This window comes from Coregonus clupeaformis, unplaced genomic scaffold (genome assembly GCF_020615455.1).
Source record: "Coregonus clupeaformis isolate EN_2021a unplaced genomic scaffold, ASM2061545v1 scaf1063, whole genome shotgun sequence".
NCBI classification, from domain to species: Eukaryota; Metazoa; Chordata; class Actinopteri; order Salmoniformes; family Salmonidae; genus Coregonus; species Coregonus clupeaformis.
In genome coordinates, this window is record NW_025534517.1 from 7523 (window position 1) to 151701 (window position 144179).

At 42.0% G+C, this 144179-nt stretch overlaps 8 protein-coding genes and 1 non-coding gene across 15 annotated transcripts in view; 5 read left to right on the forward strand and 4 right to left on the reverse strand.

The window, feature by feature from the left end:
- Positions 1-19016: 19016 nt before the first annotated feature.
- Positions 19017-33913, reverse strand: LOC121543122 (semaphorin-7A). The gene is made up of 14 exons (XM_041852826.2): positions 33554-33913; positions 30911-31050; positions 30310-30372; positions 29555-29650; positions 29208-29313; positions 28423-28530; positions 27726-27865; positions 27183-27367; positions 26447-26555; positions 25977-26178; positions 25255-25370; positions 24912-25084; positions 24617-24672; positions 19017-23796 (listed from the first exon to the last, which is right to left on the reverse strand). Exons 1-14 carry the CDS (start codon positions 33633-33635, stop codon positions 23450-23452), a joined length of 1923 nt encoding a protein of 640 aa, XP_041708760.2. The 5' UTR covers positions 33636-33913; the 3' UTR covers positions 19017-23449.
- A 1986-nt stretch (positions 33914-35899) lies between these two features.
- LOC123486201 (leucine-rich repeat and immunoglobulin-like domain-containing nogo receptor-interacting protein 1) lies at positions 35900-55505 on the reverse strand. Of its 4 annotated transcripts, none has more exons than XM_045217464.1 (3): positions 55381-55505; positions 39289-39405; positions 35900-39155 (listed from the first exon to the last, which is right to left on the reverse strand). In XM_045217464.1, exon 3 carries the CDS (start codon positions 39141-39143, stop codon positions 37305-37307), a length of 1839 nt encoding a protein of 612 aa, XP_045073399.1. In that variant the 5' UTR covers positions 39144-39155; positions 39289-39405; positions 55381-55505; the 3' UTR covers positions 35900-37304. The 4 variants fall into 4 exon arrangements, with proteins under 4 accessions (XP_045073399.1, XP_045073397.1, XP_045073398.1 ...); XM_045217462.1 differs by lacking the exon at positions 55381-55505 and adding an exon at positions 54334-54844; XM_045217463.1 differs by lacking the exon at positions 55381-55505 and adding an exon at positions 41122-41434.
- Positions 55506-75370: 19865 nt separating this feature from the next.
- LOC123486200 (cathepsin K-like) lies at positions 75371-81966 on the forward strand. The gene is made up of 8 exons (XM_045217457.1): positions 75371-75485; positions 76316-76442; positions 77260-77382; positions 78523-78675; positions 79518-79736; positions 80750-80915; positions 81059-81167; positions 81349-81966. The coding sequence occupies exons 2-8, from the start codon at positions 76317-76319 to the stop codon at positions 81446-81448; spliced, it is 996 nt and encodes a 331-aa protein (XP_045073392.1). The 5' UTR covers positions 75371-75485; position 76316; the 3' UTR covers positions 81449-81966.
- A 597-nt stretch (positions 81967-82563) lies between these two features.
- On the forward strand, positions 82564-89425 carry LOC121543126 (cathepsin S). The gene is made up of 8 exons (XM_045217458.1): positions 82564-82878; positions 84106-84230; positions 84489-84611; positions 85216-85368; positions 86228-86452; positions 86608-86773; positions 86989-87091; positions 88946-89425. Exons 2-8 carry the CDS (start codon positions 84108-84110, stop codon positions 89043-89045), a joined length of 993 nt encoding a protein of 330 aa, XP_045073393.1. The 5' UTR covers positions 82564-82878; positions 84106-84107; the 3' UTR covers positions 89046-89425.
- A 165-nt stretch (positions 89426-89590) lies between these two features.
- Positions 89591-109098, reverse strand: LOC121543124 (hepatocyte nuclear factor 6). Of its 2 annotated transcripts, none has more exons than XM_045217456.1 (4): positions 108840-109098; positions 100867-100996; positions 99064-100447; positions 89591-93830 (listed from the first exon to the last, which is right to left on the reverse strand). In XM_045217456.1, the coding sequence occupies exons 3-4, from the start codon at positions 100100-100102 to the stop codon at positions 93520-93522; spliced, it is 1350 nt and encodes a 449-aa protein (XP_045073391.1). In that variant the 5' UTR covers positions 100103-100447; positions 100867-100996; positions 108840-109098; the 3' UTR covers positions 89591-93519. The 2 variants fall into 2 exon arrangements, with proteins under 2 accessions (XP_045073391.1, XP_045073390.1); XM_045217455.1 differs by having other exon boundaries at positions 108775-109098.
- A 10778-nt stretch (positions 109099-119876) lies between these two features.
- On the forward strand, positions 119877-119931 carry LOC121543983. The gene has a single exon (XR_005996049.1). It is a non-coding gene; the product is annotated as a U7 small nuclear RNA (small nuclear RNA).
- Positions 119932-125770: 5839 nt separating this feature from the next.
- On the reverse strand, positions 125771-134444 carry LOC123480964 (HORMA domain-containing protein 1-like). 3 transcript variants are annotated; one of them, XM_045217461.1, is made up of 16 exons: positions 134426-134444; positions 133803-133866; positions 133479-133623; positions 133297-133360; positions 133126-133162; positions 133011-133031; positions 132893-132919; positions 132682-132749; positions 129135-129286; positions 127726-127883; positions 127540-127629; positions 127330-127387; positions 127126-127184; positions 126860-126943; positions 126600-126668; positions 125771-126353 (listed from the first exon to the last, which is right to left on the reverse strand). In XM_045217461.1, the coding sequence occupies exons 2-16, from the start codon at positions 133833-133835 to the stop codon at positions 126264-126266; spliced, it is 1155 nt and encodes a 384-aa protein (XP_045073396.1). In that variant the 5' UTR covers positions 133836-133866; positions 134426-134444; the 3' UTR covers positions 125771-126263. The 3 variants fall into 3 exon arrangements, with proteins under 3 accessions (XP_045073396.1, XP_045073395.1, XP_045073394.1); XM_045217460.1 differs by lacking the exon at positions 134426-134444 and adding an exon at positions 134145-134288; XM_045217459.1 differs by lacking the exon at positions 134426-134444 and adding an exon at positions 134127-134288.
- Positions 134445-134749: 305 nt separating this feature from the next.
- LOC121543128 (alpha-endosulfine) lies at positions 134750-142067 on the forward strand. Its single transcript, XM_041852832.2, has 3 exons — positions 134750-134939; positions 137855-137977; positions 139086-142067. Exons 1-3 carry the CDS (start codon positions 134886-134888, stop codon positions 139254-139256), a joined length of 348 nt encoding a protein of 115 aa, XP_041708766.2. The 5' UTR covers positions 134750-134885; the 3' UTR covers positions 139257-142067.
- A 482-nt stretch (positions 142068-142549) lies between these two features.
- LOC121543129 (induced myeloid leukemia cell differentiation protein Mcl-1) overlaps positions 142550-144179 on the forward strand; it is a 2439-nt gene continuing 809 nt past the window's right edge. The window contains exons 1-3 of the mRNA XM_041852833.2: positions 142550-143230; positions 143414-143664; positions 143769-144179. The exon at positions 143769-144179 is cut by the window's right edge and continues 809 nt beyond it. Coding sequence (XP_041708767.2) covers positions 142720-143230; positions 143414-143664; positions 143769-143885 — 879 coding nt within the window. The 5' untranslated portion in view covers positions 142550-142719 and the 3' untranslated portion in view covers positions 143886-144179. The remainder of the gene's footprint in view (positions 143231-143413; positions 143665-143768) is intronic.

The window sequence follows — 144179 nt, forward strand, 5'->3', positions numbered from 1 at the left end:
TCTGGCACTGCAGGATTTGAGTCCCTGGCGCGTAGTGTGTTACTGATGGTAGGCTTTGTTACTTTGGTCCCAGCTCTCTGCAGGTCATTCACTAGGTCCCCCCGTGTGGTTCTGGGATTTTTGCTCACCGTTCTTGTGATCATTTTGACCCCACGGGGTGAGATCTTGCGTGGAGCCCCAGATCGAGGGAGATTATCAGTGGTCTTGTATGTCTTCCATTTCCTAATAATTGCTCCCACAGTTGATTTCTTCAAACCAAGCTGCTTACCTATTGCAGATTCAGTCTTCCCAGCCTGGTGCAGGTCTACAATGTTGTTTCTGGTGTCCTTTGACAGCTCTTTGGTCTTGGCCATAGTGGAGTTTGGAGTGTGACTTTATGAGGTTGTGGACAGGTGTCTTTTATACTGATAACAAGTTCAAACAGGTGCCATTAATACAGGTAGCGAGTGGAGGACAGAGGAGACTCTTAAAGAAGAAGTTACAGGTCTGTGAGAGCCAGAAATCTTGCTTGTTTGTAGGTGACCAAATACTTATTTTCCACCGTAATTTGCAAATAAATTCATTAAAAATCCTACAATGTGATTTTATGGATATTTTTTCCTCAATTTGTCTGTCATAGTTGACGTGTACCTATGATGAAAATTACAGGCCTCTCTCATCTTTTTAAGTGGGAGAACTTGCACAATTGGTGGCTGACTAAATACTTTTTTTCCCCACTGTAGGCAAAAAGCAACCAGATCAAGATTACCAACAACCAATAATTTCCTGCCCATTATGCATAGTTCTCGCTTTGTGGGCAATAAAATGAGGAAATGGCAACTGAACGTGAGATTTCTCAACACGGACCGTATGTTCAGTTCTGGCATGCACACCACCTGATCTATTGACTTGGTTCAGACTACTGTTGTCGTGTTGGGAAGCGAAATGCTCAAATTTCCATAGCAAAACAGGATATATGCAATTCTAAGGGGACTGTTTCCAGGACCCAGATTAAACCTATTTCTACGCTAAAATGCATGATCAATGGAGAACCTTTAAAGTATTCCTGTGATTAATAAATTTAAAGATGCATCTTTTAAAAACATGTAACTGTACCTGTTAGTGGAGGTGATGCTGTTATCTGTTCAAGACCAGCTGATATGTTGATATGCCTTACAAAAGGGAGTGAACTGCTTCATCATCCTTGACGGAAATTAAAATTCCTCTTGCAGACTAATTCTCATGGCTGAATGTTTCTACTAACCCTCATAAGACACAGTACTCTGCTCACGGCTGTTAGTTACAATCCCCCAAATCCTCATAATCCTTTCCTTTATCTATACTACAAACCAAGGGTAACTCACTGTTTTGGCATTACCTTCACGTCAGCAATATGTCAAGTTTTATTACCATGTAGAATAAGCAGTTTTAGTAAAATTGTATCCAGTGAGTGACAAGAAGGGAGTAAACATTTATGTCATGAACAAATATGCTGGCTGCAGAATTATTGCTTTATTATATTTACACCTGACTTATTGGCCAACACTTTCTTCACCTATATTTAAGAAAATAACTGATTTTCATGGATGACATATTCTAACATCTCATCAAATATGTCAGTGAACCCTTTGATTGCTGTCCTATAGCCCAGTGGTTCCCAAACTGTGGGGCGCGCCCCCTAGGGAGAACTCAGTCCGGCTTTAAACGTACTCTTGAAAGTTATAATAATAGAATGCACAAGGTGCATTTTCAAAATTGAGTAGTGCATCATCAGTTCCTCTTTTAATGTTAGTCATTGCATACCTTAGAGAGCTATTTATAACAGGAAGGTCCAGATCAACTAGTCCATGTCAGCTAATGTTTTTATTTATTTTGGTTTTTTAGCCCATAGATATTGTTGTAATTTTTTTGTCACTCAAATATCAGATGAATACACAGTAGACATGGCAAAATGTATAGAATTGCAAGACAATTAGCTTTAAAACTGCAAAATGTTCTTTGCACCCCATGACAAAATGTGTAGAATTGCAGGAAATAAGCTTTAAACCTGCAAAATTCTCTCTCCCAACAAGACGGCTGTGAACAGTTTGTGTCATGAACAGTGCTTGTGCCCATAGAAATAGACGTGACGTGGGATGTTCCCCAATGCTGGACGGGGGGCCCAGAATAAACAAGTTTGGGAACCCCTGCTATAGCCTACAGTATGTTTGCTATTCTAGCAATGTTTTATGATATTTTGAATAATACCAACTGATTAAACGTTTAACGAAAACATTTTATTTTCAGAAGCCGTTGCTTTTCTCAATAAAGATTCAGGATTATTTTTTTTTCATCAATGGCATATTGTATTTTCTGATACCAAAATGTCTAAGGTGTTCAATGAGCCTCGACTTTGTTTACTGTATACATTGGGTATCATATACTTAGGCTATGGAATACTTCCTGGAGACAATTAAGACTGACCCTTTCAAACTTCAGATTGGAGTTCTGCTCTTGATATAGAGGTAAATATTTAGATAATGAATGCCTTCTTTCTACTGGAAGGGTCCATTTATGATGTTTATAATTCATTGGGCAGTGTGTTAGACTGCTGTCTTTATCTTGATCTCTTTTTCTGACGTGCATCCCCACCACTGACATTCATATCTACAGGTCCTTACTATGTGGGGTTGTTTCGTAATTTAACATAGAGGAAATATGCCCTTCCTTGTTTCTATGCTACGTAGCATCTGCATGTAAAAAAAAAAATCTCTTAGCTTTATTGCACAATGATACCTACTTCACTGCTGGTTTAGAGAAGCTTATCAGTTCTCTAGCCAGCACTGATAGCTATTCCTAAAAAATTAAGAAAAGATAACAACGTTTCAATAATATTGATTCAGTAAAATGCCTCACATGAATATAAACGCATCATAAAAGAATAACCCAGAATAATGACCACCATAAAGCATAGGCCAATCATGAAATGGTTCAATATAAGTATTTATCAATCTTATTATTATTGTACCAGGAACCTAGGACAATATGGTCTTCCTCCTTTAAAAACTGCTTAGATTAACACTAGACCTTGCAAAGTGATTAAATCAATATCAGACAACTATAACTGGGTGATGGATTAATGCCCCACGGACCAATGTCAGACCACATGGTAACTCGTAAATATGACACAATAAGTGGCTGATGTGAAGGGGATAATTTTTTACAGGAAAGTAGGAGGAGCTTCCTTCTAAAGCCGGTCTCTAATTACTTAATGTTACTACTTACCACCAGGTCAGAGCAGTCAACCCTGAGCTGTATGCCTCTAACCTACATGTTTCGAGTATAAATAAGCTACATGAACTCTGTTAGTTAGCCTGGTTAGCCATTAACTCACTGGTTGTGTGCTTCTGAATGTTCTCGCTTTGTTGGCAATAAAATGAGGAAATGCCAACTGAACGTGAGATTCAGTTCTGGCATGCACACCACCTGATCTATTGACTTGGTTCAGACTACTGTTGTGGTGTTGGGAAGTGAAATGCTCAAATTTCCATAGCGAAACACAAAAAGGATATATCCAATTCTAAGTGGGCTGTTTCCAGGACCCAGATTAAACCTATTTCTGGGATAAAATGATTGCTCAATGGAGAACCTTTAAAGTATTCCTGTGACTAGTACATTTAAAAATACATATTTTAGAAATGTCTAAATGTGCTTGTTAGTGGAGGTGATGCTGTTATCTGTTCAAGACCAGCTGATGTGTTGATATACCATACACAAGGGAGTGAACTGCATCATCCTCCTTGACTATAATAAAAATCCCTTCTACAGACTAATTCTCATAGCTAAATGTTTCTACTAACCCTCATAAGACAAAGTACTCTGCTCACGGCTCTTAGGTACAATCCCCCAAGTCCTCATAAACCTTTCCTTTATTTATTGTACAAACCAAGGGTAATTCACTGTTTTGGCATGATCTTCACTTGGGCAATATGTCAAATCTTATTACCATGTAGAACAAACAGTTTTAGCAAAATTGTATCCAGTGAGTGACAGGAAGGGACTGGCTGCAGACATAATAATATATATTTTTAAATAATGATAATTCCATCTACAGTGGGGAAAAAAAGTATTTAGTCAGCCACCAATTGTGCAAGTTCTCCCACTTAAAAAGATGAGAGAGGCCTGTAATTTTCATCATAGGTACACGTCAACTATGACAGACAAATTGAGAAAAAAAATCCAGAAAATCACATTGTAGGATTTTGAATGAATGTATTTGCAAATTATGGTGGAAAATAAGTATTTGGTCACCTACAAAAAAGCAAGATTTCTGGCTCTCACAGACCTGTAACTTCTTCTTTAAGAGGCTCCTCTGTCCTCCACTCGATACCTGTATTAATGGCACCTGTTTGAACTTGTTATCAGTATAAAAGACACCTGTCCACAACCTCAAACAGTCACACTCCAAACTCCACTATGGCCAAGACCAAAGAGCTGTCAAAGGACACCAGAAACAAAATTGTAGACCTGCACCAGGCTGGGAAGACTGAATCTGCAATAGGTAAGCAGCTTGGGTTGAAGAAATCAACTGTGGGAGCAATTATTAGGAAATGGAAGACATACAAGACCACTGATAATCTCCCTCGATCTGGGGCTCCACGCAAGATCTCACCCTGTGGGGTCAAAATGATCACAAGAACGGTGAGCAAAAATCCCAGAACCACACGGGGGGACCTAGTGAATGACCTGCAGAGAGCTGGGACCAAAGTAACAAAGCCTACCATCAGTAACACACTACGCCGCCAGGGACTCAAATCCTGCAGTGCCAGACGTGTCCCCCTGCTTAAGCCAGTGCATGTCCAGGCCCGTCTGAAGTTTGCTAGAGTGCATTTGGATGATCCAGAAGAGGATTGGGAGAATGTCATATGGTCAGATGAAACCAAAATAGAACTTTTTGGTAAAAACTCAACTCGTCGTGTTTGGAGGACAAAGAATGCTGAGTTGCATCCAAAGAACACCATACCTACTGTGAAGCATGGGGGTGGAAACATCATGCTTTGGGGCTGTTTTTCTGCAAAGGGACCAGGACGACTGATCCCTGTAAAGGAAAGAATGAATGGGGCCATGTATCGTGAGATTTTGAGTGAAAACCTCCTTCCATCAGCAAGGGCATTGAAGATGAAACGTGGCTGGGTCTTTCAGCATGACAATGATCCCAAACACACCGCCCCGGGCAACGAAGGAGTGGCTTCGTAAGAAGCATTTCAAGGTCCTGGAGTGGCCTAGCCAGTCTCCAGATCTCAACCCCATAGAAAATCTTTGGAGGGAGTTGAAAGTCTGTGTTGCCCAGCGACAGCCCCAAAACATCACTGCTCTAGAGGAGATCTGCATGGAGGAATGGGCCAAAATACCAGCAACAGTGTGTGAAAACCTTGTGAAGACTTACAGAAAACGTTTGACCTGTGTCATTGCAACAAAGGGTATATAACAAAGTATTGAGAAACTTTTGTTATTGACCAAATACTTATTTTCCACCATCATTTGCAAATAAATTAATTAAAAATCATACAATGTGATTTTCTGGATTTTTTCCCCTCATTTTGTCTGTCATAGTTGACGTGTACCTATGATGAAAATTACAGGCCTCTCTCAACTTTTTAAGTGGGAGAACTTGCACAATTGGTGGCTGACTAAATACTTTTTTTCCCCACTGTATATATACAGTACCAGTCAAAAGTTTGGCACACCTACTAATTCAAGGGTTTTTCTTTATTTTTACTATTTCCTACATTGTAGAATAATAGTGAAGACTTCAAAACTATGACATAACACATATGGAATCAAGAAGTAACCAAAAAAGTGTTAAACAAATCAAAATATATTTTATATTTTAGATTCTTCAAAGTAGCCACCCTTTGTCTTGATGACAGCTTTGCACACTCTTGGCATTCTCTCAACAAGCTTTACCTGGAATGCTTTTCCAACAGTCTTGAAGGAGTTCCCACATATGCTGAGCACTTATTGGCTGCTTTTCCTTCACTCTGCGGTCCAACTCATCCCAAACCATCTCAATTTGGTTGAGGTCGGTTGATTGTGGAGGCCAGGTCATTTGATGCAGCACTCCATCACTCTCCTTCTTGGTAAAATAGCTCTTACACAGCCTGGAGGTGTGTTGGGTCATTGTCCTGTTGAAAAACAAATGATAGTCCCACTAAGCGCAAACCAGATGGGATGGCGTATTGCTGCAGAATGCTGTGGTAGCCATGCTGGTTAAGTGTGCCTTGAATTCTAAATAAATCACTGACAGTGTCACCAACACAGCACCCCCACACCATCACACCTCCTCCTCCATGCTTCACGGTGGGAACCACACATGCAGAGATAATCCGTTCACCTACTCTGCGTTTCTGCAGCAGAGGTAACTCTGGGTCTTCCGTTCCTGTGGAGGTCCTCATGAGAGCCAGTTTCATCATAGCACTTGATGGTTTTTGCGACTGCACTTTCTTGAAATGTTCCGTATTGACTGACCTTTTTCTGGTATTTTACCAAATAGGGCTATCTTCTGTATACCACCCCTACCTTGTAACAACACAACTGATTGGCTCAAACGCATTAAGAAGGAAATAAATTCCACAAATTAACATTTAAGAAGGCACACCTGTTAATTGAAATGTATTCCAGGTGACTACCTCATGAAGCTGGTTGATAGAATGTCAAGAGTGTGCAAAGCTGTCATCAAGGCAAAGGGTGGCTACTTTGAAGAATCTCAAATATATAAAATATATTTTTGATTTGTTTAACACTTTTTTGGTTATTACATGATTCCATATGTGTTATTTCATAGTTTTGATGTCTTCACTATTATTCTACAATGTATAGAATAGTAAAAATAAAGAAAAACCCTGGTACTGTATACATACAGTGGGGGAAAAAAGTATTTAGTCAGCCACCAATTGTGCAAGTTCTCCCACTTAAAAAGATGAGAGAGGCCTGTAATTTTCATCATAGGTACACGTCAACTATGACAGACAAAATGAGGGGAAAAAATCCAGAAAATCACATTGTATGATTTTTAATTAATTTATTTGCAAATGATGGTGGAAAATAAGTATTTGGTCAATAACAAAAGTTTCTCAATACTTTGTTATATACCCTTTGTTGCAATGACACAGGTCAAACGTTTTCTGTAAGTCTTCACAAGGTTTTCACACACTGTTGCTGGTATTTTGGCCCATTCCTCCATGCAGATCTCCTCTAGAGCAGTGATGTTTTGGGGCTGTCGCTGGGCAACACGGACTTTCAACACCCTCCAAAGATTTTCTATGGGGTTGAGATCTGGAAACTGGCTAGGCCACTCCAGGATCTTGAAATGCTTCTTACGAAGCCACTCCTTCGTTGCCCGGGCGGTGTGTTTGGGATCAATGTCATGCTGAAAGACCCAGCCACGTTTCATCTTCATTGCCCTTGCTGATGGAAGGAGGTTTTCACTCAAAATCTCACAATACATGGCCCCATTCATTCTTTCCTTTACACGGATCAGTCGTCTGGTCCCTTTGCAGGAAAAACAGCCCCAAAGCATGATGTTTCCACCCCCATTCTTCACAGTAGGTATGGTGTTCTTTGGATGCAACTCAGCATTCTTTGTCCTCCAAACACGACGAGTTGAGTTTTTACCAAAAAGTTCTATTTTGGTTTCATCTGACCATATGACATTCTCCCAATCCTCTTCTGGATCATCCAAATGCACTCTAGCAAACTTCAGACGGGCCTGGACATGTACTGGCTTAAGCAGGGGGACACGTCTGGCACTGCAGGATTTGAGTCCCTGGCGGCGAAGTGTGTTACTGATGGTAGGCTTTGTTACTTTGGTCCCAGCTCTCTGCAGGTCATTCACTAGGTCCCCCCGTGTGGTTCTGGGATTTTTGCTCACCGTTCTTGTGATCATTTTGACCCCACGGGGTGAGATCTTGCGTGGAGCCCCAGATCGAGGGAGATTATCAGTGGTCTTATATGTCTTCCATTTCCTAATAATTGCTCCCACAGTTGATTTCTTCAAACCAAGCTGCTTACCTATTGCAGATTCAGTCTTCCCAGCCTGGTACAGGTCTACAATTTAGTTTCAGGTGTCCTTTAACAGCTCTTTGGTCTTGGCCATAGTGGAGTTTGGAGTGTGACTTTTTGAGGTTGTGGACAGGTGTCTTTTATACTGATAACAAGTTCAAACAGGTGCCATTAATACAGGTAACGAGTGGAGGACAGAGGAGACTCTTAAAGAAGAAGTTACAGGTCTGTGAGAGCCAGAAATCTTGCTTGTTTGTAGGTGACCAAATACTTATTTTCCACCATAATTTGCAAATAAATTCATTAAAAATTCTACAATGTGATTTTCTGGATTTTTTTCTCTCAATTTGTCTGTCATAGTTGACGTGTACCTATGATGAAAATTACAGGCCTCTCTCATCTTTTTACGTGGGAGAACTTACACAATTGGTGGCTGACTAAATATTTTTTTCCCCCACTGTATATATATATATTATAATTATATATTTTTTTTTATAGGAACTCAGTCCAGCTTTAAACTTACTCTTGAAAGTTGTAATAGTAGAATGCACAAGGTAACGTTTCGAAATTGGGTGGTGCATCATCAGTTTTCCTCTTGTCATGTCAGTCATTGCATACCTTAGAGAGCTATTTATAACTTGTCAGAAATGTCCAGATCAACTAGCCCATGTCAGCTAAAGTTTTTTTTATTTCGTTTTTTTAGCCCATAGATATTGTTGTAATTTTTTTGTCACTCAAATAACACTTGAATAGACATTAGACATGGCAAAATATATAGAATTGCAAGAACATTTGCTTTAAAACTACAAAATGCTCTCCACCAACAAGAGGGGTGTGAACAGTTTGTGTCATGAACAGTGCTTGTGCCCATAGAAATAGATGTGGTGCCTGCACGCGTGTGCAGGTGGGGTGCGGGATGTTCCCCAATGGTGGAAGGGGGGCCCCAGATGAAAAGTTTGGGAACCCATAGCCTACAGTAAGTTTGGTATTCTAGCAATGTTTTATGATATTTTGAATATAACCAAGGGATGAAACATTTAACGGAAACATTTTATTTTCCGAAGCCGTTGCTTTTTCAATAATTTTTTCAAATCTGAGGCATTTTGTATTTTCTGATACCAAAATGTCTAAGGTATTCAATGAGCCTCCACTTTGTTTACTGTATACAATTGGGTAGCATTTACAGTTAGTGAGTGCATACATTTTCATACTGGCCCCCCGTGGGAATCGAACCCACAACCCTGGCGTTGTAAGCGCCATGCTCTACCAACTTAGCTACACGGGGCTACAGTGCATACAGTGCATTCGGAAAGTATTCAGACCCCTTTACTTTTTCCACATTTTGTTACGTTACAGCCTTATTCTAAAATTGACTTAATTGTTTTTCCCCCTCATCAATCTACACACAATACCCCATATTGACAAAGGAAAGACAGGTTTTTAGAAAATGTTGGTAATTTTTTACAAATAAGAAAATTGAATTTCACATTTACATAAGTATTCAGACCCTTTACTCAGTACTTTGTTGAAGCACCTTTGGCAGATATTAAAGCATTGAGTCTTCTTGGGTATGATGCTACAAGCTTGGCACACCTGTATTTGTGGAGTTTCTCCCATTATTCTCTGTAGATCCTCTCATTCTCTGTCAGGTTGGATGGGAAGCGTCGATGGACAGCTATTTTCAGGTCTCTCCAAAGATGTTCGATTGGGTTCAAGTCCGGGCTCTGGCTGGGCCACTCAAGGACATTCAGAGACTTGTCCTGAAGCCACTCCTGCATTTTCTTGGCTGTGTGCTTAGTGTCGTTGTCCTGTTGGAAGGTGAACCTTCGCCCCCAGTCTTTGGAGCAGGTTTTCATCAAGGATCTCACTGTACTTTGCTACATTCATCATTCCCTCGATCCTGACTAGTCTCCCAGTCCCTGCCAGTGAAAAACATCCCCACAGCATGATGCTGCCACCTACATGCTTCACCATAGGGATGGTGCCAGGTTTCCTCCAGATGTGACGCTTGGCATTCAGGCCAAAGAGTTCAATCTTGGTTTCATCAGACCATAGAATCTTGTTTCTCATGGTCTTTCCTTTAGGTGCCTTTTGGCAAACTCCAAGCGGGCTGTCATGTGCCTTTTACTGAGGAGTGGATTCCGGCTGGCCACTCTACCATAAAGGCCTGATTGGCAGAGTGCTGCAGAGATGGTTGTTCTTCTGGAAGGTTCTCCCATCTCATCAGAGGAACTCTGGAGCTCTGTCAGAGTGACTGACCAAGGCCAGCTCTAGGAAGAGTCTTGGTGGTTCCAAACTTCTTCCATTTAAGAATGATGGAAGCCACAGTGTTCTTGAGGACCTTCAATGCTGCAGAAATGTTTTGGTACTCTTCTCCAGATCTGTGCCTTGACACAATCATGTCTTGGAGCGCTACGGACAATTCCTTCGACCTCATGGCTTGGTTTTTGCTCTGACATGCACTGTCAACTGTGGGACCTTATATAGACAGGTGTGTGCCTTTCCAAATCATGTCCAATCAATTGAATTTAGCACTGGTGGACTCCAATCAAGTTGTAGAAACATCTCAAGGATGATCAATGGAAACAGGATGCACCTGAGCTCAATTTCGAGTCTCATAGCAAAGGGGCTGAATACTTATGTAAACAAGCTATTTCTGTTTTTGATTTTTATACATTTGTAAAAAAAAAATAACAACTGTTTTCGCTTTGTCATTATAGGATATTGCTTGTAGATTGATTAATTTAAACAAATATTAAATCCATTTTAGAATAAGGCTGTAACGTAACAAAATGTGGAAAAAGTCAAGGGGTCTGAATACTTTCCGAATGCACTGTATACTTAGGCTACGGAATACTTCCTGGAGACCAGCAATTAAGACTGACCCTTTTAAACTTCAGATTGGAGTTCTGCTCTTGATATAGAGGTAAATATTTAGATAATGAATGCCTTCTTTCTACTGGAAGGGTCCATTTATGATGTTTATAATTCATTGGGCAGTGTGTTACACTGCTGTCTTTATCTTGATCTCTTTTTCTGACGTGCATCCCCACCACTGGCATTCATATCTGGCAGGGTTCCTTGACTCGTACCAGGAACCTAGGACAATATGGTCTTCCTCCTTTAAAAACTGCTTAGATTAACACTAGACCTTGCAAAATGATTAAATCAATCAGCCCATTATAACTGGGTGATTGATTAATGTCCCACGGACCAATATCACACCACCTGGTAACTGATAAGTATGACACAATAAGTGGCTGATGTGAAGGAGATCATTTTTTACAGGAAAGTAGGAGGAGCTTCCTTCTAAAGCCGGTCTCTATTTACTTAATGTTACTACTTACCACCAGGTCAGAGCAGTCAACCCTGAGCTATGTGCCTCTAACCTACATGTTTAGAGTATAGATAGGCTACATTAACTCTGTTAGTTAGCCTGGTTAGCCATTAACTCACTGGTTGTGTGCTTCTGAATGTCTAATATTGGGATCAGACGACTTGCCTATCAAAATTGGTCACCCAAATAAGTGTGATTTACACTACAAATACAAGACTTCACTTTTGATAGGCTAATTATTATCTAAAAATTAGTGACATACAGTGAGGGAAAAAAGTATTTGATCCCCTGCTGATTTTGTACGTTTGCCCACTGACAAAACATAACAAAAAGATCCAGAAAAACGCATGTCAAAAATGTTATAAATTGATTTGCATTTTAATGAGGGAAATAAGTATTTGACCCCTCTGCAAAACATGACTTCGTACTTGGTGGCAAAACCCTTGTTGGCAATCACAGAGGTCAGACGTTTCTTGTAGTTGGCCACCAGGTTTGCACACATCTCAGGAGGGATTTTGTCCCACTCCTCTTTGCAGATCTTCTCCAAGTCATTAAGGTTTCGAGGCTGACGTTTGGCAACTTGAACCTTCAGCTCCCTCCACAGATTTTCTATGGGATTAAGGTCTGGAGACTGGATAGGCCACTCCAGGACCTTAATGTGCTTCTTCTTGAGCCACTCCTTTGTTGCCTTGGCCGTGTGTTTTGGGTCATTGTCATGCTGGTATACCCATCCACGACCCATTTTCAATGCCCTGGCTGAGGGAAGGAGGTTCTCACCCAAGATTTGACGGTACATGGCCCCGTCCATTGTCCCTTTGATGCGGTGTTGTCCTGTCCCCTTAGCAGAAAAACACCCCCAAAGCATAATGTTTCCACCTCCATGTTTGATGGTGGGGATGGTGTTCTTGGGGTCATAGGCAGCATTCCTCCTCCTCCAAACACGGCGAGTTCAGTTGATGCCAAAGAGCTCCATTTTGGTCTCATCTGACCACAACACTTTCACCCAGTTCTCCTCTGAATCATTCAGATGTTAATTGGCAAACTTCAGACGGGCCTGTATATGTGCTTTCTTGAGCAGGGGGACCTTGCGGGCGCTGCAGGATTTCAGTCCTTCACGGCGTAGTGTGTTACCAATTGTTTTCTTGGTGACTATGGTTCCAGCTGCCTTGAGATCATTGACAAGATCCTCCCGTGTAGTTCTGGGCAGATTCTTGCATGGCGCCCCAGGCCGAGGGAGATTGACAGTTATTTTGTGTTTCTTCCATTTGCGAATAATCGCACCAACTGTTGTCACCTTCTCACCAAGCTGCTTGGCGATGGTCTTGTAGCCCATTCCAGCCTTGTGTAGGTCTACAATCTTGTCCCTGACATCCTTGGAGAGCTCTTTGGTCTTGGCCATGGTGGAGAGTTTGGAATCTGATTGATTGATTGCTTCTGTGGACAGGTGTCTTTTATACAGGTAACAAGCTGAGATTAGGAGGACTCCCTTTAAGAGTGTGCTCCTAATCTCAGATCGTATAAAAGACACCTGGGAGCCAGAAATCTTTCTGATTGAGAGGGGGTCAAATACTTATTTCCCTCATTAAAATGCAAATCAATTTATAACATTTTTGACATGCGTTTTTCTGGATTTTTTGTTGTTATTCTTTCTCTCACTGTTAAAATAAACCTACCATTAAAATTATAAAATTATAGACTGATCATTTCTTTGTCAGTGGGCAAACGTAAAAAAATCAGCAGGGGATCAAATACTTTTTTCCCTCACTGTATATGCATGGAATCTTGTGTTCTATGCTGTGACCTGAGGATGGACTTTTACTTGAATTTCTGTAGATGTGTTAAGACTGCATTTAAGTAGCAGGATCTAGTTCATTATTTGTAAATATCCATATCACCACCGATGACAAGAATAACTTAATTAAATTGTGGCACATAGTACATGTACAGTGTCAACAACATTGTAAAGCTGAAGTACTATTGACTATTGGCTCATAGATTTAGGCGCTGAAACTCAATACCTGTTACAGCTATACATTTATGTTTGAAAACGATGGGACCCACCAGGATCAAAGCAGAAGTACAGTGGGGAGAACAAGTATTTGATACACTGCCGATTTTGCAGGTTTTCCTACTTACAAAGCATGTAAAGGTCTGTAATTTTTATCATAGGTACACTTCAACTGTGAGAGACGGAAACTAAAACAAAAATCCAGAAATTCACATTGTATGATTTTTAAGTAATTAATTTGCATTTTATTGCATGACATAAGTATTTGATACATCAGAAAAGCAGAACTTAATATTTGGTACAGAAACCTTTGTTTGCAAATACAGAGATCATACGTTTCCTGTAGGTCTTGACCAGGTTTGCATACACTGCAGCAGGGATTTTGGCCCACTCCTCCATACAGACCTTCTCCAGATCCTTCAGGTTTCGGGGCTGTCGCTGGGCAATACGGACTTTCAGCTCCCTCCAAAGATTTTCTATTGGGTTCAGGTCTGGAGACTGGCTAGGCCACTCCAGGACCTTGAGATGCTTCTTACGGAGCCACTCCTTAGTTGCCCTGGCTGGGTGTTTCGGGTCGTTGTCATGCTGAAAGACCCAGCCATGACCCATCTTCAATGCTCTTACTGTTGTTGGCCAAGATCTCGCGATACATGGCCCCATCCATCCTCCCCTAAATACGGTGCAGTCGTCCTGTCCCATTTGCAGAAAAGCATCCCCAAAGAATGATGTTTCCACCTCCATGCTTCACGGTTGGGATGGTGTTCTTGGGGTTGTACTCATCCTTCTTCTTCCTCCAAACACGGCGAGTGGAGTTTAGACCAAAAAAGCTCTATTTTTGTCTCATCAGACCACATGACCTTCTCCCATTCCTCCTCTGGATCATCCAGATGGTCATTGGCAAACTTCAGACGGGCCTGGACATGCGCTGGCTTGAGCAGGGGGACCTTGCGTGCGCTGCAGGATTTTAATCCATGACGGCGTAGTGTGTTACTAATGGTTTTCTTTGAGACTGTGGTCCCAGCTCTCTTCAGGTCATTTACCAGGTCCTGCCGTGTAGTTCTGGGCTGATCCCTCACCTTCCTCATGATCACTGATGCCCCACGAGGTGAGATCTTGCATGGAGCCCCAGACCGAGGGTGATTGACCGTCATCTTGAACTTCCTCCATTTTCTAATAATTGCGCCAACAGTTGTTGCCTTCTCACCAAGCTGCTTGACTATTGTCCTGTAGCCCATCCCAGCCTTGTGCAGGTCTACAATTTTATCCCTGATGTCCTTACACAGCTCTCTGGTCTTGTCCATTCTGGAGAGGTTGGAGTCTGTTTGATTGAGTGTGTGGACAGGTGTCTTTTATACAGGTAACAAGTTCAAACAGGTGCAGTTAATACAGGTAATGAGTGGAGAACAGGAGGGCTTCTTAAAGAAAAACTAACAGGTCTGTGAGAGCCGGAATTCTTACTGGTTGGTAGGTGATCAAATACTTATATCATGCAATAAAATGCAAATTAATTACTTAAAAATCATACAATGTGATTTTCTGGATTTTTGTTGTAGATTCCGTCTCTCACAGTTGAAGTGTACCTATGATAAAAATTACAGACCTCTACATGCTTTGTAAGTAGGAAAACCTGCAAAATCGGCAGTGTATCAAAAACTTGTTCTCCCCACTGTATATAGCTTCAGGGAAATGAACATCTTCATAGCCAGCTAAGCAGTTTATTTAGACAAGCCAGGAGAAATGTAAGGCTAAGTTTAGTGCCCAGAAAGCATGTTCAAAGAACTTATATTGACCCATAAAACATATAAACCTATTATAAACCTAGGACTCACCCGCTTCGAGACACATCCAAATAAAACTGAGACATAACAACTTCTGATGAAAATATAGCATCATATATTCCACTGATAACATTTTCCCAGTAAACATTTCCTCATACTTGCTTTATTGCCAATTAGCTATATTGTCTTCAAAGAAACTCTCAAGTTCAACACGTGAAGAGAAAGAATATCTGTTAACGGTATCTGCTAAAGATAGCTTTCTATATCATGTCTACTGTATGTCATCTCAGGGATCTACAGTAAATGGAATGAATGACAGTGGGACCTACCGTCAATAGAATGACAGTGGAGACAATGCAGTGAATAGAGGTCTCACTGGTTCCATTTTGTCAATGATTCCTTTAAGTTTGTCCTCCTGTCTTTGCATAATGACAGCTTCCTAGTGACGTAGGCCTACAGAACACGCTTATCGTCAAAACGTCTTTGTATTGGAATTACACTGATAAGCATCAGTCCATCTCTGTAGCAAATGCTATTCCACTTTTCAGTGAGCAACAATCTTCAGGAGTGGCCATGCCTTGGCACAGAATCACAATGTAAGGCATTTCCCGTAAAACTTTCACTGCAAGGGCACAATTAGCCTTATTGTTCAAAAGACTGCATGTGAAAAATAGTTGAACGTTTTCACTTCTTCTTACATATTTCCTTTCTCATATGATGTTGCCCTTAGCCTGAATTTCATGCTATATGTGTAATGTAGACAATATGTTGTGTCCCTGCTCCATGTCCCCCCATCCCCCATGACAATTTTGCCTATGGAGCTGGGACAAGAAGCAATTATTTTACAACCACAACTCTGATCAGCTTTTAGTACATTGGTAAGAAATGGCACTTCTGTAGCTAATTATCGAATTAATTTTTTTGAGGGGGTTGTTAAGCATTAAATGACTGGGTATGATGGTGCATTGATCAGTTATACAGTTTAAAGCTGCTGTTTTTGCCCAAAGGTGACCTTTTAAAGTAACTGTCCGGTGTTTCCAGAATTCTATGAAATATGACCTATAGCTAATTAATTACAATGAGTGAAATCGTTTTCCTTAAAAAAATAAGAAAAAAATAAGAAAGGTAATTAAGTATGTTAAAACATATTTTCTGTGTTGGAATGGTGTCATATGCCGGTCATTACAAATATTAATGCGAGGAGACCGCTGATTGGCTAGCTCATCCTCCTGAAGAGGGTGATATCATAGCAAGCATTTCTTTTGAGGTGGGTTATTAATTTTATTTATACTTCGTCCACAAATACTAGGATAGGATGAGTCAACAACATTTGGGTATGAGTTAAAAGTTCATATTGTTAAAAGTGATTTTCACTGAACAGTTTAAAAATGCAAAACATTTTCTCTTAAGCTCATGGCAAAATGTGACAAATGGCATGATGAGCTAAAACGTGTAGAATTGCAGGAAATTAGCTTTAAAACTGCTCCAAGGTAATGACTTGCCCCAAACTAGTCTGTCATGGTAATGGACATAGTGTGTTTGCCTGACACGCATACTGTAAAGGTATGAGTTTGACTTGAGCTATAGTATTTAAAAATATTTTTATTTATACAGGTTAGTCTCATTGACAGAATCTGTTTTTCAAGAGACCTTGTCACATTAACATTAACATTAAAGCCATATGTGATATAATGTCTCAATTGCACGGACTGCACAAAACCATGGCTCGCACATGAGTCCGTCAGTTAGTTAGCACAACATTAATGGAGTCAAACGCACCCTCATCCACCTGGCAGATCACTGTGTTCCTGGACTTGAGGGAAACATTTGACAGAGCAAAGCTCATGATGGTGACTCATTCTATAATCAGTGTGTGGTTCTATAATTGTCTGATACAGCCTGTCTAGGACTGCTTACTTTAACTCGTTGATTTCTCAGTCACTTAAACAGTTCACGTTTGCATATCTAGATTTTTTAAAATAGTTTTCCCTTGATGCCCAACTGTTTGGTATATGTGAACTCATCCAGTAGCCTAATAATAGTTACTGCTAACATATTTGAGGTAATTTGACTAATATCTAAATTAGTGAAAATGGCTGGTGTTATCACATCTACCTACTGTGAATATCTTCATACTGTTAAAATGATCAACATTTTAGATAAAGTAGTCAGACAAACTCTCAGAACTCACCTGAAGATGAAAGATGATTGAACCAATTCAGCCGTTCAGTTACCAGTTTTCAACAACACACTAGCATGTGTTGTCAGTGACTTATCACGCTTCTGAGAAATGAAGGCCAGCCCTTTTATGTCTTATTTTCCCCATTGCTCTGTTAGTGCTCAGGAATGTGGAATGTGGAATGTGGGGGATGAAGCCTTTCCCTTTCCTGCAGGGCTGTGCTTGAATTGGGCAGGAGCTCACCGGAGCGGAGTACCGGCATCTCAAATGTTCTACTGCTTGAGCTCCTGCACCTCTTATAGAATATTAGCTCAAAAGTATTGTAGAGCTCCTGCACCTAAATATAAAAGGTACCTGGACCCAAAATGAGTAGCGGCGCCTATTTCAGTCCAAGTCAAGCACTGCTGCAGGGGTTTGCAACCTTTAATGTCACACAATGTATTTTGAGGGGACTGTGGGGAAAATAAGATATGGGGCCATCTTGTGCAATAGTACATTGAAATAGCTTTCTCTGTTATTATTCCACCCTGGGTATTCTAACACATAAAAAGAAAATGCTAGGTCAGAACCTTCAACATTCATAGTTAAAACCTCTCTGACAATCAAATTGATTTAGTGAGTCGTGTCATTAGATATACTCGTATTGTGGTTGTCTTTGCACAGAGAAGAAAGCGAGAGCCTAATAAAATGGATGATTAATATACTGTTTGTATGTAGCAGGTGTTTTGATTTTGCTTTGTGTAGCTATTTCTGGCAGTCAATAAGTAAGCCTGTCAGTTATTGAATAAGATTAGTTGTTTCTCTTCATTCCAAATAGGAAACTAACTTAATGGGAAATGGATAGAAACTCTCTTAATAGAAAAGAGAGAGGGGGATGGGTTTTGTTATTGGTTGTATTTTGGGAGAAATAATTATGTTCTTCATTATGGTTGCCTCAGTTTGTTGGTGGGTGTCCACATAAAGTGAATGACAACCAATAACAAATGCAAGCTGTCTTGTAAGATCTTGTTATTAATCATTAGTGATCCATCACCATGTCAAGTCAAGTTTCCGATGGGGGGAAAAAGCAGGAAATGGTGGGTAGTAAATGAGCTGACAGTGAGTTGGCAAAAATACATTGTCTCTATCGTGTTTAGCAATATCACATCTCTGACAATGGAGTAGGCCTATGTCCTGGAATAGGCATTCACCAGTATTAATAGGGTTCACCTGTCTGTTTCATGGTTTAAGTGATGTTTCTATTTTATTTTACTCTTATGAAGATCACGTGTGCAGCGTTGACACTGAACTATCATACAATTCTACACCAGTAGATGGTGCAACATTTTCAACATAATTTACTCAATGTAGAATCAACCATTTTGTGGTTCTCTAGCATGCATTTAACACAATCAGCTACAATTAAAAGTAATCCAACTTTCCACTGTGCCGCAAACGGTGCCATGCTCACTGCTCATGTGTTATACCGTTAAGCATGTATCGGTCTTTCTCACTCTCCTTGTCTCCCTTCTTTTCTCTCTCTTTTCCTCTCCTCTTTTGATATGCTCGTCCACATCCCTCCCTCTGCCCCGCCTCTCTCTCTCATCACAGACACGCAAATTAAAAAAATACCAATGATGTACATTTTTCTTTCGGTTTGTGAAAAAAATATAATAATTGGGCTATCCTGAATAAATAAAAGTGAATAAAAAATACTGTAGTTGATTACTTTATTGATTTTCACTGCACATGTTCAGTAAAGGGAAACATATGGAGTTACAGATTTGTTACATGGACATGTATTACCACTTCATATAGACAGACATCTGTCCTTTAAAAAAATACATGTTATGGTGAGGCATTAATGAGCATGATACCAGTACAATCTCCTCTTCAATCGAGTTTGGTAAGCTGATTTCCAATAAAACACAACAAAATGGTTTAAATCTTTCTCGTGCTCTGGAGGAGATCTGCCTTGAAGTGGCCACACTGAGTAATGTAGAATGAGCATACTGTTACCTATTTAATAAAGGATAATGATAATCACCAGCATGCGATATATCCACTGTTTATGTCCACGTCAAAGCAGGGACTCCTGGCTATGAAGGTGGTCATTAAATAAAGTGCTCCAGAGAAAAGACACAAGCTCCCATATCAGTGCTGCCCCTTGGAAATCCATGAAAGGCCAAATACAATCAACTTTGCACAGGCACGATTCATTGACCGTTTTTAACAATACCCACTGACAGTAGGCCAGCTGTCTTGGTAAAAGAGCTTTTCTCTGCAGTGAGCGAGACAGGTTCAGTTGCCTAATTAGTGTTGGCTAGTGTATGAGTGGCTTCTGTTCACTGTTTTCAGAGACACACAAGCTTCATGCTCAAAATACAATGAAACAGATAAGCAACAGTAAATACTGGAGTAAAGGGAATGAGATTGAAGTGAGTGATTGGTAAACAAGAGTTGTGTGTGTGAGCGCGCACCTACATGCCTGTGTGTATATGTGACATATATAAGAATGTGTGTGAGTTTGAGAAAGAGATTTGGGAAACCAATTACTCAAAGTGCTATGTGATTGAGAAGCGGCAGGCAGCGGATGAGGCGGCTCCACACAGCGTTTGGCACAGTAAATAGACCGCATCAGTGCAATGCAGCAAGCAGATCCTCCTGAGACCTCGAGACAAACTTACAGCCACCCCCAGAGAGAAAGATGGAACCTATAGAATTATGGCTAAAACCGTTCGAAGAACAACATTATATAGCCTGTTTTCTACCAATATTTACAGGCGAGAGTGGTTTGTTGCCATTTCAACATTTTCCACAAGGGCTAATTCAATTGCTAAACCCAGTGGCACAGTTCAAAACCCAGTAGTGGTTGTAAGGTGGTACTTTAGCACTGCGATACTACAATCAATAAATGGGGACAATAGACTTCCATTTTGTTGCAACTACATTCATATTACTATGTTACATTCAACATTTGCTTTGAGTAAACCACTCCCTCCAAGCAAACATTCTCTGCCTCCAATAAAGCACATACTATTATTATTTGAGGTCAGGTGCTAAAATAAAATAAAACGTATATTGCTTAAAGAGGAATGTTGTTCCATATCTTCAAAAAATGTCAATCATTAATTTCAGTCTTTCTCCCCAGAGTATGGTGGCTGCTCAAAGTGTTCTACTTCACAAAAGGATCCTATCAAATTATGTCATGCCTTTTGTCACAGCATACAGATACAAGTATGAAAATAACCCCTTTGAGTATTATGCACTGGATTTTCCCCTTGGGAATAGGTTAGTTAAAGCAGTCAATGAGTAACGTCATTGTATAACCACAGTATTACAGAAGTCCAGACAGGACATATTAATTAAAAAAAAATAGTTCCCTCGTTATGTCGAGATCCAAGACATATTTATCTCATAACAAAAGTTGTTTTGTCGAGATCACAAGATAATCAGAAGTACCACGCATCACGCAGTATGAAAATGTATGCACTCACTAAAAAACTGTAAGTCGCTCTGGATAAGAGCGTCTGCTAAATGACTAAAATGTTTTAAAAAATGTAATCATCCATTAATTTGTTCAGATGCATGATAACCACTTAATCATGGAGCTCTGTGGTTGTGTTGATGCAATGCGGGCTATTTAAGCCCTGAACAATGCCTGACAGGCAGCACAGTCTCCCAGGCTGTCCGCCGCCCCCAAGACCACAGTAAATCGCATGCAAGGAACAACGCAGCTAACCAGGCTAGTCTTGTGAGCTATCTAGTTAGCTAGGTAGTCTTGTTAGCTATCTAGCTAGCAAGCTAGCTAGCTTGTTATCTATGCTGGTGGTTAGCTTGCATAACTGATATGTGTATAAATTATAAGTGACACCATTCACAGTATTTGAGCTCCATTTCTGACAGGCTGATCAGATTCAATTTCAGCCTCAGAGGCTGATAAGTCAGGATGCTGCCTTGTAGGTTGTTTTATAGGTAAGGCTCCTTGCAGGCAGATTAGCTGTCAAAGTGCTTTATAGGCAGATGCATATCTCATCCAGGGGGTGAGCTCTATTCCTGACAGGCTGATCAGATTCAATAGCAGCCTCAGAGGCTGATGTCAGGAGCCTTTAAGCAATAGAGCGCACCCATTTCTTGATCATATACATAATGCACAGACTGCTAATCTGCCTGCAAGGAGAGTTACCTATGAAACAACCTACAAGGTGGAATCCTTATTTATCAGCCTCTGAGACTGCTATTGAATCTGATCAAGCTCTGAGGATAAAATGTAATCTTATCAGCCTGTCAGGAATTGAGCTCACCCACTCTGTACATTTTAATAGTATCCATAAAACATGAGGTGCCCCTTACAATTATACACATATCAGTTATGCAAGCTAACAACCAGCATATATACAAGCTAGCTAGCTAACAAGACTACCTAGCTAACTAGCTAGCTAGCTTGCGCACTCACAAGACTAGCCAAGTTAGCTGCATTGTTGCTTGCATGCGATTGGCTGTGGTCTTGGGGGTGGCATTCAGCCTGGGATACAGGTTTGCCTGTCAGGCATCTTTCAGGGCTCAAATGCCCCACAAAGGCTTAGATGCCCCAAGAGCTCTTAGCTCAAGGTAAGGGACATTTAGCTTGCTAACATTCTAATTTATAAACTGACAATGAGCGACAAACACAAATGAAAGGATGATGTTAGCATGAAATGTACCATCCCTTAGCGTAGCAATCAATAAAAACATATGCGCTGATCCACCGTGGGCTTTACTGCCTCAGCCATACTGTCAATCTATCATCAATGCGTCTACTCCTATTTATAGAGTTAATCTCGTGATCTCGACAAAACAACTTTTGTTATGTCGCGACCATGAGAACAGTCTCGTGATCTTGACTAAACAACTTTTGTTATGTCGTGATCATGAGATAAAGAAGTTGTGATCTCGATATAACGAGGACATATTTTTTTTATTAATATGTCCTCTCTGGACTTCCGTACAGTATAAAACCTTGAACCATCAAGAATAACTTTCATATACATAGGCAGCAATGGTGGAAATCAGCATTTGCGGAGCAATAAAATACTTAACACACGGTACTCATATAATCACAAACGTTTTCTTGTACAGCAAGCTACAAAATGCAACTCTACATGTCATCTACTCATTTCTAATTTGGCCTCACCTGCCACTGAATGATGTTTACTGTACTTACTGTATGTTTATTGAAAATGAAGTAGTTTAATATGAATGTCTGATACTATCAAATAAAACGATGCAAAAACTGCCTTTACTGCAGAGGACTTGCCCAGACACAGTGATGTTCGAGGATGAGCTCACACTCTTCTATCTACTTCCTGTCAAAAAGATTACTTCTTGTCAAAATTATGACACTTCCTCCCAGCATCAAAGTAAGGCTTGGCCACCTCATTCACAGAGCCAAGTCAACCCAATTGAGCAATTTTGCTTCCACTACAAATTGTGCTTAGGGGGTATGTCCCAGAATTGTTAAGGCTTTTTTAAACACTCAATACCAGACATTTTCTAAATACTAGACTATACTTATGACTTTTAACAGGATGTCTGGATGTTAGAGCAGTATTCAAGCTTCAAATATTCACAAAGTAGCACAATCATGTTTCAAAATAAGTTGAGAAACCATAAAGAGAAATTGGCCTGGTATTGTATTTAACCCAACTCATGAGATGTCATCTCTTGGTGGAACAGGCAAGGTTCGCAAAGCACATCTTGTGGTTTGAATCTGTATTTAAAATTCAGAATAAGACATGATAATATAGTTTGTCTTTCTATACAACCCATATTGATGTTAATATATGAATGAAGTTTAAATGTTAGGTATTTTAAATTTGTTATAGGTATTGTTTTTGTTTAAACAGTTCAGTATTAGTTAGTATTGTAGGCCCATATATCATTAAAAAATAAATGGCTTCATTTATTTTCAGGCATTTTCTGAACAATGTAAATTAAATTAAATAAAACACTTTTTATGAAAACAGTCTCTGTGGGCAACACTGATCGCATTACCCAACCATTAATATCAATGCTCTGCGAACCTAACCTGGGTATGGTGGCCCCTCCTCTCCTGTCTGTCAGAGAGAGGGCCTTTGAGGCTAAGGGGTTAGCTTTAGCATTTGCAATGGTTACAGGAGCCAGAGGGTGGCTGCAGCAAGCAGGAGGGAGGGCCCCAGGGTGGAGGCCAGGGAGGCAGGCAGAGGCCCACTGTTGATCACCAGCCTGTAGGAGACCACCTCCACCTTGTAGCCGTTCTCCGTGGCCATGCAGCGGAACACCCCCTGCTTAAGGGGCAGGTCAGGGGTGGGTGCCAGCACACAGGAGTCTCCAGTGATGAAGCAGGGGTAGTGCTTGATACAGTTGTCCTTCTCCCAGCGGTAGGTGGCGTGAAAGGAGCGCACGGGGCAGGGGAGGTTGACGGGGCCATCCGAGTCAATCAACACCTGTTTGGGGTTTGTCCTGTGGGTCTTCAGTGCTGTGGGGGTTCAGAGGGCACAACCTGGTTGACAATGATCTCACACAAATTAAATACTTACTTATGGGCTCCCTAGACTAGAGAGTAGGCTATGGTTTCATAACTATGGATTGTTTATGTATCTACGGTAACAATCATTGATGAGTTCAAAATGGGAATGACAGGACAGGATTGGCAGGACAACTTCATTATGTGAGAAATGTGTGGGTGAGAGGCCACACTCATGTTTGTGAAAAAATATACAGGTTATTGTAAATTATAACTTTCCTGTCAGTTACTAGGACAATTGTGACTCAATGCCCAGTAAACCTAAAACCAGACTAACGTGTACAAGCTGACACAGAGATACATTAAATAGTGTTTTATTTAATTCTGTGGCCTGTTACTTCCTCTGGAAAAATATCTGCTAAAATGAGAGATAAAAATATCTTTATATATGATATTGCATCATCTTTCATTCTCCACTGCCTAGGATTAAATCTCAATGTTCCAGGAATGGAAGAGCAGAAACAGTCAAGAGATATGCATAACAGCTGCACTGAGACTGCGACCAAGAGAAGTAATGGAAAAAAGAGATAGCTAACAAAGACAGTGCATATCCCATGAGCGGGGAGAATTTGTTAGGATTATTAGAGGTTAATATGGCTGAAGCTATTGGGCTTTGAAGTGAGGGCAAACTTTGATATTAAACCGCCCAATGGGTTTGAGCCTCCGCTCAATTATATGATATCATCTTCTGAGTTAGGCTATGGAAAAAAGTTCCTTATTTCAGCTAATGAAGATACAGAGGGAGAGTCAGAGGATGCGGAATGGCACTCACCAGCAGCTTCACCACAGATAGAGGCATTGGAATGGTCCAGACTCTGAGTGAGTGCCCTATGGTATGAAACAAATAATTGAAGGAACATCAAATTACCATGTACCATTTTGAACTATCAACCATTTTATGTAAATCAACCAATTATCATAAAACCTAGAATAGTAATTGGAACCTCGACACTCCTCTGTGAGAGATGATATGTTATGGCTGGTATTGACTGTCATTTTTGGTACTCTGCATGTTTTCCATAGGTATCTAAACTGTATTCAAGGAGTGACATCATCACATCTCATACCCAGTGCTGATGTTGTATCCAGCTGGGATGGGTGTGCACCTCCTCCTGGCTGCGTCCCAACCACAATACGGATCCCGAGACAGAATGCACTCCCGGCAACTGTCTCCATAGCGACCGCAGTCAGCCAATGGTATGCGCTGGACCTCCATTGCCGTGCCCACATAAAGGTGGCCCTGGTAGAGAAGGCAGGGAGTAATACATGAGAGACAGGAAGAAACATACAGTGGTTATCACTAGAAGTGCATTGTTGAAATAGATTGGACTGCAGCTACATCGTAAACAAATTCATCTACGGATATTAGAGCTAGCTGCTAAGGAGTGTTCGCTGATGGTCTCACAGTACCTTCTTAGAGTCAATGGCCATGCTTAGAACAGGACCCTCGTTGTGGAAGAGGGAGTACTGGGATATGATAAAGGCATCCTCGATAGTGTGCAGAACCTTGAGCACTTTCCCCTGTTCTATCACCAGAAAGAGAGAGAGAACATTACCAGAGGAGAGAGAGACACCATGGTCACACCCTATTCTTTTTCATGTACCCCAGAAACCCAGTACCATTTTGGATTGAATATGGCCCCAGGTTTATAATAGCACAGGCTGCCTTTTTTCTCTACTGGTCAATTCATCAGTGGGTGACTTACAGAGAAGAGCAGGCCTGTCCTACAGCTTGTCCTCTCTTATCTCCTCCCCAGATTGAGAGGCTATTACTTCCCACAGAAGACTAACTGCTCTAGTTTCTTATTAAGCCACCTCAGAGACCCATGGCTCTGTTCACAGCTCTATCACTACTTTCCCTGTGGTAGTGACTGTCTTCTTTATCAGAGCACGTTGATTAGGCTGTAGCCATTTAGTAAAAAAAATTATTCAGTCAATTTAGCTGGGATTCATGCCAAAAATGCACTCTTATAATAAGCCCCAACTCATGCCTGCGTTGAGCAAACAACTTTTTAATTTACTTTGTCAAGGAGACTATGTCTTCTAAAAAATAACTTTTAAATAGGTTACACCAAACATCTGTACATGAGATACAGCTTGACAGCAAAAAAACAAAACACACACACACACACCTGTTCCCAGGTACAGCACACTGTAGTGTTCGTCGTTGACCGCCAGCACCATGGCAGCGACAGTGTGTGTGAAGTGATCGTCGGTAGGCAGGTTCAGCGGAGCCCCCCCGACCGGACGAATCACGTCCTCGATCTCCGGGTGGTCCCTGATCACCCCCAGGGTCTTAGGGTTGTGGGCTGCCGTGGAGTTCTTGAAGGCACACTGGGACAGGATGTGATGTAATGAAAGTGATGTAATCAGGAAGGAGACACAGACTTAGACTGTGGCTTTGCCTTGCACAATAATTTCACAATCAGTGTCTGTCATCTGCAACTGTTCCAAAATAGAAACGCAAGTCTTCCACTTCCCCAAAATTGACGAACTCACATGCATGAGCTTTTGCAGTTGGCCTTTGCAAAATGACTTTGATTGGCACTACAAAAAGTTAATTAAAAGAAAGTTACTTTAACTGATTCAGTGGGTGTCTTACTGTGCCAGGGCGATGTCCAATCAGAGGACTGCTGTAGCCCTTCAGTTTGGACGTGGCGAAGGCCTGGTCAATGTCCTCGATGGAGTAAGCACATATCACTGTCGTGTCCCTGGTCAACCAAACAATACAACACTTAATAGGCATACAAGCCTTCCTTCCTTCTTCTTACTTTATTCAAACGTGAATCGGAATGTTGTTAGCAACTCAATCACAGACTGATAGCTGAGTAGAATCATATTACTATGACTCTCTAAAAGGACTTAAGAGGATTTAAGGCTGCTTAAACATGCTAATAAAAGCACTCAAGCTCAAAAGTAATTGGCCACCTCCACAGAGCATAGCCCACTTCAAATATAATCATTGTTTTGTTTATCCTATATGTAACTCTGTGTTGTTGTTGTTTTTATCGCACTGCTTTGCTTTATCTTGGCCAGGTCGCAGTTGTAAATGAGAACTTGTTCTCAACTGGCTTACCTGGTTAAATAAAGATGAAATAAAAAAATAAAAAATACATGTATTTTCCTCACTGAAACATAGAACTTGCTGCTCCCAAGTTTTCATTGCTATACACTTCTATCCAACACCTGTGCCCCATTTGGATGTGCTGTGCACAATTCCTACTTTCCTCTGATTATGTTGTCTGTGCAGCTCCTTCCTCTCCTGCATTTTAAGCATGACACAGTCTTAAGCAGCCATATGGGTCGGAGGGTGTTGGAGGTGTAAGTTGTCTACTCACCAGGCGTTGGCAAACAGGCCGTACATGACCCCGGTCCTCTTCTCGTGGGCCACGTCAGACAGCACAAACGCCTGTCTGATGTTGTTGTACTGCTGGGGGGTGCTACCCGCACCACACATCACCCTGGCCTTCAGGAAGGTAGTCCACGAGTCCGCCAGCAGGTTCTTTATGCCCCCCTCGTCCACCTGGAGACGGACACACAGTATACAACAGTACACCATAACATTAAAGCTGGAATCCTTAGCGGTGAAACTGCCAGGTTCGTTTGCGATATTACAACAGCAAAGACGTTACTTCAAAAAACAAACCCTGTTTTTATCCCCTCGGACGTCATTGCAAGTGCGATAGAACAGAAGTGTATGTACTCAGATTTTTTTTACCACAAGGCTGGATGCTCATCTCCTCTGTTTCAATGTTTATTTTAATAATAATAATAATGCGCCTGGGGTGACCAGTGGTGCTGTTTCACCTTTCGCAGAGCTAAGTTTTAATAGGCAATAACGTTGTAATACAGCTTATATAAGGTGATGTTGTTGTGGTTACCATGCAGATTCGGCCGATGCGCGACCTGTAGGGTTCCTCGTCCACCATGGCCGTCTTGTTGAACTCACTGAAGAAGAAGTAGATCTCCTCCTTGTGTTTCTGAGAGGTTGGCATTACTGCTGCTCCACCAAACTGGGGACCTGCAGCAGGAGAGAGAAAGGACTGCCACCAGTGCTTGAAGTGGACTGAAATAGGTGCCGGTACTCATTTCTGGTGCCGTTACTCTTTATATTTAGGTGCTGGTACTCATCACTATTTAACAGCCACTATTCTATAAGAGCTAATACTCAACCAGGCAGTAGAACATTTGAGCACCAGGCCAACTCAACCCCTTTTCAAACTCCTAATGCATATTATTCTAGCATGGCCATCTAGTGTGTACAGAGAAAAAGGTGTATTTTTTAATTTTTTAATTTTTATAAAAGTGTTTGCATGGAAGTTTTATAGGCTAATAAAGACTTCCAGTACATACTACTGGGAGTTAGTCATACCATTTTGTATCACAACTGTGCATTTAACTTATGTTCTTTAAAATGGAAGAATTCATAGTAATTACATTTCTGCATGCAGCATGTTACAGTTACAAGATATAAGATATAAGATAAAATAGAGTTGCTATTTCCATGCTCATCCACTCCAGTGCCTCATGCAGCTCTCCTACACCCATATAGTCCCATGTTGCTCTCATCCCACTCACTCTGCAGCCACTTGTTCTCAGTCTTCAGGAGCTTCTGAGTACCATAGGTCCGGCGGATAGAGCCAGGGTGACGCCCCACTGCTGAAAGAGCAGAGTATAGATTCCCATCTGAGAGTGAGAGAGGGGGGAGGGTAAAGATAGAGAGAGAGTTAAAGAGGAGAGAGAGGGAGAGAGACAAACAGAAGGTAGAGGGAGAGATCAAAAATAAATCAACAGAAGACAGCTGACTGCACCAATCAACATCCTCCCATAACCATATTACAATTACCCCACTTAGGGCACTGTCTCCATAGTGATAACGGAGGTTATTTGGAATCATGACATTAATGGTTCAATGAGAACTGAACATTATCAGAATGCTGCACCACTCTAGCAAATGGCTCATTGGTTCATCACTCCAGTCCAGCCTGTTCTGCGCTATCACAGAACCTGCTATACAAAGTAACCTTGTCATGATTCCGATAATACTGTGAGTTACAGCTTTGCTACATGTCGTGAACCATCTGTAGTACTATGGTACCATTTTAAACGGATCTCTTAACCCATACCAAAGCCAATGTTGAGGATCTGATTGGTCTGTATAGTTGTGAACATAATGGCTGGACGGAGCTCTCCCCACAATACTGATACTTATCCTATCCTGTCAGAGCCACAGGGAGGAGTTAACAAGGGTGTAGAAATAGGGGCGAGGGATCGGTTTGGTATTGTGCCAATAGCAGTGTTTCTACAATAGCAGTGTTTCTATGGCTGTTTGGCTGGAGTGTCTGTCTGTCCTCGCATCATACCTGCAGACAGACTGACGGACCTCTGGGAGGGGTAGGGTGGGGAGATGTCAGAGGCTGGTGCCATCTGTCCATTGGTGGGGGCGTCAGTCAGCACAGTGTCATTTACCTATGGAGAGGAAATGACATCACAACCTCACAAGCCAGATCCTGAATGCTCTTACCTCCTTGTATACAGTACAAATAGACACAAACCTGGAGATATATGCTTTCAGTTTTTTATTGAACACTATTACCAACTTTTATTTAAGTGATACAGGAGTAAAGTAAGATGAAAGTGTGACCATTGTGAGAACACTAAACACATGTTGAAGAAAATAGCTATTCTATTCATCATCATGTCATCTTACCAGCAGCCAGCATTTGGGGGTTCCTGCATTTGTCCCGCACACCACAAAAGTGTCATTGACTTTCTGAATGACTGTGATGAAATTGTCGCACTCCAACTGTAGTAGAGAGAGAGAGTGAGAGAGAGAGAGAGAGAGAGAGAGAGAGAGAGAGAGAGAGAGAGAGAGAGAGAGAGAGAGAGAGAGAGAGAGAGAGAGAGAGAGAGAGAGAGATAGAGAGAGAGAGAGAGAGAACGTTCAGTTTCCAGAGAGGGAGGAGATATTGGAACTGATCCATTTTCCCAAATTTGGCAGATGGCACAACATTTACCTCTGCAGTACTGAGGGAATGCATTGTATGCATAACTCCATATGCATTGCATCACTTATTCATTAAGTACAGTAGCTGAACTTTTATCTCAAGAGAAACTTCCAGAGGAGTTTGTGCCTGAATACCAAATACAGCATCGTACCGTTCCACTGTCCCAAACTTTAACTTTTGGGACAGTTTCTACTGGGGATGATATCATGTTGATGTTATGTCTCTCTTTTATTCATATTCTTACAGTAGCAACATACCTACCTCACTGTGATGATAATGATAATGATGACGAAAATTGCTATTGATGATGGTGATGATGATGATGATGATGGAGATGATGATGATGGTGGCGATGATGATAATGATGATGATGATGATGATAATGATGATGATGATGATGATGATGATGATGATGATGATGATGATGATGATGATGATGATGGTGATGACCACCTACCTTTGGTGGGTCTGATTTGGCAATGCAAGCTGCCTTTGCATTTTCATCAGTTACCACAGGGATCTGTAATAATATAAGATACATTCCATTATGTCATACAATTTATCCCTATCTCGTATGCAAAAATTAGGCCTTTTCAAATATGCAATCGACTGCAATCAAATTCAGTGCTGATGGAAAATGAAGTAAGTCAGGTCCTGTGCCACAAACTAACAAAGGGAGGATTACTTTACTGTCTCTAATATTTGATCAACATAGGGTAATTATAGGTAACAGACAATCAGAATAGTCACAACACACAAATGATAGGCTACCTTCTGCTCATGTTTGTCGAGTCAACGTTGACATTATTAGCTCAGTGTATTATCTTTATTGTATGTTGACCTCATAAGCCCACACTATATAATCACTTCCTTCCAATTGGACAGAGATGAGATCTGCTCTATAAATGTATGCATGAACCATCTCCTGCCATGGAGGCTGTTGAACTAGGTTGACAGCTGCTGCCTCCTCTTTAAGCCAGTCTCCTGTGCCTGCATTGGGTTACTGTGTCACCACCCCCGAGTATCTCTGTTTGTCTCTATGGTCACCAGCAACTCACCTTCAGGTCGCGGACCCCCCTGTCAGTGAACGTCAGCACGTAGATCACTGTCTGGCCCCCCACGTACAGCACGTTGGTGCCCTCCTGGTGGTACACTGACATGTAATTCTCCGGTGTCGAGAAGTGGTACCTGGCCGGCTCTGTGGGCCATATCAAAGTAGATTAGGAGAAGATGTTGTTACAATGTCTTTATATGATATACCAGTAGATCAGTGTTGTTGGGGGTTTCAAGTTGAGTCAATTGAACATGTAATTGCCAATCATTTTCAGTTCATTAATTTGATTTAACAAGAATGTATTAATTGAGCTCTGTGGTGTGGTCATGTGATGGTCTGAAATAAAAAAAGAAGCCACCAGTCTACCTTTTGGCCCAAGTCATTTTAGTTTTACATGATATGAAGCTAAAGCTGTACAGTTCAGAGAGAGAGAAAGAGAGAGTCTGTACTGAAATTGAATTGGTTGCCATGGTTAAGGACGATTTACCCGTGGGACTCCTATTCCTACAGGCACATGCAAATCCGACACTCCAATTCAGTGGTAGACTGACGTTCTCGACGCTTCAGGAAAGTAGACCACTAGTTCCTTAATCGGCCGACAAAAGAGCGGCAAATGGCGCTGTCCAAGGTGCTGAACTAGGCTTCATTTTACATTTACATTTACGTCATTTAGCAGACGCTCTTATCCAGGCTTCAGTCACCAGTCATTTCAACCTCCAGGAACATAATGCTTTTATCGATTTTATCTTTCTGTTTTGACATGTCTGTCTCTATCGGGTACACTAGGACTGAATGTCGTTAATATGACATCCCTTTATAGGGTTGGTAGGCCTTTGTATAACATACGTTTGACTGATATGTCAAACACATAGGCCATGTTCTTGTCTGTATTTGACTGCTGATCTGCCAAGAGGAAGTCCTTTACACCTGTCGGTGCATCTTAACTTGATAGCCCTGTTTCTATTGATTGTGAATATATTAGACCACTGTGCAAGGTGTGAGGGCGTGAGTTTGAAAATATAATTGTTAGTTTGCTGCACGGAATTTCCATAAATATTAATTGGGCTGTGTGGATGTGTGTGTGTGTGTGTGTGTGTGTGTGTGTGTGTGTGTGTGTGTGTGTGTGAGTGTCCGTGCGTGCACGCGCGCCTGTGTTCGCGTGTGTTAATGAGGTCCTGGAGCTAATGCTGCTGCTCTATGCTCAACAAGCCTCAGCTACTGCAGTACCATCTACCCGTCAGCTCGTGCACCTGCATTGCAGTTCTGCAGCGCTAGCTAAGTATTCACCATAATGATGGGTTTTAACAATAATGTAGTGGTTTTGTAATAGGTTCACTGACATTGTGTCCTTGAGTAAACTAAATGACATGATATCTAGAGCGCCTCATCGTTTCTTTTTAATTAGCACATATCATTTAGCCTTATATTCTGTCTTGAAGAGTGAAGGAGGTGCTGATCAGAAGGAATATCCGGACATTGATCACAAATAACAGCTGTCTGATTGGTAAACAACACAGGACAGCGTTTCCATGACAACTAACTGGCAAATGTCTACCCACTGCCCTAGGTTGAACCTCACATATGAGTTATCAATTACAGAAACGCCAAAACTTGCAAAACTGCGAGCCTATCAAAACACTTAAAGGACCAATGCAGCCAAATGTACTGCCTGGTGATGTCACCTACAATTCCATCCCACCAAAACAGGGAGACATTTCAGGCGGTATTTTTAAACAGGTCTTACACTAAAGGGGCATTATCAACCTTTTTTACAATTTCACAGTATTATTCCAACCTCATAGTGTGGTAATATATATAAAACACAGGAAAAACACGTTTGACTGCACTGGGCCTTTAACATACAGCCTCTGCATTGACATGCTGAGGTGTGCTCTGAATTCAAGATTAGATGTCTTCGTAGGAGTGGGTCACTATTGTATAGGACAGGCTACCCGAATAATCAACACCTAAATAGTAATAATAGGCTATCTTAATTAAGGCAGCTTCTTGCAAAACACAATTGGTTCTGAATAATTCCACCGTTCCAAACGTATGAACACTTATGTCCCTTACATTTCATTACAATGGAATAGGCCAATGGGCTTAAATTAGCCTACATGAAGATTAATATAATCTAATACACCGTGCTTAATTTCTTCCACGTAATCTAATACAAATTGCTTAATTTATTTATTTTAGATGAGAAGTGGGATGCATAAATAATTTGACAAATAGGCTATTCAAATTATACAATTATAGCTAGTCCAAAGTGTTTTCTCTCTCATCACTTTATTTGTGTTTCTCTGAGATCCGTTCTCATTGACACAATGCCAATCATTCTGTCAATTTAACATAGCCTAGTATCATTATTAGGCTACATTTCTATTTTGTTGGTAGGCCTATAGCCTGTTTTGTGGAACATTTTACATGATCGTCCACCTTGAATCATGCATGATGTCATGCATGTATAAAAGCGCGATGAGGAAAGTGATACACTACTTTGATCTTCAAGTAGACTACAGTGTAGTGTTCATTCGTTAATCTAACTATTTCCATGGAGGAAAAAACAAGGTCCTCGCATATAGCCTAGTACACAGACAGGGCGGATCTGACCATCCTAAACGCCAATAGCTAAATTAGCACATACCTTTTACAATGAATTTCAGCCGAGGGGACTTTTCGGCGAAAACCATGGAAAAAACGGTCGCCAAAATGATATAATTCATCATTCCACGTCCTCAAGGTGCCCGATTTCCAAGGATTTAATAATCGAATGCGTTCTTAATATATTATTTCCGCTATAGGCAATCAATCGGCTTTCGTATTTGGTATAATGTATTGATCTATGCGACTGACTATTGCCCTCAATCATGCAACCCGTGCAGGTCTGTCTTGACGACAGTCCACTGAAGAATCGGGGTATCAGGCTCCACCTCAAAAACAAAAAGAACGGGGGTGTGAGGAATGGGGCGCGAAAAAGAAATGTAGGCTTTCGTGATGTATGGAAGCGCACCATGGTCACTTTCAGAGTAAGTCCACCATAAACGCGTAATTTGATACCTGTTGCTCTTTATGCTCTATGCAATGTGTTGAAGGACTAATCCTATCCAATGATTTACATGTACAATATGCCCCTGTAATGTGTAGGCTTTTTTTCCTTGAACACTATTTTATTTAGACCTAACATGAGCAACTGGAAAATATGTTCCAGCCATTTTGTTTTAATCAGGCAGTAGTGTTAACACATTTTAGGTCCACATCAAGAAGCCAATAATGGTAGAGATGGGTTATTGTAATATTGCCCAATCAATACCTGTCAATAGTCACTTGTACACCGAGATAGCGATGAATCAGCAAAGCAGTTCTGCTGTGTGTGCAACCAAGGAGGATTAATTGACTTGAATGTCAGAAGATGCATCAATGCCCATGGCAGGAAAAATAGCTTAATGGATGGTTTCATCTTAATGGTAGAGTCAGTGTATGCCATGGTGGATAGCATCTGAGACACTAAAGAAGAGCACTTGATAGATATTTAGACACTTTTAGCAAAATACGATATTTACATAATACAGAGATCATTTGACATCTATTATTGTAGATATAGGCTGCAGCTGTATATGCAGCATATCCCATAATTCTACCCATCGCCTATATGTATTAGTCATTGTCACCTATAACTACATTTTATTTCCCTTCTTATAAAATCCAACCAGTAAGAGTTCCACAAAGTTATTTCCCAAGAAACAGTGACCCAGCACCTTTCTATAATTAATACAAATTAAAATATGTTTGGTAAGTGTAATGGATGAGACTTGAGAATCTCTAACCATGGGGTTTTAGCACCACTCAGTGGCCAGCATCAGGCCAGATAAGGGGAACGCAAAAAGCATCATCGTTATTTTCTCACCTGGAATACAGACACAAGGGCCCCAATTCAATCAACTATAGGTAACGATAAAAACCGCACTGTGGGTTCATTAAAGGTGTTAACCCTGTTAAAACTGACACACCTAACAAGTTCTTTCTGTATAGAGGTGCATTAATACTGTAGACCTGTACTGTAAACCATGAGACCTACTTGAGAGTAAATCTTTCTTTGGCAGGCTGTTATAAACCTATATAGATTTATACCTACAAAACATAATTATTTTCTATCCTCGCAGTCTTTAATATCAGTGAACATTGCACCTGACAGCCCAAATAAGTAAATAATGCCTTTGGATTTACTTCCCATAGGGAGCATTGGCTTATGACGCTACAGTAAAACCTTTGGATTCCATTCCATGAGACAAAATAGTTGCATTAAAACAGATAATATGACAGGCCAGGCCTCGGGTTAGCAGCCACCAGACAGACCTATATAACAGATTGAGACATGCAGAGGTAATCCAAAGGGGTTTAAATCTCTGCTCATGCACGTGATTATCATTTTTTCTGGATTATTCTGGGCAAGGGCAGGAGAGAGAAAAATTATTTGCTCTCCACAGAATCCACTTAGAGCTGGTGGGCTTCATATCCGTCTGGACGGGAAATTGTCAGTGGATCGTGGATCTCCTGAGGTTGACCTTCATCCTGTCACTTTCAACTGAACTAATGAGACAATATACAGCAAAAACTTAATTTACTATTTCCCCCTTTCCCGTCAGAAAATTAAGACAAACAAGGAAGGGTAACAAACAAACACAGCTCTATCAAATAACCATCAGCATTTGCGCTGAGGTGATGAAACCAATATATTTGTTTTCTCAGCTCTAATCGATTGAAATGGGTCTGACAACTGAGTCAAAACGTTGAGATTAACCTGCTGTGTCTTATACAGGGCCGGATGTCTCTCTAATAGCAATTCTTTAACGATGTACTGTATAGTCATTTAAAATAGAGCCCAACTCAGATCCACTGATAGATATATATGTTGTAGCAGACTGAATAGTTTTTTGTCATTTCATAAAAGGCTATGGGATATTGCTGAATCAATCCAAGGCAATGGGGCAGGTTAAATAGAGGTTTTTAATCATTTCAAAATGCAAAAAGATTATATAATACAAATAAGATAGCAAAACAACAGACTTAACTATAGATGTGTACATCATTTACATTGTTTTGGAATTTTGGTTTGTGTGTACCTACAACAAGTGTACATGAAAGAAGAGTGGCAGATTTGAGTGACACTAATCCACAGGACTAGATACAGCCATAAAGTAACCTAGCATGGAAATGTCCACGACCTACATTTTACATTGAATTTCACAAGGTGCTGTTCACCATAACAGTTCACAATTTTTCTTTAATGGTGAGTATGATTACTCAGGCACATATTTTCAATACACTGTGATCGATAAACATTCAGGAAAAATAAACAGTGGGAAGTTACATGAATGTTATAAAGTTATATTATCATTGTAGCATTGTTGCTGATTGCAATATCTTACCAAATTATACAGTATGAAATTCCACTGATATAAAAAGAAAATTACTTGCATTTTCTGTATTTGTATTTGAAAATGGAAATAGGATTTAAAGCTTAAATATTGTTTATAATATTACATTTACATTTACATTTACGTCATTTAATATGACATGGAATTGGATACATTCTTATGTACAGATTATAATTTTATCACCCCCTGGACACTGTCATATTCTGATAATAACTAAATAATACGCCTGTCCCCAAAATAACATGAATGTTTATTAACTAGAGGCTAGTCAAAAAGAGAGCCATTAAATGTTACTGTACAGTGAAACTGCTATATCTACAGTATTTGACTATAGCCTAGTACAATATTCTATACATCTATTATAACTACATAACTACAGTCATGTGTTTGCATATTATTATAGTTTCATAGAGCCTTCAGCAAATGGTGAGTATGCAGTCTCTGAATGGATCCTCTGTGGATAAGCATAAATAGTTATCCTCAGGTCAGAGGGCAATGCTTGGTTGACCTGTATTGGCAAGTTGACACGATATCCACACTTACTATATATCTGTATATCAGATCGACCAAGCACACCTGATACGAATGAAATGAACCTTGACACTTTAAGAGCATTCCTTATACACATGAAAATGTATGATATGTAATATCATCATGTTGCAACATCGAATTAGATCTGTAGTACTGTAATTGTAATGTTGAATAAATACTTGAATAAAGAAAATGACAAAACATTTTTTATTTATTGACAACAGCGATTAAATAAACAACCACTGTTCATTATTTTCTTCTCCAAGATATTTTGGATGATATGTCATCAGTTATGTATAATTTCCATATGTTAAGGTTGCACTGAGGATCTAGCTTTCTGAAGGCAGACCGTGGCCCTGTGTCCCTGTAGAGCCTTCACCCTCAGGGGGTGACACAGTCAATGTGTCCCAAGTCCTCTTCCAAATAACCTTAGATAAGCTTCATGGTGAACTTGCCAGCATCCCCTCCACCCCCTCCTCCTCCTCCTCCTACCCCCATTGAGGGACGGGGCACATAGTCGATGGTGGCTGTGTGTTTGATTTGCCCCTTGCTCTGGCTCCAGAAGAACATGAAGACGAAGCAGATAGCCACCGAGCTGAGGAAGGACAGGAAGCCCATGGTGGTGGCGATGATCAGTGTCTTGGCATCAAACGGGTACTGGTTGGCCACCTGGGCGGAGGAGTTGGCAGTAGGGGCGTTTGAGGACTCTATCCAGCCCTCATCGGTGAAAAAGGGCATGGTGCGGTTACGTGGGAAACCCTTCACATAGAGGCTGACGTACAGGCTGTCGTTGCCAGCTGCGTTGCCCGCCGTGCACTGGTATGTGCCGCTGTCCTGAACCTGGGCGTAGCGTACCTCAAGAGTCCCATTGGACAACACCCTGATGCGCCCCGTAGTGGAGAGCGGAATCCGCTGGGCCGACAACCAGGTAAAGGAGGGCACTGGGTCACCGTCCGCCTTGCAGGAGAAGAGCACCGTAGTGCCCTCCTCCACCCTGACCTCCTGGGACCTGCGGTCCACAATGCGGGCCTGCCGGCAGGTGAACAGTCTCGGGAGCTCTTTCTCCGAGAAGTCCCGGAATTCCCGCTCTCGCACCATGTCCGGGGTGGAGCAGGTGGGTTGGCGGCCATCAAAGTTCAGGCGCTGTCGCCGGCGGACCACCCAGAGCAGCCGGCAGTCACAGGCCAGGGGGTTCCCATCCAGCCGCAGGACCTGCAGGTTCCCCACCGAGTGGAAGGCACTCTCCTCCAGCGTGCTGAGCTGGTTGGATGTCACATTGAGCAGACGGAAGTAAGCCAGCCCCCTGAAGGCCCCTGGTTCGATGCGGAGCAGGCTGCCCCCAGCCAGGTGCAGTTCCTGCAGCCGCAACAGGTCCCCCAGCAGGTTACCCTGGATGGCTGTGATGGGGTTGTAGGACAGGTCCAGGTAGCCCAGGTAGACCAGGTGGCGCAGCGCCTGGTATGGGACAGCACTGAGATTGCAGCTGCTGATGACCAGCGAGGTGAGGTTGAGGCCAATCAGGCTGTTGCTGGCCAGGGTGTCCAGCGAGGGCCAGTGGGAGATGATGAGGCTGCGTAGCCGGTGCAGGCGGCGGAAGGCATTGTTGGGCAGCGCCGAGATGGTGAGGCGGATCATGCGCAGCCGAGTCAGGCTCTGGAGCTGGGACAGTGCCTCAGTCGGGATGGAGGTCAGGTTGCTGCGGTCCAGATTGAGCTCCTGCAGGTTCTGCAGGCCAGTAAAGGCCCGCTGGGAGATGAACACCAGGTCATTCTCCCCAGCCTCCAGCTGCTGCAGGCTCACCAACTCACGGAAGGTGTAGTCTAGAAAGACCAGGATCTCGTTCTCACTCAGGTCCAGGAAGCGCAGGCTGGGCAGGCCGGAGAAGACCCCCACAGGGATGATCTTAAGGCGGTTGCTCCTAATGCACAGGGTCTTGAGGTTCTGCAGACCCTGGAAAGCATCCACCTCAATCATGGAGATGACATTGTCACTAATGTCCAGATCCTCTAGCTGGGTCATGCCAAAGAACTGGCGACGACCCAGCATCTTCAGTTTGTTACGAGATAAGTTAATGTGCTGGGCGCCACTAGCGAAGCCCTCAGACACAGAAGTCAGCTGTTTGCCAGAGCAGTTCACTTCTAAAGTCTCAAGCCGACACACACACCTGGGAGGGCAGGGCCAGGGGAAGTCCCCTGCTGACACGCCCAATAATCCACACTGGAGCAAGATGCTCCATGCCCCCCATCGGACAACAAACTCCACAAACATCTTGCCTCCTGCCTAAAAAGGGAAACAGAAAGGACATAAGCTATGAACCGATAGCTAAAGAGCAGTCATTAATTGCTTACTCTCAATGCCATAACAGATGAAAACAAAGGTCTGAATATATTTTAGTATTTGTTAAGGAACTTACCGATTTACTGTGAGGATGCAGGTTTTCATAACCAGTGGTGGTCAAGTTGGGATCAGACTTGAGTTAAGTCTTCTATAAGAGATGATGTTCTGTAAAAAACATGTCCTTGCAAGTGGCCTAGAGAGAAAAAAAGAGACAGGAATTAATCCTCCCCCAAAAAAACAAATGCAAGGATTCTTTGTAGCGTTTGTAAATAATGGTTTGCAAATGCTATATTTATGGGCAAAGCATGAGTTTCCAACATTTTGAGATAAACCTAAAAAAGTGGTGAATTTGACAGTGGAATCAAGACAATCAAACACAAAAGGCATAAAAAAAACACCTCAACATTATTAACGTCAGAGCATAAGTAGGGTACTATTTAGAGCAGATGTCATAATTACTATCGACCTACATCTCCGTTTAATAGACAACATCTCTACTAATTGATTATCAAAGAATACATCCCTTACCACTTTTACTCTGCACCTTATATCCTCAGTCTAAGTTGCAGGCTAAACGGTAGTGGTACGGTAATGAAACATACGCCCATGACTGTGCCCCATCTTGTCTGCACTAAAAATCCTCATTAGTGCATCCAGACCTACGCTTACTGCCTCTAAAAACCCGGATGAAGGCCAGTTGGGATGGGAGCTGTGCCCCCTGGCCATAAATCTGGATTAGGCAGGCTATCTGGGGTCAGGGCCAGTGACACGTGAAGGCATGTGTGCCCTTTGTGTGCGTGCGCACATAGGCTATACAGGACCAAGTTGAGAAGGTCGAGTAGGGAATAGTCAAACATTCCCATAGAGGCACATCATACATACCCCAAGAAACAAAAAGGTTTTGTTGTACTTTGCAGCCTCCTTTTCAATTAAGCAGGACAGCAAATGAGGGAACATCTTGAACTACACTGTATTAAAGGGATAGTTGGAGATTTGGGCAATGAAGCCCTTTCTTCTACTTCCCCAGAGTCAGATGAACTCATGGATACAATGCTAGCAGCTACTGTAGACTTCCAGTCATTGCACTAATGCTAGTAAGCAATAGCTCCAGAAACTACCTGTAACTACCTTCAAACAGCACACATAGACATATTTTACTCTGGGTAGGTAGAAAGAAAGGCTTAATTGCCAAAATCTCAAACTACCCCTTCAAGTACAAATATAAAAAATATAATATGACATACATTTCAGCAACATCTGTGATGCAACTACAGTGCAAATCAGATTTTGGGAATGCTTTTAAGTTTTAATCCTGATGACAACTAAAGCAGACTAAAGCACCAACTCTTATACCGACACAAATGCCAAAAACATTAGTCGTAACTGCAACTACATGTAGATCTAGCCCTAATAAACACCAAAGGGCAAAATCTAAATCGACAACATCAAAAGTTAAAACCTAAATAAACAAAAACAAAAGTAAAAAGTGATAGCCTAAATACATTTCCCCCAAATGGCATAATGTGATGACATAATTATGTCATTGCTGATATCTTGTAAATTAATTCAATCAGTTTACTAATTGTGGCAATGCATTTGACAAATTGGTCCCAAGATTCAACTCATATCACTGAAGAAAACATTCACTAGCTGACAAAGTGTTATCAGGCACATCAAGACTAACGAAGGAGGACTATGGACTGATCCATTGCTGTGATCTAACCAAAATACACGTTAATACGGGTACAATATAGTTTGCAATGATTTACTGTTTCCATATTTCTTTGTTCATGCCCTTTCTAAAATATATCATATAGTATTCAAAATATGCTGAAAACCTACAATCCAACATATCAAATGAATATGCATATGATATTAATAAATCATTATTATTAAAGCTCAGTCAAACCTGTGGGAGCTGCGGTCTCTCACAGTCCAACATCATAGAGACACCTTCTCACTCTGTCCTTTCTCGACACAGGCTCCTCACTGGCCGGCCAAGTTGAAATCAGTCCCAGAGCGGCTTGTCTCATCCCTGCTATTCACGGAAACGTTCTTATAGCGACTGGAAGCACTGACTCGTAAACCATCCACTTGTGCTCAGATGCTTGGAACCGCTTGTACCATTCTAACACCATAGCGCGAGCTAACAGAAATTAAACATGTTGATCCCTCAGTGTGGACTTGTGAGAGACAGACTGGCAGGTGCATGACATCACGGCGGGTAGCTAGGTGGTCCGAATTAGGCAGGGCTGTCAGAGGCTGAGCCTCCAGCGACAGTGTTATAGAATTCCTCCTGCTAAATGTCCATGCATACACCATGAAGCTAGATTGCTGCCAATGGTCGTGACCTAAGGGTCACAAAGAGACCTGACTGTCAAATTAGACAGGGTCAGGAATCTAGACTTCACCCACTTTGGATTCCACAGTATCATGTTCCTCGGGTAAAAGTAGTATTCTATTTCGTTGTTGAGGAAGCTGCTGAATGAAGTCTGTCCTGGGTGGTAAGGGTATTGGGTTTGTTTTGTTTTCAGCTGTACAGCTGATGGCAAAATGCCTGATTGGCCGATATGATGCTCCCGTAAACCTTTTGCATAACACCAAAGACCCACCCGTCCAAACCTGTGCAGCAGCCAGCTCTTATCTAACAGACAACCACAACGCCAAATGCAAACAATCTCAAAGCCAACCTGATGTAACATCCACTCAGACAATCCCATGGCAGATCCAGAAACCATGTTTGGTGTTTAGGTTGGATCCCACTGTTGCTTAATTCATTTAAACATTTGGACTTTCCCCACTCAGCTCTCCCCCATCATCACACAAAACTCATCAAGTCTGCTCAGCTGTCATCGTGTTACATTAAACTGCGGACAGATGTCAGATCATTCTGAGTGTCAAAACAGTGACCTTGCAGTGCGTACATAGCTACAGAATCCCCATTACTGACTCCATGGAATCACTTTAGGTAACCAACACACTCAGCACCGTGGCTCATGAGCCGCCTCCTCATTTTGACCCGCAGCAGAAACGGAGCAAAACAACAATCCCAAACTAAGTTTGATCTGTTTTTTTGTGATTTATTGCTTTGAAGCCTGCCTAGTATTGCCCAAAGCCTTTGGTCTTTCCTACCTCAAGACATATTTTCCCCAATCAGTATTGGCAGGAACACTTAGTGATTATAGGCAAAAATACCCAATTGAACAGCTGCATGATGTCTAGCTGGGGACTGCTTTGGATGGGCCACAAGAGCAGTCTTGTGTTCATTCATTGTATTGAAGTCAGTCCTCAAAACAGACACCCTGGCAGACTTTTCCTCCCCTCCCCACATTGGTCACTCTCTAAATCACCATGGGGTTAGAAAGAGAATGCACAGTGTAAGCCAGGCTGCACTTTGACACTTGTCTAAGTGCTATTCTTAGACCAATTAAGATGGCTGAAATGAAACAACAGCACGGACCAGGGGGCCCGGGTGTGTGTATCCACTCTGTTGAAAGTTTCTCTGTGTGGCCTCCCGAGTGGCGCAGCGGTCTAAGGCACTGCATCGCGGCGTCACTACAGCCTGGGGTTTGATCCCAGGTTGTGTCATTACCGGCCGTGACCGGGAGTCCCATAGGGTGGCGCACAATTGGTTAGGGGAGGGTTTGGCTGGGGGGGGGGCTTTACTTGGCTCATCGCGCTCTAGCGACTCCTTGTGGTGGGCTGGGCACTTGCAGGCTGACTTAGGTCATCTGTTGAACTGTTTCTCCTCCGACACATTGGTGCAGCTGGCTTCCGGGTTAAGCGGGCGGGTGTTAAGAAGAGCGGTTTGGCGGGTCATGTTTTGGAGGATGCATGACTCGACCGTCGCCTCTCCCGAGCCCGTTGGGGAATTGCAGCGATGAGACAATATCGTAATCACGAAATTGGGAAGAAAATAGGGGGTAGAAAAGAAAGTCTCTCTGTGTGTATATATCTGTATGTTTTTATGTACTAGAAAGACATTGTACCTGCCACGGTGTACCAGCCTCTGTGATATGCACCAGAGTTCTACAAGCGTGTTTTAAAAGGTTTGTGAGCAGAACAGCTGCTAGGCTGAGGGGGAGAGAATAGCAGTGCTCTTCAGAATGCCAGATTTGTTTTCCATTGGGTCTGCCAGGGAAAGGAGAAAGGGCTCGTAAACAACGTCAAGTCAAGCGAGCCATTTCCGATTCAAATCACTTTAAAACGTTTGTAAAGACAACGTATACCTCAATAATATTTCTCTGTGTGTGTATGTACAACTACGTTAGATAGATTGTGTATTTGCATTACAGTAAGCATGTAGGGAAGCCATAAAGAAGAGTATGTCTGTCTGGCTGTAAGCTTGCGACTGTGACAAATATGATTATATTAACTGTGTGACACTGTACCCACATTTGCAATTGGATTTGTTTCATCTGGATTTAATGTGTTTTATACAAATGCTTTTTGTGTGTATTTGCAACTTAAATGTCTGTGGGTTTTGGGGAGTTTCTGGTCTTTGTATGGTGGAATGTGTGGTGGAATGTGTGTTTATGCGTTGGTATGGTGTTGGTATGTTTATGCGTTGGTATGTTAGGTGTTATGCATTATGTGTGTGTGTGTTCTGAATATGTTTGAATTTACACTCTCACTCTGTCTCACAGGCAGAGGCAGAAGTGGGTCACTATGACAGCCCACTCAAATCAATCTGGTTCCAGAGACACTGTTCTGTCGTGTTGCAGGGTGCACTATATTATAATTCTTTATCAAGGCAGTAAGTTAAGTCACTGCTCGCACAAAGTGCACTGTCTGCTAAATTAATAATAGCACAAATAAATGAGAAAGATAATTGGTTTCAGTGTAGCACTGATGTGACATGCCAAATGAGGTCGTTTTAGTTAATAGCATTGACGGATTGAATCCATCGAGGTACAATGAGTGAAAGAACAATGTCTGACAGGAGGAGATGGATGTAACACAAGGATTCCAGCCTTATCAAAGGTGCTTGATTCTTCTGAAGGTGGACTTCGGCGGTCAGGAAACTTTTCGCCTATGGGGAATATACCAAGAATATATAACAGCGGCCATTTGTGGATTACATTGGGCCTCTGTTACAAGGTCTCCTTTAAATATGCCATTTAGCAGACGCTTTTATCCAAAGCGACTTACAGTCATGCGTGCATACATTTTTGTGTATGGGTGGTCCCGGGAATCGAACCCACTACCTTGGCGTTACAAGCGCCGTGCTCTACCAGCTGAGCTACAGAGGACCACTCCTTAGGCTACACTTTCATTAGACAGTCTTTCCATTTTCAGCATACTCTCTCTGCTTTCACTATTCCAAAACAGCTTTGAGAGGACAAAGAGATCAACCTCTTGAAAGAGAGCCACAACAGTTTGTTATCGGTTGCATTTTTCACAGAAAAGCAACTACCAACTACACTACATAATCCTGCACACACCACTGGACAGGTGGAGCTTTTCCCCTTTGGCACACTTACCGGGCTGCTTGCTAATCTGATCCATCCACAATCCTAACTTCATTCCAATAAAGGTAACCTGCTATGGTGGTGCTCTTAGCTATAGTCCCGTGTATAGGTCCCGTGTAGCTCAGTTGGTAGAGAATGGCGTTTGCAACGCCAGGGTTGTGGGTTCGATACCCACGGGGGGCCAGTATAACAAAAATAAAATAATGTATGCACTCTAACTGTAAGTCACTCTGGATAAGAGCGTCTGCTAAATGACAAAAAAAAATTGCTTGGGTCAAATCATGTGGAAAGCTACTGAATTGCACATACTGTACTCTCTGGGTACAGCACATACTGGGGCTGTTCTCTCATTCAATAAATGTGATAACCTCGATTGAGTCCGAAAGAATACATCAAATAAAGGCAGAGACACAGAGTCCATTTCCTTGTGGCCTCAGAGTAAGTATGCAGGTTTTTGTTTCAACCATGCTTCATTTTTGCTCAAATCGATTGGTTGGCAGATTAACAATGAGGTTTTATTATAGTGCTGTGATGTTGTGTTTACATCATTGATTAGTTTAATAAGTCATCTGATATGCAGAAACACTACCGCAATTAGTTGAACATAATCAAATTAAAGTTGGAATGAAAACATGCGTAACATTAGTCCTTATCCTTTAGCACCATCTCTCATAACCACTGCAATGGTGAAAATAAGTAATTTGTTGGTTTGACGTGAGCCCAAGGGTATTGGCATTTAAATATTCATATTGTGACTTTTATTACGTACGCATAATGTACATCAGGCCTTGCTATTCAGCTAACAATGGGCTAAATCAGTAGTGATCTTGAGCACTGCAGCCTGAATAGCGTCCATGTGCACAACAGACAATGTGCTGGGGGGCACAGATTCTGTCCTGGATAGGCTTGTTAATGCACAATCCTTCCAAATGGGTCTTGTTTGAGGCTACTGACATGACATAAAAAAAAGAGAATGACAGAAACAATCCTTCGAAACGGTCAACCAGAGTTGGTGTAAACAGAATGCATTATCCTCCATAAACTGTTTTGTAAACCAACTCTCCAATACTAGTGATGGGCATTTCCATGTAAAATCTTTATGAGAATGAACATGTGAAGTTCATAGGAGCACATCAAATGTGGTGTGAAATGAAAACTAAGAGTCTATATTTCTGGGGGGAAAAATGGTCAACCATTTTCCATCCTTGAAAATAGGAATAAGCTAAGGCATTGATTTCTGGTCAAACAGATGGAAAAGCGGTCTTAGAAAATGTCTTAAAAAGGTATTAGAAATTTGCCTTCTGTAAGTTTAAGAAATATTGCCTAGTGTCTTGTCATTCTGTTCCCAAAAACCCACACATCTTTAAGATATTTTCTAATTTCTCTCCCTCATCAAGGAGGATAATGAAAGTTCACAGAATAACCAAAAAAATCTGTAACAGAATGACTACAACTGAATGGCTACAATGGGAATTCATAGTAGTCAGAAACCACAGTTGGGTACTGTCCTCCCTTCCACTGGCATACTGTTATGTTCAGCTCATAACTGTTTTCTATCTGTCACATGGTGGTCAAAGCAAGAGTTTGAAAACAGTCTGAACAACCCACCTCTTACTGACACCTACCCATGAGCCCTCTCTCTTTCCATTTAGTGTAACCCACTGAGCACTGACCAACACCAGACCTCCATGGATGTTGAAAAGTCGTTGAAATTTGGTCAGCCCAAATATGAACCAATCATAGACGTCTGTTTCACAAGTTTGGACAGCACAGTACAGTACAGCACAGCACAGTATAGGACAGTAAAGTACAGAAAAGTAGAGGTCAGCACAATACAGTAATGTACAGTAGAGTTTAGTACAGTAGAGCACACTAGAGTAGAGTAGAATTTACTCTATTGTACTGTACTGAAATTTACTGTACTGAACTATACTGTTCTGTACTTTACTCTAATGTGGTGTGCTGCACTGTGATGTCCAAACTTGTGAAACATAGACGTCTATGATTGGTACAGATTTGGTCTGGTCCATAGTGATGCATTGTGGGTACAAACCCAGCTAGCACATAACCATATGTTTCTTAGAGCTTGGTGAGAGTGTGGTTGTCCATTGGGAATATTCTCAAATTGTTCTTTACATAACATCTACAATAAAACGTTAGTAACATTCAGAGAATGTTCTAATAATGTTATTTAAAAACATATACGTTCCATTCTCAGCATCAACAAAATTCTCTATCTTGTTAAGTGTGTTCAGGTGTATTGGCCGTGCCCACTTATTGGCCAGACCTGATCTTAATGAGTGCATCTTAATGAGTGCTTTTTTCCTTTGAAATGGGGTCTGTTTGAATAGACTAAAATGAACAGCTTTGTGTGCGTAAAAAAACATGTCATGCTACCTCCATCCTGGTGGCGCAGTGGACTAATTCCGTGGAAAAATAACAGAAGATTATAGGTTCAATGTGTCCAATCTGTGCTTGGAGTTCAAAAAAGTAACCCAAAATAAGATAGCAGTTTAAAAGTCTTTAAGGAAGTTATTCAAGAACCTCCAAATTAACTATAATTTCCATTCTCAGAGCATTAGTAAAACCTCCCAGGAAAGCTTTCAAGGTACCAGAGTAAAACGTTCTCAGAACCTCCCTGTAACCTAAAATACAATTTCTTAGAACAGCCAACATTTTCACTTCTGTTCTCAGAATGTAAAAAAATAAAACGTTATGTTTTACCGGTCAGAAAAAGCGTGGCTTCGTTCCAAAAACCAATGTGAAACCAAAAACATTAGTTCCCACAACTTCCAAGGAACCAAATATGCTAGCTGGGAAGGCCCCAAATATTTGATGGGTCATATGGATGCATTGACTGGCAAGAATGCAAGAGTTGTTTATCGATAGCACTGAAATCACACACACAAATTTGGAATTGTTTGGCGGCGTAGCTCATTCGAATAATAGCCAGTGTGTAGAATAATACAAATATTCTACCTTTGTGTACCTATTCAGGATACATCATCCTGAAGAGAATGACATTCATAATTATGCATTTCTGTATAGAAGGGTTGGTTGTTAAGCAACAAAACTGACGCGTGCACAACTATGGGGCAAAACAGACGGGGTTGGCTTAGATCTTTGACAGCATGTAAACTACACTGAACAAAAATATAAACGCAACGTGTAAAGTGTTGGTCCCATGTTTCATGAGCTGAAATAAAATATCCCAGAAATGTTTCATACGCATAAAAAGCTTATTTCTCTGAAATGTTGTGCACAAATGTGTTTACATCCCTGTTAGTCAGCGTTTCTCCTTTGCCAATATAATCCATTCTCCTGACAGGTGTGGCATATCAAGAGGCTGATTAAACAGCATTGTCCCCAGCACAGGTGCACCTTTTGCTGGGAACAATAAAAGGACACTCTAAAATGTGCAGTTTTGTCACACAACACGTCACAGATGTCTCAGGTTGAGGGAGCGTGCAATTGGCAAGATGACTGCAGGAATGTCCACCAGAGCTGTTGCCAGAGAATGTAATGTTAATTTCTCTACCAAAAGCCGCCTCCAACGACATTTTAGAGAATTTGGCAGTACGTCCAACCACCCTCACAACCGCGTGTATGGCATTGTGTGGGCGAGAGGTTTGCTGATGTCAACTTTGTGAACAGAGTGCCCCATGGTGGTGGTGGGGTTATGGTATGGGCAGGCATAAGCTACAGACAACAAACACAATTGCATTTTATCAATGGCAATTTCAATTCTGAGGCCCATTGTCATGCCATTCATCCGCTGCCATCACCTCATGTTTCAGCATGATAATGCACGGCCCCATGTGGCAAGGATCTGTACACAATTCCTGGAAGCTGAAAAGTCCCAGTTCTTCCATGGCCTGCATTCTCAGCAGACATGTCACCCATTGAGCATGTTTGGGATGCTCTGGATCAACGTGTACAACAGCGTGTTCCAGTTTCCGCCAATATCCAGCAACTTCGCACAGCCACAGGCCACAATCAACAGCCTGATCAACTCTATGTGAAGGAGATGTGTCGCGCTGCATGAGGCAAATGGTGGTCACATCAGATACTGACTGGTTTTCTGATCCACACCCCTACCTTTTTTTAAAGGTATCTGTGACCAACAGATGCATATCTGTATTCCCAGTCATGTGAAATCCATAGATTAGGGCCTAATACATTTATTTCAATTGACTGATTTCCTTATATGAACTATAACTCAGTAAAATCTTTGAAATTGTTGCATGTTGCGTTTATACACTGCTCAAAAAAATAAAGGGAACACTAAAATAACACATCCTAGATCTGAATGAATGAAATAATCTTATTAAATACTTTTTTCTTTACATAGTTGAATGTGCTGACAACAAAATCACACACAAATTATCAATGGAAATCAAATGTATCAACCCATGGAGGTCTGGATTTGGAGTCACCCTCAAAATTAAAGTGGAAAACCACACTACAGGCTGATCCAACTTTGATGTAATGTCCTTAAAACAAGTCAAAATGAGGCTCAGTAGTGTGTGTAGCCTCCACGTGCCTGTATGACCTCCCTACAACGCCTGGGCATGCTCCTGATGAGGTGACGGATGGTCTCCTGAGGGATCTCCTCCCAGACCTGGACTAAAGCATCCGCCAACTCCTGGACAGTCTGTGGTGCAACGTGGCGTTGGTGGATGGAGCGAGACATGATGTCCCAGATGTGCTCAATTGGATTCAGGTCTGGGGAACGGGCGGGCCAGTCCATAGCATCAATGCCTTCCTCTTGCAGGAACTGCTGACACACTCCAGCCACATGAGGTCTAGCATTGTCTTGCATTAGGAGGAACCCAGGGCCAACCGCACCAGCATATGGTCTCACAAGGGGTCTGAGGATCTCATCTCGGTACCTAATGGCAGTCAGGCTACCTCTGGCGAGCACATGGAGGGCTGTGCGGCCCCCCCAAAGAAATGCCACCCCACACCATGACTGACCCACCGCCAAACCGGTCATGCTGGAGGATGTTGCAGGTAGCAGAACGTTCGGCGTCTCCAGACTCTGTCACGTCTGTCACATGTGCTCAGTGTGAACCTGCTTTCATCTGTGAAGAGCACAGGGAGCCAGTGGCGAATTTGCCAATCTTGGTGTTCTCTGGCAAATGCCAAACGTCCTGCACGGTGTTGGGCTGTAAGCACAACCCCCACCTGTGGATGTCGGGCCCTCATACCACCCTCATGGAGTCTGTTTCTGACCGTTTGAGCAGACACATGCACATTTGTGGCCTGCTGGAGGTCATTTTGCAGGGCTCTGGCAGTGCTCCTCCTGCTCCTCCTTCCACAAAGGCGGAGGTAGCAGTCCTGCTGCTGGGTTGTTGCCCTCCCTACGGCCTCCTCCACGTCTCCTGATGTACTGGCCTGTCTCCTGGTAGTGCCTCCATGCTCTGGACACTACGCTGACAGACACAGCAAACCTTCTTGCCACAGCTCGCATTGATGTGCCATCCTGGATGAGCTGCACTACCTGAGCCACTTGTGTGGGTTGTAGACTCCGTCTCATGCTACCACTAGAGTGAAAGCACCGCCAGCATTCAAAAGTGACCAAAACATCAGCCAGGAAGCATAGGAACTGAGAAGTGGTCTGTGGTCACCACCTGCAAAACCAGTCCTTTATTGGGGGTGTCTTGCTAATTGCCTATAATTTCCACCTGTTGTCTATTCCATTTGCACAACAGCATGTGAAATTTATTGTCAATCAGTGTTGCTTCCTAAGTGGACAGTTTGATTTCACAGAAGTGTGATTGACTTGGAGTTACATTGTGTTGTTTAAGTGTTCCCTTTCTTTTTTTGAGTAGTGTATTTTTGTTCAGTATATATTTCATCTCCAATGTTTATTGAAAAACATAAGCACTTGTCTTTCAAATACATCGTTACAGTTGTTGGTTAGCTAGCTAGTACATTTTTGCCATATTAGCATTGACATGAAATCAGTCAAAACACCTCAAAACAAGACATGGTATCAAGAACAAGATAAAACTAGCTGAAACGACTCCACACATGGCAGCTTCTTATCATTGTTGCTAGCTATCTGGCCATCCAGAATCACAACAACACACTGCCTTCTTCCCCATTAAAAGTTTGTATTGTTTTTGTGACGTTGTCAGCAAACCCGTCTATAGTACAGATCAGGGACCCATGAGGTAATTATGTTACCGGGTGTTAATCCACTTCACTGTAGTTCAATAACCAAAATATATATATTTTTTGTTTTAAATCACAGTGTCATACACTACATGACCAAAGGTATGTGGACACCTGCTTGTCGAACATCTCATTCCAAAATCATGGGCATTAATATGGAGTTGGTCCCCCCTTTGCTGCTATAACAGCCTCCACTCTTCTGGGAAGGCTTTCCACTAGATTTTGGAACATTGCTGCGGGTACTTGCTTCCATTCAGCCACAAGCACATTAGTGAGGTCGGGCACTGATGTTGGGCGATTAGCCGTAGCTCACAGTCGGCATTCCAATTCATCCCAAAGGTGTTCGATGGGGTTGAGGTCACAGCTCTGTGCAGGCCAGTCAAGTTCTTCCACACCGGTCTCGACAAACCATTTCTGTATGGACCTCGCTTTGTGCACGGGGGCATTGTCATGCTGAAACAGGAAACGGCCTTCCCCAAACTGTTGCCACAAAGTTAGAAGCACAGAATCATCTAGAATGTCATTGTATGCTGTAGCGTTAAGATTTCCCTTCACTGGAACTAAGGGGCCTAGCCGAACCATGAAAAACAGCCCCAGACCATTATTCCTCCTCCACCAAACTTTACAGTTGGAACCATGTATTGGGGCAGGTATCGTTCTCCTGGCATCCGCCAAACCCAGATTCGTTATTCGGACTGCCAGATGGTGAAGCGTGATTCATCACTCCAGAGAAATCGTTTCCACTGCTTCAGAGTCCAATGGCGGCGAGCTTTACACCACTCCAGCCGACGCTCGGCAATGTGCTTGGTAATCTTAAGCTTGTGTGCGGCTGCTCGGCCATGGAAACCCATTTCATGAACCTCCCGACAAACAGTTATTGTGCTGACGTTGCTTCCAGAAGCAGTTTAGAACTCGGTAGTGAGTGTTGCAACCGAGGACAGACAATTTTTACGCGCTACATGCTTCAGCACTCGGCAGTCCCGTTCTTAGAGATTGCGTGGCCTACCACTTTGCGGCTGAGCCGTTGTTGCTCCTAGACGTTTCCACTTCCCAATATCAAGCACTTACAGTTGACCGGGGTAGCTCTCGCAGGGCAGAAACTTGACGAACTGACTTGTTGGAAAGGTTGAATCCTATGACGGTGTCACGTTGAAAGTCACTGAGCTCTTCAGTAAGGCCATTCTACTGCCAATGTTTGTCTATGGAGATTGCATGGTGGTGTGCTCGATTTTATACACCTGTCAGCAATGGGTGTGGCTGAAATAGCTGATTACACTAATTTGAAGGGGTGTCCACATACTTTTGTATATATAGTGTATCATAGCTGACACCCCATTATTTCTGCAGGCATCTTTGAATCTTAATGCAGTTGTTTTTGGACAACGTGGTCACATAAACAACTGAGGGCGCTTTCACTCTCATTCTGTTACCAAACTTTACATCTGCACTGTTCTTCAAGTAAATGTACTGTACCATTCCAACACCACCTTATATGGATAATCTGGTACACCTACTAAGTCAGTGCAAACCTGCCTGTGTGACTCCTGAAAGTATGTGCTCTGTGGTATAGGAAAATGTGTGTCTCATGTAATATTTTTTAGAATTGGGGCCAGATCTTAAAGGTGCAATATGCAGAAATCGCTATTCCATTTCCTCGTTACTAAAATTCTAATAGTTCGCCTTATTTTAGTTTATGTGACAAAACAAGCAATGTATAGTGTAGAGAATTATTGTACCATCTAAACCTCTGTGAAATATATTTTCAGTAACCAAAAATATTGTATTTTCAGCTGTTTGAAGCTAGTGTACAAAACCTAATGTAAAAGACGCAAGAACTAAACTTAATGAATGGGAAACATAGAAATAACCCACATAGAACAGATCTCCCGCTTCTTAGACTTGCTTTCAATGTGAATTTCTTTGTGCCGTACTAGGTAGTGCAATACTAACAAGTAATTGTTCAAATATATCTTTAATGCAAAAAATTGCTTGGTGATGGAGTCACAGCTGCCCAGAAACGTAATAATACATCTTAATTGTATGCATTTAATGGCTCCCATATGGCTCCATGACACATTAAAAAGATATGGCCGTTTTTATAGTGGGAGTGTGACTGTTACCGTGTGACCTTGCCCCAATGCTTTTAGCTAAGCCCATTATTAAGGGCTGCAGATGAAGCTAAAAGCTGCAGCTGAGCAACCTGTCAAAATATATTCTCATTCCTGGATTGTTGGGACTGTGTAAGCAGCCCTGCCTCCCAGAACAAGTCCATTCGAAATCTTTACACTTCGGTAACGATGACCAAGCAAAACAAAGACGGCACTGATGAAAAACACTTTCTTGCTTGACCCAGATCAGGTCTGGTTGATAATTACAAGTCAGGATAAATCATTCCCCTAACAAGGAGACTGAAATACTTCCTGTGCATAAAGCACCTCCTGATTAAAGTGCCTATTTGGCCAGTCACCAAAAGGTACTATCTTTGGCACTCTCTGGCTCTCGATGTTGAGTCTGCTTTGCCAGGCCCACTTCATTGATGTGATATTCTAATTATTCTGTGATATGCTCCTTCTCTCTGGCTGGGGAGAAAACCTACACTTTTTTCTACAGGCTGGATAACATTATTGTATCTTTCTCTCTCCCTTGATGAATTATAATTGAAATGTTAATTTTAGTTTCAGGCTGCAGATGAAAATCTATTATGAAGTTGAAAATCTATCATAAACGTCTAGTTATCTAATTATACGTTATAATGGATATTTGTATGATTGGCTCATCCAACTTATTCTAGATGATAAGAACATTTACCATGCTCACTCAGGATTGCTTTAAATTAGATTTTTTTTGTCACCACTAGAAAAATGTAGCGTCATGCATACACTTGCATCTGAGGATAAATCAAGTAGTCTAGCTTTTGCTTCTTCGACAATATAGCCTAACCAACACAGGTACTGTATTTTTTTATATTTTGTTTGTGTTTTTCTTCCTTCCATATTAGGTTGTGGACCTGTTTACATTTTGAGTCGAGAATAAAATGGAAATGACAGTCACCATTTTGGCACTTATTGTGGGATTTAAGTCGAAAGCCATGTCAAGAACTCGTTTGAGCAGGTCTCTGTCCAGAAGCCCACGTTGACCATAAAAACTATTACATGGGGTCTGAATTAGGCTGACCCATAAATCAATCGACGCCAAAGGGCGACAACACAAGTCCACTCCTGGACTACTGTCCTGCTTGAGTTTCCAGAAACAAACAAGTATGATGTCTTTCATAATATGTACAAAATATTGCTGCCCACAGGTGCTTAGTTAATTTTATTGACAAGTAGCCTACAATGCAGATTGGTAAATCAGTAGCCTAGCCTATGAACTATGTCTGATATAAAAACACAATTGCAAAATCAATTAGGGTTAGGGTTACACAATTTAAAATGTACAATGAAAATTGTATACAATGAACTTAAACTTACCAGCTAATGACTTCAATAAAACGTTGATAGTAAAACATTTCCATATTTTACGCACAACTCCAAACGTTCGGGTTCTTTCTCGCCTAAGCTTTTCGTTCGGTTGCTGGTTGATCTATCATGTTTTACAATACTTTAAAACATATGCCTTGAGACCTCGCACAATTTAATTCGTCCTCCTTCATTAATTTCTTCTGACTACTGCAGCACCCTCAGGGAGTTGTAGGATAATTACGCTACGGAAAATAATTTAGATCGACTTCTTTATTCTCTTCTGACGCTATCGAAAGCCCGCCTTCTTGCCCCTGCTCGTGCTCTTCTGAGTGGTAGTGGTGCTCTTCTGAGTGGTAGTGATGCTCTTGCTCGAGTCGCACTCATCCCACAGAAAAATATTATAATTACCTCAAGCGAACTGGAGGAAAGTATCCTATTGGTGTGAATCAACGAACTACATGAATGAAACACTTGTCCATGAGGACAGAGTGCAACGACCAAGTGTGTAACAACGAGTTCAAAGTAGGCTACCATAGATGCGCGAATATTGTGGCGAAATCCCTGAGCTCTCAGCATTCTGACAGGATTTGTGATTTTATCCTCTAGACTGAGTGAGTGCTGGAAATTATCCAGGACAGTACATTACTATCGCGCTGGGTAGGCCAAGATTTGGGAATGATGGGCAAATGTGCACTCTGGTCAGCCAAATCTTTTGACTTAGGCAAGACACCAGCTGGATAGAAAATAAAGAAATATATAGAAATAAAAAAAACGATAGGACAATCACAGACTAAATTCATCCCCTTCACGGTTCGGTTGGAGAGCCCATGTCTCAAAGTGTGCACACGCACACATGCAATCATTTGTGGATTTGCCCCAATAATCCTCACAAAACATGATTTGATATGTTGGTATGGTTGATTCTAACCTGTAATTGAGCATTCCCTTTAGGTTATACAAGAGATTTGTGTTCAAGAAGAATTCTGTCTAGCACCTTATCAAGGTTGGCCAACCTGACTATGCTAGCTGTGAGCTTTACAAGTCAATCCAACTCACCATCAGTGGGATTCCGGCAAACAACTCTGGGTTTTGTTTTAATCTAACACTGCGACTGTTTCTCAGAAAGAAGCCAGATGGGCTAGATGTTGGGCCTTGGCTCCCACTAGTAAATGGTAGATTTGGGCTCAACCTCACGTTCCATTTTAATTAATCCTCATCAGTTTGCCTGGTGTTCTCTGATTGGAGCAGGGCAGCCTTGCGGTTCCTCTCCTCTATGGAGCATAACTCGAAGCATCTGCCAGCCGGTATGTTCCTGATGAGAAGCAAGAGGAAACGTGCGTCTGAAACTGAGGCAGGTGCAGAAGGTTATTGTGTTTAACAACACTCAACACATGGCCATGTTAATTTGGATAAACTGCCCGAGGCCTTGTCAAAGTTAGTTTGGAACAGATGATATCCCTACAAGCTCTCACAGTCTCGCGTCAGAATTATACATTCATCCATGCTTCTCAAATGTCACATTTTGAAGCAATTCCAAACGTCACATTTCGAAGTGTTTAAGGTTAAGTTTAGGCATCAACACCGACTTTTTTGGGTAATGTTTAAGTTTAGGCATTAACTCAAAAATCTTAAGGTTAGGCATTAACTCCGAATGGTTAAGGTAATGGTTAAGGTTTGGGATAGGCTTAAAACAAAAATATAGAAAACTACTTTCTATCACTGGATTCGAACATGCAACTTTTGGAATCAGAGGCAGATGCTTGAAGGTAACAGCGCTCACTGTTGCCCCTAGTGGCCGGTTTCCACATCATCTCCTGACGTCCTCGGACGTGGATGGACGTCGAATACTGACTTGTATCAAGAGTGACCTGCCTGCGATATCCAGCATTCAGACAGAATGGAATTGATATAAAAAATGCATTAGAGATACATTATGTCTTGATTGCACAGGAGTCCCATGCTCTCCACATGACATTCTGCTACAGTGTTGTTCACTGAGGTGCATTAGTTGGCATTGGTTGCTTTGGTGACATAATGTAGCTGTCAAAGTCACGTAAATAATTTTAATGACCAGTATGGTACATTTGCTTTAGTGATCGTGAGTAGCCTTTTGTTTCTCTGTATCTGAAACTGGTGCGCCATCCATTAGTGATTTGGGAGGACAGTGGCACTCTTGGCAAAGCCCAAAGGACTTTAATTACGTATGGCCACTGGGGGGAGAATGTCTAAAATGAACAAAGGGAGATGGAGCCGGTTCTCTATAATTAGCCAGGTTCACCTTTACCACTGAATGGAGTTCACTTACTTTAATCTGAATTAAAGTAGTACAACAAAACAAGGTAGTGGCCTACATTAGTGTCACATACTCAATTTCACATATATCAGACCTGAATGAAATCTGACAAAACACGATGAGGAATGATTTGCATCATTGTCAACATTTGCATATCAACATCGTTGATTAATGTACAGATATCTTTCTAGCCAAAAACAAAACATGTACAGAATAACAGAAAGATAATGTTGTGTTTCATCAGAATGATACCATAAAGGATCATAATCTATATAATATGAATAATCTTCATGTTTTTCTCTGCGTGGGAAGGAGCCTGAAATTAAGAATGAGCTCTTTCTTGAGGGTTTTTCTTTTTGTAGCGTCTGCCGCAGACAGCTGGTCAAAGGCCTGCTGACAGGCTCTGCTTGGTTAGCAGCCAGCACTTCGTTTTGTAACCAGGAAGATTACATTGGGATTATTTGTTTTGGGTGGCTCTGATCCATCCTTAAATGTTTTTATATAATGAAAACAAGAGATAAACAAAAACAAGCACCCTCCCTTCCCCAAAGCAAGACTCAAGAAAATGAATTAAATGTAAACGCTAATCTCAGGCAAACCTGTAATTAACAAAACATTGTTGTGCTGAATTCCTTAAATGTTTTTGCAAAACAGAATCATGTGTTGGTAATGTTGCTTGGTTGATGCTGGGAATATATTCTGGGATACTGGGAATTTGTGAAACTGGCATTCATCTGTCATTTTATAACAGTTTGACCACCATTTAAATTTGAGATTTGAGATTAAAATCTATAACAGACTGAACCAACCAAGTAAACAAACACACACATACACACATACACAATAGTAACTGTGGTGCATGGAATTTCCGATGATATCAAAGGTCCTCCTAATACTATTCCGTGGATCAAAGCATGGAACTCCAAATAGGCCTATCAGCTTTTAAACCCACAGTGAGGCCTCAGCTGTTTTCTCTTGTGGCTCTGCTTGGCTCTACTAATGAGCAGGCCCATAATGCAGTGTGCTCAAGTATTCTTTAAAATATTGGCACCGCTATAAAGTGAACATCACTTAGGTACAGTCTCCCAGCTCATTTCATTTTCTCTTCTGCACAGTGAGTGTTTGACCCTGGTCTAAAAATATGCGTTGGAGGCCGAAGCAGGAGGCACACACCACTTTAACTAAATCTTGTCTCGGACTACTAATCCCTAAAGAGCAAACTTGGAGATGTAGCAGCACGTGGCAGATGAGATCTACCAATTTTGAAATAAAATAGTGAATATGCTGGCAGTCTGCAGCATTGAAATGGGCTTTTCAGTCTGTCTGTGTGATGTGGAGGTTAGCCATTGCTGCTCTGCATGGACTTTAATCCCATAAACAGTAAAAGGAACATGTGCACGTCAACGAAAATAACAGACGCCTGCACAACGATCCCAGCTAATATGATTAGATATTAGGAATCATGAATGGCTTTGTTTCATTGCCAGATATGATGGTATCCCTTAATAATTTCCACATCAGCACATGTCAAATCAAATCAATTTGTATTTGTCACATGCTTCGTAAACAACAGGTGTGGACTAACAGTGACATTTTTACTTACGGGCCCTTCTCAACAATGCAGAGAGAAAGAAAATAGAAAAATAATAGAAAAGTAAAACACGTAATAATTAAAGTAATAATATACTGTATACACAATGAGTAACAATAACTTGGCTAAATACAAGGGGTACTAGTACCGAGTCAATGTGCAGGGGTACGAGGTAATTGAAGTAGATATGTACATACAACTAGGAATAAAGTGACAGATAGTAAACAGTAGCAGCAGCGTATGTGATGAGTTAGTGCAAAAAAGGGGTCAATGAACATAGTCCGGTTAGCTATTTAGTTAACTATTTAACTAACTATTTAGCAGCCTTATGGCTTAGGGGTAGAAGCTGTTCAGGGTCCTGTTGGCTCCAAACTTGGTGCATCGGTAAAGCTTGCCGTGCGGTAGCAGAGAGAACAGTCTATGACTTGGGTGGCTGGAGTCTTTGACAATTTTCAGGGCCTTCTTCTGACATCGCCTGGTATAGAGGTCCTGGATGGCAGAGAGCTCGGCCCCAGTGATGTGCTGGGCCGTATGCACTACCCTCTGTAGCGCCTTGCGGTCGGAAGCCAAGCAGTTGCAATACCAAGCGGTGATGCAGCCAGTCAAGATGCTCTCAATGGTGCAGCTGTATAACTTTTTGAGGATCTGGGAGCCCATGCTAAATCTTTTCAGCCTCCTGAGGGGGAAGAGGCGTTGTCATGCCCTCTTCCCAACTGTGTTGGTGTGTTTGGACCATGATAGATCCTTAGTGATGTGGACACCGAGGAACTTTAAGTTCTCAACCTGCTCCACCCAGCCCCGTCGATGGTATTGGGGGCGTGCTCAGCCCTCCGTTTTCTGTAGTCCACGATCATCTTGCTGACGTTGAGGGAGAGGTTGTTGTCCTGGCACCACACTGCCAGGTCTCTGATCTCCTCCCTATAGGCTGTCTCATCGTCATCGGTGATCAGGCCTACCACCGTCATGTCGTCGGCAAACTTAATGATGGTATTGGAGTCATGTGCGGCCATGCAGTCATGGGTGAACAAGGAGTACAGGAGGGGACTAAGCACGCACCCCTGAGGGGCCCCCGTGTTGAGGGTCAGCTTAGCGAATGTGTTGTTGTCTACCCTCCCCACCTGGGGGGGGTCCCATCAGGAAGTCTAGGATCCAGTTGCAGAGAGAGGTGTTCAGTCCCTGGGTCTTTAGCTTAGTGATGAGCTTGGAGATCACTATGGTGTTGAACACTGAGCTGTAGTCAATGAACAGCATTCTCACATAGGTGTTCCTTTTGTCCATTTGGGAAAGGACAGTGTGGAGTGCAATAGAGATTGCGTCATCTGTGAATCTGTTGGGGCGGTATGGGAATTGGAGTGTGTCTGGGATGATGGTGTTGATGTGAACCATGACCAGCCTTTCAAAGCCTTTCATGACTACAGATGTGAGTGCTACTTGGTGATAGTCATTTTGACAGGTTACCTTAGCGTTCTTGGGCACAGGGACTATGGTTCTCTGCTTGAAACATGTAGGTATTACAGACTGGGTCAGGGAGAGGTTAAAAATGTAACTGAAGACACTTGCCAGCTGGTCAGCGCATGCTCTGAGTACGCGTCCTGGTAATCCATCTGGCCTTGCGGCCTTGTGAATGTTAACTTGTTTAAAAGTCTTACTCACATCGGCTATGGAGAGCGTGATCACCCAGTCGTCCAGAACAGCTGGTGCTCTCATGCATGGTTCAGTGTTGCTTGCCTCGAAGCGAGCATAGAATGCATTTAGTTTGTCTGATAGGCTGGGTTTCCCTTTGTAATCCATGATAGTTTGCAAGCCCTGCCACATCTGTCGAGCATCAGACCCAGTATAGTAGGATTTGATATTAGTCCTGTATTGACGCTTTGCCTGTTTGATGGTTCATCAGGATTTCTTACAAGCGTCCGGGTTAGTGTACTGCTCCATGAAGGCGGCAGCTTTAGCCTATAGCTCAGTGCGAATATTGTCTGTAATCCGTTGTACGGTCACTGTGGGGACGGTGTCGTCAATGAACTTACAGTGGCTTGCAAAAGTATTCACCCCCCTTGGCATTTTTCCTATTTTGTTGCCTTACAACCTGGAATTAAAATGGATTTTTTTCGGGGTTTGTATCATTTCATTTACACAACATGCCTACCACTTTGAAGATGCAAAATATTTTTTATTGTGAAACAAACAAGAAATAAGAAAAAGAAAAAACTTGAGCGTGCATAACTATTCACCCCCCCAATCAATACTTTGTAGAGCCACCTTTTGCATCAATTACAGCTGCAAGTCTCTTGGGGTATGTCTCTATAAGCTTGGCACATCTAGCCACTGGGATTTTTGCCCATTCTTCAAGGCAAAACTACTCCAGCTCCTTCAAGTTGGATGGGTTCCACTGGTGTACAGCAATCTTTAAGTCATACCACAGATTCTCAATTGGATTGAGGTCTGGGCTTTGACTAGGCCATTCCAAGACATTTAAATGTTTCCCCTTAAACCACTCAAGTGTTGCTTTAGCAGTATGCTTAGGGTCATTGTCCTGCTGGAAGGTGAACCTCTGTCCCAGTCTCAAATCTCTGGAAGACTGAAACAGGTTTCCCTCAAGAATTTCCCTGTATTTAGCGCCATCCATCATTCCTTCAATTCTGACCAGTTTCCCAGTCCCTGCCGATGAAAAACATCCCCACAACATGATGCTGCCACAACCATGCTTCACTGTGGGGATGGTGTTCTCGGGGTGATGAGAGGTGTTGGGTTTGCGCCAGACATTTTCTTTGATGGCCAAAAAGCTCAATTTTAGTCTCATCTGACCAGAGTACCTTCTTCCATATGTTTGGGGAGTCTCCCACATGCCTTTTGGCGAACACCAAACGTGTTTGCTTATTGTTTTCTTTAAGCAATGGCTTTTTTCTGGCCACTCTTCCGTAAAGCCCAGCTCTGTGGAGTGTACGGCTTAAAGTGGTCCTATGGATAGATACTCCAATCTCCGGTGTGGAGCTTTGCAGCTCCTTCAGGGTTATCTTTGGTCTCTTTGTTGCCTCTCTGATTAATGCCCTCCTTGCCTGGTCCATGAGTTTTGGTGGACGGCCCTCTCTTGGCAGGATTGTTGTGGTGCCATATTCTTTCCATTTTTTAATAATGGATTTAATGGTGCTCTGTGGGATGCTCAAAGTTTCTGATATTTTTTTATAACCCAACCCTGATCTGTACTTCTCCACAACTTTCTCCCTGACCTGTTTGGAGAGCTCCTTGGTCTTCATGGTGCCGCTTGCTTGGTGGTGCCCCTTGCTTAGTGGTGTTGCAGACTCTGGGGCCTTTCAGAACAGGTGTATATATACTGAGATCATGTGACAGATCATGTGACACTTAGATTGCACACAGGTGGACTTTATTTAACTAATTATGTGACTTCTGAAGGTAATTGGATGCACCAGATCTTATTTAGGGGCTTCATAGCAAAGGGGGTGAATACATATGCACGCACCACTTTTCCGTTATTTATTTTTAATAATGTTTTTAAACAAGTTATTTTTTCATTTCACTTCACCGACTATTTTGTGTATGTCCATTACATGAAATCCAAATAAAAATCAATTTAAATTACAGGTTGTAATGCAACAAAATAGGAAAAACGCCAAAAGGGATGCATACCTTTGCAAGGCACTGTATTAATTAAGCCAGTGACTGACGTGGTAAAATTCTCGATGCCCTCGGATGAATCCCAGAGCATATTCCAGTCTGCGCTAGCGAAACAGTCCTGTAGCTTAGCATCCTCTTCATCGGATCACTTCCGTATTGAGCGCATCACTGGTACTTCCTGTTTTAGTTTTTGCTTGTAAGCAGGAATCAGGAGGATGGAGTTATGGTCAGATTTGCCAAATGGAGGGCGAGGGAAAGCTTTGTATGCATCTCTGTGTGAGGAGTAAAGGTGATCCAGAGTTTTTTCTCCTCTAGTTGCACAGGTGACCTGCTAGTAGAAATGAGGTAAAACAGATTTCAGTTTTCCTGCTTTAAAATTACCGGCCACTAGGAGCGCCGCCTCTGGATGAGCATTTTCTTGTTTGCTTATGGCCCTATACAGCTCGTTGAGTGTGGTCTTAGTGCCAGCATCGGTTTGTGGTGGTAAATAGACAGCCACAAAAAATATAGATTTAAACTATCTTGGTAAATAGTATGGTCTACAGTTTATCATGAAGTATTCTAACACAGGCGAGCAGAACTTTGAGACTTTCTTAATATTAGAGATCGCGCACCAGCTGTTGTTAACAAAGAGACACACACCACCCCCTTTGACCTTACCCGACACTGAAATGTTGCCCTGCCGATGCATGGAAAAACAGCTAGATGTATATTATCCATGTCCTTCTTCAGCCACAACTCCAAGAAGCATAGGATATTACAGTTCTTCATGTCCCGTTGATAGGATCATCTCGAACGGAGCTCGTCCAGTTTGTTCTCCAGTGATTGTACATTCGCCATTAGAACAGAGGGTAGAGGCGGTTTATTTACTCTCCGCCGTAGTTTCATCAGGGTGCCCACATGTCGGCCTCTATATCGCCGTCTCTTTCTCTTCCGAGTGTCGGGGATTAGGGCCTGATCCAGGGTGAGCAGTATGTCCAGCGCCGCCGACTCGTTGAAGTAGAAATCCTCATCCAAATCAAATTTAGTTATCGTTGTTCTGATGTCCAGAAGCTATTTTCGGTCTTAGGAAACTGTCACGATCGTTAACGGAAGATACGGACCAAGGCGCAGCGTGATAAGCGTACATTTTATTAAGTACTTAACACGACACAAAACAACAAACAAACGATACGTGAAGTCCTAGGTTACACAAAACAAACCTTTACGGAACAAGATCCCACACCGACTAGTGCCAAACAGGCTGCCTAATCAGAGACAACGAGATACAGCTGCCTCTGATTGAGAACCCCCCTGGCCAACATAGATCTAAACGATCTAGAACATCAACTTAGAAAATATAACACAGAAACTACACACCCTGGCTCAACATTTCAGAGTCCCCAGAGCCAGGGCGTGACAGAAACGATGTCACAAACATTATGTACAACAAAATGTAAGATCAGTGCAAAAAAACACACAAAATAGCAGAATTGGTCAGGAGCCCGTAAAAAGGTCATTATACATTCCAGCGTCATTCCTCCCCATGTGCAAAGCCAATGGAGGAAGCTCCTAAGTGACATTACATCCCAAGCCTTACGGTTTAACTAGAGTTACCCCAAAACTAACAGCTGTCACATGGATTTTGTGCCAATGTCACCGATGGTATTTCAGTACATACTAAGCTCTACCAACACTAAGATCAGAATGTGGTTGGACAAGTCTTTTTTTTTTTTTTTTCTTAGGGGGTAGATCAGCTTTAATATTGCGAATAGATTGTAGCTTCCATCAATGTAGTTGTCTGCATCACTTCCAATCCCCCATATATATTTTGCAAATATATGCAGTACCTGTGACACTCTGGCTCTAGGACTTTTGTATGTGAGCTAGAGTGTATGTTGTTTTGTTGGGGATTTGGGTGTTTGTCTATGTTGGTAGTTCTGTTGGGTGTATTTCTATGTTTGCAGGTCTGTGGGTTGTTTTTCCAGGTGGTTGTATGTTGTCGTCAATGACTCCCAATCGGAGGTAACGAGTGTCAGCTGTCGGCTCGTTATCTCTGATTGGGAGCCATATATATTCTGTGTGTTTTCTCCTTTGTTTTGTGGGTTATTGTTTCCGTTTCAGTCGTGTCACTGAGGACTTCATGATCGTGGTTTATTGTTTTTATCGTGGTTTCTTTAATAATAAAGTCTACGATGTTCGCTCAACACGCTGCGCTTTGGTCTGCTCCTTTCTACGATCGTGACAGAATAACCCACCAAAAAAGGACCAAGCAGCGCGTCCAGGAGCAAAGGGTCTGGACATGGGAGGAACTGTTGGACGGTAAAGGGTCCTGGACGTGGGAAGAAATCCTGGACGGCATGGATCGCCGTCCATGGAGCGAAACAGAGGAGAGGCGACGGAGAGAGGAGCAACGGCGTCGGCAGAGCCAACGTCGGAAGGACGAGAGGCAACCCCAAGAAATTTTTTGGGGGGGGGCACATGGCTTGGGCGACGGAGCAGCAGGAGGCTGCCACAAGGCAGAGTCAGAGGGCTGCCAGGTTAAGGGGGCTGACGGAGGCAGAGAAGGGACGGATTCAGTGGGCTACCAGGTCAAGGGGGCTACTGGGTAAAGCAGGGAAGGAAGGTGTTGAGGCACGGCGTGAGGTACTGGGGTGTGTAACCAGTTCGGTCCGGCCCGTTCCTAGTCCCGAGGTGCAGCCAGTAGTGTGTGTTCCCCGTACGGTACGGCCTGTTCCGGTCCCTCGCACTAAGTGTAAGGTGCGCGTCGCCAGCCCGGTTCGGCCTGTTCCTGCCATACGCACCAAGTATGCGGTGCGCGTCGCCAGCTCAGCCCGGCCTGTTCCTACTCCACGCACCAGGGATACGGTGCGCCTCGCCAGCCCAGCCCGGCCTGTTCCTACTCCACGCACCAGGGAGACGGTGCGCTTCGCCAGCCCAGCCCGGCCTGTTCCTACTCCACGCACCAGGGATACGGTGCGCTCGCCAGCCCGGCCCGGCCTGTTCCGGCCACTCGCACCAGGGATACGGTGCGCGTCGCCAGCCCCGCCCGGCCTGTTCCTGCTCTCCGCACTAGGCGTGAGGTGAGTCCCCAGGGTCCAGCATGCCCTGTTCCGGCTCCCCGCACTAGGCGTTATGGGAGTCCCCAGGGTCCAGCATGCCCTGTTCCGACTCCCCGCACTAGCCCTGAGATGCGTGTCCTCAGCCCGGTACCTCCAGTTCCGGCACCACGCATCAGGCCTACGGTGCGTCCCCAGGGCCAAGCATGCCCTGTTGCTGCTTCCCGCACTAGCCCTGAGATGCGTGTCCTCAGCCCGGTACCTCCAGTTCCGGCACCACGCACCAGGCCTACGGTGCGCCTCAGACGGCCAGAGTCTGCCGTCTGCCCAACGGGGCCTGAACTGTCCGTCTGCCCAACGCCGTCTGAACTGCCCGTCTGCCCAACGCCGTCTGAACTGCCCGTCTGCCCAACGGCGCCTGAACTGCCCGTCTGCCCAACGCCGTCTGAACTGCCCGTCTGCCCAACGCCGTCTGAACTGCCCGTCTGCCCAACGCCGTCTGAACTGCCCGTCTGTACTGAGCCTGCAAAGCCGCCCGTCTGCCATGAGCCTTCAGAGCCGTCCGCCAGACCGGGAGCCGCTAGAGCTCTCCGCCAGACAGGATCAGCCAGAGCCTTCCGCCAGACAGGATCAGCCAGAGCCTTCCGCCAGACAGGATCAGCCAGAGCCTTCCGCCAGACAGGATCAGCCAGAGCCTTCCGCCAGACAGGATCAGCCAGAGCCTTCCGCCAGACAGGATCAGCCAGAGCCTTCCGCCAGACAGGATCAGCCAGAGCCTTCCGTCAGACCGGATCAGCCAGAGCCTTCCGCCAGACAGGAGCAGCCAGAGTCTTCCGCCAGCCATGAGTGGCCAGATCCGTCAGCCAGCCATGAGCAGCCAGATCCGTCAGCCAGCCATGAGCAGCCAGATCCGTCAGCCAGCCATGAGCCGTCCAGCCAGGGTCCGCCAGAGCCGTCCAGCCAGGATCCGCCAGAGCCGTCCAGCCAGGATCCGCCAGAGCCAGCCAGCCAGGATCCGCCATTTAGCCTGGTACTGCCCCTTAGTCCGGTACTGCCCCTTAGTCCGGTACTGCCCCGTAGCCTGGTGCTGTCCCTTATCCTGGTGCTGTCCCTTATCCTGGTGCTGCCCCTTAGTCCGGTGCTGCCCCTTAGCCTGGTACTGCTCCTTAGTCCGGTACTGCCCATTAGTCCGGTGCTGCCCCTTAGTCCGGGGCCGCCCCTTAACCCAGTGGGGTTTAGTTGGGGGGGGGTAATGTGGAGGAGGCTAGGGAAGCTGGTGACTAAGGTGGGGTGGGGACCACGACCAGGGGCAGAACCGCCACCGTGGACAGACGCCCACCCAGACCCTCCCCTAGACTGTGGGCTGGTGCGCCCGGAGTTCGCACCTTTAGGGGGGGGTACTGTGACACTCTGGCTCTAGGACTTTTGTATGTGAGCTAGAGTGTATGTTGTTTTGTTGGGGATTTGGGTGTTTGTCTATGTTGGTAGTTCTGTTGGGTGTATTTCTATGTTTGCAGGTCTGTGGGTTGTTTTTCCAGGTGGTTGTATGTTGTCGTCAATGACTCCCAATCGGAGGTAACGAGTGTCAGCTGTCGGCTCGTTATCTCTGATTGGGAGCCATATATATTCTGTGTGTTTTCTCCTTTGTTTTGTGGGTTATTGTTTCCGTTTCAGTCGTGTCACTGAGGACTTCATGATCGTGGTTTATTGTTTTTATCGTGGTTTCTTTAATAATAAAGTCTACGATGTTCGCTCAACACGCTGCGCTTTGGTCTGCTCCTTTCTACGATCGTGACAGTACCAGTCAAAAGTTTGGAAACACTTTTATTTTTACTATTTTTTTCATTGTAGAATAATAGTGAAGACAAAAAAACTATGAATTAACACATATGGAATCATGTAGTAACCAAAAAAGTGTTAAACAAATCTAAATGTATTTTATATTTGAGATTTTTCAAATAGCCACCCTTTGCCTTGATGACAGCTTTGCTCACTCTTGGCATTCTCTCAACCAGCTTCACCTGGAATGCTTTTCCAACAATCTTGAAGGAGTTCCCACATATGCTGAGCCCCTGTTGGCTGCTTTTCCTTCACTCTGCCGTCCGACTCATCCCAAGCCATCTCAATTGGTTTGAGGTCGGGGGATTGTGGAGGCCAGGTCATCTGATGTAGCACTCCATCACTCTCCTTCTTGGTAAAATAGCCCTTACACAGCCTGGAGGTGTCATTGTCCTGTTGAAAAACAAATGATAGTCCCACTAAGCCCAACCCAGATGGGATGGCATATCGCTGCAGAATGCTGTGGTAGCCATGCTGGTTAAGTGTGCCTTGAATTCAAAAGTTTGGACACATCTACTCATTCAAGGGTTTTTCTTTATTTTTATTATTATTTACATTGTAGAATAATAGTGAAGACATCAAAACTAATAAATAACACATATGGAATCATGTAGTAACCAAAAAAGTGTTTAACAAATCAATATATATTTTTTATTTGAGATTCTTAAAATAGCCACCCTTTGCCTTGATGACAGCTTTGCACACTCTTGGCATTCTCTCAACCAGCCTCATGTGGTAGTCACCTGGAATTCATTTCAATTAACAGGTGTGCCTTCTTAAAAGTTAATTTGTGGAATTTCTTTCCTTCTTAATGTGTTTGAGCCAATCAGTTGTGTTGTGACAAGGTAGGAGTGGGTATAAGGAAGATAGCCCTATTTGGTAAAAGACCAAGTCCATATTATGGCAAGAACAGCTCAAATAAGCAAAGAGAAACGACAGTTCATCATTACTTTAAGACATGAAGGTCAGTCAATATGGAACATTTCAAGAACTTTGAAAGTTTCTTCAGACAGTCTCAAAAACCATCAAGCTCTTTGATGAAACTGGCTCTCATGAGGACCGCCACAGGAATGGAAGACCCATAGTTACAGTACCTCTGCTGCAGAGGATAAGTTCATTAGAGTTACCAACCTCAGAAATTGCAGCCCAAATATATGCTTCACGGTGTTCAAGTCACAGACACATCTCAACATCAACTGTTCAGAGGAGACATGGTCGGATTGCTGCAAAGGAACCACTACTAAAAGACACCAATGATAAGAAGAGACCTGCTTGGGCCAAGAAACATGAGCAATGGACATTAGACCGGTGGAAATGTGTCCTTTGGTCTGGAGTCCAAATTTGAGATTTTTGGTTCCAACCGCTGTGTCTTTGTGAGATGCGGTGTGGGTGAACGGATGATCTCCGCATGTGTAATTCCCACCGTAAAGCATGGAGGAGATGTTATGGTGTGGAGGTGCTTTGCTGGTGACACTGTCTGAGATTTATTTAGAATTCAAGGCAGACTTAACCAGCATGTCTACCACAGCATTCTGCAGTGATACGCCATCCCATCTGGTTTGGGCTTAGTGGGACTATCATTTGTTTTTCAACAGGACAATGACCCAACACACCTCCAGGCGGTGTAAGGGCCATTTTACCAAGAAGGAGAGTGATGGAGTGCTGCATCAGATGACCTGGCCTCCACAATCCCCCGACCTCAACCCAATTGAGATGGTTTGGGATGAGTCGGACGGCAGAGTGAAGGAAAAGCAGCCAACAAGTGCTCAGCATATGTGGGAACTCCTTCAAGGGCGTTGGAAAAGCATTCCAGGTGAAGCTGGTTGAGAAAATGCCAAGAGTGTGCAAAGCTGTCATCAAGGCTAAGGGTGGCTATTTGAAGAATCTCACATCTCAAATATATTTTGAATTGTTTAACACTTTTTTTGTTACTACGTGAGTCCATATGTGTTATTTCATAGTTTTGATGTCTTCACTATTATTCTACAATGTAGAAAATAGTAAAAAATAAATAAAAACCCTGGAATGAGTAGGTGGGTCCAAACTTTTGACTGGTACTGTATATACACTTTAAAATATATATATATACTGTATATATTTTACTTTATTACTTTCTAACCCAACCACCCCTCCCCTTATTGGAGTAAACTAGTGAACAACAACGCTTAGGCTTCTACTTCCAGCTTATACATACTACAGTATATACAATTTATGGGCACTGTCTATTTTAAAATAATTATATTTTGTTTGTTTTTACTCCTATCCTACCCTCAACCATCTATTTATTTCACAAAAGTTCTGAACCTATGTACATTTTAAGGACACAGTATGTTTTAAATTATTTATCTTGTTGTTATTAGTTGTTATTATTCCCAACCTTCAGCTCCATTCAACCCCTTCCTCTGTAGCTCAATTGGTAGAGTATGGCGCTTGTAACGCCAGGTTAGTGGGTTCGATCCCGGGGACCACCCATACGTAAAAATGTATGCGCACATGACTTTAAGTCGCTTTGGATAAAAGCGTCTGCTAAATGGCATATTATATTATTATTATCTATCTCTTTGTTGTAATACAATGTGTTGCTAATTCTCTGAACACTGATTGACTGATTCAGGACAGGCTCAGCAATTCACCAGATGCTGTTATCTAGAGCGACTTCAAGTCAACACATACAGTAGGCCTATTGGTACATGTGGCCCATGTGGGAACCTATAACCCCATGATCCACCTGAATGAACAATCTACAACACTGCAGTTATTCATTATCTAATCTCATTCTCTAACCCTTTCAAACGATGACAGAACAATCACCTATAATGGGACAAGTGGTTATTTTCAACACATTTGGATGTTCCAGATTTGCGAGACATTCAAATCAAACAATCCTGCCTACCCTCCTGGTTTATCATGGATGTATTACATTGAGAGAGAATACAGAATATAATAAACAGTACATTTAAAAAGCAATGTACTGGAATTAAAATCCAGCTTCTCCATTTATAAACAATCTCTGCCGAGAATGAAATAAAGACTATACTTTAATCTGTTGTTAAAACATATTTTAAAACCCTCTAGTTTAAATGCATTTATCTGAATTGGTCAGTGACAAGTGCACACAGTTCACATCTGGATTCAAACCCATGCATACACATCTTTCAGTAGATTGCAAAACATGGAAAAGGAGGGGTCTTATGGATCTTGGTGTGTATATATAGAAACATGGTGTATATATGGTTGTTTATGATGATGTTGTTGCTCTTATAGAACAACACAATCAGATTACGTATTATTATTATTATAGTACCAGACCAGCTTAGTCAAACTGGAGATCCCATCCCATGACTCAGTCACGGGATCGGTCATATGATCAGAGCAGAGGATCCTGGGAGGTGACCTGCTTCCAGTTTTGTAGTGAGCTCAATGGTATGCACAGAAACAGGAAACAGATGTGGCCTCCCCTCCAACAGCTTTCAGTCATGTCTCACTGAATATTGCACGAAAATTCAAATAAACAGGAAATAAAATATGTTTAATGTAACGGTACCAGGATTTTGGACTGAACGGAAAGCTTTGTAGTAACACAAAGACCATATAATGTAAGGAACTGTAGGTGAGAGTGGGGTAAGTCATTCCAAAGGGTTAGTTGAGCCACCCCTTGTTTCTAGGAAACCATACACAAAATGAATCATATAACCAAATTTGGGAAGAGGTAATAATTTCATGGAATCTGTGAAGGAAGATACCACATGGAAAAAGTGGTATGCAAATTAGGTCCCAAAAAATGATTTTCACAAAGTCAAATGAATTTAATGTGTTATAGGTTTCATGATGCTTGTTTCTAAACCAATGTAGATTGTTTTAAGACTGTTTTATACATCAGTTGGGGTCTCTATAAACTACAATATGAGGTCCTAAACCTAGCATGAAAGCGCGTCCTCAGCTTTGTGGGCTAATATAGTCAAAATGGTTTCTTTGGGCTAAATTGTGCCATTAGGCCAGGGACAAGTTGAGCCAGTTTTATGCATAATATGCATAGTATTTTTGCAATGTGTCATGCATATGAACTTAAGATGCATTTTTATTGTTACAGAGCAGACATCATGTCCCATGTTTACAAACGTAAAACAAGTAGGGGTCTAGCCCCTTGAAGTGAGAGAAAGGAAGAAGTCCATTCGAGCAGCAGCAAGGGATGAGAACATTTACAGAATGACGCTTAAGAGGTACATTGGCAAAAAAGAAAACAAACATGTACCTGTGCGAAAGAGAGGCTATAATAGAGGAGCAGAGGCACACAAGGTATTGTCTGATGTTATGAGGAGTCTGAGTTTGCTAAACTTATCAAGAATCTTGCAGACCAGTTTCATGGGCTTAGAGCCTCAGATGTGGAGAACCTGCCTACGAATTGGCAGACATGTCCCAGACATGTCCTGCCCCCTTTTGAGGACACCTCGCATTTGTGTGATTAGTCAAGTTCAAATGATGAAAAATTCCTTCCTCAGTTTAGTTTGTATTTGTATTTATTATTGATCCCCATTAGCTGCTGCCTTGGCGGAGGTCCATCGGGGAGGATGTACGTTCCCAAGGCTGAGCGCTCGCGACTGCTTCAGTGGGCGCACGTGTCCGACCTCACCAGCCATCCGGGGTGCGCCAGGACATTGGAGTTCCTGCGTAGGAGGTTCTGGTGGCCATCTGCTGAGGGGGATACGCGCGCCTTCGTGGCTACTTGCCCGGTGTGCGCACGCATGAAGAGCTCACTTCAGCCCGCGGCAGGGCTGCTCCGACCCCTGCCTATCCCCAAGCGCCCCTGGTCCCACATCTCGCTGGATTTCATTTCCGCCCTACCCCCCTCTGATGGATACAGTCATCCTGGTCGTTGTGGACCGGTTCTCGAGGGTGCATCACGTTTTCCGGGTCCACGGCCTTCCCCAAGATGTGGTGTCGGATCGGGGCCCTCAGTTCGCCTCCAGGTTCTGGAAGGTGTTCGCCACTTGCTTCGGCGCCTCCATCAGCTTGTCTTCCGGCTTCCATCCCCAGTCGAACGGGCAGACGGAGCGCGTCAACCAGGATCTGGAGGGGGTGCTGAGGTGCTACGCCTCCAGCAACCCAGCTACGTGGAGTCAGCGACTGCCGTGGGCGGAGTACGCCCACAACACCCTTCTCTGCTCGTCCACCGGCCTGTCCCCCTTCCAGTGCCAATACAGGTACCAACCCCCCCCCTATTCCCCAAACAAGAGGAGGAGGTGGCGGTCCCGTTGGTCCCACATCAGTCGCTGTCGCCGCACCTGGAGGCAGGTACAGGTGGCGCTTAAGCGAGCCTCGGTCAGGTCTCAACATCAGGCCAACCGCAGGCGTCGCCCGGCCCCGGTTTTTCACCCGGGACAGAGTGTGTGGCTCTCCACCGGGATCTTCCCCTCCACGTGGCGTCCAGGAAGCTGTCCCCCCGGTTTGTCGGGCCATTCAGAGTGGTCCGGCGAGTCAACCCAGTGGCCTACCGCCTGCAACTTCCCCCCACCATGCGGGTGCATCCCACATTCCATGTGTCCCTCCTCAAGCCCGTCGCCACCTGTCCCCTGGATCCCCCTCCTCGTCCTGTTCCCCCGCTGTGCCTCGTCGGAGGACAGCCGGCTTTTACTGTGGACCGGATCCTGGACTGCCGGCGGGTGGGGAGGGGTCTACAATTTCTGGTGGACTGGGAGGGTTATGGACCAGAGGAGCGGTCCTGGGTGCCCAGGATGGACATTCTGGACCCAAGGCTGATAACAACATTCCGTCGCCGAGGTGAAAGGGGGGGGCACTGTTACAGGAGGGGTCGCAGTTCCGGAGTGACCCACTAGGTGTCATCCTCCGACAACCTTAGGCACCTCCTCACCCACAGTCTGGAATAATCATTATCTTATTGGTGTCACCTGTGTCTACCTGTTCACCTGTGTATTTATGCAACTCACTTCCCTGTGTTCCCTTGCTAAGTTTTCTCTGCTAGTTTCTCTATGTCCAGCAGTACTACGTAGTGTCTGATCGGAGACCTATGAACAGGTACTTGAGAAGTGTTCTCCGTGTTTCGTTATTTTGTATTCTGGCTTCGGGACCACCAGTAAAGATACATGTTTCACCATCTCTGCCTACTGCCTACTGTATATCCTGCACCGCACCTGGGTCACACCTCACACCAACCCTTACACGCAAAGCCAGTGGCGTGTCGTTAGTAAAGATTGAAAAAAAGTAAGGGGCCTAGACAGCTGCCCTGAGGATATCCTGATTCTACCTGGATAATGTTGGAGAGGCTTCCATTAAAGAACACCCTCTGTGTTCTGTTAGACAGGTAACTCTTTATCCACCATATAGCAGGGGGTGTAAAGCCATAACACATACGTTTTTCCAGCAGCAGACTATGATCGATAATGTCAAAAGCCGCACTGAAGTCTAACAAAACAGCCCCCACAATCTTTTTATCATCAATTTTTCTCAGCCAATCATCAGTCATTTGTGTAAGTGCTGTGCTTGTTGAATGTCCTTCCCTATAAGTGTGCTGAAAGTATGTTGTCAATTTGTTTACTGTAAAATAGCATTTTATCTGGTCAAACACAATTTTTTCCTAAAGTTTACTAAGGGTTGGTAACAGGCTGATTGGTCAGCTATTTGAGCCAGTAAAGGGGGCTTTACTATTCTTAGGTAGCGGAATGAGTTTTGCTTCCCTCCAGGCCTGAGGGCACACACTTTCTAGTAGGCTTAAATTGAAGATATGGCAAATAGGAGTGGCAATATTGTCCGCTATTATCCTCAGTAATTTTCCATCCAAGTTGTCAGACCCCAGTGGCTTGTAATTGTTGATAGACAACCATCATTTTTTCACCTCTTCCACACTTACTTTACAGAATTCAAAATGACAATAATTGTCTTTCATAATTTGGTCAGATATACTTGGATGTGTAGTGTCAGCGTTTGTTGCTGGCATGCCTAAGTTTTCCAGTCTTGACAATGAAAAAATAATTAAAGTAGTAGGCAATATCAGTGGGTTTTGTGAGGAATGAGCCATCTGATTCAATGAATGATGGAGGCCCCCTCTAGGCCACAACTGAAGTGTTTTCTTCCAAGGCGTAATGAAAGGTATTATCACTAGGATATGAGGTTACCAGGGCATATGTTCAATTCCAGTTGATTAAAGTATTGATACTGTCACGTAAACATGGTAAATCAGAAAATACCTAGTAAAATACCAACGCCCCCCACTCCACAAACACACCAACATGCACATGCACGCACACACACATCACCACATCACCATGACATGTTCTCGGTCTGAGAGTGGGACTGCTGGTTGATCGATGGAGACAGTCCTGATCTCATTATCTAGAGTAGCTGGCCCAATCAAACAGAGCCTGAAAGAGTCATTAAAGGAGCTTAAGTCTCATTCTGCTGGCCAGTGGGCAGATTCTCCTGGTGCCCCAGTCCATACCAGAGAAATGCAAATGGTCATTGACGAGTGCCAGGCTAGCTCCCTTGCACATGAATGACTCTCATACTCAAGACTGCACATGGCTTGACCTTGAACATCAAACTTCTACTTTGAGACATATTTATTCTGTTATCTAGTGTTTTATGTTGAAATAATGATGATGGCTTATCAAAAACGGTAACTAGATTTGGCGGATAAGACCAATGAACATGTTCTTGCGGTGCAGAAATATGAGGATATCCACTCAAACATGCATTCATTCAGCACAGGAAGAATAGTTTTGGTTGAATAGGGCCCTATTTTACATGAAGAAGTGTGAGTAATCAATATGCTGTTTAGTGGGTTGTTCTCATTGTTGAGTGTATGTCACAAGATGCATTCTTTTTTAAGGGGTGATTTAAGCATGTAGAGTCATGTCTGACTGCATGTACCTAAACATCATGAGACAGTCTTCATATACACACAGCCCTGACACATTGGCTCAGGACCACAGGGGGTTGACTAACATAGGGAAGTACCCGCTCCAAAAACAGAGCAATGGTGATCATATGCACAAGGGGGGACCATAGCATAGAATTGTTGGGATTTGCTACAGACAGTATGCAATATTCTATATAGGCCTCCTTGAAACTTTTGAATGTATTATACTTAACCCTGATTTGAGTCACGTGAAAAAAATCCACTTTGCTTCAACTATCCAAAGTGAAGGTCCAAAGTTATCCAAATGGCATATCCCCCCCACCACCAGACAACACCACCCCACTCACCACTCATACCCTCAATTTTACCTCTAGTATTTTTTTTGCATTACACCATTATGTAATTTCCAACGTAGGCTCATTCTGAAATAAGAAATATATATTCACAATCATTCATTTTCTTTATTTTCTGAATCTTCTAAATAAAAAGTAAGAGGCTGCTGCTAGCCTACATCTTTTAATTCAAATAATCGTTATATACGTTTGTTATAAACCTATGCGACTGAGATAACAATGTGCAGAATGAATAAAGGCCTATTGCAATATTATATATATATATATATATATATATATATATATATATATATATATATATATAACATTTGGACTGAAGTTAGAGACGCTCCTGAAATTTGAAACCTGACATCATCTGGTTTAGATGAGCGATTCCAGATGTATTTCCCCGTTGCTTAAACTTTTCCCCCTCCTAAACTCCGAGCTCCCGTCGCACTTCCTCAAACTGCAGACTATATAACTGCTCACACAGTGACCTACTTCATCGCAGGGAAACAACTGGTCAAAGGAATTCAACCGACACCTCTCCAAGTCTACGACCAAGGTAGAACTCCCCATTTTTTCAATGTCTTAAATCTGCAAACTTTTGATGTTGCCTTAATGCCTACATTTTTTTCCACGCAGTCATTTTGTAGAACTATGTTCATTAGAACTTTCAGTTTCACTTGGGATTTTATGTTTCAATAAAACAATTTACCACATCGAATTAGTTGTTAAAAATAATATTTGTATTCACTGCGTTTTGACTAAGAGTAAGCCTCGTTTGTTTTAAAGGGAAAACATTGCAGAGCGTAAAGGACTAAGTGTATAGGACTATATGCTGTTTGCAACAAAGAATGCACTTTGGTCATGGTGTAGCCAAACATTTATCAAAGAAATGAAACTATTCTCAAGTTAACTATGAAATCTTTGTAGCCTGTATAGCCTACATTAATTTGTAGCACCATGAAACAATGGGAATAGTAGACATTGAGTAAACCATAAGCTCCTAGCATAATTACTGTGCAGTAAAGGTTCATACAGTAACATGAAGTTCCCTATGAACGATCAGAGGAATTTCCCATAGAACAGAGAGATACTGTGTCTTTTGTTATGATACCTCTTAATAATGAGCCGGAAACCAGAAAAACATGAACTGAAACCCAATGTACTTCAGCTCTCTTATTGATGTTACATTGTCAGTATGAAAGTCAACACCCATTTTTGTATTTATACTGTAATTAGTGACCATCTTTGTGTTTGTCTAGACTCTTAGGTGCTGCCACAATATTTTAATTTAGAAATATAATGCATAATGCCATTATCTCATTTTCTATATCAATGTAATATGTATTATACATCAATGACTAAAGCAGCCCTTTTGTCTTTTCCCAGAATGCTGCTGTGTGGTTGTGTACTGCTGCTCTTGGGCTCAGTCCTAGCCCATCCCCTGGACAAGATGTCACTGGACGCACAGTGGGACTCCTGGAAGACCACCCACATGAGAGAGTACAATGGCCTAGTGAGTGTCTGTCTGTTTGTCTTTCTGGCTGGCTGGCTAACTGCTCCTCACATTTATGCAGTGCTTTTTCTTTCAATTCTGGCTTCTAAGGTTGGCAATTACAGAAAGATTACCTTAACCTTGGATAACAAATACTCATGATTTTTCATATTTGCTTTGACGGTGAAAAATGCTTATGAATATCAAAGCCATTCATCATCATGAAATTAGTTATAATATAGAATGTCACTTAGACGTATGAGAACACTGTTATCTTTAAGTCAACAGTTTACAAACTATTGTGGAAAACTTCTGTATGTGTTGTTCTTCCTTGAAAGGGTTTGTTATGATAGCTTGCAAGCAAGAAAAGCAGGAAACATGAGAATTAATCCTCCGTTTAGAATTTCAACCTTCTTGTTTTTACAGTAAAGAGTTATCAGCCAAGATGTTAGGAACACAAGTATTTCAGTGCTATAGCTAACTTGCCCTTACAAGACTACGTTTGGGCCTTATGGAAGAGCTCACTGCTTCAGGATGTGTGTGTCCCACAATCTGTGGTCAGCACTCAGCACATTCCTCAGCAGTCAGCAGAACAGCACTTTTTCCCCTACGACACCAAGCTTTGAATCATTATTCCTAACACACTGTAATGAGTGATCGAAGGCACTGTAAAGAATTGACAATAAATATTTTCCTTACTAACTTTCACCTCCACCATTTTGTGTCTATATGAACCAGTTCATTTGCACAGTAGCGACTGTGAGCACCGGGACCAAAGAACACATGAAAGGCCAGCTGTATGATTGACACCTGTGTTTTGTTGATGTTTTCATGGTAGGGTGAGGAGGTGATCCGTAGAACCATCTGGGAGAAAAACATGCGTCTGATCGAAGCCCACAATGAGGAGGCCGCTCTGGGGATTCACTCGTACGAGCTGGGCATGAACCACCTGGGAGACATGGTGAGTTAGTGAGCCACATCCTCTATGGGCGTTTTTTTTAGCATGCATGGAGAAAAAGCAACGAAAAAAGGGAGGGTTTAAAAAAGGGTCTAAGTAACTCCATGTGAAAACATATGTCTGGAATGTTATGTTTAAGGGAAACTATTTTGTGTTTGCTGTCCTCAGTTATCCTTTCTAATCAGTGTCTCCCTACTGTCCACAGCTTATCATTTTGGATATGTGTTTCAAATAAGGGAATGTCCCCCAGGTTTTATTTATGGTTTTATTTCACAAACAAGATCAAGCACAGGACAGAGTAGTGGCTTTTAGCTGATGCAGAGCACAGCCATCTGTGTTTTTACTCACGCAATGGCCTACTGATTAAAAGGGAGGCTGTTAGGTTAGTGACCATTAAATCTACCCCTAGCTGTGACATGTATGTCAGGTTGGGTCATGAGTGATGACTGTGTTAGCATGAGACTTGAACTCCTTGAACCGGCTGTAGATTAAAATGGGAGGGAAAAGCAACCTGATATAAAGCTGCTTGGCTTTTATTGCTTGGCTTCTATGCCACTCATTAATGCTTTGTCCATTTGTTATCCATCGGAGTACCCAGAGATCAGTTAATCTGAGTGTCAGTTTCACTTCTATGTTGAGATGCGCTGTAAATAAAAGAAAGATGTATGGTTCTTCCAGTTTCACAGAGACTAGCACTCAACTAACATGTTTCAGCACTCATACTCGTATCAGGGCATAATGGGTTTAAAATTATGTACAATGATTCTGTTTTTTTCCCAATGTTTTTTAATTTCATGATCTCCAATGGGATTAATAAGCCATTGATCTATCTAAATGATAACTGCTGGACTATAAACATGGAAACACTTGTCCCTACTTATAGTGGGTAAATGGTTCATAGTCTATTGCTATGCATGCATAATTCCCTCATCCCTAGCCTCTTCCCAGACGTCAGAGGAGATAGTTGAAAAATTATGTAAAATGTGTCTGTTTTTTATTTTTAAATGTCATGATCTCCAATGGGTTTAATCAGACATTGATCTATCTATATGATAACCTTTGGACTATAAACATGGCAAATGGTTCATAATCTATTGCTATGCATGCATAATTCCCTCATCCTCATCCCACTCCTCTCCCCAGACGTCAGAGGAGATAGTTGAGAAGCTGACTGGCCTCCAGGTGCCCATGAACAGGGACCGTAGCAACACCTGGATCCCTGACAACAATGTGGAGAAGCTCCCCAGGTCCATCGACTACCGCAAGAAGGGCATGGTGACCCCAGTTAAGAACCAGGTGAGAGGGTGGGAGCGAACAACAAAGAGCTGTTACTCGAGTCCAGTGTTTCCCCTAGATGTATTTCTTATTTCCAAAATGTATTGCACCAAAATGTTCAATCAAGCTTAATTGAGGCCAATATAATGGTTGTAGGTAGGGGGCAACAATCTAGGCAGGGTGCCATCTGAAGATTTTTAGGGGAAACACTGCGTTATAATTAACTCATTTCCTATTCCTCTTTGCTTTCAGTCAGTTAAATCAGGCCTCTTTGTTTTCTTGAGGTAGCAAATGATCACAGTTACAGCACAGTCACGTAACCTGTCTAGGACAATACAAACCCATGGTTTGTCTAATTGACTTAGACAAGTAAAGAATGTGTTTGATTATGAAAGGTAATTACTCATTATGATCTAATTGGACACGAAGGCATTATTTATTATTTATGTAAACATGGTATTTAGTTAAGTGGTACATAAAGTACCCAGACTGAAATATGGAGTACATCTTTGCTACCAGGGAATACTAGGAGATTAGCCCTGGATTTATACCATTCATCTAATGAACATTAGGTCACTTTACATGAGCACTAATAGTCTGTGGTATCAACAAAGAGCTGTCAGGTTCAGGAGGGATGTGATAGATAGTGAGGTGTGAGTGCAGTATGTCTACCCTCTAGTGGTGAATAAGATAACTATAGATGTTCTAAGGGCAGATGAAAAAAAACGATTTGCTCAAACGCTCTGAAAGCTTTTTTTAAAATCAGGGCTTTTGACTCTCTGTCAAAGTGCACCACCTTATGGACAAATTGGAGAAGGCAGCTCTGACCCTAATGGAAACGTTTTATGTCCCCTCTTTCTCAGCTCTCCTGTGGCTCCTGCTGGGCCTTCAGCTCTGCTGGGGCCCTGGAGGGCCAGCTGGCAAAGACCACAGGCAAACTGATAGACCTCAGCCCCCAGAACCTGGTGGACTGTGTCACTGAGAACAATGGCTGTGGTGGAGGCTACATGACCAACGCCTTCGAATACGTTGAGGAAAACGGAGGCATCGACACAGACGAGGCTTACCCATACCTTGGCCAGGTAGGGGCATGGTTTGGCTAACATTGAAACAGAATGTGACTGTCGTTTTAGTTTGTTGGCCAAACAGCCATTTTAGTTTGTTGAAATTACATTTTCAGTCAGCGTTTTCTTACCACACGTCAAGTGAGTTGGAATGTTCTGGATGACATTTGCAGTTTCTGATTGAGCTATCACATCACATGCTCTTTAACCAAAACAACGTTAGCAAAACAAAGGAGCTGATTGTGGACTTCAGGAGGAACCAGGCTGGACACGCCCCCATCCCCATCAAAGGGGCTGCCGTGGAGACGGTCTGCCGTGGATACGGTCATCTCAGAGAAGCTGAAATGGTGTAACCACACGGACACCGTAGTGAAGACCTCAGGATGCTGAAGAAGTTTGTCCTGTCCCTGAGGGCCCTCACAGTGTTCTACAGAAGCACCGTCGAGAGCGTACTGTCGGGCTGCGTCACAGCCTGGTACGGCAACTCCACCGCCGCGGACCGTAAGGCTCTTCAGAGGGTGATACGTGCAGCCGAACGGACCATTGGGTGCACACTGCCTGCCCTACAGGACACCTACAACACCAGGTGTCGCAGGAAGGCCAAGAAGATCATCAGGGACCCCAGCCACCCAAGTCATGCCCTGTTCTCCCCGCTTCAATCACTCAGACGCGGGCAGTACAGGAGCTGCTGAATAGCCACCACTAGTCAGCTACCTGCTACTCCCCCGATCGACATTCCCCCGCTACTCCTCCCCATGGACATCCCCCAGACACCCTCAACTCTCACTTACCTTACTTACCTTACCTTCTACTCCCCCTATGGACATTATTTATCCTGCTGCTATTTCTATTGCTGTTTTTTTATTACCATTTTCATTATTTTATTTCACTTAGTCCTGCATGTTGGAGCTCGAAGCCTAAGATTTTCACTGGACCCTGCAATCACACCTGCAACCCTGTACATGTGACTATTAAACAATCTGAATCTGAATCATAAATAAACCAATCCATATCTATCACTCTGTCTACAGGATGAGCAGTGTGCCTACAACGCGTCTGGCATGGGTGCTCAGTGTCGCGGTTTCAAGGAGATCCCTGAGGGAGACGAGCGGGCACTGACCAAGGCTGTAGCCAAAGTGGGGCCTGTGGCTGTGGGCATCGATGCCACCCTCTCCACCTTCCAGTTCTACCAGAGTGGTGAGTGACATTCTGCCTCCAAGAACCATGGATAGAAGAATCAACCACTTGTAGTGGTCTAACACGACACATGCCAGTAGACTTCTAAAGCACTTCTCTTAAAGCTTGTTGAAGCTCATTCCTTTACAATGTCATTTACTCAGGTGTGTACTACGACCCCAACTGCAACAAGGATGACATCAACCACGCCGTGCTTGCAGTGGGCTATGGACAAACTGCCAAGGGCGCAAAATTCTGGATCGTCAAGAACAGGTGGGTCACAGTGCACTGGGCTTATTCAATGGCATGAGGTAACACGTTTCACACTGTTGACTTGAAATGTATTTTTTCAAAATCACAATTCATCCTCTTTATCCACTCTCTCTCTCTCTCTCTCCCCCTCTCTCTCTCTCTCTCTCTCTCTCTCTCTCTCTCTCTCCCCCTTCTCTAACAGCTGGAGTGAGAGCTGGGGCAAGCAGGGTTACATCATGATGGCACGTAACCGAGGGAATGCGTGTGGCATTGCCAACCTGGCCAGTTACCCCATCATGTGAACATCAAGCGGCAGAGGGCACCATGGAAGCAGGGAAGCCAAACCACATATCAATGACTACACCCAGTATAGAAAATAACACTATGTTTCTGGAATAGCACATTCTAATGGTCTGGAGGTTTGAGTATCCCAGAGTTCTTTTGCAAGCACTTTGAAATGCCCTACTCATGTCTTACTGTTATATCATCAAACTTCCAGACTTCAATTGGAGTCTGATCTACAGTGGAACAACTATGATTGTGATGAGGAAAGTGTGTAGTGCACAGCAATTTACATAGGTTGTATTCAGTGTGTCAGGTCAGGTAACATTGCTGCGCAATGGGAGTTTTGTCTCACTGTCAATGCAAAAAGGGCATAAACATAGTAAATGTAAGTGTGTGTCGGTCAAGATTACTCCTGGTGGGTTTTTTGATGATCTTGACTTTTTATTTTATTGTTCAGCACTTTTACACCAAATTCTGATGATTGAATTGTAACATTGATTTCTATTAAATGGAATAAAAGTTGATTCATTTGAAATGAGAGTGTGTGTGCCTGTACATTGAGGGGAAGAGAAGTGAAAGAAAGACAAACTGAAAAAGGAAGATTAAGGTTCCTGAGGTTTTTCAGCTATGTTAAGTATCTCAAATCAACAATCACTCATTGTCCCTTATTGTATAAATACACAACAATATGAAGGAATTATACATGTAATTTGTGTTGACTGTTAAATCTGATGATGAATACAGTACAGATTAGAAGCCTTCTTGAGATCTTGAGATAGAGAGACAATGAGCGAATAAACACGTGAAAATGGCACATAGTTTCATACCAGTAACACGTCTTCCTGCCTCAGACTCACCCCCTCAAACAACAGACTTCCTGTGATCTAGTCTTAAGATCAGATGGAAGCTCTTGTATAGTTAATGTAGTGTTGATTGAATGTAATGTTTATGAATACACTGTTGGCAATGTTTAAAAAAGAGATTGGCAGGTAGCCTATTGTTAAGAGCAATGGACCAGTAACCAAATGGTTGCTGGTTTGAATCCCTAAGCCAACTAGGTGAGAATTCTGTAGATGTGCCCTTGAGCAAGTCACTTAACCCTAGTTGTTCATATATTTTAACAAATATTTAAGAACAGTGGGCTGGCTACTAGTCAGTATGACATCTGCCCATATATTTTAATATTTTCACCCTATCCTTCATAGAAGTCATTCACATTATAATTAAGGGGTCTATAACATTGTTTTTAAATGCAGTGAGAAATAGTATTGAATTTACCATTATCAACATAGCAATTCGTATATGACACATTAGAAATGGTCAATGAGGAAGTTCTACCACATGACTTTCACAGATAAATATCAAGCAGGAAAACATCCCATAGAAAACAATTGACGCGCCTTACTCTCCTCTGAAGTCATCATCAGGTGCAACCGAGTTTTACAAGGTAAAACGTTTGTCAGTTTTCAATCGAGGCGGATAGACTATTTCAAGTTCATAATGTAGCTACCTAGACTCGTTTTAATTAGGTAATTTGTTTTAACTTGACTGTATTTAAAAGCATTGTCATAAAGCATTCGTTTTACTTTCGTTTTTAATTTGTCAATGCAACATTATTTTCTTATAACCATTCATGTATATGTGTTTTCTTCTGTGAAATTGTCCAATTTCTCTTTTCATTACAACCTTTTTTGTAACTTTTATACAACATCAACATTAATTAGTTGTACAGTTTAATAAACTAGGTGATTTCTACTGATAGCCTAGTGGCAAACCTACTGAGATACTTATTTAACTAAATAATAAGCATATCAAACGACACAATATGCTTCTGTGGTATCTGAGGAATTTATGACTTTGCTAACGTTTTCAAATGGTATCTTGGAGGATGTTGATTCAGCTTAGGGAAGCATCTGGGGAGCAGTTTTATAGGGGCACCCCATAAAACAGAGGAAGTCTCATGGGATTGGTCTCTAGGGAAAACCACCCATATCATGGTAAAGATTATAAATACTTGGTTGAGACAAAGGAGGTCAGAACAACATATTATTTTCGGGTCATTGTTCTCCAGATGCCTGCAGACGTCTGTAAACTTATGCTGAAATCTTGTGATATAAATAAACCTTTATAATCAAAGTACAGTGTAAGCGGACTCCTTTGTCTCACAGCAAAGATTAGCATTATTCTTTATAAACAACACTTCATTTTTATGAAATTATAGAATTTGACCTGTTTTGGGGCTTTCTTTTACGCAGTAGAGATCGGTTACCTACACCGGTGCGTCAGGTAGCCTAATCTTGAACACTGAAGCTTCCTATTGAATAGGACATCAAAAAGATTCTATACAAAACGTTTTTGTAGAATCTGAATGATGGAGTTATTTATTTGATCAGTGTTAAAGACTCTTGATCAACAGTTTGCTTGCGCAACAGTTTCAATACCCGTTGATGGTTGGTCTTGTGACAAGCTGACTCATTGTGTATAGGCTACAGTAGTTCCCGTCGCAGTAAATGGTTATTGAAATTTGTTTAACTTTTTGTTATTTGTGGAACTTAAACTGAATTGAGTATTTGAGGCACACACACACACTATTACTTCATTATTTGTATCAACGATGAAACAATAAAATAGAATTGCCTCCTGGTTGAATAATACTTTTTTATTTTCTGTGCAGGCATGATGTTGTGGAGACTGCTGCTTACTGCGCTATGTGGCACAGCAGTTGCCCTGTTTGACCCAATGCTGGAACAGCACTGGCAGATGTGGAAGAAGACACATGGCAAGAACTACCAGACTGAGGTGAGATGAGCCAGCATCACTGCAAGATGTTTTGGCTAGGATGAGGCCAAGCTGCTACTATAGTGGCATTTACACAGGTTCTGTTTTCTGTATAGGTTGAAAGTACCACAACCTTTCCCAAATATATTTCTTACATGTAACTAGATAACACTGAATGCATTGTGATTCAACCTGTGTGGTTTACATATTTGAAAGTGTATTGTTTTAAAAGTCATAGACTGAGATTTGTCTACACCTGTGTGTGTGGATACTGTGTAGGTTGAAGAGCTGGGCCGAAGGGAGATATGGGAGAGGAATCTTCAGCTGATAAGCCTGCACAACCTGGAGGCGTCCATGGACATGCACACCTATGACCTGGGCATGAATCACATGGGGGACATGGTGAGGGCCTCAGGTCACTGACAATGCCAAGGGCCAGTTTGGAACTCGGATATCTGAAGTTGTTACTAAACTTAGTACCTACCTCCATAAAAGTTTGATAGTGCTTGTGTGGAATATGATTCCAAAAAACATATACAGAATATGGTATGCTTTCACTAGGTAATGCAGACTGGCCTGGTTTACATGACGGAAGAGTAAAACATTTAGATTTTGACCTACATGTTTATTTTGTTGAGTTCCTTTGTCGTTGTTTTCCGGTGTTCTACTTTCTTGGCAAATAGGTGTTGAAATGTTGCTAAACTGGTTTCCTGAAGATTAATGAGCATGACTGCAAATATGCTTCCTTATGCCTCTAGTATGTAGTATAACAAGTGGCTGTACCCTTTCATGAGTACGCATCTGATTTGTTTTCTGTAAATAGACAAGCTAAAGTATCATCACATTGACCTATGTGCCTTTAAATGTATTTCTGATCCTATTTCAACATATCTTCCTCCAGTTGATGTAGCCTTGGGTTCATGGGATGGGTTTATGATACTGATTACAGTGATCTTTAAACGCTCAGTTTGGTCAATGTGTTGCATCTCTTGTCAACTATTTTCAGACCCAGAAGGAGATTGTCCAGTCTTTTGCCTCATTGCGTGTTCCTGCTGACCTCAAGAGGGAGCCCTCTGCATTTGTAGGATCCTCCAGTGCCCCCATACCTGATACTGTTGACTGGAGAGAGAAGGGCTACGTCACTGAAGTCAAAATGCAGGTAATGATGAACAGCTCCTTTATGTACTGACGTATGTGTAACTGATAGATGCACACACACACACACACACACACACACACACACACACTACATGTTCATGTTTTTAAATGTATGTAAATTGTTAAGTCTTTTGTCTGTAATGTATTTTTCGTTATGTGTCGGACCCCAGTAAGACTAGCTGTCGCCATTAGCTTATGGGATCCTAATCAATCAAATCAAATCATATAACATTTGTTTACATGTGTACGGTTGTATGTATATCATACATTATATGTATTCTCTTTTTTAACTACTGGTAAATATCCTTGGTATGTATTAAAGTTGTTGTTACAGTGTAATAACTGATATCAGGATGTTAAAACACAGTGTTGTCTCTTTTCAGGTCTCACTTCCTCTGTTTGTCTATTGTAGGTTTCTTCCATGTTCTCAGTCGTTTAATTAGTTCCTTTTTTGTGAGGTAGTCGTCGGCCTAAGTGCTAGGGTGTGCGAGTTTAAAACCACTGTTTGACAAGCACTGCACGTCTACATAACGTTAACATTTCAGTTCCACTTTATTGTATAAATAAAATGTTTCTGTTTTACATAGTAAAATAATAGATAGATTGAACTGATTTCATCATTACTTTTGGGGTGCAGTGAGAACTGAATCAAGAACCACTAAGCACTATTTGAAACCAAGTTGTGGTTCCTTTTTGTTATATTGAACAAGTTTCAGCAACCATTGCTACCACATAATTTCTTGTAGATTTAATAGTAATGAAACAGTACTGTAAAAAAAGGTATTACTAATAGGACTCTCAAATGAACTATCCAGGTATTAGTTTGGGGATTGCTTCCCTAACAATTGTCTTGTCCATAGGGCTCCTGTGGCTCCTGCTGGGCATTCAGCTCTGTCGGGGCCCTGGAGGGCCAGCTGATGAAGACCACAGGTAAATTGATAGACCTCAGCCCCCAGAACCTGGTGGACTGCTCCTCCAAATACGGCAATAAGGGCTGCAACGGTGGCTTCATGTCCAAGGCCTTCCAGTATGTCATCGACAACCAGGGCATTGACTCTGATCAATCCTACCCCTACAAGGCAGTGGTGAGTATGAACTAGTAATAATAGTATTAATAGTGTGTAGCTGGGGTCAGCTGCTCGTAGTAACTAGCTGTTGTAACTAGCTGGATGTAGATTATTTCAAACACCTCCCCATGCCACATTATCTGACCCCTTTGTTGTCTTGTCTCCCCTGTTAGCAACAACAGTGCAGCTACAACCCTGCTCAGCGTTCTGCAAACTGTTCCAGGTACAGCTTTCTGCCGAAGGGGGATGAGGGGGCTCTGAAAGAAGCACTGGCCAACATCGGACCCATCTCTGTCGGCATTGATGCCACCCGACCCAATTTTGCCTTCTACCGCAATGGTATGAAAAAACGTAATTTCAACTTCTTGGGTCATGTTTTTACATTTTAAGGACAGTATGGTCTTGACATTGGTAATGTAAATCAAAATCTGAAACAATGTGGCTTTTATTGTGTAATTTTCCACTTTATGGTCAACTGCTTGGCTTTGACTTGAGGAGAAATGCATATTTATTGAAGGCTGACATGTCATTGTCCAACCCATGTATCATTGTAGGAGTTTACAATGATCCAACCTGCACAAAGAAGGTAAACCATGCTGTCCTTGCTGTGGGTTACGGTACCTTGGGTGGGCAGGATCACTGGCTGGTGAAGAACAGGTAAGGGGATTTAGAACTTCACTCAGAGTTTCCATCTTCAAAGCTTCATCTGCTCTTCTGTTCTGTATCTAGATATTTAGTCAAACAGGGCTACTGTTCAGGGCTGAGATGAAAAGATCCTACAAGTGGACTTTTATTAAACTAGATTCCCCTTTTCAAACCTCCATCTGCTCCTTTGTTTTATTCTGACAAACAGGACCATGGTGAAGGATAAAAAGGGATGTGAAAAGAGAACATAAAACTCAAATTAGGCTTTAGACAAATGATCCGCCAAAATAATTATAATTTTAATATAATTTCCCCCCCCAATGTTTTTATGAATATCTCTAGCAACAGCAGAATAAACAACATACCTACTGTAGAAAAAAGGATAATATCTTCTTTCTACACTGAACAAAAATATAAAAGCAACATGCAACAATTTCAAAAATGTTACTGAGTTACAGTTCATATAAGGAAATAAATTATTTTAAATAAATTCATTAGGCCTTAATCTATGAGTTTCACATGACTGTGAATACAGATATGCATCTGTTGGTCACAGACACCTTTAAAAAAAAGTAGGGGCGTGGATCAGAAAACCAGTCCGTATCTGGTGTGACCACCATTTGCCTTATATTTTTGTTCAGTATAATAATGTCAACTTTATCTCTAAACTCCTAATATTGAGCAAATTACACTGATTGGAACCAATTACACTCACTGGAGTGTCTAGCATAAAAAAGTGCCCGCGAATAGGCTACCAGTACGGCAAGTGCCGCTGGCTGTTGGTTAGCTGACTAAACTCAACTCCATGGTGAAGGAGGTTTCTGATAAACTCCACCAACGGAGTTGAGCAGAGACCAGGCGTTGTGGAATTTAAGCTCTGACTACATCGATTTGCCCAAGGTCAATACTTTAAAAAATGTAAATTATGAAACACTCACCTTGTACCTATGTTTGTCCTCTGTAGTTGCATGCCTTTCTTTGTTTGATTAAATCCATATTTTTTAAATAAATGTTAATCAAATACAACCAATGACTGTTTGCTCGTTTCTTTTTCTCGAAGATGGCAACTCAGCGCAAATGCGCATGTGCCAATTTAATCTCCGATGACGTAGGCCTAGATTGTGTGATTTGATTGGACAATGAGTATTTGGAGACCTAGGCCTACTTCATCGGAGATTCAATTGGCGCATGCGCATTTACACTGAGTTGCCATCTTCGAGAAACAGAATCGAGCAAACAGTCAGTGGTTGTATTTGATTAACATTTATTGAAAAAGAATGGTACGCAACTACAGAGGACAAACATACGTACAAGGTAAGCATTTCATAATTTACTTTTTTTGAAGTATTGACCTTGAGCGAATTAATGTAATCGGAGCTGAATTCCACAAAGCCTGGTCTCTGCTCAACTCCGTTGGTGGAGTTTATCAGAAACTTCCTTCACCATGGAGTTGAGTTTAGTCAGCTACTGTAGCTGCTGGTAAACTTTCTTGACTTGGACATACATTTTTGACAACACATGGCTGGCTAACCTTTGTTTAACCAGCTAAATAGCTGCTCTTAGTGAAAATGTGTGTTGGAGTTACCTTTCTAGCTAATAGGCTATGTTAGAGTTTACATTTCCTTTTACAATTATAATGTGGGGAGGTCAGAATAATGAAAAAACGATGTACCAAATCTATGCCATTATGATTCACCTGATGATAAGGCAGGTGATTGTTTTTGTTGCTAACGTATGATGGGGGTCCCTGGGTCGCTGGTTTGCCTGGGAGGTGGTCCCTGGGCAAGAAAAGCTTGAAGACCCCTGGTTTATTGAGTATCAATGTTCATTGGAAATATGTTTCAATCTTCCTCACCCTCTGTCTAGCTGGGGCTTATCGTGGGGAGACCAGGGATATATACGGATGTCACGCAACAAGGACAACCAGTGTGGCATCGCCTTGTACGGGTGCTACCCTATCATGTAACTCCTGCCAATCAAAGCGGCCTAACTGGAAAAACTGAGCCCTTTTATTAATTTAATGTAATTCATTTTTCTTCCTCCATTGTTTTAGTCTTGTTTTTACCATTTCACTTTCTGCCACTTTATGTCTATATAGACAGTACTTTAAAGGTGTTTTTACAAATTATGTATAAGGCAAATGTCATTATCTACATTATCACTGTAGCTAGCATCCTGTCCAGGGGGTGTACTTGTACATGAAGCTGCCTCACGCTACAGAAACAAGCGATAGGCTCCTGCTCCTGCTCCTGTGAGCCGTTCTGGCTCGCACATGCCAAAGCTCGTGCAAGGCTACTTACTTACTTAAGTATATTTTGTCATCGAATAAATATAACTTTGAAAGAACTGATTTGAATTGAATTAATATTTCTACCTCCAAACTGTAGTGACTGTAAATTGTTTATTTTCCATTTCCTCAGTCACAGTCGAAACGAAACATATGTAGACCTACATCCTGTGCTCAAATGTGTATTGCCATGCAGCGTGAAGTCAACAGACCAACAATCTAAATTGGGTTACAAATGAGTCATTTTAATTTTTTGGTGCAACATCACAACAAACAATTTCACATGAGGTATTCAAAGGGATTTTCTTAAGTTGTTGTTACAAAATGTCCCACCATGATTGACATTTAAAGTGTTGTGTTTTAAGCCTTTGGTTGGTTAGCCACATTCATTAGTTAGTCTAACACATGGACGAGAATGGCACAATAAGTATGGTGGGTGAGTCCTAGTTTAGGAACCCAGACACAAACCCATGTCAAATACAATATTTCCCTCAATTTGGCCTCATTAAAGCTTTTGTATGGAGTCATTTATTCCTGCTTCCAACAGTGGGATCAACCAGTATTTCAAATATACTAACATATTGGAAAAGGAGAAATGGTTTTACAAATGTGGAAAAATAGCTTTAGTCTCCTCTTGACCTTTTGTTTTTGGTTGAACTCTTGATTCTTGGGCTTTCATAACTATTACAGTAAGTCACATGATTCTAGTTTGGTACAATGAATAGGTAACGTTGATTACAGCAAGATCCTCCTTGCTTGGATTGTCACCTACTTTTTTGGTCTTGAAAATGATTATATACAGATTATTGGTAAATATGACTTCTGTAGTGCACTGGACTACGCTTTGGCTGGATGGGTCTTGGTTGCTCCTGTAACAGATTGATTCCAGCACATTTGGTTTTGAAAAAAACATGAGAGACAGATGGACAGACAGATAGATAGACAGACACCCTGAAAGGATGGAATCTTTGGTTAAGAAACTTCTTTGCACACAACATCTCACACAGTTGAGGTAGATGGGTAAGTATTCATGTACACAGGGGGACAAAGGGAACACTGGGGTTACGGAGTCAAAAGACTTCCTCTACAGTCACAACTTCATGTCAATCTCTCAGTTCCAATTTCAAATGCTGAACCTAAAAATACTGTGTTACTTAGCACATCTCACTGGAGCAGACTTCACTATCTTTGGATTTCTAGTGTACTAATTTATAGTACAAAATAATATCAGAGGGTAACCATGCATATTCAGATATACTTTGGTATATAATGTACCTGTGTTTTTAAGCCCCGGAAGAGTTTCTGAAGAGTTTCTAAACATCCTCGACTAAGACATACTTTTACTTTTAGAAATACATTTCTTTACAATCCACTAGGGGGTGCAACAGGCTAAATTGATGACAGACCACCTGCAATAGTCTATCAACTCTCCATACAAAGGGGAGTTCTCTCCCTCAGTCAAGACAGAGAAGACAATGACTGAGAAGTCTCTCCCCATTTGAAGGCAGACTCTATTCTAAAATATGGGCAGCGGAAAAATAAAGGTGTCATGGGGACCTATCCTATTGTCTTTGATAGAACACCATATGACAAGCTAGAAAAAAAGGAACATCAAAACTGGTAGGGGTTTTCATGTTCCCTGCACCAGACTGGGCCCCCTCCATCGGTCACAGCATGCTTACAATTGTTGCTCATTAAACTTTAATTCTACTCTATTGTGCCCTTGCACCCCCCCTCCCAAAACATTGCACCCTGTTCAGGGGTGATTCAGCCACCTCTCTGATCTCCCCGCCCCCTTTGAATGCCCCTAAGCCCACGGGTCTGGCCAGGAGCGGACCCTTAGACCAGATACGCAGAGAGGAGACGGATGAAAAAGGCTCCCTTTGAAGTTTGCAAAAGTCGATGGCCTCTTTCATGACCGCCCGTCTTTCAAGTGCATGCTGTGAAGGGGCCCCCACAACACGCCCCTCCCAAGGTTAAAGACAGGAGAGGCGCAAGCTAGCTGGTGGACAAGCTATCCCTCCCCACTACCCACCAAAGCAGAACCGAGAAAACGCTTGAGGAGCCTGTGGAACTGAGAAGACTGGCAGAAGGGATGAGTCTGGAGGATGGTGAAATCACATTGAGCAGGACATAGACAGGAGTGTGTACACTGCAGCAAGGGGAGTCACTACTATGCAAACCTCGAGGAAGATGCACAGCATGCATGTTTCCATGGGGTCTCAAAGGATTCACACTTAAGAGCCTGAAATGCTCCGTAAGTGCATCCCTGGACACTCGAGATACTCTGCTGAACGGTGTTTGAACACAATTCTACAAGCAACCTGTGAACCTATGAGATGTCACATTACCACAACATTCAAACAAGCCTTGGCATAAGACCTGACCACAGAGACATTTGCCAATAGTAAAGAAATCCCCATTATTCTACAAAACAAAGGCCTTCAAGAGAGAGATACGTAACATCACTGGGAGTCGGGGAGAGGAAAGGGGTTTAGGCCATACATTCAGGGAGGACAATCTTAATCTTTGGTATTACGATGGGATTCTACAACTAAAAGTGCCCATCAGAAAAAAAATCAGTTTTACACAGACATACAAAGCATTATTAAATAAATACTTACAGTATATAGATAGCATAAATAAATTACCAAATAAATAGAGAGAACGGAAAAGAAAAACAATAAATACACAAATGCAGTAATAAATACATCGATCAGTTCAGCAATTGCTTTTTAAATTCTTGCTCCAATGAAACTGGTTATAAGGAGGCATGTTAAAACCGTCCCTTGAGGAACTAAAATGACCTTGTTGTATGTAGCAGGACTGGAACAACAACTCATACTTCCATTGGATTTCTATAAGTAGAGCAATGTGCTTGAAATCTGTACAAAAGGGCTGAAAGAATCACATTCCTCCATTTTCTAGGCGTCTGTAAAAAAAGATTTGCAATGGAGCCGAGGTTTGTTCAGTTAAGTGTTTTGAAACATGAGTGGAAAAAATACTACACCATTACTATACATTGTGTTACAAGTACTTCTTTCCTTTGCGTCCGTCGTGTTCAAAGGGTTTTGGTTGAGTCAAAATGGCTACAGAGCTTTTGTTTGGTAGGTCAGTCAACGTCTTAAAGCTGGAGGGTTGCATCAAAAAGTCTCTGACTTGGCATCCCTTGAAATTCAGCCCTTGTTTACTGATTCTGTCCCGATTTAAAGTGAGACACACCAAGGTTGCTCCTTGAAAACTGATTCATTCAAGCTGGAACCGTTGTCAAGAAGTGTAAAATAAAAGTCAAGGTTCTCGTGACAGGTAATGATTGAAAACGGAGAATCGTAGAGAGCAAAATAACCTCCTGATCATCCAAAGAGTTCTGCAGTCCTGCGAACCATGTTATATGGGGACACATGCCGCATTCTTTAGAAAACGTGATGGAGCTATGATTTTGTCACAATCCCCATGTTATTCTCTGTGACCTTCGTCTTGATTCTTCAGAGAAACAAAGGACATAAGAAGATGAAGATCTGTCGATATAACGGGTGGTGAAAATTGTATTTAGGGGTTTTATGCAATGCAGTGATGCCTCTTGATTTTTCTTTCTAGGAGGGAGATGAAATTAGCCATGAGGGCAAAAACAATATGTCTCCTCCTGATTATTAATAGCCTCATAACCATATTATTCCTTGTGTAATTATTTATATTAATTTGTTTTTGATCTTTAACTCTGGATTGTTGGAAAATGACCCATAAGTAAGCATTTCACTGTTAGTCTACACCTTTTGTTAACGAAGCATGTGACAAATGAAATTTGATTTGATAACCTACCATATTCAAAATGACTGTTAAGGAAATATAGAAATCAAGGGTGCTCACTGTTACCATCTTAAAATTCAAATAAACTATTCACCCACGACCATTCAAATTATAGGAACTTGTCTCAAACAAGTTCTCATATTATTTTGGGTATCACCCCTTCAATATCAAGGAGTGCTCAACTTTGGTGTGAAATGCTCTGTGATAATTCTTCATAAAAACGAAACTACGCCAACTCCATCACACCCTCTGATAATGAGGAGTACATTATTACGCCTGATCTCTACCTAGACCAGTCTATGTGCCCTCTGCTGCCACGACGCCCACCCAGCCCACATCTATCCCATCAGGCCGTGCTGCAGGACACAGCAGAGGAGGACACGCTGGAGCCCGAGGAGCCTGTGGAGGAGGGTCGGCCCTCTTCTGCCCACTTGTTGACATTGCGGCGCCGGGCGTTCATGAAGAAGTTGCTGACGGTGGAGAGCTCCAGGCCCAGCTGCTGGGAGATGGTGACCTGGAGGTCCTTGGCTGGCCGGTGGTTTTCCCGGAAGATGGCCAATAGGGTACGCCTCTGGAGGTCTGTGAACACCAGCCTGGTGCGCTTGGGGCCCTGGTTGCGCTCCAGTTTACTCTGCTCCTGCTCCTTCCGCTTGCAAGCTATAGGCATAAGAAGTATAAAAATGGGTTAGCTAAAACAGATTGGCTAGCTAACTAGGACAAATGGATTAGCTGAGAGAAAGTGGATTTGTTGAAGGAAAACAGATTAGCTAAGCAAGTTTGATTCGCTAAAAGAGATGAATCAGCAACTTGTTTCACTGCACAGTTGGTAAAGTAAACCTAATCCACCAGAAATCAAGACATTAGGCTGTCACACTTTTACATGCAAGTAGGCCACTCAACTTGGATAAATGCTTACTAGACAACTAGACTAGGCCTAAATACTTGTTGTCATGGTCATGGACATTATCCTCCACCTGCAAGAAAATACATAAAGTAGGCTACAGATAAATAACAAATAAACAGGTTCTTCTAGGCACGCATTTCATTTTTTAGTGAATAGGTCTACATTTACATTTACATTTTAGTCATTTAGCAGACTTACAGTTCATCTTAAGATAGCTAGGTGGGACAACCACATATTCATTTCAGAATTAGCCTATGCTAGATTAGAGCATAAAATAAAAAGTCAATGTTACCTCCTGCACAACAACATTGGCTACTTTAATTGCCTACCTGCAGTTTTGGATTATGTTGCTGCTATTATTGACTATCAACGGTTTGTTAAATTAGTGTTACAGTTTTCCCAAAAAAAAAGACACATTTACTGGTAAAACTCGGCTACAATGTTACTTCACTTTCATTTGGAATTTCAGTTCGACTAAATTCCAAATCGTTGTTTTCCGTTGACAGTTATCCAGGACAGAGGACAGAGATGTAGCAACGGGGGCAGAGGCTACCATTCTACAGGAATAACAGACGTTTTCCAAGGCAAAAAAGAGAAGCCAACTTGAGGCAGGCAAAATTGGCCATGCCAACCAAATAGCATCCAAATGTAGACTATAAGTAGCCTGCAAGCAATTTTTGCAGTAAAGTCCCTAAATGCTTTTTGCATTAGGATAGTAAATGTCTAAGTGCAAGTCTGTGCATTCACAGGAGAGTGAAAAGTGTTTATGCTCCATAGGCTATTCACACACAATTGCAGTCCAGGATCATAGTATACAGTAGCCAGTGCAGTCCTCGTGAGGGAAAATAATATAATGTCTCTGAGAGAAAATGCAGTAATTTGAAATGACCCACTTACAATGTTATATTGTTCAACGTTTACATGTAGCCTAATTAGAGTGCTGAGATAAAACTGTATAGGCTATAGGCTGTGTCTGCAGTGCATCCATTTGAGGATTAGATAATACAAAGTGTATGGGCTACTCTGCCCACAACTAAACATTTGACCACATGTACAAGTAGGCCTACCATAGATACTGTATGTACTGGAAACACTACACCCACCGTTGTCTTCGTAAACTAAGACAGCCCCTCCCCCCCCTTTCTTCCTCATTTTCCCTCCTCTTCCCCTCCGACTTGCCTTAGTGGACACTCCAACATCATTAGTTTCTCATAAAAGTCATTTACATGAGGCGGAGAGAGTGAGTGATAATCACTTTAGGGGGGACTAATTTATTTTCTATTAAATAGGTTACGTCAGAGGGGATTGAAACAAGCAGAGTCTGCACTGCTCCGAGTGTTCAGAAGCCCTAAGTGGACTAAAACATATTTGGGTGACTCTTGTAATTACCTAAATGCACACTTTTAAGACATCTCAATCAGCAGTGTGTGGTTGTATTGCTTTTTTGCTGATGGTGATGGTATTTTTAAAGCGTAAGCAGGGCACACCACACACACAGCGAGGCTGCCCCCAGTCTCAAAGAAAGGCGCTGAGATGTTCAATAGATAGATTGGCTTACTGTATATCTCCCCATTGAAAATCATCTCGCACATTGAGGGTTGATAGGCCTGATATTTGCTGTAAAACCACAGTAGTGCATATGATAAACGGCAACTCAAAGACAATTTATAAATATTTTATCATTAGGACATTTATTAGCAGCGCCATTAAATGACGACATTTCAAATTCACTAGGGCTAGGCCTATAGCTGAGGTCTAGTTTAGCTAATGTGAATGTTGTGCATTAATACATTGTGCTGTAATTCCCACTGTATATTCACTCTGAATCATTATCTGAAGGAAATGTTAGACTCTGGGATGTCTAACCTCTTGTCAACTTGTGATTACAGGGCCTGTTAGCTTTTAGGCATCTACAGCTCATTTACATTTCTGAGAGTTATCGAGCCATGTCTCATTAAAATCTGAACGGCCTGAAATGTCAAACGTCAATATTACCACAACTAAAATAAATATGTTTTCCCAACTGCTACATGTTTTACTGGCATTATATGTTCATACCATGTCAATAAGAAGACTGCAGCTATAGAACCCATACTGTACTGTGCTCAGAAACACATAGTAATGAAAGCAATGAGATGAAAGTAGTGGTTAGCTTGCTTGTACTGTGGAATTATGGGTTGTTGGAGGAGTCAGGGTGTCCTACTCCTCTTTTTTTCCTCCGCCCCTCCATCCTGTCCTTTTGTCCCTCCCTCACTGGCGATCATAACGCCAACCATTAAGTAAATGCTTCCTTATGCTGTAATCATGTGTAAAAGGCTTGCAATTACCATGCTATAAATCCCTGGCACCGGGGCTACTCCTGGAGACATAAATATTCCCCTATAGGCTTCTTATGATCGTGGGAACAGCCCCTGATCATGATGTATGCCCTTGTCTCGTGTTGCTGAAACGTGATCGAAAGCCCTTTCCCTACCCCCCGGCGTCTGAACCTCCACCCCCCTCCTAGCCGACCCCCTCCCTGTCTCCCCCCTCCAGCCCCAGCCCACCCCCTGCTGATTTCTTGGGCCAGGGGCTGATAGAAATTATTGATTAAATCTGTGCAGCTCAGACTCCTCGACCCATAGAGGCGGGTTAACCCCTTCAGCGCCAGAATGGGGAGCTGCAACAACCCGATAAAAACAACATTGTTTGTTTGGGAGACTGTGCTGTTAAAACCATACTGGAATGTTACGCATTTTTCACATGCAAATATTTCCCTTGTGACCTTTGAGCTAGGATAACTGAACTGAATATAATAGTGTACATACAGTGGATTGGCTTCATGGCTTTCATTACTGGGGGATGGCGCAGCCACTGGACCTGAGACATAAACCGCATTGACCTTTCTTATTCATTTAGACCTTCAGTCAAGGGCTTCAGCCATCATCTTTAAAGTTAGGTTCCTTGATCCCTCACGACTTAAAGTGTTCAAGCACCACTGTGTGGTCTTTAGCTGCACCTTGCCTTCTTCTCTGACTAAAGCCTGATTGCCTCCTCCACAGCCTGAGGTTAGCCTGAAGATGCATCTAGAGAGCATAACCACTAAACAGGAGAGAGAAAAAATAACCTTCTCCATGTAAGCTCTTCAGAATGTCTCCACATAAAGAGAAATATTAGAAGACGATGACATGACATAATCAGGTCCACCATTTATCCTAAAGCTTTGCATAATAAAACATTTTGTTGAGGGAAGATAACTGGCATGATAAAAATAAACATGGAGAGCTGGCTGAGATACTGACATGCTGAAGGAGCTGGTGGGTATTTAAGGGAGAGTTGCATTAAGGTGGATCATCTTAAAACTTGAGGCGTGACGCAAACAACATTTGAGCTATCTTCAGACTAGGGAGCACAGGGCACTGTGCATTCTAATTCCAGTCTCGATCTGCCGATGTGGTCGAGGTATGTGTGTGCAAGGCGTGCTGCTCTTTCCCATGGAAATCAATAGAGGCTTGTAATTAAACAAAAGGGGGTTGGCCGGGAAGGGAAAAACAACCCCCTCAGAAAGTAGGTTATGTAGAAAAGTGCAGAGCTGTCCAAATTGTGCCTTTGCCAATAACTAAATATGCAAGTTTAGTCTGTGTGGGGGAGAAGCATTGTCAAATGTTAGTACGCTCGCAATATATTCCCCACGTAAGCTCCTTCATTTTTTATGACTAGGATTGATCTGCTCCTTGAATTTGGAGCAGTGAGTCGTGGAAAAAATATATATGACTGTGGAGGTAAAATAACAAGAATACTGCAGGATCATCCAAATTGTTTGGTCATCTATGATAAAAAGGTGGTGTTTTCTCAAAATGAAAAAAAGTATTATGTTTACAGATCGCACAACACCTCAGTGGCAGGGGGAAAACATTTCCTTCCTTGCACAATAACACTGCTTCAAGTAAAGATTGTATGCATTGAAGATATACTGTAGACAACAAAACTGTCACACAACAGAAACTCTGCAAATCTAAACAAGATAATTCATCACTTGTAACTGGGTTGAGTATGATTAGTGTAACATTTTGTCGAACTGAGGATGTACACGTGTTCAGAGAGCTAAACAATCAAAGATCAATAATTGTGAGAGGATTGCAAGAGTGCACAATCATTACTTATGAGCCCTATTGTGTTTTTGGGCTTAATCAGTTGGGCTGCTGACAGATAGCGAAAAGCTGTGATCAACTGTGCTTGCTTACACAGCTCACAGCCCCCTGCCGACATACACACACTCCTCTCAGCCCATATCATATTACTGTGTTCACTTGGATCTCTTTCTGTGCTTCGTGTATCAAATGGGTTCTCAGTCCCTATGGAGTGACAACACTGTAACATGGCACTGTATATTGATATGCACTTCTTCAGTGCATATCCCCAAAGAATATAAAATGTCAACCAACAAATCATGCCCTGCCTTTTAAAAATACCTATTTTTTTTTCATAATGTTGTTTTATCTTGTACTCCCATTTCACCAATATTCATTTTATTGTTCCCAGACATGGGGATTTCATATGAAGTGTGGGTGAAAGCACAGGTGTATGTTTCCACAACAGAAACAACATTTCCTAACTATCTCCCCAACTCTTAACTTCAGGCATGCACAAACAAATCGTATTTTTTGGTGATTTCAAAAGTTCTTAAACCACCAACAATAATCCTTGTAATTATGATCTCCATGGTTCATTTAAGAATGGAAAATGTCCATTCTAATGGTTTAACTAGATCAAAATAAATTGTGTACCCTGCTCCTTGAATGATCTGTAACATGTATTTTGTGAGCGCCTAAAATGTGAGAGTCATGACTGTGCAAACTATGAACCTATCATTCAAACCTATCCTTTAGGAACATAGGAAAATAATTACTTGTTTTTCATTCCTCTGAGCAGCATACAGATCTTGTTGGATTTTTTTAGAAAACATGGAGAGAGAGAGAGGTGGAGAGAAATGGAAAGAGATCTTACCCTCCAGCCGCAGTGAGGCCATCCTTTGAAACTCGGGCTCCTGCAGCCAGCGGGACATCCTCTTGAAGGTCTCGCGGCCAGACTTGAGCTTGCCCCAGGGCTTGGGGTTCCTCAGGAGGTCAGACAGAGTGCCCTGTGACCTACACAGCACCCTCTCTGCAAAGATGGCCTGGGGGATGCTGTACCTCTTCAGCTCAGTGATGATCCTCTGGGCCACGTCCCTGGTGTCGATCTCCTCTCCAGCCCCTCCACCTCCACTGCCCTGAGAGCTGGGCAGCATGCCCTCACTGCTGGGCGAAGAGGACGAGGAGTGGGGGAGCTCCCCGGCCTTTGAGGACTGCTGGCTGGGGTGGTGGTGGTGTTGGTAGTGCTGACTGTAGATGTGAGGATGGTGGCTGGGCGCGTGTTGGTGAGCCTCCATCTTGTTCAGCTGATGGCTGACCGACGAGTCGCCGCCCAGCCCTGGAGGGGACATCTCCCTGCCGAAGTCCGCCGTCCTGCAGAAGATGTTGCCCCCGTGGACCTCGTAACCACTTGGAAGCATCTGGCCACCATTGCCGTTGGGGCTGTTTCCCAGGCTCCCGTAACCGTGCATGGGTGTCCCCAAGCCAGAGCCTGTAGAAGGTGGCGAAAGGCTCTGCGTCATCCCCAGATCTTTGCCGTAAGGGTTGTAGAAGTTGCCACCCAGGCCTCTGTCCTCACGCATGAGAGTAAAGCTCCCGATGACATTGCTGACCGGCAGGCAGGGATGGTGGTGGTGATGGTGGTGGTGAAATTTGTCATCGAAGGGCTGCAGGGGGGTTAGTGTGGTGTACGTGCTGCCACAGCTAGATGGAGCATCTCCTCCATAGCCCAACGCTGACATGGAGTGGTCGAAACCTGGAGGTCGGTGCTCAGGCTCCAGGGACATGGAGTGCCCCCCAAGGGAGGGCCTGGGGAAAGCAGCTGAAAGGTCCCGTGAATGCAGCATCGCTCTGCCATCCTGACTGTGGAGCTCAGAGTGGATTTGGACAGACATCTCCCCTAGGCTTCCATCCATTTTGAATTCAGTGAATGTATCTTTTTTTCTATTGATCTTGTTGTTTCAGTAGCCTAGTTGTTGTTTAACAGTAGCCTAATAGTCTGGATGGCCCTCTTCTGTTGCACAATACTATGGATTTATTGATTTCTGAATGGATTGATTTATGAGCTTATATGCTGTCTAATTAATTATCTGATAACAACATAAGTAGTGTCTTTAAACTCCTTCAAACTCCAGGAAATCGAGTGTGAAGCAGCTTCAGTAAGATTAACTATCACATTATTTGGATTTGTGCTACAACACTCTTCTCGTCCTTTCTTTGGTGCTAGACTGTGTTCTTCGGCAGAATCGTCGCTCTTTTGCCTGCGGGAGATCAAATGTTTACTCGCCTGTATTTTAGTTGTAGCCTACTCATGCAATAGTGACGTCTAGGCTATTGTAGACTATCACCACAGTCACAAGCATTTCAAACATTAAGAGTAATTTTTCATTTCTACGAGAGCCGATCAATGCATATGTAACACAAAAAAAGACATCGAAATGTCTTCACGGGCAAATCCACTCTTACAAATCACATATTGCCTCATGCAAAGTTCTGAATACTCGATGAGCGCGCACACGATTCTTTGGACATTAACGTGCGTCATGCTTGCATATTTCTCAACACAACACGGACAACGAATTGTGGTTATATGTTCTATTTAGGAGCGTTTAAGTGGTTTTGAGATATAATGACACCAAAAATAAACAGATATGTGTCCTCTTAATTGTATAATTCCTACCTTATTCCGTTATATGAGCGCATCCGCGTCTGTTGTCCGTGGTCTGCATCTCTCCGATTGTGTCGCTTGTCTCTGGTCTTCCAGCCTGTTCGCGCAGATTCACACAATTGGTCAGATCCACGGAGGGATGCTACATACAATAAAACGAGAGGCCAAACAATTGGCGGTTAGGTATACGTCCTTTCCCTGTCCTTTGGTCTTTTTTTAAGTCAAACGTCCAACTGTAGCCTCGCTCTTCTCTACCTAGCAGCTCTCCTCTTTTTCTTTCATTATCTCGTGAGATTTTCCTCCTCCTCTTCCATCAGTCTGCTACTTCATCGATTTCAGCACCACCAACTCTTTCGCTTCTCTTCCTCCCCCCGCTCACACTCGCTCCTTTCAGTAGGCTACGTCACAGGCTTAAAAATCTGACAGATGTGCAATGAAATTCCAACTCCAATTAACCCTTTCGCTTCGGCCAACGTCTCCAGGGAGGGGGCAGGGTTTGACCAACTAGGTGAAGACGAACCCTTTCTCACAACCCCAAAGTTAAGCCTTTTTATCTAATAGCATGCAGAGCTTATGAATTATGCGAGCATCCTGACCATGGTTCAGCTATTTAATTCACCTGACCCTGGACTGCAACGGTTAGGCTCCTGTAGCTCACTGAGCTAGCCTACTGTGTTGTGCTTTTGTGTCCATCCATGCTACACAACCCTATTATTATTATATTTATCCTGATGCCGGACTGCAGATTTAACTGTAAACAATTGTTTTCTGTCCATATTTTCCTTTATTATTATTATTATTATTATTATTATTATTATTATTATTATTATTATTATTATTATTATTATTTGTACCAGTAGTAGTAGTAGTGGAGGTTGTATTATTATTTTTCTTATTATTCTTATTATTGTGTGATTATTATACTATTACCCTGTTACTAATTATAACAAATGGTATTAGTCATGAATATGCAATTACAAGAATCGCATTACTGTCTTATTGACTATTGAACATCTATTTATATTGACTACATGGTGTAGACTCTCACCACCCATTTTGGAATACCTAAATCTGTATCCCTCCATAGGGCTCATCTGAATTATATTATAATGTCCTCCTGCTTTAAAGCTTTTTTTCTCTTTTTTTGGAGATGTGAGTGGAATGTAAATCCAACTTCTTACACATAAACGTTGTCAAGTGACACGCTTGTAACTGATTCATTTAGGGGACCTCTTAATCAGCACTCAAACCACGGTTGAGCAGGCCCATTGACACCAGATTGCGCACTTCAATCTGTAGTTCTAAACAAGATCAATGAGGCCATTCGTTTAAATGCGACCTTTTTACATAAGATACTCGACCTATAGCAGATATTGCTCTGGCTTTTCATTTAACACAGCACATATTTGGTGAGTCCACTGTGTGTGTCTGTGTGTGTGTGTCTGTCTGTGTGTGTGTGTGTGTGTGTGTGTGTGTGTGTGTGTGTGTGTGTGTCAGATAGAGAGATTTGGGAGTTGAGAGAAAGAGAGGTGGTTGATACTAGGCATACTAATCATATCTAACTGTCAGTTTAATTTTCAGAGATGAGCAATTCTGGCGTTTGAAAAAATCCGTGTGCGGTGGGACCGATGCCTTCCCGGAGCAGATGCTGCCCTATCGATCCGCGCCGAGAAAGCCTGGATGGTGAGATACGTGTATGGATAGCAAGTAGCTGGAGGTAAAATGGTCAGCAGCTACAGAACGAAAATAAAAAGGTCTTTTAGGAGGTCGGGGTGAAAGTTCACCTTCTGTGGCTGGATAACTCGAGTAGGCATGCTGACACCCGAGCTTCAGCACTCAGACGCTGGCCGGGAGTATGTGGCCCTCAACTTCGCTTCATATCCGTTATAACAATATATGTTATTGTCAGAAAGACAGTAGGCTACTGTGTTTATTTTTGTCAAATCCGTACATTGATTAAGATTATACAAAAACAACACCAGGCTATTCTCGACGAAATCAAAAAGAGACTGCTGTCCAGTTATTTCTCTCTTTGCCAAAAAGCAAATATCAATAGCCTATATATATCGTCATATGGACATTGTTTTGTTTTTGACCTATGCTGCTATCGGACTAAAACACCAGCCTACTGTCATCTTCTTTAATGATTTTTGTTTGTAAAGGCTACTGCTCACATAAAAAAAAACGTGTATTCCAATGCTTAATTCATTGATTTTTTTCTAAATCTACACACTGTCCTTACCTGAATTTTATTAGCATAATAATCACATAGCCTATAGGTTTCACAGACAGAGCTCTTGCTTTGAAGGCCTACCGAACTGGATGGCACTTTCACCTCAAATAGCACACAATAATACAACATTTAGCCATTTATCTAAGACAATATATTATGATATAGGCCTATTGTAGGCTACATAGGCCTATTGCCATTATAATACCAACAATGATAACCATAATGATGACAACAATAAACGTGGGGATTTAAAAAATATATCTGTATTATTTTTGTTGAACATTAAAATATAAAATATCATACCTGACTGAAAGATCTGATGGGTTTAATCAGGATATGTTGAGGCACATATACATAATTTAAAAAAAACGTTTACTCTTATCATAAGCCTATACATTGTCATTGTATCAAATATTTCATGCTGACCGTTTCAGCGCGGCTAAAGGAGAACAGTTCCTCGATGGTCGCATGAGATCTGTGAGGAAGGAAAAGTAGGCCCACAACTCCCTTGGTAATCTATATCTGAAAATACATTTTCAGTCTTAATACTAGTTTCAAATCGCTCTAGCACTTCATACAAATCAGTTTTTGCTTTGCATTTTATTTTTAGTAAGGACTATGTGATGCATAGCCTACAGAAAAAGACATAGTCCTGCCCATTTCTATTTCCTAATGTAGACTAGTCGACATATCTGGCAAATGTTTTCACTTGACTTTTCAAATAATTATTTGAAGCATAGGCCTACATGCTTCTATATTACACAATAGCCTACTGAGTTTGATATGAGACTTGTGGATTGTAGCATTATGATCTTATTTGGTGGTGCTTTCATCTTGAGAACCCTCATACATTATTAAATCCGGTATGATTTCACTTGAAAACAGAGGCATTTCTCTGCGCAAATGATGAAAAACATGAAACCTGAAAGCGAAACCGTGTCCAGTGCCTTGGTTGTTTACCTTCCAGCCCATAAGGGACAGGGCTTTGAGACCATGCATGTTTCCTCTGCTTTAGCCAGTAGCATATAGTCCTAGATTCCTTACCAGACTAACTTTTCCTCGAATCCATTGAAGATTAGGATCAAAAGTAAGCTATAGGCCAAGTGCATGAAAATGAAATCACACGCACACAAACATGTACACACACACACGGCTTGCATCTTCATATTTACTTTTTAAGCTAACCTCAAGTTTCCTACACGCAGAGTGAATATGTTATTTGCGAAAATATCAACGCTGGACATGTGATCTGTAGGCGTGTTGTCTCACAGTTATCAGATTCCCTTTTTTTCTTGATTGAGAAAACATAATTTACGATATTTATGTACTGAATAGACTAGTTGAGTCGAATACCTTATAGGCAAATAATAAAACAAGAATAAAACACAAGGCCTTGCCCTATACTTCTGCCGATCACTAAACACTCGGTTTGGCCTATTCTGCAAGAGAAACACAAACGAACACATTCGTGGTTATTACATTTATAAACGTTTTACTCTGTATTATGAACTTTATTTATTTCATCATTATTTATGCATGCCTACTGTATGTTTAATCATAAATGCAGCCAAACCATGCAAACTTTACATGCTCGCCTGTAACAGCTTGTCATTTTTCAACAAAACCTTGCATCCAAAAGTTACTTTCCAATTTCGTTGTGTCGGTATGGGCTTATGTAGGCCTATCTCACCATATGCATAGGACACACACACTTTTATTTGAACGAGTTAACAAACCATCTGCTAATAAACTGAAAGATCTTGACATTTTAAACATTGTAAAAGCTATTCCAAACGTTCATTGTGCAGTCCATTGGATATATATTTTGATAGGCACAAAAATATAATTTTCCTGTTGTCTATTCTCTTACTAAAATACCACGTTCATTACATCAATCCCAGTTACACGAACTTTAGCATTTCAACTTTATATAAGGTCATTAACATGTCTGTTACTTGAAATAGGCCTACAGAACATGTAAAAAGTTGAAATTGTTTCAATAGTTGTCTTTAAATCAAGAAAATGTCGCCAGCTTGTTGGTCTGTTTGGGCATTATGCGGTGACATAGAGGTGTATGGATGGCATTTGGGGTTGAGTTCGGGATCTGCATAACAAATTGTAGGCTATCTGTTCCTTTTACATTATGTTCATCCAACTATATAATAAATTATCTTATATTTGGTCACATATGGGAGTGCATTTGGCCTATAAATGCTAGACTAAACTGCTAATGTCATAAATAGACAAAGGTTAGGCTATAGAGGTGATAGGCCAACTTGTAAATGGGAAATATCTATCTATTTATTTGTATTGGTTGGCAATTTGTTTGTCAGTTTCAAGAGAAAAGTTTAAATAAAGATAGCTGAATAAAAGTTATTACGAAATAGCCTTCATTGTAACCGTAGTGTTGAGTGTTTTTTAAACCGCAGAATAATTTTAAAGCAATTATCAAATCTCATTATTTCTCAAATGATTAGGCCTACCTCATGCAACATTTTTAAAACCAATACTTATAAGAAAATACTAATTTGTCTCTAAAATATATACATGTTCTTGGTGTTGTTCTCTGAAACTGTATGATGCTTCATTTTATGGTTTTTATTTCAGTAGGCCTATACATTAATTCCTAAAACGAAAACACACCCATCAACCAATCAATAAATCAATTACTACCATGACGCTTGATGCAAGAGAATAATCAATAATTGAATTCATTTGACTTGATTAGACTTCTAACATCAGAAAATAAAATAATAGGCTATTGATCTATTCATCAATGAAAAGTCTGCATGCATATTCGTGTAACTTACAACTTAAGACAATACAGTTGTTTTTAGTGTGTCAATAAATGAGTGAGTCAATAAACCGATAGACATATAACTTGATTATGCTTCTACACCGTGCTTCTACACCTGCATTACTAGCTGTTTGGGGTTTTAGGCTGGGTTTCTGTACAGCACTTCGAGATATTAGCTGATGTAAGAAGGGCTATATAAAATAAAATTGATTGATTGATTGATTATCAATTGTGGATGTACTTTTAGTTGTGGATAACGCATACTTTAGAATTAAATCAAACGCATTGTGTTTCAAACGTGGCAAACCGGGCATTAGGCCTGTTTGCTGAAGTCGTGTCAATAAAACCCTACTGTCATCTTGGAAAGCAAACTCATATTTGCTATCCAATTTTCTTCCAATATTTTGATGAGATCTAAAAGACATATCAACTGCGTTGAATGACAGGTTGACATAAATTGACGCTCAACAAGTAGCCCAGGGGTTCACTTAAGTGCCAAAAGAGCGCGAATGTAGGATACTTACCCATTTATAAATTAAGATTTTTGTGTCCTAAGATTTTTTATTTTATTCTAAAAGTATAGCAGCATATCTTACATTAACTGTATTCAGTCATTAGCCTACCAATGCCAGTAATGATATCCTAAATGTCAGGGTCAGAACAACTTTGTGCACTTATGCTTTTATGGCATACACTATTTTCTCTATGAACAGATCTAGTCATTTGACTTTAGTTTTGAATTTTTTTTACAGTTTAATATTAAACTTAGACGGCCTATAGGCAATATAATATGTTACACGTAGGCTATTTGTAACCTGTCAAACAAAAAACAAACAAAACAATTATTCAAACGTCCAATAAGATTAGCCTATATTACTGTACTTTTGTTCACACTGGTCTCAATTCAATTAAAGCAATAATTATAATACATCGCAGAAATGGTCTCATTTCAATTAAAGCAATAGATTATAATACATCGTAGATTGTTTTTGCCCTAGCCTAATAATTGAGGAGTATCGACTTTTCGATGCATCGAGTTTTCAGATTAAGACACGTGTGTGCAGCCAGGTGCAGCTGTTGGCTAAAGTTATGGCATAAATGTTATCAACATGAGGGTCTTCGATAAAACAACATGTTGAGTTGTTTTAGCTTAGTTCAGTTAGCTTAGTTCAGTGTAGGCTAAGTGTGTGTGTGTGTGTGTGTGTGTGTGTGTGTGTGTGTGTGTGTGTGTTCGTGCGTGTGTGCATATTTGTTGATGTTTAGCCTAATCAATATATGCATCTTGCATATTTACAAATGTAGGCCTAAATATCACATCGCTATTATAGTTAGAATAATTACAGGCATCCATTCTTTATGTTAATGACATTATCTTACTGCTAATTTTTCCTTCTGAAAGAGGGAAAAACGATTTTATATACAACCTTCTGCTCGACGGGTTAGAAGGGTCGATATAGTTGCGCTTTGTTTTACTCTCTGGCTCTGGTACACATCTTACACTAACTTTATAAGAGTTCTGTAAAGTTTGAACATTAGCATTAAACAACTGACTTTGCTTTTGCAGTTTCCTACAGGAACATATGAGTGCAGTAGAGTTAAACACAGTAAAATTGGTCTTGTGTAACTAAAACCCAAAACATGTATAAAGAAAACTGCCTCTTGTCAAAGATAATGAGATATAAATATTGCCTCTATGTCATGGTTACAATCTCACCTTATTCCTCCTGGTCAATAAAATATTTAGAGCCATCTTTTTGTTGCATAACTTTAAAGCCACTGTCTGGGATTTGAGAAGCTGTTCACCAGTCATTTAATGAGGTTAAAGGCCCAATACAGCCGTTTTTGTATCAATTTCAAATCATTTCTGGGTAACAATTAAGTACCTTACTGTAATATATTAAAATGGGCAAAGCTTTTTAGCAAAAAACTATTTCTCAAGCAAGACTTTTGCTAGGACTGTCTTGAAGTGGTCTGAGTGGGGAGGGGAAACTGAAAACTAGCTGTTATTGGCAGAGAGGTTTGGAACTCTCTTATTTGTCTATTATCAATTTATGATGTCACCATGGAAAGCCGAAACTCCCACCCTGTCACAGTTCTTGCGTCTCGAGCCCTGTGTGAATTTGAAAGGGGTTACATTTCCCTAGCCCCATCCCTCAGCTGTATACCGAAACAAGTGGCAGGGACCCCATTTTGTTTGTTTTTCAAATCCCAGAATATAGTTTTAAAGAATCCATGCATGGTACCTACTGAAAATATTCTAAAAGTACCTATTTATGATTATTCTACAATAAATCTAATAGAATCTCAGAAAAGATTGTGATTGCACAACACTACATTTTTTATTGCGGCCTATTGCGGCTAATGCCTTGGTTGTCTTGTGATACCTATGACTATGTTGATGATGCAATATATTTTGGTTCTTGCATATTCTATTTTATTTTCTATTCTACCTATAGTTCAACTGATTTGATTCCAAAGCAAACTCAAATGAACACCCCCTCTCTCCCTCTTTCTTCCCGACCCCCCTCCCTCTTTCGCTTCTCTTCTCTCTCTCTCTTCTCTCTCTCTCTCTCTTCTCTCTCTGTCCCTCTTTCTCTCTCTCTCTCTCTCTCCCTCTCTCTCTGTCTCTCTCTCTCTCTCTCTGTCTCTCTCTCATGCCCCCCCCAACACACACGCACACAAACAAACCCTGCCGTTCTATCATCTCCCTCCTTGCATGCCCTCCACACCTTTCAGTCCCGCTTGGAATAAAAACCAATTTCTCAGAAATATCCATAACCATCCTATGAATTCCCTAATCATAACTGCTTGGCAATGTATGACCATTTGCCACGGTGCATTAGAGATATCACTTATGAAACATTTACATATAGATTAACATCATACGTACTGTTCTATTTTCTATCATGATAATGCTTGCCTTGGCCTGTCAGCATGAGAGTGTGTTTCTCTTACAGCCAAGAGTATCAGTCTTTGCGGGTTAGCTCAGTGTTGTCCAGTCGGTGTTGTTTGGGGTTTCAAGCCGGCAGCATCGCTCTCGTCTGTTTGCCTGTCAGGTCAGCATCTGCATCCATTTCCCCCTCCTCTCCCATCCTCTGTTCCGCAGCCTCAGCCTGCTCCGGAGCTCTCCTCAAATTATCCCCTGCTTTTCGTTCCTTGTCCTGTGTTTTTAATCCGTTCTGCATCCTCTGCCTGAGCTCTGTCTCCCTGCGTGTGGCAGGGCTCTTCTGTGTCCCAGCTGCATATGTGCATCTCTCTCCTGCCTACCAGTTCTCTCCCTTCTCTCTTTAATCAGCATGTTAATAAGAAAGGTAACTAATCAATACATTCAATGGCCTGGCCTGGCGATTGATACCATCTCAAACACCCCCCTCACTCTCCCCAGCCAAACACACACACCCACACACAAACACACAGAGTTCAAGCACTCTTGCTACAGGCGCTCTCTGTGGTAATTGTAATAAATGATCATTTTCCAAATGTTTGGGGCAAATTCGGCACATCAATCTAATTACACAGAGTGAAAGGCTACGTTTTCTTTCTCACTCTTTCTTTTTTCTCCTCCCTATCAGTGAACTTCACATTTGGATGCCCATACTGTAGCTCTTAACTGCCCATATTCTTCATTTTCTGTAGGCTAGTAGTGTTGTTTCAGTTATTCGGGCAGGGAGGCCCACCAAATCCTCAGGGCAGAAAAAGGTTGCTCTCAGAAGGGATACAAATGTTTAAGAGAAAATACACTCATACAGCTCAGGGCTTAAAAAAAAGAGTAAAGAACATCCTGCCTTTTACCAAAGCAAATGCATAACAACATTCCCACCCCCCCAATATTATTAATAGAAAGAAAAACTTCCAAACCGTCCTCAGGATATGGACTCAAACACAGAAATAAAACATGTCTCCGCAACTACTGAGGCTCACATGAGAGACATGGCAGAGGATGAAGGGAAAGTCTTCATGCAGGGAGGAGGCAATGCTACATTGGCAACTCTACAATACAAGGTGGCCTTTTATGGCTGACAGTATGGGCTTATCCCCCTGACCTTAACCCAATGTGGTTTTGCCTTCTGGTAACTTCACTGCCGAGGCCAGAATGGTGTAGATCCTTTTACATCTGTCTGTGAGTTGAAATGTTTCCCTTTTTTCCCCTCTGTATCATTTTACCCTCTCACGGTTTGCAATCAATAATAAAAAGGCTGCAATGGTACCTATTGTATGAATTATTACTGACAATGTGTTCTGAATCTATTGTAAATATTTTATTATCATTGAGTCAAGATAATAACTGTATTATTAGTTGGGTTAACATGCATTTATACCGTTCAATGTATTTTAGAGCTTAGAGTTTTTAATTATTCAATTACCTGCCGTAAGTTCTCATCTTACATTTTTTTCCCATTTAAGAGCAGAATTTAGGTATTGTAAATTCCTACTTCAGATTATTGTGTTCTGTGGGTGGTGGGTGATTCTTATTACATTGGTTTAGAAACACAACAAAGGAAACTGAAGCATAATAATGTAATACCTAAATTAATGTTTATACATTTTGAGTGCATTTCTAATCATCAGTAGCCACTGTTTTGTCTGATTAGAAATGCACTTGAATTGTATTTGAAACATGCATGTTTGAAACCTTATAAGGCTGAAGAGAATATTTCTAAATGTTCAGTAAATAGCTACCATCTGGTTGCTTGTACATTTGGGAATGTGTTCTTATATCAACAGATTCTAGGTAAATGACTGATCAACAGAATCCAAGCAATGGTTAGGTATCAATCCTGCCTTAGCCATGTTTATGCAGTGTCCTTGTTAACAAACAACCTGCACATTCACGTCTGATTCGGAAAACTGGAAGCATCTACTTGAGAGGGGGGAGTCCATGTTGTATTTATGTACCCTAACACATTCTGCAAATGTATTAGACCAGGGGGAAAAACCTATGCTGCATAAACACTGCAATGCGTATTCAATTGATTTGAGCCTAATGTACAGAAAGCTGTGAATATCACTGGGAGATTCCACATCTAAGGCATTCAACGCCGTATATCACATATTCAGGCTTTGCAGTATATCTCTATAGCCCATATAGCCTATATCCAGTTTCATTGCATTATCTGCATGTCCGAAGCCTCCCACAGGGGCTCAGAATGACCACTGGCCCCAGTGACCCTCAGCTCTGCTGTCACCCTTCATCATCCCGTGCTCCATCTTGGATGGTGTGGTCACCTAGCAACGGAGGCCAGGGTTCGCGGCTCATGGACCAGAGGCTATTGGGAAATTAATCGATACTCCTCGGCCAAACTCGGCTCATCCCCATCCCCCCTTATTATGGCCAAATGAGTCGAGGCAGTTCTCACTTTTCTGCACCTCTATTTGTGAGGATATCCTGTAACAGGACAAGAAATGTCTCCGCTTGTCAACGGCCTTCAACGAGGATGCTTACCTATGCATCTGTCCCTTCATCCACCATCCATTTCACCAATGAATGGTGGAAGGGACAAATAAAGAACATTTCTAAGGATTTTCGTTTTTTTCTATCTTTGAATTGATTATGGCTTTCAGTCAAATAATGCTGACCGGAGATTGTATTGGTGCAAGATCCTCTGCTATGTACATTATGGTCAGCACAATGTTTCTGATGGCATTTAGTGCCTGCACTCCATTTGAGAGCTTTTGGATTTTCAGTTCGATTCATGAAATCTTATTGAACAGCTATCTGTGGTGCAGTGGCGCAGTGGTCTAAGGCACTGCATTGCAGTGCTAGCTGTGCCACTAGAGATCCTGGTTTGAATCCAGGCTCTGTCGTAGCTGGTTGCGACCGGGAGACCCATGGGGCGGTGCACAATTGGCCCAGGGTAGGGGAGGGAATGGCCGGCAGGGATGTAGCTCATTTGGTAGAGCATGGTGTTTGCAATGCCAGGATTGTGGGTTCGACTCCCACGGGGGGCCAGTATGAAAAATAAAACAAATAATGTATTCACTAACTGTAAGTCGCTCTGGATAAGAGTGTCTGCTAAATAACTAAAATGTAAATCTGATATGAACACAAAGATCATTTCCAATAAAGCAAAATTAATAAATGCTAATGGGATATTGGATTTGGAAATAAAGGTGAACATTTACGTCATTTAGCAGACGCTCTTATCCAGAGTGACTTACAAATTGGACCTGAGGTTTAGGCATATAGCTAGTGCTATCTAGCAATCCAGATCTGTTTAGCAGGACCCCTATTTATTATGAAGGTCCCCAACCTTTATAATCAGGCAAGGGTCATTCACCTTTGATCCCCTCCGACCATACTGGGAGGATGGGGAAAATTCGATCACCTTAAACAGTTTAAAACAGAAGGGCAGAGGAGGAGACCAGGATGAAAGGTTGGGGGGAGGTCGGAGGAGTAGGAGGAGGAGGATAAGGAGGAGGGGAAACAAACCAGTGCTAATCTATCTGTTCCCTGATCAGAGCCATCAAACTGAATGGGGAGACTCAAGTAGATCTGTGCTGATTTACCTCTATGGTCTTCCACACTAAAAAGAGGAACACCATTTCTTTCCATCCCTGTATGAATGATTTCACAATGATTCACAGAGATTTCACCCTAAAATAACTGCAGCAGATGTTGAACATTTTAATATGGTTCGGATCATATTTATGTCTTACATGTGGAATACATGTGTGACAAACAGAAACTATCTTCATAGGACAGAGTATTCACAGTCATTAAGTGCAAATGTCCCACAGTAAACTTTTTAATACTGCAAGTATCAAAGCATTGTATTAGACTGCAGATGCACACACCGAGGCAGCTGTGGCGGTAGCCATCTTTTGGAGGTTCTCCACAGATTAGGCAAACAGCTTTCGTAACTTTTGTTGGTCATCCCCATAAGAGGATGCTGCGGACACACAGATGGCTGTCCAGCGCGTGGCCGGAGGTGGGCCGTGAAATGACCCCCCAGCTGGACACTGTGGACAGGTCACTGATCTCCAATCCCCTCCTTTTGAGCCAGCTGCCAGCGGGCCATGCTAATGGTGAACCCCTCCCCCACTCAGAGGCCAGGCCACAGGGAGTGTCCAGCTGCACCCCACTCCCTGGCCTTTCACTGGACACCATAGAGCCCGAGGGGGTGGGGGCAGGGGTGGAGGCCCACAGGAGAGGCAGATAAGAGCAACAGCCACAAGGACGAAGCATGGAGGCATGACAAGAGAAGGGAAAATAACCTTTTAACCATAAAACTGAGGAGTCGCCTCTGGAAACTGGTGAGACAGTATGTGTTTGTGTGAGAGTGCGGCTCACATTGTCCCTGTTCAATGTGCAGTTGAGGATAGAATGGTGGACGATACAGAATGGATGGAGGAGCCCTGTAGAAGGCATTGGCTCATCAACACATTACATTTGGATGTGTCTGCTGCTAATGTGATGCTCTTACGACCAGTGCTGTTTCCAGTTCGATGACTTGGCATGGGCCCATCCTGCTCATGGGGTGGTAGCTCTACTGAGCTGGAGCCTGTCTGCCTACTGAGAGAAGGCTTTTGGGTTTGGTTGCCTGGAGTAATGTCGATAAATCAATAGGACATACGTCACTGCGGGCCTGAGAAGCCACATGAAACTGTCATCGATCGGCATAAGGTGTAGCGGAGGGGAGGAGGGTTGGGGGGCTGAACTGAGGTGTTGGGATGGGAGGGGGAATAGGGGTCAGTACGAGTAGTCGAGAACTCGACCCCCACAATGAAGGCCTGGGTCAAAGGACAGGGCAGTGGCCAGTAGGCCCTGAACAACACTGCAGAGCCACGTGCCCATCAACACCACTATGTCACAGCTTACAAAACAGGAACAGCCTCTCCTACCCTGCTCCCTCCGTCTCAGCAATACACTGCAATGGTGCACTCTGACACACTACTTGACTGACTGGCACTGTACAATACAAATGTAGCCTATAATGTCACATTGTAGTTGTTTTAACTGAAATAGATAATGTAATAGTGTCAGGAAATACATCATCATGTAGGAATTTTCATGTGATTTAATTGTGTTTAATTTTAGTTAACGGAAAGCTGCATCAACTTAAACCAAACTAGATTGAAGGAAAATCTTTAAAAATGCACTCAATATACAGTACATGGTTTTCCATAACCACTGTTTCCTCTGCCTCAATGTCCATGACCGCAGCATTGTACACCAGATCCACTGTAGCAAGTCCCCACAACCAATTCCCTTCTCCTCCTGCATTTTCAGCAGTAGTTTCGATTACAGATCAATACAACAACACATGATCAACACAGGCCAGATCATGATATCCATCCCCCTCACTTAGGGCGGACCAGTGGAGCACCAAGAGCCAATGAGTCCCTTGTTTAAAGTGTGATAAGTTCAATGCACACTACAGACAGACAAGAGTATGTCTGGTGTCAAGTTCTCTTGACATTCTGTCTGGCTCTGGTGCAGCATTTTGATCTTCAGTGCTGATCAAGAGGAAAGAGTAGGCAATCCCTCAACCACACCCTCAACCACTCCCTCAACCACTCCCTCTCTCTCTCATCCTATTTCTCTCTGCTCTCTGGCCTTGCCCCTACAGTTGCTCATGGTGAGCTAATGGCCAGCACATTGATCATGCTTGCTCGACCTCCAAATTGAGGTCAACCACGAAAGAAGCCCTCTCCAATGTCAGGAATCAACTGCTGATTTCAACGGTAATACGTGCATGATTTGCTTTTCTGAAATAATAAAATGTATTTTAGTTTTTTTTCTATTGCCACATGAAACGCCTCTTGTTAAATATCTGTCACATCACAATTTCTTTAATTAGGCCTACTCAAAGTTATTAAACATTGCATAATTTATTTAAAAGTGGAATATATATAAGTTCCAACATCGATGCATTCATTTCCCGGACACTTTCATTATCACCATAGGTATATGACATAGGCAGGTGTAAATAAATACATGGCAGCCTCTGTCCTTGTTCTGCGAGTTTCCATGGAAACGGCTGATAGAGTATCTTATCGATCGCGGTGTCCAGTCTGAATTGTGTAGCCCCCTGAACCGACTTTTTTTCTGCAGTGATGGGCGTGGATCAATATCCCGAAATTTTCTCGCCTTCCGTCCTCCGTAATAGCAAAAGATAGAACAAAAAATGTCAGCAATACTATTTCTAGAAGCGTCTAATGATCAACTTAAATGCTTTAATTGACATTAAAACGAGCATTTAAATGTAATTTAAAAGGTGACGGATGCTCTTGTATGGCGCGCGCACAGCCACTCCATAATCACCCATTTCCTTTACTCTCAATATTTATGCATAGCCTACAGTCAGCGTGCATTCACCCAAATGTGTATCCATTTACCCAAATCGTCTCTCTATAGTCGAATGAGTATATTTAACCAACTGCTAAATAAAAGTCTATTCATCTCTTCTAAACGTCATGGTGTGAGAGGAGCCGCAGCGGACCTGGGGGAGCTCGTTTAAATCTTGCCTGAGGGATCCCCCCAGCTAGGGGTCATGGTTGAAGTCATGGAGCATCGGATTTAAAGGTGGGCGTTCCTCAAGGTGTCTCTGTAGCCCCAAGGCACGGTCATCACAATTCCTAGATGGGTGGAAATGGAAGTGCAGAGTGGACAAAGGCTTTTGAACACTTCTAGAAATGTTAGCCAAGGAGCTTGGTGATGGTCATCCACCTTCAATAAAAACACCTTGCCCTGACCAATACACAATAGGCTAGTACTGTTTCACAATTAATCTTGTCTCCAAACCATCATTTTTTCATGACCTATTGATATGGGTGGGGTGGGGGGGAGGTGGGGGGTGTCAGTGATTATTGTAGTGTCAGTTTCATTCAGTGTGAGGCTACTAATAAACAGCCATATATGGTATTAGGGTTAGGCTATGAAAAATACTAAAATAATATGGCCTATTTTACTTCCAGCATGTCAGTGAGAGTGTGTTATGGATGTCAATACTTACAAAACAAAAAAAAGGGAACATAGAATGTAAGTGGAGTGGTGTCATGCTACTTATTATTTCTAGTCCAGCACCAACCTGATATATATACAGTCTCTCCCCACACAGAGATGTCAATATGTTTGGTCTTCACTGGGTGGAATGCGCCCTCAGGCTCCCATATGAAATTAGCTGACCATTCCCATGTTGGTTCCTTTCATGCCCTCTCTTAATGCTGTGTATACTATTGTATCAATAATTCAGCCACAATTTAGTTGTAGTTGTGCCACATGTTACGGGTCAATTGTAATGGTTAGATTGCACTGTGTGCCTGATATACTCTATATAGAACTTTGGTGGCCATGCCATATCTTAGAAAAAAGGTGCTAAGTAGAACCATATAGGGTTCTTTGTTTTGTCCCCATAGGGGAACCCTTTTTGGTGTTAGGTAGAACCCTTTGCAGAGGGTTCTACTTATAAACTTATATGTAGGGTTCTTCATAGAACCCTCTGTAAAGGGGTTCTATAATTGTTTTACATTTTAGTAATTTAGCAGCATTTTCATACTTTTTGGGAATTGAACCCATAAACCTAGCATTACAAGCACCATGCTCTACCAACTGAACCACACAGGACTGTTCTGCTGGCTTGCAAAGTGATGTGTAATTCCTATTGGAATCCAGACAGAGCAAGGATATCCAACAATTGGAACTTTTAATCACCCCCAACCTGCATTCAGAATGACTGTCAAAGTAGGGAAGATTGATAAAAGAGACTACCTAAACCATCTCAACTAGAACAACCATCTCAGTAACGGGTGATTTAAGTCCAACTACTAACAGATTTGATTCGTTTAGAAAAATGTATCTTATTTATCTTTGTGTAGCATAAGCATATTAAAACAAACAATTCTAAAAAAAAAAGACCTGCTATAGAGCATGCTGGGAAATGTGATAATGATGGGAATGGTATTGAGTGTTTTACTCTACACAGACTAAAAATGACACAATCGCACTCACCTTTGGTATTAACACCAACACTCAGGTTATTTTACACCACTGAGTGTTAATTTAACTTGTGAATCAACTCTAGAAATGTTACACTGAAAAGGCAACACTAGGTTACACTGGCCAATTTGCTGTGTACAAATATTCCCATATACAGTGCCTTCGCAAAATATTCAGACCCCTTTACTTTTTCCACATTTTGTTATGTTACAGCAATCTACACATAATACCCCATAACGACAAAGCTAAAACAGGTTTTTTATCAATTTTAGCAAATGTATAAATAATAAAAACGGAAATACCTTATTTACATAAGTATTCAGACCCTTTGCCATGAGACTCGAAATTGAGCTCAGGTGCATCCTGTTTCCATTGATCATCCTTGAGATGTTTCTACAACTTGATTGGAGTCCACCTGTGGTAAATTAAATTGATTGGACATAATTTGGAAAGGCACACACCTGTCTATATAAGGTCCCACAGTTGACAGTGCATGTCAGAGCAAAAACCAAGCCATGAGGTCGAAAGAATTGTCCGTAGAGCTCCGAGACAGGATTGTGTCCAGGCACATATCTGGGGAAGGGTACCAAAAAATGTCTGCAGCATTGAAGATCCCCAAGAGCACAGTGGCCTCCATCATTCTTAAATGGAAGAAGTTTGGAACCACCAAGGCTCTTCCTAGAGCTGGCCGCCTGCCAAACTGAGCAATCGGGGGGAAAGGGCCTTGGTCAGGTAGGTGACCAAGAACCTGACAGAGATCTAGAGGAGATGGGAGAACCTTCCAGAAAGACAACCATCTCTGCAGCACTCCACCAATCAGGCCTTTATGGTAGAGTGGCCAGACAGAAGCCACTCCTCAGTAAAAGGCACATGACAGCCCACTTTGAGTTTAACAAAGGCACCTAAAGACTCTCAGACCATGAGAAACAAGATTCTCTGGTCTGATGAAACCAAGATTGAACTCTTTGGCCTGAATGCCAAGCGTCACGTCTGGAGGAAACCTGGCACCATCCCAAGCATGGTGGTGGCAGCATCATGCTGTGGGGATGTTTTTCAGCGGCAGGGACTGGGAGACAGGATCGAGGCAAAGATGAACGGAGCAAAGTACAGAGAAATCCTTGATGAAAACCTGCTCCAGAGTGCTCAGGACCTCAAACTGGGGCGAAGGTTCACCTTCCAACAGGACAACAACCCTAAGCACACAGCCAAGACAATGCAGGAGTGGCTTCGGGACAAGTCTCTGAATGTCCTTGAGTGGCCCAGCCAGACGCTGGACATCTCTGGAGAGACCTGAAAATAGCTGTGAAGCAACACTCCCCATCTAACCTGACAGAGCTTGAGAGGATCTGCAGACAAGAATGGGGAGAAACTCCCCAAATACAGGTGTGCCAAGCTTGTAGCGTTATACCCAAGAAGACTCAATGCTGTAATCGCTGCCAAAGGTGCCTCAACAAAGTACTGAGTAAATGGTCTGAATACTTATGTAAATGTGATATATATTTTTTTATTTTTTATAAATTAGCAAACATTTCTAAAAACCTATTTTTGCTTTGTCATTATGGGGTATTGTGTATAGATTGATGAGGGGGGAAAACAATTAAGTCAATTTTAGAATAAGGCTGTAACGTAACAAAATGTGGCAAAAGTCAAGGGGTCTGAATACTTTCCGAAGGCACTGTAGGTACAGTTTAAAACATTCTCATACCTATCCTTTGAATAAACTCTAAATCGTTAAAGTTTAAACATTGAGATAAACACTAATGCTTAGGCACTATTTAAAAGAATAAAACAAATATGTACAATAAAAAACGTATTCAGATTCAGAAGGGTTCTAGGTAGAACCCTTCTTGCCTTCCAAATAATCCTTCTTCCAAAAACGGTTCTTAGGATGAGAAAGGTTCTAGGTTGAACCCTTTGCCTTACAAAGAACCCTCGTCTTCCAAAAAGGGTTCTTCAGATCAAAATGGTTCTTGGTAGAACCCGATCCCTCTGCAAGTAACCCTTTTGGAAACCTTTTTTCTAAGCGTGTATGAGCTTCACACTAAAGTGGCTTGTAAAATGCATCATACTGTGGGCTTACTGTGCTTTGTGGCATGGTTCTGACACCAAGTAGCTGAGACAAAATGCTCCACAAAGGAGAAAAAGGATGAGTGTGTCTCATATGAACACACTTAACTGGGGATGTATCCTCTATCCACAGGACTGGTGGGTCCAGACAGGTCTCAGGGGTTCTTCCTATGCCATCTCCATCCCTGTGTTGGAGATTTGCCGTTATCTGGGTGGCTAGCTCAGCCCCGGGTGGTTACTGTTAGCTCCACACACTACAACAGAAATGGAAATCACTGTAGTGTTTGTGCATGCTGGATGGGAGGAGGGAGCAAGAGGAGGAAAGTGTCTGCCCTCGCATCCCGCTGAGATGAAAACCCTTCAGCCTTGAGAGGAGGAAACGCTACCAGGGCAGAAGTCAGCCTCCCCGGGCCTCTGCATGTGGGAGAGAAGGAGAATCAAGGAGTCAAACTTTTCTCTCCCTCCAGCAGATTGTGTGTGAGAGCTGTCAAAGTGAGAACCTGGTGCTAAACTTCAGCTGCTCAGCTTCAGCTGTACATGTACACTGAACTTCCTGAACATACTACAGTTCACTATAGAATACTACAGTACTTACTATAGAATTCTGTATTAAACTGTAGTATACTGTACAATACTATACAACACACTAGTATCCCTTGATCATGTATAGTACTTATTATAGAATTTTGTAGTATACTGTAGAGTACTATAGTAAATACTACAGTATTATCCACAAAAAAACACTGTAATAAATACTACAGAAATGTCAGCAAAAACACTACAGTACTCAAAAACACACAAAAAAGTATTTATTTTGCATATACCCTGCCCATGCCCCTCGCCCATAACCCAATTTGCGCCACCCGTATGTGAGAAACCTACATGCCAAGTATAGACCATATATTGCGTTCCTTACAGGTTATAGAAAAGAGCAGAATCTCTGAACTATCTGTTCAGAACCCAGTCCTACCTACTTACAGGTTGTGGAAAATTTGCTCTTCTAGTATTTCTCCAGTAGGTTTCCTCAAGGAGAAAGCCTCCACTTCTATATCAAAGATAACATAATTTTTTTTTTTACAGTAATGTCCCCCAAAACACTACAGTAAATACTACAATATACCGTACGACAGTCCGCAAAAACACTATAGAAAATACTACTGTATACTACAGTCCGCTCTTTTCTTCACAAGAGTATTTATTCTATATTAACTGTATATACCACATTGTAAACAGGGTGGTTCGAGCCCTGAATACTGGTTGGCTGACAGCCGTGGTATATCACAGGTATGACAAAACATGTATTTTTACTGCTCTAATCACTTTGGTAACCAGTATATAATAGCAATAAGGCGCCTTGGGGGTTTGTGGTATATGGCAAATGTACCACGGCTAAGGGCTCTATCCAGGCACTCCGTGTTGCATCGTGCGTAAGAACAGCCCTTAACCGTGAAATATTGGCAATATACCACATCCCCTCGGGCCTTATTGCTTAAGTATACTACAATAAATACTACAGTAAAGTTTGCAAAAAAAGACTGCAAAAACATTCCTACCATAGAATACACTATAGTCTTTTTTCATGTGGGATGTACTGTAGGTCAAGTTTTCTACAGCTATGCATAAAAGAAGACGTAGTCTACACCTTCAAGTGCACCTGGCCCTGTTGTAGTGGCTCTATAAAACTGGCATAAGTGATTTCGCCCAAGTCATCTGACCATCAGCCTGCATTCTCCTGCCTAGCCTTGGGTACTGTGGGTACGGCAGTCAGTAGTTATTCATCATCCGTAATGTTAACGATTACAGCATGTCGATAGCAAACCCAGGAGTTAAATGAGTTTGTGCACTCAGCTACGCCTGTGCTTGAAGTTCAAGGTCATTCCCTTGATCCTGACAGAGGGATGATTCTCGGCTATGTTAGAAGCACACACATCTCGCCCAAGGTCAAGTGTGCCACTATTTAGAACAAATAGATACATAAAACACTCAGTCTTGTGAGTGGGTAAAGTATGGGCTCAGACCTTGGCTAGGGTGAAGTCAGCAGCCCCTCATATATTCTGTCCTATGCTTGTATTTCAAGTTGACGTTGGTCTCATCAGTTAGCCTAGTCGGGTTTAATGTAATTCAATGGAAAAGTTAGCATAGATTTTTGTCACGTTTAAGGACATGCTAGAGTGCAATGTGCGGAGAGATCTTAAAGGCTCCAGGTGACATATAGAGCACTTTTCATGCACCTGCTGACCAAATGTATATCCAATTTCCTTAAAGCTGTTCAGCAAAACGTACCATGACCAAGACTGCTTTTTCATAAGGCTAAAAGCATTGTGGTTGACCAAGTTGGACAGGCAGTTCGCGTGGCGAGAGGATACACTTGATTTGGAGTCAGTTAGCAGCTCATGCCTATCGTAATGGACAATGGTGAGGGCAAGTGTCTCTCCCTCCCTCCTCTTTCTCTCCTGGCGTGTTCCCCCCAGAGACACGAGCCTGGCCGGGCGCTCTGATGACCAAGCGTGACATTTAAACCCCTGCCCTCCGGTGGCTTTGGGGGAGGGTGAGGTCCATCTGAGCACAGAGAAAAGGGGTACAAGGCAGAAGCTCTCCCTTCAATCTGCCCTCCTCCTCCCTCCCACTCCCGCAGAAATCCTCAGTGTCAGAACTCAGCCATTGTAAGTGTCCTGAACTGAAGAAAGGGCCTTTGGTAAACAATTCAGCTGTCTACTCGGAACACAATGGAAGCACATCACATTGCTTTGAGCATCTGTTTCAAGTAGGTAGCACTACTGCTCAACACTGACCATATACACAGATTCAATCTCAGAATCTGTTCTCCCTGGAAACACCTGCTCACATGGAATCTTGTTTAACTTAGACAGTGCTTTCTATGGTACCACACAACAAATCATTTTAGAGAGTTTTATTTGTGATTAAAATGTAATACAGTAGAGAAAGAAAGAAACCTGTTTATTGATGCAAGTACATGGAAGTATTTGTCAATAGTCGCATAGGCCTACAGATACTGCATCCTTTATCATCTAGGCCTGAGTCTCGTCATATTCTGCAGCCACCTATCGCCCTCCTGTGGTCGTTTTCAAAACTACCAAACTACAAATTACAGTATAGTATGTTTTTTAATACTTCTGTAATGCATATTATTTATACAAGTTTAGAGGTATTTAGTGGGTTTTCCTCTAATTTAGTTTAGCTCCCCTATTATTTCTTTTTGCAGACTTTAATCAATATACACTACCAGTTTGGACACACCTACTCATTCAAGGGTTTTTCTTTATTTTTTTTACTATTTTCTACATTGTAGAATAATATGGAAGACATCAAAACTATGAAATAACACCTATGGAATCATGTAGTAACCAAAAAAGTGTTAAACAAATCAAAATATATTTTATATTTGAGATTCTTCAAATAGCCACCCTTTGCCTTGATGACAGCTTTGAACACTCTTGGCATTCTCTCAACCAGCTTCACCTGGAATGCTTTTCCAACAGTCTTGAAGGAGTTCCCACAATTGCTGAGCACTTGTTGGCTGCTTTTCCTTCACTCTGCCGTCCGACTCATCCCAAACCATCTCAATTGGTTTGTGGTCAGGGGATTGTGGAGGCCAGGTCATCTGATGCAGCACTCCATCACTCTCCTTCTTGGTAAAATAGCTCTTACACAGCCTGGAGGTGTGTTGGGTCATTGTCCTGTTGAAAAACAAATGATAGTCCCACTAAGCCCAAACCAGATGGGATGGTGTATCACTGCAGAATGCTGTGGTAGCCATGCTGGTTAAGTGTGCCTTGAATTCTAAATAAATCACAGACAGTGTCACCAACAAAGCACCCCCACACCATCACACCTCCTCCTCCATGCTTTACGGTGGGAATTACACATGCGGAGATCATCCGTTCACCCACACCGCGTCTCACAAAGACACGACGGTTGGAACCAAAAATCTCCAATTTGGACTCCAGACCAAAGGACAAATTTCCACCAGTCTAATGTCCATTGCTCGTGTTTCTTGGCCCAAGCAAGTATCTTCTTCTTATTGGTGTCCTTTAGTAGTGGGTTCTTTGCAGCAATTCGACCATGAAGGCCTGATTCACACAGTCTCCTCTGAACAGTTGATGTTGAGATGTGTCTGTTACTTGAACTCTGTGAAGCATTTATTTGGGCTGCAATTTCTGAGGCTGGTAACTCTAATGAACTTATCCTCTACAGCAGAGGTAACTCTGGGTCTTCCATTCCTGTGGCGGTCCTCATGAGAGCCAGTTTGATCATAGCGCTTGATGGTTTTTGTGACTGCACTTGAAGAAACTTTCAAAGTTGTTGAAATGTTCCATACTGATTGACCTTCATGTCTTAAAGTAATGATGGACTGTCGTTTCTCTTTGCTTATTTGAGCTGTTCTTGCCATAATATGGACTTGGTATTTTACCAAATAGGGCTATCTTCTGTATATTCCCCCCCCTACTTTGTCACAACACCACTGATTGGCTTAAACACATTAAGAAGGAAAGAAATTCCACAAATTAACTTTTAAGAAGGCACACTTGTTAATTGAAATGCATTCCAGGTAACTACCTCATGAAGCTGGTTGACAGAATGCCAAGAGTGTGCAAAGCTGTCATCACGGCAAAGGGTGGCTATTTGAAGAATCTCAAATATAAAATATATTTTGATTTGTTTAACACTCTTTTATTAACTACTTCATAGGTGTTATTTCATAGTTTTAATGTCTTCACTATTATTCTACAATGTAAAAAATAGTAAAAATAAAGAAAAACCCTTGAATGAGTAGGTGAGTCAAAACTTTTGACTGGTAGTATATATCAGGCTTACCCTCAAATTGTTGTTATTGTTCACATCATGCTCAGATACCATGTCATCTATTTTCCAAGGAGACTCCCCCAGTTTCCTTTTACCTTATAGCAATGGGTTAACATCAGCCACGATGCTCTGTTGAAGAACCGCTAATCAGCTAGAAAACATTTGCTGCCCTTCTGGCAAGGTCAAAGGGGTCACGGTCCCTGGCTGAATGTCCAGTTCTATCCCCCCGCTCACCTCTAAACCCTGCTCGCCTCAGGGGCCCACAGGTCATGCAGGCATAATCACAGCACCCCCTGCATGCAGTCTGAGAGTCTCTCTAATCTAAGGCCCAGGGATGGGCCAGTCCATCAGTCTATCAGTCCGTCTGTCTGTTTGTCTGACAGGGCTTCCCTCCTCATCATACGAACCGCCTTGGCCGGCTCATATTGACTCAGAGACCCGGACCTTGGCTCCACATAGGGGGAAAGACGGCCTCTGAAACCAGCCTCTTGTTTGACCAGCTGATTGATCTGTTAACACTTGCCATTCGACGTGTCCCTGAATTTAATTTCAGAATTAATTTATTGAGACGTGTGCAGTACAGGCATAATGTAGAGTGGACCGTTTGAGAGGTAGGGGGTGGAGGTAAGTAGCATTGCAATTCAGATGTTGTCTGCTGATATTGGCGTGTTGGTTTTGATTCATTTGTGCACTTTACCTCATTTGAGTAGGCTAGAAGAGCTTCAATCATACGGTATTTTCTCTGATGTATTACACACTTGATATACACTGCAATTCAGCTTTTAGACACTAATGTGTTCAAGATCAAATAAACCTTACTATAAACTACACACGTTAAAACTGTAGCTACATTTTAAGTCCCATTAATGCTGTCAAGTAGCCAGTTGCCAATAATTACAAAGCAGTGGAGGCTGGTGAGGGGATAGTAATGGCTGGAATGGAGTGGCTGAAATGAAACGTTTCCATGTGTTCACTCCATTCCAGCCATTACTATGAGCCGTCCTCCCCTCACCAGCCTCCACTGTTACAAAGCTATAGGAGTTAGATTGATCTTCAATTATAAACGCCACCTGTTCAATGTGCACTATTAGATTAAGTATTGGTTACAATAACCAACCTGGATACACAGATACTGTAACTACAATATAGTATAACATGAGTAGAGAGAGAGACTTTCTTACTGTCATTTTATGACAGTGGGCTGTCGATTATAATAAAAACAGTTGAAAAACGCTTTTCACAGCTCATAAAGATTGTCAATTCGCTGCTATGTGGGTATTGTCAAAGGCGCAGAGGGCATTGCACTAGATGTTGCAGTCTATTCCACTTTCCACTTGAATGTTATCTCCAGTGCCCATAAAAAACAAGACAATGAAATGAGGTTATTCTCCAGTGCCGAAGACAAGCCCTGTTTGGATGTAGGAGCTGATTTGATGGACTCTCCCTCTCCCGCCAGCCGGTATGGTGGAGAGAAGAGAGAGGGCCTGTTTGGATATGCATCACAAAGGCTTCCTGCAGTATTGATCTGCAGTGGGTTAAGGCAGTCTATCAGCAAATGTCCCTCTCTCTGGGAAAAACAACAGCTGATTAAAAACACACAGCAGCCAGGCAGGCAGGAGGCTGCTGATGGCCGGTTATCTCAGCCCAAAGGTCAGTGTGTACAGATATAATCCACTTTCACTTAACAGCTTAATTTAAGTCACACCTCATGCTAATGCCGCCATTTGGCAGTCCCTTTCCTTAAGGTTGACTATTATTTAACAAGAAGATGATACAGTATTGTACAGATGTTTTGCGCTCATGCTAAGAACAGCATCAGGCCTTGCAGACAGGAAGCTGAACCTCTTTGATCTTGAATTGTAGCAAGCACTTGTGCTTCCTTTTTCCAACCACGACACTAAAACAGGTGCACCCAGGTTTGCTGCTGATGTAAGCAGTTATAACTGAGGTTCAGCACTAGTGTGTAGAACTATTTGCTCTTAACCATACAGACTGAAATAATAAACCTTTTTCAAAACAGAGAAAAGGCACTTTAATATATTTGAAAGATACATTTAATAAAATAACTTACAACAGGAGGGTACTGTATATTAATACTATATAAATGATAACAATATAAAATATAAACACCATTTTGCACAGTGTAAAGTTACTGGTAATCAGAAGACAAACCGTAAAAAAATATATTGACATAAAAAAATATGTAATCCTTTGAAATAAATAAAACTGTGGGTTTCGCACTTCGCAGACCCTAATATACAATTGTAGAAAATACATTTTCCCCAGTCTCCACATCACACATTAGCATGTAACTCAACAACGGAAACAAAAGAATAAACGTAAACAACAAGGTGGACTAGAAATAACTATTTCCTTTGTCCTTTCCATTGTAACGACAGAATGCAGAGGTCATATTTTGGTGTTGGCGGTGGGCACTACACCTTTCCTTTAAAATAGTCACACAACTAAAAAGGCATAGAGATTTTGCCCAGGCAAATTAGAAAATCGATTCTGGTCTTGACAGGTGTCTTATAGGTTAGGTGGAAAGGTCAGAAGCGTTCCTTGGGTTCGCTGAACTTGCGTTTCTTCTGCACAGAGGCCTGGACATCCTGACTGCAGGGGAACTCGAACTGCGATATCTGCCAATCAGAGAGTGACAGACAGTTTACCAACTAATGTAAAACTGTAAAATGAATAATGATTGCCAAACAATATTCTGTATCCATCGAGATGGGATGGACTGAATGAGTCATATTGACTTGTTAAAAAACATGTAGGTCAGGGAACTTTTATCTTTAAAAGACAATTTTCTCATTATTATCACTCGTTCTGTGAGTAAGACTGGGGACTGAAATCTATGATGCTCCAGGGGGCGTGTCTCCCACCATTTTGTCTTCGATGGGAGAGGGCTTCTTCTTGCTGATGCTGTGCACCTCAGTCTCAGCCTTTCTCTCCTGCACACACACAGAACAAAGACAGTAAATCACAGACTGCAGGGAAGTGCTTGTGAAGCTAGTCGGATACACTAGTACCATAGATATACACCCTCCGTGGTCATTTTTACATTACGTTATACAAAGATGTCTTCCATTTGAACAGGACTAGTAGGAGTTAGATAGGGTTGTGAGTTTTGGGGGGCACTGACCAGGGTGGACCTGGTGACGCGTCCGCTCCTGGTTCTCTTAATGGCCACTTCCAGGTCAGAGGTCCTCTTTACCAAAGTGTCCATCTGAGACAGACAGGTCAATCAAACCACAGACCGTTACCTTCACAACTGGAGCAGCCCCTATAGTACTTTATATCCATACCGTACTATCCCACCTGGGTATTTGTATTGCTCTGTATCTGCATTTGGTTGATACAAGGCCTATCTTAGTACTGATTATGTCGAATTTTTTGCTGTGATTTTACCTGAGAGTTCTCTGTGCTCTCCTCACACATCATATTCTCCTGGCAGTTCACCTGGACCTCTTTGAGCATCAAACATGATGGAAACAAAATAAAACAAAACATGGATTTCAGACTGCATTTGACTTCTTAAAAAAGAAAATAGCACTGCTGTTATCATGTTCAGCAAAACTTCTTTACACTAGGGTTTGAGAGAGGAGGTCCTACCTGAATTGTCCAAGTAAAGGTCGTCGTCTGGATTTTCCATTACTTTTATCATGCGAGTCTAAAAGTAGAAACCCCATAAAAAAATTTATATACTGTAGGTATATCCCGTGGGATAGAGACAGCAACGCCCTCTACTGGGTTAAAACAATAGCGTCCTGCCATAGGCACCCAGTCAAATTAGCCTAGATTTATGTCAGCCTCAGGTCTCACCTGCTGACTGCTGATCTTGGTCACTGTCCCCCCCTCCTCCATCTTCAGTTCCCACTTGTCCCTCACGCATATGGGCTGCTCGTCATCAACCTACAGAGAAAAGGGGACAGCTGTTAATCAACGTGTCACCCATTAATCTGGTTGACATTACTCTCTCTTTAGTTATTTCCCCCCTTTCCTTCATACCTGCTCCAGCCTTTCTCTCTCTGTGGTCACGTCCACCTTCAGGGTGTGGAAGGGAGTGACCACCTCGCCCATGGTCAGATTGACAGGCTCCTTCTCAAACTGCATGCTATCGCAGTCCCCCTCCATGAATCCTGGGGGCTGGTAGTCCTGGGGAGTGACTGAGATATATACACACATGCAAACACACACACACTCTTTATGTGGTCTTTTAAAAACATATACTTGTTATACCCTATGAAAGTAGTGCTTCAATTTGACTTCCGTAGTCCATCCAGGTTTTGTAGGCTAAGAATGGGCTTAAAATGTATATTGTCATTTAAGATATATATTAAAATGTATGTTTTCTCGTATATATTTATTTACCATATGCCGTTTTTCAACGTATTTGACGCCCAAGAAGCACAAAGCTGAAAAGGTACAACCGTTTCATTTGAACTACACACATGAACTACAAATCAAAAGGCACTGGTTGGCAACGTTCACTGAAAAACCCCCAGCCTAATCTAATATTAAAACACATCAAATGGCCTGTAACTAACAGGTTGTTACCTTCCTGTAAGTCCTCAGCTCGAGCAGGCACGCTCAGGCATGCTAACAACGCTGCAGGAGATGTAGTTCAAATGAGACTTCTCTAACTTTCGTGATGTGTCTTACTTCTTGAACGTCAAATATTTTGATCAAAGGCATCGGGTATGAGTAAATCAATACACAAATATACAGAGTATACAAAACACCTGCTCTTTCCATGACATAGACTGACCAGGTGACTCCAGGTGCAAGCTATGATCCCTTATTGATGTCACTTGTTATATCCACTTCAATCAGTGTAGATGAAGGGGAGGAGACAGGTTAAAGAAGGATTTTTAAGCCTTGAGACAATTGAGACATGGATTGTGTATGTGTGCCATTCAGAGGGTGAATGGGCAAGACAAAATTGAAGTGCTTTGAATGGGGTCTGGTAATATGTGCCAGGCGGTTTGTGTCAAGAACTGCTACGCTGCTGGGTTTTTCACTTTTTCACACAGTTTCCCGTATGTATCAAGAATGGTCCACCACCCAAAGGACATCCAGCCAACTTGACTCAGTGGGAAGCATTGGAGTCAACATGGACCAGCATCCCTGTGGAACGCTTTCGAAGACTTGTAGAGACCATGCCCCAATGAATTGAGGCTATTCTGAGGGGAGGGGGTTGCAACTCAATATTAGGAAGGTGTTCCTAATGTTTGGTATACTCATTGTAATTAAATGGCTGCATTTTCATGATTTTTATCATATAATCTTGGAGCATATTCAAAAGACCCGGGACATGACCCCGGAAGTATGACATAGGATGACATCACTTGCGCAGCGTATTGCATCATATCATCTCTTTTCTTTTAGCTTACTCTACATCACTGTGTGGTCTTTACCGTCGTCGTAGTAGGAGAGTTTCATGTTGAGACAGACATTGTCTGGCAGAGGACCCAGGTTCTGCATCAGTGTGTAGAGTTTACGCACCAGGAGGATGCTGGACTTTTTTGTGTTGCTGCAAGCCATCTTTCCCAGATTCTTGCTGTTTTTGCTAAAACAAAAATAAATGTAAAAACTTTTACACAATTAAAAGTTTCTCTCTTCAATGTTTCTCAATGAAATTCTGCCATGTTATCATTATGTTATACACATTAGGGTTGAATATTTACCCGGTATTTTACAAATGTTCCATCCCGAGAATAAATCACTTTTCTCCGGGGTAAGTGTCAAAACCGGAAGTGTCATTCAAAAGCATTACAAAGCATATAAATAGGCCTATGTCTGGATTTGATTAGAGCTTTGATCGAATATTCAAGCCTGATGCAACCTGAGCCAGATAAAATACATTTTATGAGCCTAAGCCCAAACATGCCCAAATGATTGTACCGTTATCCAATACAGCTACTGCAGATTACATAAGACAGAAAAACATAAAAGCACATAGATGCTCTCTTGGATAAATAAATGAAACAAGCTCCAGTAATCTTTTTGAGTGTGAACTGTATTACTGTACTGCATTGTATTATACTGTATTATATGGACTGGAATTACGCACCTCATTCAAACCATGATCAAGCAGGGAGAGAAAATGTGATTCTGGTGCAGCACATGCGGCCTACAAAGTTACAAGTATAGGCTAGCGAATTTGATTGACATTTTTCATTATATTTTCCCTAATGTTATTAGCCTACCTCTTATTTCTCTCTCTTTTGTTGCTTCATTCCTTCCTTGCTTTCAACAGTTAAATTAAATATGTTTCATTGTCCTTATCTTCATCATTCTAATTACATATTTGAATAATATAGGACTAGAATGAGACGCAAAAGGCTTTCACTTCTCTTCACGAGGATTGAATGGTTATGGGTCTGCATAAATAACTGCTATAGCCTACCGCCATCACTCGTTCGCTCTTCTTTCAAACTACCCATGAGTTCTATTGGGTGCTGTATTTAACATTCAGCAAACAAGAGCTTGTGTCCCTCTTCGAATAGTCTATTGGTATAAGAAATGCTAAAAAAAATAATGTCCAGCCACTATTCTAGTTTAGCTTTTCCTGCATAGGACTCCAAGAGCTAAGGAGCATTTTTTACAGAGCGAGGCCAGCGGAGCACAGGTACGTGCATATTGCGCAAGAGACAGAGGCTATAAGTTAGAAGCTTATTATGCATTACCCATCATTCATTAGCTAAATATAAGGCTAATACTGCATTGGATTTATTACCTGAAAGAGGTAGGCTAGCACATCTATAAATAGGCCTATACAGTGGGGAGAACAAGTATTTGATACACTGCCGATTTTGCAGGTTTTCCTACTTACAAAGCATGTAGAGGTCTGTAATTTTTTATCATAGGTACACTTCAACTGTGAGAGACTGAATCTATAACAAAAATCCAGAAAATCACATTGTATGATTTTTAAGTAATTAATTTGCATTTTATTGCATGACATAAGTATTTGATCACCTACCAACCAGTAAGAATTCCGGCTCTCACAAACCTGTTAGTTTTTCTTTAAGAAGCGCTCCTGTTCTCCACTCATTACCTGTATTAACTGCACCTGTTTGAACTCGTTACCTGTATAAAAGACACCTGTCCACACACTCAATCAAACAGACTCCAACCTCTCCACAATGGCCAAGACCAGAGAGCTGTGTAAGGACATCAGGGATAAAATTATAGACCTGCACAAGGCTGGGATGGGCTACAGGACAATAGGCAAGCAGCTTGGTGAGAAGGCAACAACTGTTGGCGCAATTATTAGAAAATGGAAGAAGTTCAAGATGACGGTCAATCACCCTCGGTCTGGGGCTCCATGCAAGATCTCACCTCGTGGGGCATCAATGATCATGAGGAAGGTGAGGGATCAGCCCAGAACTACACAGCAGGACCTGGTCAATGAACTGAAGAGAGCTGGGACCACAGTCTCAAAGAAAACCATTAGTAACACACTACTCCGTCATGGATTAAAATCCTGCAGCGCACGCAAGGTCCCCCTGCTCAAGCCAGCGCATGTCCAGGCCCGTCTGAAGTTTGCCAATGACCATCTGGATGATCCAGAGGAGGAATGGGAGAAGGTCATGTGGTCTGATGAGACAAAAATAGAGCTTTTTCGTCTAAACTCCACTCGCCGTGTTTGGAGGAAGAAGAAGGATAAGTACAACCCCAAGAACACCATCCCAACCGTGAAGCATGGAGATGGAAACATCATTCTTTGGGGATGCTTTTCTGCAAAGGGGACAGGACGACTGCACCGTATTGAGGGGAGGATGGATGGGGCCATGTATCGCGAGATCTTGGCCAACAACCTCCTTCCCTCAGTAAGAACATTGAAGATGGGTCGTGGCTGGGTCTTCCAGCATGACAACGACCCGAAACACACAGCCAGGGCAACTAAGGAGTGGCTCCGTAAGAAGCATCTCAAGGTCCTGGAGTGGCCTAGCCAGTCTCCAGACCTGAACCCAATAGAACATCTTTGGAGGGGAGCTGAAAGTCTGTATTGCCCAGCGACAGCCCCGAAACCTGAAGGATCTGGAGAAGGTCTGTATGGAGGAGTGGGCCAAAATCCCTGCTGCAGTGTGTGCAAACCTGGTCAAGACCTACAGGAAACGTATGATCTCTGTAATTGCAAACAAAGGTTTCTGTACCAAATATTAAGTTCTGCTTTTCTGATGTATCAAATACTTATGTCATGCAATAAAATGCAAATTAATTACTTAAAAATCATACAATGTGATTTTCTGGATTTTTGTTTTAGATTCCGTCTCTCACAGTTGAAGTGTACCTATGATAAAAAATTACAGACCTCTACATGCTTTGTAAGTAGGAAAACCTGCAAAATCGGCAGTGTATCAAATACTCGTTCTCCCCACTGTATATATCAATCTTGAACAGGATTATCTATTTTGGATGCAATTTGAATGGAATTAATGGAGAGAAAGACTGCGAGAGAGCGTTCACTCGTGCACTGATTTAAAGCAACGATTTAGGAGTGTTTTAAACTCGTCAATAAAAAAGAAAAATCATCTTTACAATAAAAAAATATAGTGATCCCCGAAAGCCAGATGGAGATGTGTAAATTAGATGCGCATTCGGTCTTTATATTACTGTAGCATAGGCTATGCTGCAGCAAATGTAGGTCTACCTGTCACAATAAAAAAAATGGATAGGTCTACATACTGAGATGGGCTGTTGGTCCCCACCCAGAGCATTGATGATTCATCATGCAGTGACCAGAGGGAAGGCCTTAGAGAATCCAGATTTAGACATCGCATATAATTACAGCTCCATTTCACGTCAAGCTGTTCATATAAATAATTTCTTATAATTTACCAGTTTCTCACTGTTATTTATCCCGGGAAAAGGGAGTGGTTTTGGCGGTAAATCTCGTTAAACCTCAGTAACCGGGTTCCCGCCATTCAACCCTAATACACATTCACAACGCTGTACCTTTCAAAGTCAATTTTGGGTCCCTTTTCAGTGTATTCGACTTTGAACTGGTAGCATTCAGTAACCTTCTGCAAATTGTAAAGAAAGACCAGTGTCACAATGAGAAAAGGCTTGATTCAAGAGGTTACATATACTGTAGATCTTGTTCTAGTCCAGAGAATCAAAGCATTACTATGATAAATACCAATGGGGTTAAAAAGTTGTCTATTACCTTTGGATTCTCTGGGTCTGTGTATATCTATAGAAAGTGGAAGGAGAATACAAACTTTAGCAACTGAAAATTTAAATGCTTTATATGCTGAAGAAAATATTCGATAAGATATACTCACAGACATAACGACCGTCCGCAACTGTTGGAATACAAGACATTCATTATATGTAATTAATTCACATTAATAACATGCATATAATGAATAAACAACTAAATACTAGTATCTCACTTACGTATTTTCTTTGAAGGGCATCAAAGCATCCCTGCATCCTGGGAGGTGTATAAAAGAGTCTTAATTAATCAACACTGAATAAATGATCTAACCAGGATAAAGGGAAAGTATTTGGCCACAGAGAAAACACTGTACTGGAATTCCCCACTGAGGCTTGGTGGTGTATACTGACCACTGTACAATCTGACTGGCACCAGGGCAGGTGCGCTCCTCCCTGAGGATCATAACTTTCTGCTCTGTGGCATAGAGAGAGAAGAAAGTGTAAGGCTACTTCTTGAAGATGTTGGCTAGCTACAGTATCATGATTTAAATAACAATAGAGTACATTTAAAAAGAACATAAAATGTGTTTTACCTTCAACATATTTTCTCCCATAAGCTTTTTCTGGGAAAAGACCCCTGAGATAAGTGATGCTGGAGACTGCAATGGCCAGCAGTTTCTTCACAACAATCAAGGACTGCTGCTCTGTTGAAACTACATTTGGCAGCAACTGGGTGCCCTATAAAAGATAACAAAGACAGGCTCTTACACCTTTGAATATTTTTTAATAAATAGAGTCATGTAGATATTCATAGAACATGCTATTAGAACATGCCATCATAGAACATGCCATTTGCTTGCTTTAAAACAGCAATACAATAGGACCAAGGTCTGGCTATGGTTAGCCAGAGGTTTTACCTGAGCAGTCCGCAAACGTTGTTCACAGGCCATGGTAGTAATAGTTGATAACCAGTTGTCAAATCTACAAAATAAAGATTAATCAGAAGCCAGGTAGCTAGCTATCAAGGTAAAGCTATGTTGAAATATGTAGCTAGCTAGCTAACGTACTAGCTTACACAAATAGATACAGGAATATTTGATATTAATCTTGCTAGCTACGTTAGCTACCTAGCTATCTACATTACATTTGCTAGCTAACGTAGCTAGCAGTACACACACCTACTGATGACACTGACTTTACTCTACAACACATTGTGAATAGTATGAAATTGCATAACTCACATAGCTAGCTATTACTACCTAGAAAAAGCGCAGTCACACAACCTGGTTTTTGGTTGAAAAAATAATAAGCTAGCTAGCTAGCCAGATCGAATTTACTAAGAAGCTATTGGACCGTGGGCCAAACTCGCGCCAGACACACACACGCACGCGCGCACACACGCACACACACACGCACACACACACACACACACACACACACACACACACACCTGTTTCTTTCGGACATAAATTTTTCTCGAGCTACCCGCCAAACCTGATAGCTGAAGTAGCCAATCAGAGGGCAGCCTTAGATAACGTACATTTTCTTGCCACCACAACATGCATTGAGTGATTTGTGATATCAAAGGTAGTGATATGTCCTGGCCGAGGTAAACATCAGTTTTAAATGAAGTTGTTAATGTTGTGGCACTGTATGGAATTTGCTCTGTTGTTAGTGTAGTTTGATGCAACGCTGCGCACAGATTGAATATCCGCACTCTATTGGACACAGCACTGTCAATCAGCATCTCTCTACGATTAGTAGCATTTCATTGGCTCTCCTGGTCTCTAATACAACGTGTTTCCTTATACCATTGGTTACTGTATATGTCTGTCACAAATGGCAATCCCACATGTTTTAGCCTTTTTTTTGTCGAGGAGCCTTGTGTTCAAGAGACAGATTCGATTTTTGCTAGCAGTGGAAGCTAGAAGAGCACCCCTGCATACATTCTAACCTGCGTTTTCAAGCAAATCAGACTTCCCGTCCATTATAGCTGCGTAATGTCGTCTGAAAATCTATCAGATACTCAGATGGAATATGAGGATGAAAAACAGGTGGGTTTAATATCATGACACTATCTTGAGTTGGCCAGCTAGCTATGACGCTAGCTCTATGTTTGTTGTAACGCGTTACAAGTGAAGTGTTTGAATTGATAGCTAGCTAGTTAGCTTTCGTTATGGCATCAAACCTTTAAACGTCTCGTTTACCAGCAGTGACAGTGTGTATAAATCTTTTGGAAAGGTCTTGAGTAAGATTTACGTGTCTCTCGATAAGCAATAATAACATAGGTACTGTATATTATTGAGTTATTTATTGAGTTTTCCTTTGTGCCATTGGCTCGCTAGTCCACAGGTTATGAGATATACCTGGGCCTCATTGGTCTATCCTGACACTGCAGTAGTTGAGCCTGAGGTTGAGTCTTCAGGCTTTCGAGACTGTCAGGCAAACAATAATATTGTAGCCTATCCTTTGAAATCTGTGTTTCAATGGAAACCAGGGTCAATCATCACAGTCACTTATATGCTAGCTGATCAGTCACACAAAGCTTATAAGGATGTATAAGCTAGATCTATTGATTCATACTCGTTTTCAGTCCCCTATGTTTTGTGAATGTTGTTATTTAAAGTGTTGCACTGATATTAGGCTTAGCTATATATAATATAGGCCTATCTATATCAATATGTGACAGCTATCAAATGGAGTACACTGATGAAAAGGCACTTGTACAGGCAGCATCCTGATTGGATGCTGGTGAAGGTCAGAGTTCAGGTGAGTCTGTTGACAAACCCACTGGTCATATCAATATGCATTGACTAGCATGTCTACATAGGGAAGGTACTGATGCGACACTTTGTCTTATCAATGCTAAGGGGTGCTATTAATACAATGGTCTTTTGATACAATGGCAAGAAGAGAAACCGGTCATGTGGGAAAATAACATTTCATGGTAGCTAGCTACTATGGGGTCTAGCAGTTTGGAACTTTTTTAGGGAGTGGAAAGTATCTGGTCCACTCTTGCATTTTCCATCATTGGGGCTGAATATAGCAACTTTTACATTTTCGTTATGGATCCAAGTGAATCAGCAAGGGAATCTGTTCATCGGCTTCTCTACCTTGAGTCACTTATTATTCCTGCCCCAGCAAGCTTTGCGTTCACTGTCCTCTGCATGGAATGGCAGATATTCTCCTGTACTTCGATTGCAGTGTTTTGTGGGTTTCTCAATGTTTTCTTAGCTTTATTTAGCCAGATAAGTTACAATGTGTTGTAAGTTAACAATGGGCAATTCCATGTCAACAGTGATGCTGAGACTCAGATTTTTCCATTTAAAATGTATGCCAAACTAAAAACCAATGATTGCACAGTTAAATAAAATAAAAACATACATGCACAAGGACTACTTTCCACAGAAAATTTGACAAAAACATATTTACTTGAAGAACAGTGCAGATAGAGGTTGGTAACAGAATGACGGGTTGTGCTGTTTGAGCTGTCATTCTGTTACCAAACTTTGCATCTGCACTGTTCTTTAAGTACATTTATTTTTATTTTTTATTATTCTGTGGAAATTGTTAAAAGTATTCCTTGTGCATGGAGTTGTATGGTTTGTTTAGCTTTGCAATCATTGGTTTTTGTTTGACATACATTTTAAAGTGAAAGATCAGTCTTAGCTTCACTCTGTTACTGTGGAATTGCCCCAATAGAGAATACTTATTTTGCTGACTTCTGCTCAGAGTCTACCTGTACTGTGGACAATAACAGGGTGTGTCCTGTTAACGTACTTTCCACTGGCCTCGTTCCATGGACTCCACACTGGCAGAAAAGGGTAAACCAGTTTGTCTAGTGCAGAAGTTGACTCCAGTAAACCATAGGCTTACACCTTACAAAAAGCTTTAGCATGAAGGTGTCATGTGAACACTAGAACCACTCTGCAAGCTCTGTGTACCTAGACTTTGGTCAGCAATTACTCAAGGCCTGTTTCTGTATCATATTTTTACAATAACCATAAAGTAACGCCACCCTTGGCTTGTATATATTTGCAGACAAACGGCTTTATGAGGGGAAAACAGTTTGTTTTTATGGCACCAATAACATGTCAGTGATGGGGTAACAAGGCTGTTTTGTCCACATCAGCTGAGGAAAAGTGTGTGAGAGAGGGGGAAATAATAGATGTGAAGCTGCTTTCTAGTCACACTTAATTCTTACTCGATCATAATACTCGTCTTCTGAGTGAGTTGTTTATTACAGGCAACCATGAGGGCGTGAGAGATAGTGTTGCAGGAGAGCATGCAGAGTGTGACTCATACTATGAAGACGCTTCAACTCCCTCAAGTCATTTTCATGGCATTAGCCCACTTCACAGCTGAAATGAGTAGGGTTAGGCTATATGATTCAGATGCAATCCTTTCTGAAGAGCACAATGCCAGCCCATTAATCTTGTTGTTTTGTCATCATCAGACCATCTTATAACCTTCTTATTAGTTTTAATGTCAGAAGTACAGTGAAATGCCTTTCTTCAACCACTAAATCCAACAATGCCGTAATCAATAACAATGTAATACTAAAAATAATATAAGGTAGAACAAAAACACACAAGAAATAGAAATAAGAAGAACACGAGAAAGTAAGTAAGAATACTATATACAGGGTCAGTCAGTTCCAGGACCATATTTACAATGTGCAGGGATTCTGGAAGAATAGAGGTAGATAATTATAGGGGTAAGATGACTAGGCATCAGGTTATATTACTGCATATCACAAGGCGTTGGACAGTTAAATGGAGAATGTCTATTTTAAAAGCCTATGCTTTTTCTTCTCTGTGCATCATGGCTGACATTATGATGAGGGATATATAAGCGTAGGCTACATAGGCCTACTGTTTTGATGTTTCTCCTCTTTAGCAAAATTCCTTGCGCATAGCAAGTAACACCCATATGACGGCACATCGAAATGTTTTCTTTGTCTGGACAGGACTCTCAGGAAAAGAATGCCAACCTTGTGAAGGGCGAAGAGGTCAAGCTGAAGGCCAAGTACCCCGGCCTGGGCCAGAAGCCTGGAGGCTCTGACTTCCTCATGAAGAGGCTACAGAAAGGGGTAAGTGGAACCCTTCTCCTGGAGAGCCACAGAGAATACATGCTTTTGATTCGGCATGTTAGTTTAGTGCTAGGCTGGAACAAACGCCTACACACCCTTGTTGACCACTTGACTAGGAAATCGCATAGGCTTCGAATAGTCCTCTTTAAGACATTTCAATACGTTCTGCATTTATGAGGATCTCAGATTGCATTGGCATGTCTGTGACAGTAGCTATGTTTCCATGAACTTGTCCAGTGATTTTTTTTTCTTCGACATTTAGAAAGTTCACAAAGAAAATAGATGCGACAATTGCCGTTTCCATTTAACTAACTTGTGTTAATAAAAACAGCTGGACGTAATGACCTCACACCTAAAAATGACATGTAAAAAATTGCAGAAACCTACAGTGTCGCATAACAATATAGTGGTTGAAGTGTTTCCATTACCCATTTAGGCAAATTGCGCATTAATAAATTGGTGACAGCCTGTATGCCCTCCCACATATCTGTTTCATGTCTCGGGTATAGCCAGCGAAAGCCAGCATGTATAGAATGCAATAATTTACTAATATTTGCCATATTCTAATAATTATCATATGCCAGCGTATCGCCACGGTCCGAACCATGGAGAAACTTGCACTCCTATAGATCTGAAATAATTGGATGTTGAAACTTGCCAGCCAACCAGAAAAGCAAGGCGAAGCAATTCAGGCATTCTTGAAAGTCAGGACAATCCTTGTCCTGCAAATAAACATTATTTTTATAGTTGAAAAAATGGATTTAGCAAGCAGTAGACATTTTAGAATTAAATGTGGTGTGGAGCTTTATAGTTACTCGTGACATCACGTACCCCACATACAATCATCATTTATTCCAAAAACATTGTCATATGTCGCAATAAAGAAAGTTAGACAAAATAAAAATCCTGTCGAACGGATAAAAATGTTGTTGATCTTTAGAACGTTTCTCCTATATCTGCCGTTTCCATGACACGTCGCAATTATTCTTTTTGCGACATTGCTTTTTTCGAATAAACCAGGGTCTTTGGAAACCTACCTATTGACATGAACTAGCAGAATTACTCCAGACAACCTGAATTGAATTCCTTCTATCTTGCCCCCACCTAGCAAAAGTACTTTGACTCAGGCGACTACAACATGGCCAAGGCCAAGATGAAGAACAAACAGCTGCCCGTGGCGGGGCCCGACAAGAACCTCGTCACAGGGGACCACATTCCCACGCCACAGGACCTGCCCCAGAGGAGGTCCTCCTTGGTGACCAGCAAACTAGCAGGCTAGCCTAGCCTCCACCCATCCACCAGGCCCCTAGCTAACGTCCCTCACCTGTCCCCCAACGATGTTCCTCCCTAGTCATCTCCAGGCTCCACTTGGCTTTAACGTATCGGGGAGAGCTGTGAAAGTCAGTACATATTGCTTGTATGTGGGTGGGTGGGGAGGGGAGGGGAGGTGAGCTGGGACCTTATCTACCATCTCTCCACACAGCTCTGCCCTCTGCACACTCTGCTCTACCGCCTCCCTTATGTCTTGGTTTGGTGTTCAGAGGTACATAAAGTAGATGTGCCATCGGGGAGGCTGAGTTTAATGCACTTTGTATTATGTACAGTATGTTTTTGCATCCCGAACGACACCCAAATATGTTGTTGACGAGGGAGTTAGGAACCATGATCGCTCCACATTTTTCGATGTTGTGTTCTCGTCAAAGCTGGGGGTAAATGTTTGCGTATTTTGCTTGCACACCAAATCTGGGAGGGAAGGGAACCATGGTGAAGTGTCCAAAGGAAGGGAGTGGTAATCAGAGGGAAATGTGAAAACTGATTTGAGGTTTCCTTTATCTCATGTTTTGTCAAACACAAATCCAAGGTCGTCCACGTTGACCTGACCGAACGGATATGAAACTACACATTTTCTGCTAATGTCGCTTTAATTCTTGACTCCCTGTTGCTCTTCTTTTTCTGAATATGCTGCATGATCGTAACATGTAACAAAATGTGCAAATCTGGAGGGGTTAGACGACTGATAGGAAGTAGCAAGCAACCAAATGGAGCCCTGGAATGTCCATGGTCACTGTCCACTCCTTCCTTCCTTCCCTCTCAATGTCCTGACAATCCACACACTCTGTCTGTAGGCTGCCCATGGCGAAAGCAATGCCACAGCAAACTGAATACCCATGTATCATTTTAAGGCTGGGAAAAGAGGCAACTGTTTAATACTAAATTTCAGTACTGTGGCTATTACATCAAAAAGCCTAAAAGATTTGTTGGGGATAAATTCAATGTATATTTCTGTATTATGTTGAGAAATTTGACATTTGGTATGATTTGTGTCTTTATAATGGGTTATTGTTTGTTCATTGTCACTTATTAGCCATTTACTAGAATCTGGCTCTTTTCACTGTTAATGGCAGTTCCTGTTGAGAAATTCTTCCAGTAACAGAAGATTACAGCCTAGTTCCCAATTACATTAGTTGCTAAACCTCTCCTCAGGCTCTCCTTCAAATTCAACGTAGCAAGAGCCTCACAGCGTACTGCTAAAGCATATAGCCTTACGTGTTGACATTCTAAATATACAAATCTGTGATGTCAGTAATGGGGTAAACAGTCGGCCACCTGATAAACTGGCCCTGACTGGACCCTGGCTCACACAGACCTAACTGGGACACACAGTGTGCTTTAAAGATATGCTCACTTGACACATGGCAAAGGGAAGGGATTTGATGACATGAGGAGAGGGGGTAAAGTGTGAGTGTGTATTTAGTTGACCCTGCTCACACCTGTTGGGATGGTTCAACTTGCAAAATAATTATGGTCAGAGGTGTGTTAGATAAATCATACAAAAGTGAAATGCATGCACCCTGGTTTAAAGGTCAGAGGTTGTAGGCTATGTTATCACTGAATTAGTTGTCCTATCTCAATGTATCACACACTCCACACAAATGCTAAAATACACACTTGAGCACTCCCATCTTGGGATTATTAGACACTGCCCTGTGTCAAATTGCAGGGAAGAAGATAATTGGCATTGAGTGTGGTTGTCTGGGTTAGTATGAATGTGCTGCTTTTCTCTGTCCCAGCCGGTGTAAATAGACTTTTGAGGGTGAGGATTCTTTATTTTTATTATTGATTTCACTACTTGTAGTTCTCTGATTCAGTGGTTCCTTTCTCCTGTCAGTGAATACACTACTTCTGCTTTAACCATTTTTTTTTAAATACAGAGACAAATTAATCTGTATAATATGAATATGTGTAAATGCTGCTGATTCAGTTGATGACTAATCTTAAACTAACATATTACCCCATAAAGAACGTCTGTCCTAGGATTCAAACAATCGGACCCAAGCCTACCATGAATAATGTCTGCCAATGGGAGACTGACTAACCACTCCAGGGTTGGGGGTCTAATTCCATTTCAATTAGGATATTAATTGAAATTCTACCCATGATCAATGCAATCCATTTTGGGAACTGGCCAGCTGGAGTTTAAATGGGATTGACCCCAACTTGTTACTTGACTTTGAACAGAAAGACTGTGCAGAATCCTAAATAATTGTAGCCTGCCATTCCAGGCTTATTAAAGTGTCAAATAATATAACTGGATATGCTGAAATGAAGGTTGTTGAAACAACAGGAGAGGAATTATTGATTGCTATGTTTTTGTGCACTGTCTAGCTTTGTATGGAGCAATGCAATGAGCAAGGTATGTTAAAATACCAAGTGTCCTGTTCAACCATGATAAGTATATGCCAGAATGTAAGCAAATTTAAAATGACTGTGTGCTCTAAAGTACCTTGTGCTGCTTACCTAACCTGTTTTTGTTTTGCATACATTAAAGATGTTTTAGTGTTCTCTTACTCACTGCATAACTACAACAAAAGTTTATCCTGGCCCAAGATAACTGCAGGGATATCTGGAGCACCCTTGCTCCCAATAACTGGGGGGTTTACATAAGGATATGCTGATTGTGGAACAGGAGACAAAACAAAATATTGATTTTAAGAAATTAGAAAGTACATGAGTACTAATTGTTTCAATTGTGTGGAAGTAGTGGAGCGAATTTGTCACTATTTGAAATAAACTTTTACATGAATATTAATTACTTTTTGCTCTTTTCAATTATCTTCTCACGTGCATTATTGATTTGATCACCAGTCCTGCTGAAGTTTACATCAGAAGCCAATAACCAACTGTCTCTAGCTACAGTAATCTTTTCAACCACACAGGGCAGGATACCTCCACTTTATATGTTGATAAATGACATACGAAGTCCATGATCACAACCCGTCATTTGCCACCAGGGGACAGCAGATCTCCGCATTCGTTATTTATCAATGGTCTCTGAAGGGCTATAGCAAAGTGCACACACTGTCCTCAGCCAGCAAACGAAATTTGTTTTATTTATCTGTACCGCTCAATGCAGAGAAAATGCATTTTTATATCCTCTCTTCGTGGAGGTATTTATCTGAATGTTATTGGAAAAACATCCCAGATAGATTTGTAAAGTTAATTCAATGGGGGAGGCAGAGTCGGAAGTCATCATAATCCCTCCCTCTTTTAAAAAACTAGCCGACAAAAGGTTGGTCATTTCCGCTTCAGGCTCACTGTTGTAGTTAGCAGTCAACGATGGGGGATATTTGAGCAACGAAGTAGCTAAGCGCTAGCTTTTCGTAAAAAGTAACAGCTAGAAGTACCTTTTTATTTTTTTTATTTTTCAAACGCTTGTTTCTTTATCTAAACGTTAAGTCAATATGAATCTGTCGAAGTCGTTTACACGAGCCACAACTACGATGTTGAATATTCAAAATGGAGTCGTCGGAGGATCTTCGTACCCTGCTGGTGCTAGCCCTTTGTACTATTTCGGCGCGAATGGGGCCGTATGTGCTGGGGCGTCACCGAAGTCTAAAGTAGATACTGACTTGGGAAATGGGACTGGCGATACTCCACCACGACCCACGAAGTTAGGAGTGAATGTCGTGAAAAGCAACGTCCTAGATAATCATTTGTCAGACCGAAGCAACAATGACGACTCTGACGACTCTTTGCCGTGCACTCCTCAGATGGCTTCAGAGTGTGGGCCTGAAATATCGAATTGTCCATCGGGCGATGAAGTATTGGAACATGATACCAGACAACTCATTGAGAACGTATTGGGGGACTACACAGGACTGTCTCCGTCTCGTTGGAAGCAAAGCAAAACTCTTACGACGATGAAGCGAGTGGTGGAGGATGTAATAGCGAAGCACCGATACGCATACAATGGTACGTAGATGGTATTGATGTATCCAAATCACTGGCACTAACTAGCTAAGTGTCTGTATATCCTAATTTTCTGTTTAAAGATGGTATTGAGCTCATCATGCGCTAACTTGGTTAATAACAGAGCAATATTATCAGGAATATGGTTAGTTCGTTTTACTCAGACCTTTTTATTAAATGTTTTAGGTATGATCGACAAACTTGACTTGGATGATCGTAACGATGACATGAGCGTCATCAAGTCTGTGGCCAAGACCCTGTTCAGTGATGGGATCACGAACTGGGGTCGCATCGCAAGCCTAGTGGCATTTGGAGCGGTGGTGAGCCATCACCTGAAGGAGAGGGGCAGGGGACACTGCGTTGAGTTGGTGGGCCAAGAGATCGCCACATACCTCCTCTCTGACCAAAGGGACTGGCTGGTCAAAAACAATGCATGGGTGAGTCATCTATGTGGCCCATTAGTCATTTGCAGATGTGAGACAATCTAAACTTGTTCAGTAGCTAATCATAAACCTAACTCTGCCTTTGGTCTCTTTCTCAGAATGGATTTGTAGAGTTCTTTCATGTGCAAGATCCAGAGTCCTCAGTAAGGAACACCCTCATAGCCTTTGCTGGAGTTGCTGGGATTGGGGCAACACTCGCCATGTTGATCAGGTGAATTGAACTATAAAAGACTTACCTGTTACTTTTTTTCAACGAAGAAAATGGACTATTCCCGCAAGTTCTCAGAAATCCTTAATATCACCATGGTTGGAATGACTACCCAATGATGTCCTGTTTGGTCAAAGAAGAGGGTCAGTCTGTGACCGACTGAATTGGGACAGTGCTTTGGTGTCAAGCTCAAGTTTGCTTTTTTCCGCATCAATGTTTTGGTGCCTTTTTTGTTTGAGGGGCCATATGAGGATATTTGGTAGTTGTCGGAACGGTATCTAATGGACTTGTTAAATGGCGC

What these genes read in the sequence shown, in the direction of transcription:
- LOC121543126 (XM_045217458.1), top strand. Translation starts at nt 84,108, where the DNA reads ATGATGTTGTGGAGACTGCTGCTTACTGCGCTATGTGGCACAGCAGTT. An exon ending in GCAAGAACTACCAGACTGAG is followed by an intron (nt 84,231 to 84,488) that starts GTGAGATGAGCC and finishes GATACTGTGTAG; the next exon opens with GTTGAAGAGCTGGGCCGAAG. An exon ending in TGAATCACATGGGGGACATG is followed by an intron (nt 84,612 to 85,215) that starts GTGAGGGCCTCA and finishes AACTATTTTCAG; the next exon opens with ACCCAGAAGGAGATTGTCCA.
- LOC123480964 (XM_045217461.1), bottom strand. Translation starts at nt 133,835, where the DNA reads ATGGCCTGTGAACAACGTTTGCGGACTGCTCAG. An exon ending in ATGCCCTTCAAAGAAAATAC is followed by an intron (nt 133,032 to 133,125) that starts GTAAGTGAGATA and finishes GTATTCCAACAG; the next exon opens with TTGCGGACGGTCGTTATGTC. An exon ending in CAGACCCAGAGAATCCAAAG is followed by an intron (nt 132,750 to 132,892) that starts GTAATAGACAAC and finishes TACAATTTGCAG; the next exon opens with AAGGTTACTGAATGCTACCA.
- LOC121543128 (XM_041852832.2), top strand. Translation starts at nt 134,886, where the DNA reads ATGTCGTCTGAAAATCTATCAGATACTCAGATGGAATATGAGGATGAA. An exon ending in AATATGAGGATGAAAAACAG is followed by an intron (nt 134,940 to 137,854) that starts GTGGGTTTAATA and finishes TTGTCTGGACAG; the next exon opens with GACTCTCAGGAAAAGAATGC. An exon ending in TGAAGAGGCTACAGAAAGGG is followed by an intron (nt 137,978 to 139,085) that starts GTAAGTGGAACC and finishes GCCCCCACCTAG; the next exon opens with CAAAAGTACTTTGACTCAGG.
- LOC123486200 (XM_045217457.1), top strand. Translation starts at nt 76,317, where the DNA reads ATGCTGCTGTGTGGTTGTGTACTGCTGCTCTTGGGCTCAGTCCTAGCC. An exon ending in TGAGAGAGTACAATGGCCTA is followed by an intron (nt 76,443 to 77,259) that starts GTGAGTGTCTGT and finishes TTTTCATGGTAG; the next exon opens with GGTGAGGAGGTGATCCGTAG. An exon ending in TGAACCACCTGGGAGACATG is followed by an intron (nt 77,383 to 78,522) that starts GTGAGTTAGTGA and finishes TCCTCTCCCCAG; the next exon opens with ACGTCAGAGGAGATAGTTGA.
- LOC123486201 (XM_045217464.1), bottom strand. Translation starts at nt 39,143, where the DNA reads ATGTTTGTGGAGTTTGTTGTCCGATGGGGGGCATGGAGCATCTTGCTC.
- LOC121543122 (XM_041852826.2), bottom strand. Translation starts at nt 33,635, where the DNA reads ATGATGAATTATATCATTTTGGCGACCGTTTTTTCCATGGTTTTCGCC. An exon ending in TGGCCATTGACTCTAAGAAG is followed by an intron (nt 25,085 to 25,254) that starts GTACTGTGAGAC and finishes CTTCTCTACCAG; the next exon opens with GGCCACCTTTATGTGGGCAC. An exon ending in GGATACAACATCAGCACTGG is followed by an intron (nt 24,673 to 24,911) that starts GTATGAGATGTG and finishes TTCATACCATAG; the next exon opens with GGCACTCACTCAGAGTCTGG.
- LOC121543124 (XM_045217456.1), bottom strand. Translation starts at nt 100,102, where the DNA reads ATGGATGGAAGCCTAGGGGAGATGTCTGTCCAAATCCACTCTGAGCTC. An exon ending in GGCCTCACTGCGGCTGGAGG is followed by an intron (nt 93,831 to 99,063) that starts GTAAGATCTCTT and finishes TTATGCCTATAG; the next exon opens with CTTGCAAGCGGAAGGAGCAG.